Source organism: Amia ocellicauda, chromosome 5 (assembly GCF_036373705.1).
Source record: "Amia ocellicauda isolate fAmiCal2 chromosome 5, fAmiCal2.hap1, whole genome shotgun sequence".
Lineage (NCBI taxonomy): Eukaryota > Metazoa > Chordata > Actinopteri > Amiiformes > Amiidae > Amia > Amia ocellicauda.
This window is the reverse complement of record NC_089854.1, coordinates 9327165-9471343: the sequence shown is the minus strand read 5'-3', so window position 1 is coordinate 9471343 and position 144179 is coordinate 9327165.

The window sequence follows — 144179 nt, the reverse complement described above, 5'->3', positions numbered from 1 at the left end:
CGTACCACAAAGTTTTCTTTGAGAACTGCCTGTAACGGTAATTGGTCCTGACTCGTATTCTTTTCAGTGAGTGGCAGTATTGGGGCCCTGTGGGGACCAGACGACCCTTGGGGCCATGGGAAGCTTGCCTGATGCCCGGCTCTGAGCGTGGCCCTGGGAGTCTTTGATCTCTCTCGGAGAGGTTCTGCAGTACCCTGTGTAGGAATGTAGTTTGGCTGCAGCGTACCGCCCACCCGTCAAGGCCTTTCCTACAAAGCATTGTGGGTGGGATTCAATAGGGTTAGAACCTAGGAAATGAACTAGGAAGTTTTCTCAAGAGTTTAGCTTTTTGTATTTACAGGCGTCTCTTTAACTGCTCAAGGGGGCCTCGGCCCTGCCACTGTGGATTTATTTCAGCAGAACAAAGTCAGAGGGCAGTCTTTTAAATGCACATAAACAAACTGGGAGAAAACTATACTAATAGCTTCTCTTAAATGCAATGTTTTAAAACTTTCTCATTTTTTAAAAATAATGTTTACAATAATAATGTACACAAACACACACACAATTATATTTTATACACAAAGTGATTATTTTCTATTATTATTTGTTCTGCAAAGTATTTAACTATTTTTGAAGTTTTGAAATGAATCACATATTTTAAACTATTTGTGATTTTATTACTATTATAATGTTTTCCCACCAAACAATTATATATTTAAAAAAAAAAAGTCTCCAGGCAAAAGGAGACAAAAAGAAACAAACATAATAAAACTGTAATAGCCACACCTCGCTGTCCAGTACGTGTGCAGGAACTCCTGTCAGAGCTGCAAAGAGTTACACCTTTTGGAATTCAAATCTTTACATGCAAATTCAGAGCCTCGAGTCCTGGTGACTTATGGCTTCTATCGGCAGTATATCACCTTGCATTAAAAGGGAAAAAAATAGCAGTGTGAGTTCATAGTGGCTTGCAGGCCTTGAACTGATTAAATGGGAACAGTCAGATTTGCATATACTCTAAGCCAGGGATTTAGCCTCTCTGTTTGCCGACTTCAGCAGGATGTGAAAAGGCTGCCGGATCAGAGCAGTTGTTTTAGATTATTTAACTTGGGAAGCATTTCGTTGAGAGTCTGAAGCAACGCAGTCCATATAAATACAAAGACTCAGTAAGGGGAGGGAGAGAGCTGAAAAGGAGGGAGGGAGGGAAGATGGGGGAATGAAGCATCTCTGGCTTCACCACTCCTTAATCCTTGTTTCTTTAGGGCCGAGTCCCATTTTAGACATAATCTGTGAAGACAGGATTGTCTAGGCTCATGATTTTATGCTCCTCTAATTGTTCTGTTGACACTCTTGGCTTTTTGCAGCTCTTTGCCTTCTTTACGTCATAGTAATTTAAATTGGTATTTTTAATGACACTTTTACATGCATGACTGTAGCTGAAGAAGCATTGATGCACAATTAAGCAATGGGAGTCCCCCTGACTTTCCTAAGTATTTAAATAGCTTGATTTGAAAGGGTAAAGATTCACGGAAACTGGATGTTTTTTAAAAGAGAGAAATTTGTAAGTGCGTTCAAATGTACCCTGTTGTTGAAGACGTTTTGTTATGATCCTAGTCCTATGAATACGAAGCAGGAGCTTTAAAATTGGTAAAATATTAGTATGAGAGACAAGACTAGCTTTTCAGATATTGCTGTGTCTGTAAAAGCTGCATTTTGGAATTGTTGTCTTGCATATGTTTTTTCTCAGTGTCAGGGCTGCTCGTTTCGGCAGGGCAGGGTGGTACCAAAACTATGTGCTTTGTTCTGGCCTGATTAATCGTAAATGACAGATTTTATTAATTCTATAAAGACAAAACAATCAAGCTAGTCATGTGACTCAAAATATTTTCTTAAGACCAGTAGGTAGTTAAAAGCAGTCTTTCTGCAACAATGTTCCTGCTTCCAGTACTTCTCCCTGTCTTGTAGATCATAGCCTTATTGAATCATTGAATCAACTCCATTAGTGGCCTAGGAATGGGAGCAGCAATAAATATCTGCAGATGTTATGCCTGTTCCCTCTGGCAAACAATAGAGTAATAGCAGGAACTGTAATAACATTAGTGACAGTGGTAAAACATTTTCTTTTTCTGTTAAATAATTTGTAGACTTTTTATTTTCACGTGTACCGCACATTACTGTTCACCCTCTGTGCTGCACTTTTACAAAGATGACATCTATTGATAAAATTTCTCAATTTCTTCTATCAAGGCCGTACCTCATTCACATTCAAACACAGAGCTCTCTCTTCAAACTTCAGGAGCTGTGATACCCAGGTCAGACACATTTGTCCCAGAATGGCCAGTCCCAGCGTTTCATCTTTCACAGAGGAGACAGTGGTCCTCCCCTGCTTTTTTTAAAGTCTGACACTGGTGTGGAGGGGCGTTGGGGTGGGGGGGCGAAGTTCCCATGGGTCTTTATCTTGGGATTCCCGCCACTTCTCATCCTCAATCCTGTTTCATGGCCACTGACTCTCAATAGCAGATGAGGAGGTGGGGGCTCGTCTTGGGGGCGGCTGTTCTGTTACCCTTGTTAGGAAGGAAGACTCCTTCAGGTTTTCAAGAAGAGGTTTTGGTTCAGGGGGGTGGGGGTTTGGAGCTTTGAAGGTCTGGACAAGTATGAGTGAGAGAACGTCAGGGAGACAAAAAGAGAGGGGTCTTCGGTAACCCTTTATAATATGGTTAAATCTAGAGCAGTTCATTATCAAGCTATATATTATAAATAGATGATGAATACCAAACTGTAAAGGCAGTATTAATATAGTTATAAACCTTCACAAATCAATTCCAGGAAAGCAAAAGTGAGAGCATGCAAACCATTTAACTGTATTGAACACAATAAAATCAGAAACAAGATGCTATTCTTGTCAGACTTCAAAACTGAGTACGCATTAAACATTCACATATTTCATCCTATGTATTATAAGAACCTTAACAGAATAGAGGTTAATAACCACATTTAAAATGTTTGTATATGTTGTTATTCACCAGCTATTAATATTAGTATTGATTGTTTATTAACTGGTATAGATAACCTTATTATAAAGCAGAACTAGATTGATTTATTGACTGATTAATAGATTTTAATTTGAAATTGTTTCAGGGATGCTCAGTGTGTACAGAGGTACAGAGTGCTTTAATTATTCAATGATACAGAAAAGGTGAAGGAGACCAACGAAGGGGTGGATATGCAGGCAAGCCGAGATCCCATTGGCTCAAAATGACACATCTTAATTGGGTCTGAGACTGGCGACATGAGTCGAAATCACGTAAGTCAAGACACATGTTGAACAGTAGCGTCTACTGGAAACCATGGTGACAATTCAAGTAAACTGCAAACACTTATATTAACTGTAAACAAGTTATTAGAGAGCTGAGACATTTAATTACAAGCACCTGTTAAATCGACAAGAGTTGACTATAGTTTTATACAATTTATTGTCTCCACATATTACTCATTCTCACTGACTTGTCAAAGTTGCTCAGATCCTTACGCTTGCCCATTCTTCCTGCTTCTAACACATCAACTTTGAGGACAAAATATTCACTTGCTGCCTAATATATCCCACCCACTGATAGGTGCCATGATAAAGAGATTATCAGTGTAATTCACTTCACCTGTAAGTGGTCATAATGTTATGGCTGATTAGTGTGTGATGATATATATATATATATATATATATATATATATATATATATATATATATATATAGATATATATATATATAGATATATATATATAGATATATAATAGATACTGTACAGTTATTTATCTACAGTTTACTTTTGTATGAAATTGATCAAAATAAAGACTTTGAAATCCATGTGGAGTGGAGTTATTGTTGTGTAAATGGCAGTCTATTGTAGTTCTATGAGATGGGGAGTAGATTAATGGACACATCCTTTGACCTCCAGAACTTTTGAATAAAGGAAGTTGTTAAGAAGATGCATTGTATTAGTGAATGCTTCCATAGGTCTGCACCATCTTTCATAGAAGTGTTGGAGTACAGAGCTGTTGAGATCAGACCAGGAAAGGCTAAAACTGTGGCTGTGCTTTTACACCTCCCGACCCCTTCACAGCTGGGAGCCGAGAACATCACTTGTGGTGTAAATGGCTTTCCTGTGTTAGTGTCAATTTATAACTGGAGACCAAGGGTCCAATATACTGCAGGTTGGAATGTCACACACCTGTCAGGCCAATCCAGAGAGTGATGTGTAGATAACATTAGTGTCCAGTATTACTGCACCAATACACAATTCTAGCTGTTTCTGGACACTGAATTCAAATCTGAAACTTAGATAGATAGATAGATAGATAGATAGATAGATAGATAGATAGATAGATAGATAGATAGGAAGGTGAGACATAAAGCTGAACATTCTCCTTTTGTGAATGTTCATTCACTGAGTCTTTCAACATGCCCAGAGCTCACAGGCACTGCAGTGTCATTGTCCCCTACACTATTCTTACCTAGCTACTATCTCTATTACTGATACTTGGAGTGGCAGTGCATTAACAGTTCCTGAATCATTAATTAGCCAGTGACTATGCCCTTGCTTCCCGCCACCCAGCAGCTGATGATTAAACCCAGTGAGGAGGCAAGAAGAGTCAGCTCATCAGAGAGGAGAGAGTTCCAGGAAGTGTGTCTGATTCTTCAGGAACAGGGAGTGAGTCAGTCCTCTCCTAACGAGGAGTGAAGCCCTACTGTCTGAAGTAGGCAGCTTGAGGGACAGAAGATGCTGCATGTTCTGATAACTGTCAGACAGTGCACAAAAATAGCCTTGTGTAAGCGGCCATGCCTGACTCAGGAGGTTGTTAGTCATTATTGCTCATCCCAGTAGATAATAAAGATGCTTTTTTCTCCTCAAAGTAATGATATTGAAGTATTTTGCTTTTCTGGTGAGATAAGCTTCCTTTGTGTTCAGTGTGTTTTGATGTGTATATCGGTAACTGATATAAGCACAGTTCTGACCCTTATACCATCTGAAAGCAAATGAATACACAACAACTGAGCAACAAAATCTCTCAGCTCACTTAAGAAATCTGTAAATCAACAACTAAAATAAAACTTGCCAAATGTTCGGTATGGATTCGTCTGTGAAGTATTGAACAGTAGGGTTTTAAATTCCTATGGGTAGGTATTCTTTAGGTAGGATGCTAAAGTTAATACTTTAGTACAGATATGCTCAATGGCACATAGTTTTACTATAGTAATGCCCACTGGCATCTGTCTGCCTTTGTAGTCATTGGAAAGATTTTGTGAAGTGGAAGCATGCTGTTGTGTTACCTTTGTTCTTCACAAGACTTGATGATGAATTTGCTCCCAGTAGAGTTCTTCCAGGTTGGCCATTTTCAAATATTAAAGTGCAACATCTGTCGTTAGTGGCATACTGTAAATGTAACATCTGCGTGCTTCAACGATCCTTTGGCATTCATTCTAAAAGGTTTACAAACAGCTCCCGCAGTGTACTGGGAGCTTGGCAGTTACACATCTCTGTGGAAGGAGACAGCTTAGTTCATTGCAAGTCTAGCCAATAACTTAGGGCAGTATAAAGCCCATGACCCCACAAGAACTAAGATTTTTGTCTTTGCTTTCATTCTTGGCTTGTCACAATACTAGAAATTTTAACTTCAATACGATACCAGTTCAATTTCATGATACTCGATACCAATTCGATACCACGACAAACAAAATAAAAAATCTGCAAACACAACATACATTAGCATTCCTTTCATAAAGATACACAATCTTCACTCCAGATCAGATGGGCCAGCAGTAAACACAAGAGTCATAGTATTAAGAAAACTTTTTCCAGAAGTCAGTAACTATTCAAACATTTTCTTCAGAACAGTAGAGTAGAGTGCAGGTAGCTAATAACACTCATGTATATTTTGGTAATTTCTTTGGGCAACAGAACACAGAGCATTCCGTGACTGGTTTAATCTGGCTTGTTGTAGTCACAGTCAATAGGCACATTCATATTTTACGTCTTACTACATTATTATTGCATGGATTTATAATATATTTAAAATCTGTCCCATATGGGAATTTATTGTCCTTTTATTTGATATAAAGAACATGAATGTAACACACACCAGTCATTATACAGACCAGAAAATAATACAGTAAATAACAGGCAAATATATTGTCCTCTTGATACACAGTCGTGAGCCATAGTTGATCCGTTAAACAATATTAATACTTCGTATAGTAAAGGTAACTCATTTATACTATGTAACTTACGTTTCACGTAGATAAATACGTGTCGGTTAAGAATCTTAAAGTCAGAAAATAAAAATTGAAATCCAGCAGCATTACCTAGGCATATATTATGAATATGCCTTTAGATATAGCTAAATCAATAATATATAATATATGTAAATACACGTGATATTTTTAAATTGTTATAAATCAGTGAACACTAGAGCTGCACGGCTGCATATTTTGGGTGGCTTTTGCAATACAAAAGTAAATATCTCTGCATATATTAATTTCTTCTGCTCATCTGTTCTTATATATTACAAAAAAATTGAATTAAATACCTATACAGCATTTGCTGTAAACTCGCCGAATGTAATAAGTTATAAATAGTGTAGCGTGCCAGAGGGTAGTGTAGTGATCTCAAGCCTTTCTAAGAGGCCTAAGACTGGGTAAGATCACTGCACTGTGGCGTGGGAGCCCAGGATTCGATTCCCCATTGTGGCCACTACCCCAGAAATACTACATTGGTGTTAGTAGTGGGATGACATAACCCACATCCATGTCCGGGTAGTGACAACTGTGGCCTGATGATGGTGGAGCAGGTTGTGCTCTGATGACAGAAGGGGGTAGTGTAGTGATCTCTAGCCTTACTAAGAGGCCTGGGCCTGTTAGTGATGCGGTAAGATCACTGCACTGTGGTACGGGAGCCCGGGGCTTGATTCCCCGTCATGGCTGCTACCCCAGAAAATACTACAATACTTTCTTTGGATGCCGGACCGCAGTTTATGCTGTAGACTTGAATACAATAAAGCCGACAATCTGGGCTTTGTAATGAACTCTGTGATTGTGAAATAATTTGTATCATGTTGAGAGCTGAAACATGTAAATGTCTACACATATATTATTATCAGTATTTATATTATTAGCAGATTACACAAAATATACACAATTGAAGAATCATACCTGATCTAGCTCTCATCTGCCTATCCTCTCATCGGCTCAGCAAGTTTCTAACTTTCTTTTGGAATTCACTCTTGATCTCATTGCAAACCCAGGTCTCTGGATCAATGCCTTGATCAGTCACTGTCTGATCATGTGCTCATTATTTTGTATCAGGTGCAGTTAGGTTGGCTGCTGTTAGCATTTATTAGACTGCTGTTGGCACTACAATTCAGTTTCTACAGGACTGAAGATGCCCCTCACCCAGCAGTGCACACGGGCACATGGAATAAAGACACTGCCAGGTTGCTAAATGCCAAACAGACAGACCTGTCGATGTTTCATGTTGTTGAAATGCAGTCTGTGGTAAATACACTGCAGTCCTGCATTGATGTATGCAGCTGTATACAGTCAACCCAATTTCAAAGCGCTTTGACATTGCTTAAGATGTTATATTTGTATGCAATTTTTATAACTGGTTATTTTTTTAATTGTATGTTTGCTAACATATGTGCATACAGATTTCTACACCACTTTACACAATTTTTTGTGTTTATTAGTTTGTTCATGTTTATGTAGCCTATATGGGCTCCTTTTGAAAAAATACTTACATTGTCAATGTGAATGCAGTGTTGCTGCCCTGAAAATGTTGTGTGATGTTCATATGTAAAAATTTTAAGTTTAATCCAATTGTTTATTTTTAATTTTCGTCACACAGATGTTTTATAAAGGAGGTTGTATTTAATCCTAAATCTCTGTGGTTCTAGTGTTAAGAGCTCACCCAATGTAATCAGTCCAATCAATACCAAATTGAACAAAAATACCACAGAAAAGTGGTGCAATGTCTGGGCGAATTGTGATAATCCAGGCTTTCCTTTTGTTTGTCTACTGGAAATCTGTGAAATGACAGGGCTTTATATCTGTCATAAAGGGAATCACTCACACAGCTAGAACACAACAGTGATGCATGTTTGTTTATCGCACTTCCGGAACTGTTGCTTTCAGAGCCTTGTTTTCGCTGGGACCGAGAATAATGTCCATTCCAACATTGTCTGTCTCTTCTTTGTTTCCACCTGAGGTGTATGGTGTCACTGTGCGGACAAAAAGTATTTTTTTTTTGTTAAGTGAAAGACGCAATCACAACATTTTTGTTATACAAGTAGAGTGCTCCGAAACTTTGATAATACCGAATGCATAGCTCAGAACCATTTCTGAAATTTGGTATTGCGGTAGTATCGAAGTTTTGGTATTTTTGACAACCCTATTTCATTGTATGTGGACTAGAGTAAATCTGTTTGGTTGTTTGGCAGTTTGTCCACTGTTTTTCCAATATTTTCCCATGTAATTTGCTTTGAACATAATTTCCACTGGTTTGTATCATGGTTAACAATATCTCTCCATGCTCTACTATTTGGCTTTCCTATTAGCTTTTAACCCCACATGACCCTGCAAAGGAACCCCACTGTTGAGGATGTTAATCATAAACAAATAGGTCCACATTTCATAGGTGTGAACAAGAAGAGACTTCCTGCTCTTCATTAATGCAATGAGGGAGGAACAACCTGTGAAAAATAGGTCAAGGTGGTTCATAAAGGGAAAATAAAACATGCTTACTGTAGCATATAATCATGAGATGTTGCATGTCAGATGTTTTCTTTTTTTCTTTTTTCTTCGAACTCCCTAAGGTTCTCATCAAGTTGGGGGTGAGAAGAACAGGAGAGAAGCAGATTAAAGCTGCCCGTGTTTTCCTAAGTGAAGTAGATGCTGAGGCCAGGAGACTTGAAGGAATATCAGAGACAAAGTGGGAAGCACTGTTGGGCTGCTTCCCGGAGTTATTGTCGCCGGCAATTAAGAAACGTGATGTGAGATGCTCTTCAAAAGATGGAGGGAGGAAGGAGGCAGGGAAGGGGGGGCACGATGCTGCATGCTTAATGTAAAAGCCCTCAATTCAAATTTAATTACCGCCAGAGGAAAGCTAACTATAATAATTTAAACGTCCACTTTTACATTTGCTGCAGCTCACCGTACAAATCAAACCAGGAAAAACCTCCTCAGAAGAGCCTTTGACTGAGAGTGTGTGTGTGTTACTATTGTATCAAAGATAGTGATGGAAACAGTTTTATTCACATGTAATGTTTTTATTATCATTCTCAATACACCTTTTTTGTTTTTCTGTCTGCAGGGTAGTAAACTGATAGTCGTCCTTCTAACACACCCAATATCATACAATCCTGACTCTAATCTTTCATTCATCTTTTTATCTTCTAACTGGCTTTGCTTTAATGAGCCGGGAGTGGGGTGGTAATAGAGGAGAACTTTATTTAACAAATACAAACCAGATACTGATGCTCAGTATTAAAGTATCATAATTATGTGCACGTTGGAGAATGCAATACAGAATAGCGTGTGAATCATAATAATACATTGTTGACTAAAACTAGCAGTAGTAGTTGTATTAATTGTAACTGCAAACTGAGGCATGAAATCGGCTGATAAGAGATAGAGCAGAACACTGAGAAACACAACTCAAAATCCCCCTTTTATAACTATATGGAGCTACCATTCGAAAACAGCTAAAATCTGCTAATAAGCTAAACTTTAAGCTGCAAACAGATTCATAATGGCCAAAATGTAACTGCTAATCTGTAACTAATTACAATTGTTCAATTTGAATGTGAAACGCAAGTTAATTGTATAGAGGACCAAAACTGTTGTATTGCCTGCTGCAAATGTTCTGTAGGAGGTGGTGGCATTTCTCTTTAAATTGACCTGTATTTAATGCCTTAATCCTTAACATCCTGAAAAGCTAATTATAGAGTCTCAAACATTTCGACCAATCAAGTGTCAAGTTAAGTAGGTATTATTCATAACTTTCTGCTGAGGGTAGAATTCTGATTTTTTTTTTTTAAATCTCTACGCTAACAATAATTACAGTGCAATTCTATGGGATTATTTGTGTATTTATTTGACCCTGTGGGTGGCTAAATTAGTTTAATTGACTTTAAAATAAAATCATACAGGTGATCTGGACAAATACCAAATGCAATGACCCAAACAGGCATTGAAATGTAACAACCTAAGCTCTGGACTACTTGAAAGTGAAAGGAAATGAAGGTGTGACAAAGAAACCGAAAGGCCAATAAAAATACAGAAATAAACACTTGTTGACTGTAAAACAGAACAAAAGTAAACTTTGAAAGACATTTTACAGAAGAACCCTGAAACAAACTCTCAGAGAGCACAGTGAGAAATACAGAACCAGAAGAGTAGGAGAGATATATTTCAGTCAAATAGATATTTAAACGATCCTCTGCATCCATTTCAATTTTTCAAATTTCAAAATTTCAAAAAGACAAATGAAAAAGTAAGAAAGATATTAGAGATGCTTTTATTTTTTTATTTTGTGGTATACTTCTATATTACTCCGTGCAGTAATATTAATTTAGCAAAATGTTAACACTTAATTTACATGTTAATTGATTTTAGTTGTAAGTTGGAATATGCCAAGTTTCCAGTTTGTGAGACAGATTGTAGTGTTGGTGATTGAATGATTGATTTATCAATAATAAATACCCCTATAATGTATTGTGGGTTTACATTAGTTACAGGTGGAGTAGAGGTGTGCAGCTCAGAGCAACCAAGTGCCAAACACAAAGAGTCATCATAAAATCCACATTAACAGATATGCCACTTATATGCAAAATTCAGATATGTATTCCAATGGCTTCACTTGAAAAATACATTAGCAACCGTGTCCTGTTTATCCTTTAAAAATCAGAAGTTCCACCAAAGCAGCAGCAGATTCAGTCAAGTATATTTTGAGACCCGTGGGAAACCTCTTTGGAGAAAATTATGTTTACATTAAATTTTAAAAAAGCCACTAGGGGGTAAATCCTGAACATAAAATAGTCAGCAATCCTCAAATTAGCAGGCTCCTGGCATGGACCAAAATATTCCTGCTCATCCAGGTAAGCAATAAACCAAACGCACAATAATTCACAAGAAATTAAAACTGTACATTTTGATCTTTGCCTTGTGGAGCGTTTTCTTTTCTGTGACCGGTCAATAAATCCTGCTGTGTCAGACAAAATGCTTAGTTGTTTTATCGGCACTGATTTCAGACTTAATAGGTTAACACGTACAGTAAATTAATGATATTCTTACAACATTAATACATACATTTTGTTTGTGGTCTGTGAATTGCAAAACAATATTAGCTGTTATGAAACAAAAGTGATGAAAAAAGACAGAACAGAAATAAGAGAGAAGACCACAGACCTGTAACTCAAATCATTTCCCTATACTTTGTACTGCTCCCTCGGCACATTTGCAAACCAAATGAGGCTGATCTCATCTGTTGTTTACATCTATGACAGGTACTTTCACAAAAAGTCATTTAAACCAAGACACAAGCCTCAGGTTTGTTATGGATTACCCCAAGGACTAGGAAGAAAAAAAAAAACGGTTTCTGAGTTTGGGAAATATTTCTGTTGCATGTTTGAAGATCTATTAATTTCGCAGTGGTGTTCTTTACATTTAATTACTTGAAATTTGGCTCATTGCCCACTGTTCATTTTTTTTCTATTGCTTTCCAAACATGGCATCAAGTTGCAATTTCTTATAATTAGGCTTTGCTTGCTTTCGTCATTTATTTTTCCTGTCCCTACCTAGTGGGTTTGACCTTCTAATAAAATGTTTATTTCAGTGTTATTTACAGTTTCTCCCAGCATGCAAAGAAAAAGAAAGTGAAACCAGTGTCAAAGCCAATTGATTACTGAACATCTGGTATTCGGTATAGGGACAAGGGGTTAATTTGGTAAACTTTTAATTTTATGGAACTACTACTTTCGTGAACTACTCGTGAAAGACTGAGCACTGCCTATATCTTTGACAGAAGGTGATTTCCCTGCAGCAATGGGTTCCCTGCTGTCTCTTCCTGATTTGACACTCCAGTTGATCCCAGAAGTGTTCTATGTACTGTGATCATTGTGCTACTTGTCCTGCTGAACTTTGTTAGATGGGGTCTCCTCATATTATCGCCCAGGGCAATGAGAAAGGGCTGCTTCTTTCAAGTGTCAGTTAGTGCTTTGAGTAATTCCCTTGTGTTGGATTTTCAAAGAAGCCGAAGAGAACGGCTGTGTGTGCATGAGATGACGTACATCACATTACCTCTGAGTACTAATTAATAGACACCGGATCTCTAATTCATAGCTCACAAACTCTCTCTCTCACATGTGCAGAGACAAGCCTGTACCTCACACCAAACAAATGTAGAAATGGTGTGGCACACACAAAGACACGTGCACACATAGTAAGCAAATACACTGCTACAAAACAAACAAACGTATTGAATTAGTGAATATTGTTACATGATAACAACTCAAAAGCCTTTGCAATAAACAATCAATTTGTTGGCAGATTGCTCCCTGACTGATCTTGATAGGGCTGTCAGAAGCTAGATTGATAAGCGGAGTTTCTGGAAAATTTTGGTGAACTTCAGTTGGATTCATCTTAATCACGAGTCTTGTCCTCTGGTTCCTTTGATTCAGCCATGAGAAAAGTGTATTGATGGTTGAAATTTAATCACACACCGACAGGAGATACTGTTGTGATGCCTTGGCTTTCAGGATGATATACTGTGGTTTGGTGACAGCTTTCCAGTATCTTTTAAATGTGATAAAATAAAATGACTGAGTTAGGTTACTTATGTGTGTCAGGAAGGGGGGGGATCATGAAAGAATATGTCAGAATTCAATTTTGTTTTCCATTGCAGGTGTGTAGCCTATATGCATTATGAAAGTGTGTCAATTATTTTAAATGTATGGGGAAATGTTATTTGATGTTTGAAGGTGACTGTTTGAGATGTATAGAATATAGAAATATATAGTATATAGAAATGTAAATAAGACTGTGATCTCACTACACTTTATTTACACTACAGTTTATTTCACAGTCAAGAATCGCAGGTAAAGTAAATGCATGGAGCTGGATATTTGATGCCGGTAACATTATTTTGAGTACATGTGCATTAACAGATATGTTAAGGACATTATATATTTATGTTTTCCTTCTTCGGTACCTTTAAGAACTACTTTAACCTGAAATAGGTCAAATGGCTATGTATTAGGGCAGTATTTACCAGCCTAAAGCACACAAACGTCACTCGCCCTGCCTGCGTCATAATAAACTTTAAAACCAAACAAAGATTAACCTGAGCAGGTCTCCATACAACAAATCATTTTAAGCATAGAAGTATATCCTTATTTATTCAAGTATTAATCTGTATGTTCATGGCCGAGTCTTGGCAGTATGTCCACTTTTGCGTGATGCCGATGATTCAGGCCCACAAATCTGTTTATCATTCCAAACATGCCGCTGAGCTGGATCGGCATGGCCCTCATCCTTCTCTGTTCTACACTGAGAAGTTAAGTCTCCTTTGACATCTTCGGTAAAGGATCTTTTCAATGTCAAACGTACTTTTAGAGGGGGGCTAAAAATATGCACAAATGTACACACAAGGACAGGCCGGAGACAACATAGTGACACCTCTCTGTAACAATCTGACATTCTGCTCACACACATCCTTCATTTGCTTTCTTTAACTTTCGGATCAATACCTAAGACCTTATAAGCCCATTCTCTTTGACTGTGGAAGAAGAAAAGCTGAGTAATTTCTTTAACCCTGCTCTGGTACCATGAAAAAAGTTACATTGACAGTACCATTGGGGTGGGGTCACAGAGACCCCATGGTACCACAGCAGGGTTAAATACCCAATCTTATTGAAACAATGTCTGCTTGGTATTGTTTAAAATATTCTTCTTGCTTTTGTACTTGTTTGAAAAGGACTATTATTATTATTATTATTATTATTATTATTATTATTATTATTATTATTATTATTATTATTATTAATTAGCATATTTACCCACAAAATAGGATATGATACCTCATTATTGTATTGAAGGTCTTTGGTATGAAGCACAGAAAAGTCTCTCAACGTGGAAACCATTTGCTCCAGAGCCAAGTGTGTTTGCCCTTTTTATAAACATAACTAAAAACTGTAAGGATGTTATACACATGCTTTTGTTGACTTTGGAAAGTGGCAGGTTTGTCAGGGGTGGACAAGAAAGATGTTATCCAAATATTTGAATACAGCAGTCATAGTTTTTAACCAGCCAGTTCTCTGTAATTTCATTGGAAAGAGGGAATATGCTACCACATGTTTTCTGTGTGTTGAAATGCAAATATATATATATATATTTATAAAAATGAAATAGAAAGTATGTTGATTGAGATGAGATTAGAAAGGTTGCATTATTAAGAAAGTGTTGTATGTGAGCTGATCGGTTAATTAAACTTCACTAACTGCAATTGTCACAAAGTAAAATAGTTTAGTGGTGCTGCACTTTAACAAACTTGAATTAAACTGAACATGCTGAACACTCAGATATTCTGCTGTCCTTCAGTCAATTGCTGGCCTTTCTGAATATAGTTCATTTAATTCAGATCAATTCAGTGCAAGTTGCTTATATATATCTACAAACATAATATAATGTTATCATATATATTTTTGTCTTTGTGATGATTATTGTATTTTGTTTAGCATAAATGTGGAATCAGTAAATCCATTCGTATATTATGTTTGGTTTTGTAACCACACTCAAATTGCAGGGAAAAAATAAAAATAAATTACATTTGTCTCAAATCTAAGAAAGGATATGGATTTTGAGAAGGGCATCCGCTTCATGAGGAAATGCAAACTTGCACTTCTGTGAGCTAATTTCACGGGCTCAGTCTGAGAAGACATGGATGAAAGCAGTGCTGTACATTATAAACATACATCCTTATTGGTTTTGTATTGAAATTTTCCTTCATTTCCTCTCTTAGTGTTGCAGAAAGCACCTATGATAGCAGAGCCCGACAATAAAAGGGCAGTAATGGGTTATTTCCCTTTGCTGACGCTTTTTATTTACAGGAAGTGTGTGAGCAGCAATGCTTGTGTTTGTGCACTTGATGCTGGAAAGAGAGAGAGCTTCAGCCAGTCAATCTAATTTTGAAGCATTGATTTTATGCAGTCCAGGGTGGGGGCATGCTGACACAGTGTCTCCTACTGAGAGATGAATACTGATGAGGGACTTGAGTGAGATCCACATGGCACTGCCCAGCACACGTTTAACAACACTCCTCTGTGAAATCCAGTAGCAGAGAGGATGGATTTCTTCAGGTTATAAGTTCCTCTCCTCTAGCCAGGCTAATTGACATCTTCCCCATCTGCCAGCTGTTAATTGGAAGAGCTAATGAAAAGGCGGGGTCTGCGCAGTGCCGGAGTGGCTTGTTTGGGGATACACTAATGTTGGCAGATTCAATAACTAGAGAAAACCAGGCCCAGGTGCTGATAGTGATGTATAGATGTATAGATGGGTGGCAAAACATAAAATCACCAGCTATCAAAAATATAAAAGATCCTATGTGTATATATTCCTCCTGTGTTACGGGAAATCACATTCACTTTTCTGTATCTAATTAGCTCAGTTTTATGGCTTGAACTCACTTTCATTTAAAATATCAAATGCTATTGAATATTCCATTTGTCTCACCCTACACTACCACGCTGTTGCAGCTGCTGCACTGATTCAGTCTTCAGTACTGAATTAGTAGGATTTTTAATAATTGATATAGTACGACTTATGTTCCATTTCTTCATAGGACATCACAGTATTTAAATAGATTAAACAATTCAGGGTGGCTCGGGGGATAGAGAGTGCTGGCTTCAGTCTATCTGCGGAAACCTGAATGTGTCCCTTCGTCCCAGGTGTTCGACAATGAGACTGAAATAACGTAGACTGTCCTGCTTTAGACTCAGAAGGTAGACGATTCTGCAGATCCCTGAGGGGTTGGGATAGCTGCAGAAAACCTCCACGTGACGTCTGCATTCAAAATGATGACATAGTTATCCACTAGTCTAGGTAGTTGACTGCAGAGATTAAAAAACATTGTTGTTCATCCCTCGTCACTGCGGGGGCCGGTGTCTGACGAGATTTATCCAAATTTATCATCCGCTCTGTCATTAATTGTGCATTGTATTAAACCCGGTGTCAGAACATGCAAAGAGCTGGTAATGTATGGCAACATTCACAAGCCATAGAAACCAGAGCCAGGACTGAGCCTTTTTTCAATCCACACTCCATAAATTGAGATTGAATGCACATTAGTACACTTCATGGCTCTGACACACGATAGTTAATTAGCACTGGAGCTTAATTAAACAAAAAATGGAGCAACCAGCTGTGACTAGACTAATGGTAGTGAAATTGGAAGCAGGCGGGTTGGGGGGTGGGGTGGGGTAAATAAAACACTATGAATTTAACAATGTTTGTAATAGCCAAGAATGTACAGTGAATGTAAGCGAAGCTGCTTTTGTGAATTGAAGTTGGCAGAACCTGTATCTATCTGTGGACTTGGCAAGCTGCATTAATTAAAAAATCACAGACATACTTAACATGCTCATAAAGTTATCTATATATCTGTCTATCTATATCTCCACGTCTCTCTCTTTCTGACCCAGAAACCAAATCTCCTATGCATTTCTTTCTGTACCGTGTGAAAATACTTTAATTTCGAACAATAATAAACAAGACACTCCTTCTTCACTGATATCATATGTTCAAAGTTCACATGCTTAGATGGCACGCATGTGGGAGTCGAACATCTTATGCATTATCATTAAAATTCTCACTAGAACACAATCAGCTACACAATCAACACATAGGATTAAAACTAATGGAGCGAGTAACTTTTATTTATTTTTAATTTGTATTATGATTCTGTTTAGTTGGGCAGTATATGAGGTATTGTAATTGTGTGTATTAACATATATTTTACCTCACTGGTTTCAGTACAGTAATGGCCATTCAATCTGTGTGTCTGATGTTTTGTTTTATTGTTTTGCTACCATTTTTTGATGTGGTTTTGTTTTTAATGCTTGCTTTAGTGAGGATCTTGAAGGTGGTGGTGATTTCTGTGACTTTTGACGGTCAAGGCACTAAAGTGACCTTTATGCATTGTTGTAATTTGATTGGCAGGGAGAGAGTTGGTGCTATAAAGCATTGTGAGTAGGCTTGTCCTGTTGGCTTTTTTGTCAGTGGGGATGGTAATGAATTTACCCCTTCTTACTGTCTGCTTTACATGATCACTTTAAACAGAAAGACCACCTGTGTCAGGGCACTGGGCTGGCCTGCTAATTCAATTCATTTCTTCTTCTCTTTTTAGAAAAAAAAAAGAATTAATCATTTAAAGACACTGGCTATGAGACGCAGGGAATTAACTCTCCTGATTAGGACTGATTGGAGGTTAATGGAAATTTCTGCTAATCAGCCGGTAGGAATGGCTATTCCATAGCCGAACAGGTGCAGATGGAGTCATTTGTCTCTTTCTGCAGAGATGTCTGGGCTCTGCAAGGGCTCTGGTTCTGTCACGGCACTGTTTAAAGGCCTTGGGAGTTTCGTAGGGTTTCGGATTACCAAATAAGGAATTGTGGGAGTGGGGGTGGGGGGCTGCACAAGCCAGTGTTTAAAATTGTCTGTCTGTTCCACTTTGTAATTAGAATGCTGCTGGGATTCCAGTAACAAGCAATCGGAATGAAGGCACTCAAAATATTGGTGGAATTTATTTTTGGGATGTTCTATTTATAAAGCAGACGAAGCTTTAATCAAGCTGAGGCACAGCGGCAAAGAAAAATGTGAAGAAACAGAATAATAACACATAGTGTAACACATGTACAAATAATTATAGATGCATTAGGAATACAGCTTCAATGATTATTCGTATTATGTATAGAATAGTTTTTAAAGGTCTTGTTATAAATTTGTAGGTGATTTTTTGCCCAAAGTGCCCCATTCCTCTTTAATCCTGCTTTAACAAAATCTCCTTGTTATGTGACATTAATGTGGGTAAGAGATCACGCATGGGACCAGCAGTGTGACGCCAGAGACCTTCAAATTATTTTATCAAAGCCCTTCAGTGTCTGCATGTAGGTTTCTGAATTCCACGCATATTTCCCATTCTACAATGACATTCCTCCGTGACTGGGCCTGTTTTCCTGTTTGTTTGCGTCTTCTGACTGCTTCCTGCGCTCGGTGTGTCGATCTCGGCTGGCATCAGAGCTGTTGAATAGAATGTCAATTGAACCCTAAAGTCATAACAAACCCCTGGCATTGGAAAGCTATCCCATGCTTTCCAAGAAGAGATCATTTACTTCTTTCATCCAAATAAGGCCACAAACAAGCATTCAAATCTTTCCTTTCTATACTATTACATACACTACCAGTAACAAATCATGTGTTCACTTGGGAATCATATTGAAGATTTAAGAGAGGAATATTCTGAATTGACTACTACGATTAAGTCAAATCTATTAACATTTTCAAATGAAAATAGAACCTAGATTATATTTTCCTTGCATTTCATTGCTTAATAGTCTCATTTTCAAATGTCATATTATAAATGTAATTGAATGGGGGTTAAGGTCATGTGATATGAATATTCTCCTGTTTTTATGTCTTTTTTTTTTTCCCTTCTTTCGTGCGCACATGTGTGTGTGTGTGTGTGTGTGTGTGTGTGTGTCTATGTATGTATGTATGTATGTGTTTGACTCCATCATATTATGATCTTCACTGCCAGCCAGCGCTGAACTGAAGTTTGATTAAGGAGGAATGAGAGAAAATGCCTTCACATAACAAAATGGTAGTAGGGTGCATAACCCAAATGGAACGAGAAAATAAACATCAATCAAATGAACAAACTTACAAAAATCATGTTCGTGCAGCATGACAACATCTGCCAAAATGCTTTCATTTTTGTTTAGCTGGAGCAATTTAGGTGGATTTGAGGGAGGGAGAAAGAGAAAGTGAGAGTTAGGACAGGGTGGGCCAGAATATGGGTAACATCACAGAGTACAGTATTACCTGTTTGAGGGGTATAATAATCATACTCAGGTGCTCCTTTTTTCCTTACCAACTATGCACACTTTCAATTGATGATTTCATGTAATATAAAGATAGCATTGGCTGGACAGTTGTCTTAAATACCGTTGTGAAAAGCTAGAAGGAAAGGGCACATTCTAGTGCTTTGAAAATTAATTCTACCCTTTCTTTTTTTTTGCTTTCTTCCTTTTTTTTAACCATTACAAGATTACAATTATCTTTTTTTCTTTGCTGAAAAATTCTGCACAAGGATTTGATTTCTGTGTGGTCTGGATTGTGTTCAGCATTGCTCTCAGCAAAGGAGATGACATCACAGGAGTGAGGTGCCAGGAGTGATTCCTCAATAGCGTCTCAAAAAAGATAACATGTAAAGTGATGGGAGTTACTTAGGCTACATATATAACACAATATAACACAATACAGAGAGCAGAAAATAAATACATTTCCTTTGGTCAAAAGCAGCTTTTTTTGTAAAGATGTCCTTAAAACAAAAGAGCTATTGAGTACTCAAGACAGATCTTAAAAGGTGGGGCAGTACAAGACGTCCTGCGTTCTGCGGCTGTTATTAATTTCGTGTAAAATGAAGTCACCAGTGTTTAGCTTTCTCAGCTCTCACACCTGCCTGAACCTCACAGCAGACATATTAAAGGCACTTTGTTAACAGCCAGAGCAGATCCCAGCTTCCATTTATTACCAAGTGTCATGACTTAAATATGCACTGCCTCTGGCCAGTAGGTAATCTCAGTCACTCAGAGATTACAAGAAAACCTGAAGATCAAGGGCCCCACGGGGGATTGAAAGCAGTTCGTTTGTACTCTTCAAGGGTATGAGGCCAGCAGCGATAAAGGACAAAACTGTATGTATCACTTTGAAAGTGCCACTCCAAAAATAAAAGTCTGAAGAATACATTTTTAATGATTAGTACATTGTTTTTTAAACATTTTTTCCTGTGCAAGCACCCGATCCTTGCGATTCTACATGCATCGAAGAGCCTAGTAGAATAAATGTTTATGCAATCAAGGTGAGTGGGGGCTGTCACTGTACTTCCCGGAAACAAAGGCATATGCATTGAGCCTTCACGATATAGCCCCTCTTTGTAGTCTATGGAACAACTACCGCAGGTCCCCACTAGTGGCATAAAAACGCTGCTTTATCCTATGCTTTCCTGGCCCCCCAGAAGCTGGCAGTCACTTGCTTCAGCCTTACATCTAGCAGCTTCCAGAAAAGGCATTGTATGGAAATAAAGTGAACTGTGAAAGTTACATTTTTTTTTTAATCATATTTTAATAAAAAAATATAATCTCCAAAATGGGGGACAGTATTATAAAACTCATCAAGAATTACAGGTACTATTTTCTAAGAGCGTTCTCGGTATTTAAAGCTCATATGGGCCAGATAGACCCAGTGCTGCCATGTATTTGCTGGATGGTGGGTAAATTGTGTGAATGCCACAATTATTACAAATATAATTGTGTCAGTATAATATTTACTCAGTATTAAATAGCATGCAACTATGGCAAGCCAAATTGAATTGTAGATATCTCAAAAATAATTCCATTTCAAGATACCAGTATCAAATTGTCTTTGAAATCTTGAAACTGGGGTTAATTTAAGATATCTTGAATTGAATTTAAGATATCATGATATTTGGGTTGATTTGTGATTTCAAATTTAATTTGAGATCTTGAATTGAATTGAATTTGAGATATTGTGAAATGGAGTTGGTTTGAGATGTTTGCAATTCAAATTAAGATATCTTAAATTGTATTTCAAGATATGTTGACATTTGGCTTGTCATGTGTAACTCAGAACAATTACTATTGTTACTGAATGATAATCTAGGTTGTATGAACAGGGTGGGCCCAGAATGCACTAGCATGTGAACTGACCAATGAATGAGCAGCTTGATGGGTGGAGATCATGGTAACAAAAGATACAAACACAACAATGTAAACCTGCAATGTTTCTATGTGCAATTAGAAAAACATGTTCATTGTGAAGACATAATGTATCGCTCCCCTGTAGAGAGGGCAGGGTGGTGTGTTCTCCCAGTATGCTCAGTTAAACACTGATTTGTACTTCTGTTACAGCTGGTGACTCTGTTGCCGAGTGAACAATCTAAATTTTGTGTCCTAGAATCAATTAACCTTAAGTTAAATTGGTTGATTATGTTTAGATGTAATCAATTTAATGTTGATTATATTTAAATGTAATTAGCGGAAAATATATTCTTCACAGCATAATGTACATGATAAATTTTGGATATACTTTCTTTCAGTCATTAAACACACAGTGTTATCTTACAGATTTCCCTCTTATATCTTGGAATTGCATCTCCCATTCAATCCTGCACATCATTTGTTATCAATAGATGCTGGCCTATTAGCAATGTTATTGATTCAGCTGTGCATTATGGGGCTTCAGTGACTATGGCTCCAGCCTTTGGGGCAGTATGGTCAAATAATGTTTAAAAACATATCTATTTAATTCAGCCATTTGTCTTTCATGCTTAGCTGATGGGTTCTATGATCTTTTATGTGCTTGTTGCTAATGGGTGTTTTTATTGTAGCAAGTTAGCTATCGATTTCAAGAATCTTTTGTAATATGTGGTCATCACAGGTGTTAGATAAAACAAATGTGATGTTTTCAAATGTGTGCCTTGTAAATGCTGTCAGGCCATCAGAAGGAAATGAGCGACTAGTTCATTATCACCGAGCCTGTGACCAGCACACAGTTGCTCTTTCCCCACAGTGTTTGGAGCTCTTGAAATATATATAATGAATATATAATCAGGCTGCATGAGGCCTTGCATTATGTTTATGAAGTTCAGCCACCACTGAAATAAACATATTTTGCCAAAAATGAAGTACCATTCTGCTAACGGATATTAAATGCTAGGAGGAGGTGACAAGAAAACAAACATATTCCATACCGTTTTCATTTCACACTTAACATATGTACATATACATTACAGCAGAGTAGTGTCACAGGACGTGGTTGCAGAGACACCGTGTTCTAGTTTGGGAGGAAACTGCTTCTGATAATTTGCTAAATGGTCCCAAAATAAACTGATAGGTGGTCTACGTGCTGCAGTTACCTGATGACATAAAAGAAGGCTAAAGTACTGTACTGTTCTCCGAGTGTGGCGAATATGTGCATTACTCAACGACTCCACTGTGACAAGTAGGGGAAGACTGTCTTGTTGTATTAGCACTCTTCCTTGGCTGAAAGCAATTGCAATTCCTAAATTCTATGAGGTTTGACACCTGTATTTTATCTTTTTCCACCCCTCTCCCCAGACCCCTCTCTTCTACTCTCCATCTCATCCTCCCTCTCCTGACAGCCCTAATAATGCCGGTGATGAACAGCAGGCCCTGCGCTGTGATTGACAGTTGTACATTAAAGTACTGCGCTCATTTAGCACAAGCCTCTCATCTCTGAATAAATGGTGATGGTTCTAAACCCACACACATCCATTTCTGTCAAAAAATGTTCAAAAGGTTAAAAAGGAAGAACACAATGACTTATAGAAGAGAAGGGACACATGAATTATTATTATTATTATTATTATTATTTTAATATTTCAGACCCCCTGACATTTTCCTCAGTCCCTCCCTACCCAAACACCCATGCACACACACAAATCAAAAGACACTTGAATGTATTAGGTGCTGCTATTTGAGTGTGGATTTAATTAATTCTATAATTCTCTCTCTCTCTTTGTATTTATATATATATATATATATATATATATATATATATATATATATATATATATATATATATATATACACAGTGAGGGAAAAAAGTATTTGATCCCCTGCTGATTTTGTACATTTGCCCACTGACAAAGAAATGATCAGTCTATAATTTTAATGGTAGGTATATTTTAACAGTGAGAGACAGAATAATCCAGAAAAACGCATTTCAAAAAAGTTATAAATTGATTTGCATGTTAATGAGGGAAATAAGTATTTGACCCCTTCGACTTAGTACTTGGTTGGCAATCACAGAGGTCAGACGTTTCTTGTAGTTGGCCACCAGGTTTGCACACATCTCAGGTGGGATTTTGTCCCACTCCTCTTTGCAGATCCTCTCCAAGTCATTAAGGTTTCGAGGCTGACGTTTGGCAACTCGAACCTTCAGCTCCCTCCACAGATTTTCTATGGGATTAAGGTCTGGAGACTGGCTAGGCCACTCCAGGACCTTAATGTGCTTCTTCTTGAGCCACTCCTTTGTTGCCATGGCTGTGTGTTTTGGGTCATTGTCATGCTGGAATACCCATCCATGACCCATTTTCAATGCCCTGGCTGAGGGAAGGAGGTTCTCACCCAAGATTTGACGGTACATGGCCCCGTCCATCGTCCCTTTGATGCGGTGCAGTTGTCCTGTCCCCTTAGCAGAAAAACACCCCCAAAGCATAATGTTTCCACCTCCATGTTTGATGGTGGGGATGGTGTTCTTGGGGTCATTCCTCCTCCTCCAAACACGGCGAGTTGAGTTGATGCCAAAGAGCTCGATTTTGGTCTCATCTGACCACAACACTTTCACCCAGTTCTCCTCTGAATCATTCAGATGTTGGCAAACTTCAGACGGGCCTGTACATGTGCTTTCTTGAGCAGGGGGACCTTGCGGGCACTGCAGGATTTCAGTCCTTCACAGCGTAGTGTGTTACCAATTGTTTTCTTGGTGACTATGGTCCCAGCTGCCTTGAGATCATTATCAAGATCCTCCCGTGTAGTTCTGGGCTGATTCCTCACCGTTCTCATGATCATTGAAACTCCACGAGGTGAGATCTTTCATGGAGTCCCAGACCGAGGGAGACTGACAGTTATTTTGTGTTTCTTCCATTTGCGAATAATCGCACCAACTGTTGTCACCTTCTCACCAAGCTGCTTGGCGATGGTCTTGTAGTCAATTCCAGCCTTGTGTAGGTCTACAATCTTGTCCCTGACATCCTTGGACAGCTCTTTGGTCTTGGCCATGGTGGAGAGTTTGGAATCTGATTGATTGATTGCTTCTGTGGACAGGTGTCTTTTATACAGGTAACAAACTGAGATTAGGAGCACTCCCTTTAAGAGAGTGCTCCGAATCTCAGCTCGTTACCTGTATAAAAGACACCTGGGAGCCAGAAATCTTGCTGATTGATAGGGAATCAAATACTTATTTCCCTCATTAACATGCAAATCAATTTATAACTTTTTTTTTTTTTTTTGGATTTTTTTGTTGTTATTCTGTCTCTAACTGTTAAAATACACCTACCATTAAAATTATAGACTGATCATTTCTTTGTCAGTGGGCAAACGTACAAAATTAGCATGGGATCAAATACTTTTTTCCCTCACTGTATATATATATATATATATACACTCACCTAAAGGATTATTAGGAACACCTGTTCAATTTCTCATTAATGCAATTATCTAACCAACCAATCACTAGGCAGTTGCTTCAATGCATTTAGGGGTGTGGTCCTGGTCAAGACAATCTCCTGAACTCCAAACTGAATGTCTGAATGGGAAAGAAAGGTGATTTAAGCAATTTTGAGCGTGGCATGGTTGTTGGTGCCAGACGGGCTGGTCTGAGTATTTCACAATCTGCTCAGTTACTGGGATTTTCACGCACAACCATTTCTAGGGTTTACAAAGAATGGTGTGAAAAGGGAAAAACATCCAGTATGCGGCAGTCCTGTGGGCGAAAATGCCTTGTTGATGCTAGAGGTCAGAGGAGAATGGGCCGACTGATTCAAGCTGATAGAAGAGCAACTTTGACTGAAATAACCACTCGTTACAACCAAGGTATGCAGCAAAGCATTTGTGAAGCCACAACACGTACAACCTTGAGGCGGATGGGCTACAACAGCAGAAGACCCCACCGGGTACCACTCATCTCCACTACAAATAGGAAAAAGAGGTTACAATTTGCACAAGCTCACCAAAATTGGACAGTTGAAGACTGGAAAAATGTTGACTGGTCTGATGAGTCTAGATTTCTGTTGAAACATTCAGATGGTAGAGTCAGAATTTGGCGTAAACAGAATGAGAACATGGATCCATCATGCCTTGTTACCACTGTGCAGGCTGGTGGTGGTGGTGTAATGGTGTGGGGGATGTTTTCTTGGCACACTTTAGGCCCCTTAGTGCCAATTGGGCATCGTTTAAATGCCACGGCCTACCTGAGCATTGTTTCTGACCATGTCCATCCCTTTATGACCACCATGTACCCATCCTCAGATGGCTACTTCCAGCAGGATAATGCACCATGTCACAAAGGTCGAATCATTTCAAATTGGTTTCTTGAACATGACAATGAGTTCACTGTACTAAACTGGCCCCCACAGTCACCAGATCTCAACCCAATAGAGCATCTTTGGGATGTGGTGGAACGGGAGCTTCGTGCCCTGGATGTGCATCCCACGAATCTCCATCAACTGCAAGATGCTATCCTGTCAATATGGGCCAACATTTCTAAAGAATGCTTTCAGCACCTTGTTGAATCAATGCCACGTAGAATTAAGGCAGTTCTGAATGTGAAAGGGGGTCAAACACAGTATTAGTATGGTGTTCCTAATAATCCTTTAGGTGAGTGTATATATATATATATATATATATATATATATATATTCATTTGTAGTTGAATCATTTTTCAGTTGAAATAATGACATTCAGTGATGCATTTTGTTGAGTATTACTCGTTAAACCATAATTTTCTCCATCGGTGATATATTTTCAGGAAGTTGTTTAACTCTTATACATCTGTAAATATTCTAGTTATTTGAAATGAGACAAGAATATGTAAACTTTTTTTCTGAGAAATATCAAAATATGTGTACCGGAAAAGGGTTTACTAAAATATACTCAAACTTGTAGATCCAATCCATCAAGCACAGAATAAGAATGGACTGTATATTTAACAACATTGAAAAACCATTAGGATATTCACTGGCAATTTGTTTTCTCTGGTTAATGCTTTTCTTCAGCACAGTGCATGCTTTTTGAACAATATATACTGAATTCTGCATTTCAGATTGCTGTTGTAAAGCGATAACATTTGATGCGTTTTTGTGTGTTTGTTTGCTTAAAAACAAGGGGCTGCAAATTATATGTCTAAATGCTTTATAATTTGGATAGTAATAATAGGGTACTAACTAACATGAACTAATCAATAACTGCATGTCCGATTGTAGATTGTTCTCATATGTTCAGGCAACAGTAGATTTCATAGTGAATCATTTATAAAGTGACATTTTCAATCTCTTAATTAAAGTGTTACCAGCATGATTGATATATGTTGTCATTCGTGAGGGAATTAAAACCATTTGTTCACATCAGCCACCTTCCACTGCACTGTCCGTTCTCATCTGTCAGTTTGATACCTTTTCCTTGATCATGGACATGGGGACATCTTGGTGTCTTTATGCCTCCTGTCATGTTGGATTCATCTCATTATATCCAGAGGGTTTCAAGTGTTTTAAACATTACTGGTTCTGGTTCTTTTTAAAGTAAGAAACTACAAATACAGTATTAAATACATGTTCTTTCTTGTCAAGATCCACAAAGGCTATGATATGATTGGATTGTTTTCCAAAAAATTGAGTCATAGAATGCAGCTTGAAATGATTCATAACATGACCATGTCAGCTTGTCTTTCCTGGAAGTCACCAAAGTGACCTTGTGATATCTAGCATTGGTGAAACCACTCCAATGATACAGAAAATACAAAGAATCTCTTATCTATGATGTTGGTACTTTAAGCGAGACCAAGTTTCAGGAAGAGCAAGCAGAGCTTCTGAAATTATTTTTATTTCAATATACATTATACAATATACAAGTGCCCTCTGGGATGCTTTTAAAATAAAAAAATATCCAATCATATTCAGTCCTTTGGGAACCCTGACAAGAACACAAACCCAAAAGTAAAAGTATTTGGAGAGTTGGCATGTCTGACAAAGAATAAAACCAACACATGATCCCTGTGGTTCTCTCATTACTGAGGGACTGGGAGATACCACTGATTCAGTCTGCACCTTTATTCACCTCAGTATCACTCATGTAAGTAGACACTTCACTGTTTATTCATCTACATTCCACACGCTATATTTGTCTCTTGAACAAACCAATCAAACATATGGTGGTTAATTGGTTTTTAAACAGAGTATCAAAATGATGAGCTTCGTCACCAAAGAAATGTGGATTTAAATTTAAACTTTACATATGCTATAAATAAAAATCGGCTTGTGAGTGGCCTCCTGAGGTAAATACCTACATACAGAGCTTAGGGTCTAGTTTTCAAAAGAGCATTAACCAATGTGTCTAGTTGACTGTGGCAGCAACCTGCGAGGACATAACAGGAGTGGGGTGTCCACATGCTTCATGGTCATCTTGCAGGTGGAGGTTCCCCTGCCCAGATCTGTAGGGGGTGATGCTGAAGGGATGCTCTCCAGTGGAAAGCTGTGGCACGGGCCATCCATAATTGATCAGAGAATAATGTTTGCAGTTGAGGAGCCCTGTTTGTCTTCCCATGTGTTTAATACGATAGCAGGGCTTCAGTGAGGGAGACAGGCATAGAGACTGAAGAGGAGCTCTCTGGCAATGAGAAATGTGATTAGCTGATAATAGCGATCTGTCTCTGTACCTTTACTGAGATTCCAGCTGGGTTAACCCTTTCAGGAGCCTTCAGTGGCCAGATGAAAGTTTATTTATTGTAAAATATTTGCTGAAGATATTGAGGGTGTTGATTATATTATATTTAAAATTTAATTTTGTTTACAATCTGCATAGGTTTTAAATATATATATATATATATTAATAGTTTTTTTTCTCTTCCTCATTAACCTGCATTTGGTATAATTTCCAGAAGCTGTTTTGGTTTTATTTTCTATCAAAAGTTGCAGTTTGTCAATGAACGCGTGTCACAGAGGGACGTTAGGATTCTGGGTAACCCCTAATTTTCTCAGATTAACCCCCCCGACCACCCCTTCTGGTCTATTTGACAAATGGAGCTCACATTGTGGGCTGGACCCTCTAAGCCTCCTCTCTCTTGTTACAAATCCTGTGCTGTCAGTTTCACAATAAATAACACTCTATAAAAGCAGCAGCCGTGAAGCATTTAATTTCCCAGCAAGGATAAAAGGCAGACGTGTTTATTAGACAAATACATTTGCTGTCTGTAGTATCACTCCAGCAGGAACTGGATGGTGCAATTTTAATAATGGCGAGCTTCATCTAAGAAATGTTAGGGGACATTCTTCTTGATTCTGAAATTAAATACATCTTTATAAATGCGGCTCATAACCTCTGTCTCGAAATGGATTTGGAGAATTGTGATGCAGTGGACAGACATTATGCACTTGTTATTATTGTTTCATATCTTTTTGCGCTGTCCTCTATAAAGGTGCTTTATGAGAAACATATGAGCAGATTGCCCTGTGCCCATGCATTGAAAGGAAGGAGTCCCCAAATCATATTAAGAGTATCTTTACTATATGACCTTTAAGTAGAAGAAGCTCTATTACAATTTAGGTACAACAGATGAGTTTTCAAGTCATGAATTCTCAGTTTAAATCCAGAACTGCCCGATCCTCTGGTTACTAATTATTTAGTGGTCTGCAGTGTCTTCAAAGAGCAGTGAAAGGTTTGTCAGCAGCACACAGACGTTAACTTGCTTTTAGCCCGGCTCACCTAGTCCAGAGGTGCTGAAATGGTTTGTAAAAGCTTCAAGTAATCAGCTTCTAAGCTAAACAGGTTTAATCTTTTGCAGCAGAGCACAGCCAATTTGCATCTGTTTTTCTGTCCCAGTTGCCCCGTACACGCTAAACTGCACCCCTGGCAGATAGGAGAGTGATGCGCAGCCTCTTCTGGGATTTGAGTTTCTCTTCACTGCCTTTCTGAAAGCCCCAAATCACCTTGGGATAATATTGGTCCTGGGTGCCTGCACATCATAAAAAATAAAAAAACAATAATAAAATAAAATAAAAATCAGATTTTTAATCCCCCCCAGCCTGTAAAATAAGATGCCTCTCAACATGAGTCAAGTTGATTGCATTTCCATGTTTATTGCTTTATTTTACCCCAAAATGCAAATTGATTCACAGCATTGTAAACAGTCTAATAAAACAAATGTATTTTATACTCCCCAAGGGGACAGTAGCAGTCCCCGGGGTCTTCGCTGTGAGGCTGTGACCCATACTTACTGAAATGTATAAAAAGCCCTGCTATATTAAATACACAATTGTGTCATTGGGTAAGGTTTCTCCACAACAATGTGCCTGTGGTATACCTATCTGCATGTCTGCACACTCAGACCAAGCATGATGCAATGAGAAAAGTGAGCATGTGTTTGTACTCTGTATTATGCCATGGCTGAGAGCACAGGCGATGAGGTGTTGACCAAGCCAGCTACACTGTCCTCTATTCTGAGGCCACCTGTTTTTGCACAGCAGCACCTACGATTAAAATACCATCGAAGCTGGTGATATAATAACTTAAAGATGTCAAGAAGAGTAGTGAAGGGGAGTGAGTATCCCCCTCTCTTTGTCTCTCTGTATTTAAAGTCAGACATTTAAAAAGAGTTTATAGTGTCCAGGGTACAGATGGAAGAGATACATCCCTAAAACAATATGCGTTTTTGTCACAAAAAGTTTTCAATACGAGATTTATTAGTTTTTTTATGATATAATTTATTTTAAAACCTGCACCACATGCAAACTTTATCCTAAGGGCAATCTGGAATTTCCTCAAACACTGTCGTTTTCCTTTTTTGTAGTGTTGAAATTGTGCCCCCATCTTCGTTTTGGAGAATACAAAGGGCTTTGAGAAGGAAAGGCAATGATGAGGTCTGATTATCTTTCTGAAAAGCAATTAAGAAAATACTCAGAGTGCCATTAGGTGAAGACAGGCTTCCATGACCTCTGGCTGTTTGAGATTGAGGTCAAGAGATCGGGACCAGTAACCCTGATGCCATGACAGTGCCATTGTGCCATGACTTCTCAAGATCCTCTTGTCACTGAGCATTGGCACAATTGCAACTGATGGGAAGTCTGACTGTCAGTTAGTCCAACAGAGGCCGAGCTGAGCATGTTACAGTGAGGGAAAAAAGTATTTGATCCCATGCTGATTTTGTACGTTTGCCCACTGACAAAGAAATGATCAGTCTATAATTTTAATGGTAGGTGTATTTTAACAGTGAGAGACAGAATAACAACAAAAAAATCCAGAAAAACGCATTTCAAAAAAGTTATAAATTGATTTGCATGTTAATGAGGCAAATAAGTATTTGATCCCCTATCAATCAGCAAGATTTCTGGCTCCCAGAATCTTGCAGCGCCCGCAAGGTCCCCCTGCTTAAGAAAGCACATGTACAGGCCCGTCTGAAGTTTGTCAATGAACATCTGAATGATTCAGAGGAGAACTGGGTGAAAGTGTTGTGGTCAGATGAGACCAAAATCGAGCTCTTTGGCATCAACTTAACTCGCCGTGTTTGGAGGAGGAGGAATGACCCCAAGAACACCATCCCCACCGTCAAACATGGAGGTGGAAACATTATGCTTTGGGGGTGTTTTTCTGCTAAGGGGACAGGACAACTGCACCGCATCAAAGGGACGATGGACGGGGCCATGTACCGTCAAATCTTGGGTGAGAACCTCCTTCCCTCAGCCAGGGCATTGAAAATGAGTCGTGGATGGGTATTCCAGCATGACATTGACCCAAAACACACAACCAAGGCAACAAAGGAGTGGCTCAAGAAGAAGCACATTAAGGTCCTGGAGTGGCCTAGCCAGTCTCCAGACCTTAATCCCATAGAAAATCTGTGGAGGGAGCTGAAGGTTCGAGTTGCCAAACGTCAGCCTCGAAACCTTAATGACTTGGAGAGGATCTGCAAAGAGGAGTGGGACAAAATCCCTCCTGAGATGTGTGCAAACCTGGTGGCCAACTACAAGAAACGTCTGACCTCTGTGATTGCCAACAAGGGTTTTGCCACCAAGTACTAAGTCGACGGGATCAAATACTTATTTCCCTCATTAACATGCAAATCAATTTATAACTTTTTTGAAATGTGTTTTTCTGGATTTTTTTGTTGTTATTCTGTCTCTCACTGTTAAAATACACCTACCATTAAAATTATAGACTGATTATTTATTTGTCAGTGGGCAAACATACAAAATCAGCAGGGGATCAAATACTTTTTTCCCTCACTGTAAATGGGCCATCATGGCTTACACCCTGGAGCGAGGAGGAGGGCGCGTGGGGGGGGATGGCAAATCAGTTGGAAACAAAAAATAACAATGCAATAGTCAATAATATCACATTCTGGCCTGAAGCCGATTTTCAGTTCCCAATGAATGTTGGTGGAAGGGTTGCCTTGTTGCTCTGGTTGCTCTATTAATCATTTCAGAAAACAGCTAGCTCTGAATGTGTTATTTCCAAGTATATGTACTATATGTATAAACCTTTAAGTACATATTGTACAAACACAATCTTTACAAAACACACACAAAGAGTACAAAAACCTATACAGCAATGGCATTTATAGTGCTCATCTTAAATATGTTGACTTTCCTGTAATTCATAAAAGTAAAGTTTTAGGTTTGGTATAAAGACTCTGAACAATAAAGGTTTACTTTAAATCAGCACACTTTTTAATTGTTACGATACAAATAGAATAAGAAGTAATGAAAACAGCATTACTGATTTCACACAACAGACCTTTTGACCTGCTTTGCATTGTTATATACTAATAAATGTTATGTGGGGCTTGTGAGTTTTATGTGATCTGTCCATATAATCTGCTCTGTAACCAGAAGGAATTCTGGCAGTTACATGACCATATGCTGGAATGGAAAAGACTACAATTCCCAAAGATTGTTTTGATTTCTGTTTCAATTATGCAAGCAACAGTATCTCTGACTTTGCTTTCATGAGAAAAAGATATGGAGTCTTTATGGAGTCAACTGTATTTGATTCCTTTTTAGGAATAAAATTTTACATTTAAAAGACATGGAATAGAGAATCGACTCTTCAACCCTATAATCAACCTATCTATCTGATATGATTTTAAATTACCTGAATCTTTCAGTGTTTAAAGTGTGATTAAAGATTTGCTTCGAGTAGCATACGAAACGAAAGTAACAGTGAGCCACTTGTTTTGTCCAGATAAGCATTTTTATCAGTTGACACCAGAAACAAATGTAAACAACATAAAGCCACTGTGACCTTTTCTGGCAGAACTGAACAGTCAACATTTCTAACGAATTCCTAAACTGTCCACCAGCAGAGCTGTTGTCTGCAGTGCTGATGATACTGTACCAATACTGTCCATGCAGCTACAAATCACTTTCATATTGACATACGGGGGCCGTATCTCCGCCATTGTTGTTCTCTCCAAATAGGTGGCAGAACCCATCAGGCCTCATTGTAATTGGGCTTGACAGAGTTGCAGATTAGTGGGGTCAGCTGTCTCTAATAAGACCACACAATCTGCCCTTTGAACATTTCTTCCCAAACTGTCACAGTGAGTCCTGGGGCCTGTCTGTGTGCACAGTGGCTGATGGGAGGCAGCAGGGGTTGGGCGCAATTAAAGCAACGGGACCTGCTTTGCTGACCAGTGATACTTCTTCTCAGAACAAAAGACAAAAGTGGTAAAATAATAATGCAAGAGCTGAAAATCTATAAACACATTGTGCACATCCCTCCTGTGTTTTACCTCTCATCAAACCTTGTAAACTGCAGTTCAACCATCTCAGAAACCTCCTTTTTTCTCATACTACTGGGAAACATCTATTACACATGTCTCATACAAATCAAAATTAACTGTGTCACAGCTTTCATAGACACAAAAAATCACTGTGCATAAAAAAAAAAACATAACCGTTTACTCAAGGAATTATACAATTACTGATTGAATCAGTGTCATAAAAATAAAGCCACAAAGAAAAAGAAAACTTCAGCAGTGTCCCTAGCAATGACAAACGGATCCAGGCATAGATGTCACATGTCGTTAGTGTAACAGTGAGGACCAAATAGGACCGCGTGTCAGTGCGTAGAGCGAGCAAGAGAGTGCGGATGATGGAACAGTCTGGCAGCCCTGGCACCGCTCTGTCCCCTGCCTGTTGTGCCAGCTTGCCAGGGGTTTGTAGTGCAGGTGGGCACTGCAGCTGCTCACCTGGCAGAGGGGCATTCTCCATGCCCAGGGGTAAAGTACTTCATTGTGACTGTCAGTGGGCAAATGCTCTTTTAGATTATATTTATATTGGGCGTTTGCTGGAAAATGTGAGCTGGCTGAATTGACTTCAGTGGGCAATGCCAGGCGCAGGGTCTGTGACAGACAGAGGGGGATCCCGTCAATGACAGCAGAAGGAGGGTGACACAATTCTAGGTGATTGTGGAAAGTTAATCATCACTTCTCTGTTGCCAAGGAAAGCAGAAGGGATGAATGAAATACAAGTGGCTAAACTCGACACAACGCGTTCTCGAGGATTATTTGAATATTTTATAAGACTTGTATCAGTGGAGAAGTGAAACCACATCCATAAAGCAGTTTGAAAAGGAAACCAGACGTAGAGAAAAAGAGTGAACTGTGAAGTTTCAGAAGGGAATGGCAAAAAAGGACCCTGACTGAAGTTTGGCCAAACCACATTCCTGACAGGCACTATTGTGTAGTCTGGATGAGCAGACGCAAATTAGTGTGTACAGTAGAAAAGACCCATTCTGTTTGAAGTATCTCTCAATGCCTTGTCAGAAACACACCGGCCAAGACCACACTTATGAAGGACTAATGCACACCCAATGGTCTTAAAGCTAATGTAACCACAAGAGAACAGTAATGTGCTTAGCCAGCTGAGCTCGAATCCGGTTTGTGGTGTACAATAATCTTGAGGGTTCCTGATTTTTTTGTCTTCTTCTGTACTTCACCTCTGATGAACTGGGCTGGGAGAGGAAGATAAAGTCATGTTGACTTGAACCTGTAGGTCATGACCCCCCGGGGTTGTGAGGCATGCTCAGGTGGGTAATATTGATATGTCTGTTGCGAAGATAACATTTGAGAAAAAAAGAAAAAAGTAATCATATTTGAATTGCATTTCTTGCTGAACCTATGCGTAGTGCATGCAGTAATCTTTGTTGCTCAGAGGCACAGCACTATCATTGAGCATCCTGCACAGGCTGAAGGCCAAGCAACTTATACACATCAAAGGAAAATACTACCTTTACTTTTTAGGTTTCTGCTCACTACTCAGGAATGCAATAGGTGATGGAGGTAGTGAAGTTACTATTGAATGGTAATCCAGCTGCTTAGAATTCAAGACAAAATACATCTTTCAAAAAACAATGTCTAAAACAATGGTCTATAATTTTAGAAAAGCAAACCTTGAAGGTATGAGGCGGCACTTAGAAGAGTTAGACTGGAGCACAGTGGATACAGATTCAGTTGAAAATGGATGGTTATATTTTAAGAATATACTACTTGAGGCTCCAGAGAAATTTGTACCAAAACTTAGCAAATTGAGGACAAAAAACACTGGCCAAAATGGTTTAATAGAAGTATGCAAAAAAATATCAAGAGAAAGAAAATGTTGTATAGCGCATACAAAAGAACAGAGTTGAAACAAAATACAAAGAATATATTGAACTACAAAGAGATGTTCAGGAAAGCAAAGAGGGAAATGAAAAGAAACATAGCTCTTGGAGCTAAAACTACAACAACAACAAGAGGTCAATAAAGGAGGAAATGAAACAGATAAAGGGCAAAAATGGAAGTATCTTCAAGATGTGGCAAATGTTCTAAATTAGTATTTCACAGAGGTTTTTACAAAAAAAAAAAACAGATAACATGCCACAGGTTAACAATCAATCCAGTCAAACTCTAAGAGAGATCAGGATAAATTAGGAGGAGGTACTAAAGGGACTAGCAGGATTAAAAACAAACAAATCACCTGGGCCAGATGGGATTTTTCGAACAGTACTTAAAGAAATGAGGGAAATTATTTATAGGCCGCTAACTAAAATATTCCAAATGACACTTAGAACAGGGGATGTGCCAACTGACTGGAAGACAGCAAATGTCACACCAATCCATAAGAAAGGGGACAAAACTGAGCCAGGAAATTACAGACCAATCAGTCTCACCTGCATTACTTGTAAAATGTTGGAAAAATGATTAGACAGAAAATAGAGGAGCATCTTAATGAAAACCATATTCTTGGAGATAGTCATGGGTTTAGACGAGGCAGATCATGTCTTACTAATTTATTAGAATTTTTTGAACATGCAACTGCAGCTGTAGATCACATGAAAACATATGATTTGATATACTTAGATTTTCAAAATGCTTTTGATAAGGTTCTACACCAAAGACTGATCCTCAAGTTGGAAGCTGTAGGCATTCAGGGTAATGTAAGTAGATGGATTATGAACTGGTTGATGTATAGGAAACAGAGGGTGTCGATTAGAGGAGTTGCTTCTAACTGGAGTGAGGTTGTTAGTGGAGTTCCACAGGGATCAGTATTAGGGCCTTTGCTTTTTCTAATCTATATTAATGATCTGGACTCTGGGATAGTTGGCAAATTTGTCAAATTTTCAGATGATACTAAAATAGGTGGCTCAGCAGATACAATCTCAGCAGCACAAGTTATTCAAAGGGACTTGGATAATATTAAGTTGTGGGCCGACACCTGGCAGATGAAATTCGATGTGGACAAGTGCAAGGTATTACATGCAGGTAACAAAAATGTCCACTATAATTACACTATGGGAGGAATAGAACTAGATGAAGTAACGCATGAGAAAGACCTAGGAGTCTATGTGGACTCCTCACTTTCTCCATCCAAACAATGAGGAGAAGCAATAAAAAAGACAAACAGGATTCTAGGGTATATTGTCAAAAGTGTAGAATTGAGAACAAGGGCAGTAATGTTCAGACTGTACAATGCACTAGTTAGAGCTCATCTGGATACTGTGGACAGTTCTGGGCTCCACACTTCAAGAAAGATATCGCTGCTCTAGAGGCAGTTCAGAGGAGAGCAACCAGACTTATTCCAGGTCTGAAGGGAATGTCCTACTGAGAGACTGAGGAACTGAACCTTTTCACCCTGGAACAGAGGAGACTACGGGGGGACTTGATTCAAGTCTTCAAAATCATGAAAGGCATCGACCACATCAAACCAGAGGAGCTTTTCCAGATCAGCAGGGACACACGCACCCGGGGACACTAATGGAAATTGGGCTTCAAGGCATTCAAGACAGAAAACAGGAGACACTTCTTCACACAGAGTCGTCACAATCTGGAACAAACTCCCCAGCGATGTGGTAGAAGCTGAAAATTTGGGAACATTCAAAATCAGGCTGGATAGGATCCTTGGATCACTTAGTTATTAATGAACACCAAACGAGCACGATGGGTCAAATGGCATCCTCTCGTTTGTAAACTTTCTTATGTTCTAATTAATACAATGCAAAATTAACTTACCTAACCCAACTTAACATGCCAACATTTTGCCATTAGTGAAAGTTCAAACTTCTTTCTAGCATTGCCAGCTTAGTTCAAAGTACAACCGAAGAAAGTCATTTAAGTTGTTTAGTCATAAAAAATATCCTAGAGAATTATAATATCATATAAAGTATATATAGACCTCTAAACAACCTACTACACCCTATAAATGCCTCTCTATATTTATGTATTTATTTTATCTTGGTTATGCCAACCAAATCAAATGTTTTAGTGCAGACTTGATGACACCAGTTAGTGACATATACACTTTAAACATTTATTTGAATGTTCTCCTCGGATCTGGTCATGGAGTTAATTCCAAAGTTGATATGTGCTTCAGTCTGATTTATGGGTGGGTCACTGTAAGGTTAAGGGCTTGAGTTTGGGTTGTGTGTAGATATGTAGATATTTGTTTTTTCCAGAAGCAAACTAAAATGTAGTTATGTTGCCAAACGTATACAAATATATAGTTACAGTAAAGTTGCTTTTAGCCAAATTTCTTTGTGAATTTACAATCAGAAACCTTACACATTTACCCCAAACATATCAGGAGCATATATTTTGAGGGTACTAATGATAATAATGATAATATTTTTTTATTTAAGCTATTCCGACACATCAATGCATATGTCAAATTAATAACACAGAAAACGAAATGTTAAATTAATGCACAGATCCCTTGGGCCTCATCATAAGACAGAGAAGACAATCCCTCAGTGGATTTTGTTTTCTTCCCCCCCCCCCCCCACATTTTTTTTTCTTTTGTTCCCATGCTTGAGTAAGCTCTACAGGAGATTGTAAAATAGTATATTTTTTCTTTTTTTTTCTTTTTTTTTCACATAAGATTATAATAATTATCTGATATATCTTTGTGGGTATGGTAGGGGCAAGACTCCAAGGCTGCTGGCTGCGTCATGAGAACAAATTCTCTTCAGCCGAGGCAGTGTGTGCGTCATCAAACCCCCATCTGCCTGCAAGGACCCTGGCCTTTCTGAATGATGCAGGCAGGTTTTATAACAGTTATGAAGCTTTTCTATTGCATGGTCTCCTCCCCCTGCCTCCCTGCATGGCACATTGCCTAGGCTGTTGAGTGTGCTTTCCCTCCCCCCTCGGCTGTAGCTCTGGTCTCAGACATCACGCGCTCTGACGGCAGCAGCTACTCCACTTCACTTTGCAGCTCCCTGCTGTGGTGATTCATCTCCCAGCCCTGCCAGCAGCTCCTCTCCCCTCTTTTTTCCTCCTTTCTTCTTTTTCTTCAAGTCATACATACATTTTTCTTTCTTTCTTTCATGAGGTGTTAGTCAAATGAGTATATTTCAGCGGCCTGCCTTTTTCAGGGCTTGACTCACAGGTGTGGAAAGAGTCCAGAATTTAAAAAAAGGCGCAGTTTTGAAGATGCCAGCGGGAAACAGTCAGAGACAGCAGGGATTACATTTTTTGTTTCTCGGCTTGGTAATTCTGTAACTACAGAAACAAGGCCCCCTCAGCCTTTGAGTTGTGTTGTCTTTCATGGCGGTTTGGAGCATTTGTTTACCCAGCTCACTAGTAGTACTCGACGGAAGAATTATTCATTCCTCCTGAAAGTATCTGGGTTGGTGATTCTCTCAGGTACAACGCCTGGGGGTCAGAATGACCTATTTAATCTTCATTTCCAATTGCAAATTCATCTATGTATATCAACGGTATATCTTCCTTATATATATATTTAAAAAAGGTTTCTAAAGGACCTGAATGTACTAAAGGTTTTAAATGTGAATTGACTGACTAGTTACTTCAGTTGAGAATAGAATGGAATCTTCCTGCTCCTATTATTATTAATATTATTACAATTATTAGTAGCATGGCCCCAGATGTTACCATGTATTTTGCAGAATTGCTGTATTTTCCAGCTTGACAAGGGCATTTGTACAGTATACAGTGGGGACACAATCAATCTTTCATGAATAGCAAGAGCATTCTCCTTCTCTCCGTCCGTCCTTTATCCCTGCGTCTCCTCGTGATTTGTTCCGACTGCGTGAAGCGTGGGGTACCCCTTATTTCTAAGAATCCTAAAGACAGGCCCTTGGAGTAATGTGTCTGCCAGCTGTGCCTGGACTCGAAGACTGTGGTTCCCACCCTCTGAGAGCCGTGCTTTTGATTATACACTGTATGTTAGCCCATCCAGTAGAGTTGCTCATTGTTGATTTTGAAATTGCTAACTACCAGGCTGCGGTTTTCTTAACCTATAAACTGATTGCTTTGTTTGCCCCCTCACCGCGGGTATCTCACAAAGTGTTAGCCAGCCGTACAGCAGGCGAGATGTAATTGAACATCATTAGGGTTGGTCCCCTCGTCTGTAAACCTTACTAACAATGTTTCCTGAGATGAATACAATCACCTTATTAGATAAATGTTGTCCTTGCTGTATGACTACATTGTTAAAGAATACATTTACTAAAGGTGTTGGAAAACCTGTATAGCATAATTTCATAGACCTTTTAAATTAGACTCTACAGCAATGCCAATTGTGCACCAAGTTTTTGCCATAGAAAGCTGATTTAATGTTGTTCTCTACAATGTGTTGCCAAATGTACTTTTCTACTCATGCTGCATCTCCTTAATGTGTACATGTAGAACATTGTATGTTAGATTTATAAAACACGTGAAGGCTTGTTTACACAGAAGCGAATGACCATGTCTATGCAATCTATTCGGTATTTAATTTTCTGGTTAGAGTCAGCCATTGGAGAACACAACGGTCTGTCAGAAGCCAGTTACGTCCAAGGAGTAACCCCAATTAACTTTTATAAAAAGTGAAATCAGGAGCCATTATTAACAAAGGAGAAGGATAGTTTTATTTTTTCTAACCCCTGCATACGAATTAATGATGCATTTTACATTAATTGTCCGCTATTCCTGTGAATCTGTTAATTACTATGTCTTTTTAAGTATTACATTCTGTCAAAATACCACACTGAACATTAGACAAAATGTGTTAACATGAGAATACCTACACGCTGAATAGATGCAGAAACTAAGGCTGAAATATCACTCGGTGTAATTGGTCAATTAAACCCAAGAAGTGTGTCATCTGTGGCAGCTCTAATAATGCATAATGTGAGTATGGCTTTAGTCACACTGAATAAAGCCTTCTGCTAAATTACTTAATAATAATAATAATAATAATAATAATAATAATAATAATAATAATAATAATAATAATAATAATTCATATACAGTTTATAGCTGCCTTTTCATGTAGTAAATGCAGTTCTGTATATATGAGAGCAAACAGTAATTGCAAATTACCCTCAGGGACGTCATGTGTTCGATCTGTAGGGCGTTTCTTGAATTTATAGTGCAGGATGCTTTGGTGTAACTTAAATGATTTTCATTTTTGTTTGGGGCTTCCGACAGCCATTTGTTTGAATCTTTAATGAGACAGCCATGTGAGGCTGAAAGCTTCCTGTGAGGCAGGAGGTGAGGGGGTGGCTCAGTGTCCCTGGGCGAAACCACAGTGTCTCCTCACATAGAGCTAACAGCCTGGGCTCAAATCGAAAGACTCATTCTCAGGGGGCACATGGGCCTGCCACAGTCAGTCTCTTGCATCCAGTACAACCAAAGAATGGTCACATGATCACACGGCAGTAGTAGCTCTGTAACATGCAACCCAGTATTAAAATCTACTGACTTTTTGTGTATTTGTTGTAATTTACATAAGAGTGTTTTGTTTCATTCAGTGAGTTGTGAAAGTTGATGACAAGGGACTCTTTCTCTAACTGGATGAATTCAGTGAACCAGTGAAACTACAATGCTGGAGCCACCCCGTGCCTTTGTCTCAGAAAACATAAAGAATACACAGGTGGAAATGTTACATGGTGGAAAAGCCTCTATGGATTTGAACATGTGTTTGTATTTTTGAATGCGAATCATAGAGACAATGGGCTTGAGAAACAATACTGAATGTTAAACACAAGCATAGATATAGGCCTACAACTCACTGTCGTGGGAAAGCCTGTTGCGGAGCGACTCTCTACTGGTTGCTTGAGTTATTAAAACTGAGATGCTCACAGTCGGGTTCGGCCTGCTTGTCATTGCTCACCCATATGAGCTGATGAAGAACTCCGGGGTCAGAAGGTAGGGTTAAAATGTCACTTTATTAATTGAGCGCTTCCTTGCGAACCCCCCGCTAGCCTTGGCCCCCTCTGTGCACATCCCCATCTGCTATGGTAGGAAAGTGTATTGATTTTTGATTCCTCATTGCTCACATCTTTAAACGAATGACTGCTTATTCAGAATCAATTATCTCTGAATTAACAGGTTCCCTACTGAATGTCTTTTGTGCGATGAAGAGGTAAGTGATCATGACCAGCTAGTATTGGATTATTTGTTCAATAATAAGTAAGCCATCCTTGATATGAAGTTTTAGACAAATCTTTCCTTCCCTTTCTCCATATCCATCCTTGTATCAGCAGTAATCATGAACTATTTCATCTCACCTGACCAGCTTCTCTTGGATTAAAAGAAAGAAATGATAGATTAATCTTAAAAATAAAATGTAACAAATACAGCAAAGATAACAAGGAGAGTTATGTGTCTCTTCTGAAATGAAGAAAGTGTTTCAGGTTACAGTTGTGAAACGGATGCTATAATGACTACAAAATCGTTTATTCCCATTGCACAGTGGTTCTCCTCTGACGGGCTGCGAAGGCGCATTAGAAATGCAGACAGCGCAGTGCGGCTAATACTTGCAGTCTGCCGGGTGTAAATCGGGAGCGCCTGCCAAAAGACAGCCAGCTCTGGTTGTAAATCTTGCTTCCCCCTCTAACACCACTCCCCGAGCACTCTGCTGGGTCAATAGTGGGCTATTGTTTACCTCCTCCAGGGCTCTCCAGCCTGTGGTAGGTAAACGGAGAGAAAGACAAATGTTTGAATAAAAGTGTAGAAGTATGAAAGAAGAGGATCCGCAGCAGTCTGTAAATGTAAACAGGGTGGGAGACAGAGACACACAAAGCTATTAACCACCTTTCAGCCTTCAAGGAGTCCATTAAGAGAGAGTTGACGACTCTCTGGATTATGGCTTACTGGCCTCGCAGGGCTGGAGATGCGGGGCGAGGCCTGTGTTTAGATGTACACCTGTGTCTGTGTGTCTGTATGGGGGAAGGGCCTGGACTGTCTGAACCCTTCCATTTACACAACAGATGGACAATAGCAATGAGTCATAATTTGATGTTTGCTACTTTCTCCTCTGAATGGATGAGGAGCTCTGGTAATGCTGTGTAATGGAAAGCTCGGTAATGGATCAAAATCATAAACAGGAGCATTCTTCTTCTTCTTCTTCTTCTTCTTCTTATCCAGTCATCCATTTTTAATAACCAGTATATCCAGTATAGGGTCACGGGAAGCTGGAACCTAACCCAACAGCCTGGACCGAACGGAAATAATACACAGCGCATGGCTTCAAAGGCGAACTTGTCTTCGTTTGTACAGAGCCTTCCCATTTCTGACACCGTGAAATTACAGCCTGACGTTTTCCCCTGAATCTATTATAGTATTGTGTTGAAGACGTACAGCTAGATCAACTGTGACTAGCGAGTCGGGCTTGATGAACATCAGAGAATTAAATGACTCTAGCAGAAATCCGAAAGTGTGACATTAGAAAGGCTTCGCTGCCTCCATGCACTAGAAAAATCAATACTGCACTGAGCAGGGATATAGTGTAACGGCATAGAGACGCACATGGTGCTACGGGACGATTATCTGATTCCTCTATGCAAATGGAAATCGCTGTTGTTAATTGAAATCAAAGGAAATGAGACCAACGCATCAAACAATGACCGCAACAAGACTGGTCTGGGAAATGCAGAAGGTTGTTATAAATCAGCGTTGAAAACAAACATCCCTAATCTTCCCCCTTCCTGACATCTTCGTTTCGTGCCCCTGACACCAGATGAATGAAGCCTCTAGTGCCAACTCTGCTCAGAGCCCTGCACTGCTCCTCGGAAAAATGTTATAAGCTTATTAAAAATCAATTTTGTGGTCACACTCTCACTCTCCCTGACAGTCTTTGTGTTCCAGTCTATTAAAATAAAACATCAGTTGAGCAGGATGGAGGGGGTTGGGGTGTTCAGGGGGTATCTAGCTTGATGCACAGTGAAGATAAAGCCTCATACATCTCCATTTCTACGATAGCTGCCATCATGACAGAAACATTAAGACCCAATCAGGGCGGTTCATACCTGACACACAACAGGAGATTAAACTGTCCTAATTTTCATCTATCAAGGCCAGTCCGGCAGACCCCGAGCAGTTCCTACAGGGATACTTCATTATGAACTACAGAGCCCTGCCACATTAGAGAAAGTGGCGCTCACACTTGGATAAAGCACTCGCTCTGTTATCTGAAAGCTCAGTCATGTGCCTTATCTAGGGCCCGATACAGCGGACTGATATTTATACTCTTGGCAAAGATAGACTGTCTGAAATTTGAGCATTTTTACTAGTGGTCATTTAAATATGGCACGGATTTACACCAAATGCAGACTAATTTGTGTTTATATAAAAAGCTTTGTTACACTTACACACAGTTTGTGATTAAATAGGTTTTAGACGTGCATTGTCTTGGGGCCAAATGGCCTCTAGTCTTACAAGCTTTTGATGAGGTGTAAGATCAATAGCAAACAGATGAACACAATAGGCTAAATGGCCTCCTTCATTTGTAACCTTGTTTATGTCCTTAAGTTCGTACTTTAAGTGCACTGTAATATCGGGCACTTTCCCCACAGCAATTCCTGGAATTCCTAATGCAGTGTCTTCCAACCCCGCTCCCAGTTACTTAATTGGTCTGATTAGCTGATTAACCGGATGAGTTTAATACTTCTCTAGAGATTTCAATCATGTTATAAGTACTATGCATTGAATCAAAAGATTAAGCAAGATCAATAGCTGTAAACCGTAAAAAAAACAAAAACAAACAAAAACAGAAAACACTTTAAACGATTTCATGTGTCTAATTAGTGAAATAACTAGGTGAGAGGTGCAATCGTAATTAAAAACAGAAGACACTGTACCCATCAAGGAATTCAATTTCAGACTTTAAAGGAGCCTTAAAAAGCAGATGTATACATCCGATCACAAGAACTAGTTAGAAGAAAAATAAATTGACAATCAAAAGGCTTTTATGCATTTGTTGTGAATTAAGAATCTGAATGTGTTGTACGTAAAAACATTATGCCGATTCTTTATTTCATATGTCATGTAAAGTGATTAACTTTTATTTACTTCTCATTAAAATCCGTGAAATAGTCAGATCTACCAGTCTAGATCCACCCATGAAAACAGAGCCCCTTCCACAGAAACAGTAACAGTAATAGGTAAAAAGATCAGAATCATCCCATTTATGTTAATTAACTGAGGAATTTTAGTGTTGCTAGTTCTGAGCTTATGAACACAACACCGTCAAACACATGAAGAGTTCAAATCAAAGGTTTCTTTTTTACCCCCTCATCTTCTGAAAGCAATTAGACATAGTACCAACGCTTATATTCCAGGTCTTCAAATTAGAATATCAAAGCCTCTGTGTTCAAAGCTTTTACTTTTTTTTTCTTTCTTTTTTTTTTTTTTTGCTTGAAACAAAAGATATTGTAATGCATGTGTAGCTGCACGTGTAGATCACAGAAAGTGAGTGTGGATTTGCATGTTGCTTGAAGGATTGCTGTAATTAACTTCTGCAGCTTCTGAAATATGGCATGCAAATAAACTATTGTAAATGCATGTATGTAAAGACCTCCACGTGCTGCAGAAATATATATCTATTTATCTACAATTATATATTTAATTAAAATCATTTCAATAGCCCAGATTTAGTTTGAAAGATACAACATTTTGGAATGAGATGGCAAGTCTTTGATGAAGGGAGATGTCAAAAAAATGCACACATGTTGGAGCTAAAGAGTAAAACCACAATATCTGTTGTCATTGTTGTTGTTAAATGCAGAATCTGACTTTGTGTGACATTTAGAATAGGCCCCTATCTAAACCAAGTGCTTTGATGACGTTGTAACCATGTTCCCTTACTAACATCACATGGAAAAATCTATATATTATACTATATTAGGTTGGAAAAGACTGTCCTAGTCTGATTTTTCCAGACGTTGTCAAGGTTATAAACGGAAGGAACAGTATATCTCTGGACTGAGTTTTTGGTTCCACCTGACGCAGTTCCTCTATTCCAGTCACAGCAGGTCAATTAGAAAGACAACATTAACGAATAGGAGACCACTGAACAGGGACACATACCATCTGAACCGTGGAAAAACATATGTGACCCCATTGCATATATCAATGTCTTTCCTACTATGACACCACATAGTTTCCGCGAGTGAGACTTGTTTACTGCTTAAAGCCATCTTTTATCATAGAACCATAAAGACTGCACTCGCTGCCCCTAAATGGTTTGGTAACCAGATGAGTGGATTTATATGGGAATATTTTGCATAACACAGAGCTGTGGGGGTATACAAAATGTGATAAGTGTGACCTTTCTGGAGACTGCTATATATCAGTTTTATTACTTTAGCTCATGAAAAGCTGTTACCAAGTGCTTAAGCAAGCAGTGGTTTAGGGTTATGAACTTAGGTCTGGCAGCATATTTATTTATTTGAGTGAAAAACTACTGCCTTTTCTACATTATAGGCATAGACATAGTTTATTTGGATTTCCTTTCTAACCTGCAAATTGTATATTGATTTCCCTGTCTTTCTCTGTTTTTTTTTTTGTAATACTCGTTTATTATTTATATAGTATTATTATTTACACTCACCTAAAGGATTATTAGGAACACCATACTAATACTGTGTTTGACCCCCTTTCGCCTTCAGAACTGCCTTAATTCTACGTGGCATTGATTCAACAAGGTGCTGAAAGCATTCTTTAGAAATGTTGGCCCATATTGATAGGATAGCATCTTGCAGTTGATGGAGATTTGTGGGATGCACATCCAGGGCACGAAGCTCCCGTTCCACCACATCCCAAAGATGCTCTATTGGGTTGAGATCTGGTGACTGTGGGGCCAGTTTCGTACAGTGAACTCATTGTCATGTTCAAGAAACCAATTTGAAATGATTCGACCTTTGTGACATGGTGCATTATCCTGCTGGAAGTAGCCATCAGAGGATGGGTACATGGTCAGAAACAATGCTCAGGTAGGCCGTGGCATTTAAACGATGCCCAATTGGCACTAAGGGGCCTAAAGTGTGCCAAGAAAACATCCCCCACACCATTACACCACCACCACCAGCCTGCACAGTGGTAACAAGGCATGATGGATCCATGTTCTCATTCTGTTTACGCCAAATTCTGACTCTACCATCTGAATGTCTCAACAGAAATCGAGACTCATCAGACCAGGCAACATTTTTCCAGTCTTCAACTGTCCAATTTTGGTGAGCTTGTGCAAATTGTAGCCTCTTTTTCCTATTTGTAGTGGAGATGAGTGGTACCCGGTGGGGTCTTCTGCTGTTGTAGCCCATCTGCCTTAAGGTTGTACGTGTTGTGGCTTCACAAATGCTTTGCTGCTTACCTCGGTTGTAACGAGTGGTTATTTCAGTCAAAGTTGCTCTTCTATCAGCTTGAATCAGTCGGCCCATTCTCCTCTGACCTCTAGCATCAACAAGGCATTTTCGCCCACAGGACTGCCGCATACTGGATGTTTTTCCCTTTTCACACCATTCTTTGTAAACCCTAGAAATGGTTGTGCGTGAAAATCCCAGTAACTGAGCAGATTGTGAAATACTCAGACCGGCCCGTCTGGCACCAACAACCATGCCACGCTCAAAATTGCTTAAATCACCTTTCTTTCCCATTCAGACATTCAGTTTGGAGTTCAGGAGATTGTCTTGACCAGGACCACACCCCTAAATGCATTGAAGCAACTGCCATGTGATTGGTTGGTTAGATAATTGCATTAATGAGAAATTGAACAGGTGTTCCTAATAATCCTTTAGGTGAGTGTATAGTACCTTCAACATAATGATCTTTCTATTTTCCCACCTTTCTTTCTTTCTTGTTGTATCACACAGTCGAATTTGATTTGACATGGTTCAAACAAACACGAGACTCTATCGTAAATGTTCTGGAACGTTTGATCCTGATCACCAATGGCAATGCAAATGTACCTATTCAGTTTCTCACTACCAAATAAGGGCTTTGAATGCACTTCTCTGGTTTTTAAATTGCTTTTCATTCTTGCGTTCTTATGTCTACCTTGAAATGTTATAGGAAGTGTTTGGCTTCTGATAAGGGTGACTGGTTTGGTCTGACTGATTTGCCTCCAATTACATTTTGGTAATTTACAACTGTTTGATCAGGGTAGTGACAGTCAAATTCAAAATGTTTTTTTTTAATTAAATTTGTGATTGAAATGATAAAACATCTGTAAGGTGTTAGGACTAGAGGATTGGAGTTTGCATCTGCTGAATGTACTCTACAATCAAAATATTCCGCATAGAAATACAGCAGGTGCGATCTGTCTATTCTCTGTGTGATGTATTTGCTCAGCAGGTTGCAGCAATTGGCTATGGGGTGTAATAGTTGGAAGGGCCCTGAGCCCATCTATAATAAGGTCCATCAGGAGCAGGGTGTCTGATGGTATCTTTCTGAGGCTGGGCTCATTGAAGACTCATCTTCTTCACTGAGGAATACCCCATTTTCTGCCCCCTCCCAGGCCAAGGGAAGCCACATTAACAATCCCCCATGCAGCTGGGTTATGTTCCTCTCCCATTTTGCCAGTTTTGCCAACATTTTGCCAAATATATATGTGTTTACTCCACAGTTCGGGTCATTAATTATGTTGGTGGACTGAATACTTCTGGTCAAGGCTGTGAATACATACCAATCGCAGTGAGGGAAAGGGACAGCCGGCCCTGAGCACTAAACTGTGTTTAGGAAACTTGCGTCATTTCAAGGGAACATAAGTGCAAGGCCCCGGATCAGTCCAAATCATACAATGTCTCGTGAAGCACCTTTTAAAGCTACAGGTGTAGCAGATACACATAGTCTAATGATGAACATGGAATGTATTTGTATTTAATTGTAATGATCCCTTGTTATCTCATGCACTTCCTCTGAGCTCCGATATTAATTGCATGTATAAAGTCTAACACCAAGCCCTCTCACTAACCCTGACCTTTCCCCTAATGTTAGCTTTTATACATGTGATGATCATCAGAGCTCAGAGAAAGTGCATGAGATATTCAGGTGTTATTCCATTGATTTATGCATCGATTCATTAGGCATCGTAAACTGTGACTGAATAAAAAAATCCTAATTTAAAATAAAGATGACTGACTAGATACAGTGACTACTGTTTGCTTTTTATATACAGTTCTGATGTAGTATTATATGTAGTACTATACAAATGTTTTAGGCAGGTGTGAAAAAATGCTGTAAAGTAAGAATGCTTTCAAAAATAGACATGTTAATAGATTATATTCATTGATTAACTAAATGCAAAGTTAGTGAACAGAAGAAAAATCTACATCAAATCCATATTTGGTGTGACCACCCTTTGCCTTCAAAACAGCATCAATTCTTATAGGTACACTTGCACAAAGTCAGGGGTGTTATAGGCATATAGTCAGGTGTATGATTAAACAATTATACCAAACAGGTGCTAATGATCAGGTATGCAGGTTGAAACACAATCATTAACTGAAACAGAAACAGCTGTGTAGGAGGAATAAAACTGGGTGAGGAACAGCCAAACTCAGGTGAGGTTGCTGAAGACAGTTTACTGTCAAAAGTCATACAGCGTGGCAAGACTGAGCACAGCAACAAGACACAAGGTAGTTATACTGCATCAGCAAGGTCTCTCCCAGGCAGACATTTCAAGGCAGACAAGGCAAGGCAGGGGTTTCCAGATGTGCTGTCCAAGCTCTTCTGAAGAAGCACAAAGAAACGGGCAACGTTGAGGACACAGTGGTCGGCCAAGGAAACTTACTGCAGCAGATGAAAGACGCATCATGCTTACTTCCCTTCACAATCGGAAGATGTCCAGCAGTGCCATCAGCTCAGAATTGACAGAAAACAGTGGGACCCTGGTACACCCATCTACTGTCTGGAGAAGTCTGGTCAGAAGTGGCCTTCATGGAAGACTTGTGGCCAAAAAGCCATACCTCTAATGTGGCAACAAGACCAAGCGACTCAACTATGCATGAAAACACAGGAACTGGGGTGCAGAAAAATGGCAGCAGGTGCTCTGGACTGACAAGTCAAAATTTGAAATATTTGGCTGTAGCAGAAGGCAGTTTGTTCCCTGAAGGGCTGGAGAGCGGTACACAAATAAGTGCCTGCAGGCAGTGAAGCATGGTGGAGGTTCCTTTGCAAGTTTGGGGCTGCATTTCTGCAAATGGAGTTGGGGATTTGGTCAGAATTAATAGTCTCCTCAATGCTGAGAAGTACAGGCAGATACTTATCCATCATACAATACCATCAGGGAGGCATCTGATTAGCCCCAAATTTATTCTGCAGCATGACAACGACCCCAAACATACAGTCATTAAGAACTATCTTCAGCGTAAAGAAGAACAAGGAGTCCTGGAAGTGATGGTTTGGCCCCCACAGAGCACTGATCTCAACATCATCGAGTCTGTCTGCGATTACATGAAGAGAGAGAAGCAACTGAGGCTGCCTAAATCCACAGAAGAGCTGTGATTAGTTCTCCAAGATGTTTGGGCCAAACTACCTGTCGAGTTCCTTCAAAAACTGTGCGCAAGTGAACCTAGAAAATTGATGCTGTTTTGAAGGCAAAGGATGGTCACACCAAATATTGATTTGATGTAGATTGTTCTTATGTTCACTCACTTTGCATTTTGTTAATTGATACATATAATCTATTAACATGTACATTTCTGAAAGCATTCTTACTTTACAGCATTTTACAGCAGTTTTAGGCAGGTGTGAAAAAATATTAGCCATATATATATATATATATATATATATATATACACACAATGGGGGAAAAAAATATTTGATCCCCTGCTGATTTTGTACGTTTGCCCACTGACAAAGAAATGATCAGTCTATAATTTTAATGGTAGGTGTATTTTAACAGTGAGAGACAGAATAGCAACAAAAAAATCCAGAAAAATGCATTTCAAAAAAGTTATACATTGATTTGCATGTTAATGAGGTAAATAAGTATTTGACCCCTTCGACTTAGTACTTGGTGGCAAAACCCTTGTTGGCAATCACAGAGGTCAGACGTTTCTTGTAGTTGGCCACCAGGTTTGCACACATCTCAGGAGGGATTTTGTCCCACTCCTCCTTGTAGATCCTCTCCAAGTCATTAAGGTTTCGAGGCTGACGTTTGGCAACTCGAACCTTCAGCTCCCTCCACAGATTTTCTATGGGATTAAGGTCTGGAGACTGGCTAGGCCACTCCAGGACCTTTAATGTGCTTCTTCTTGAGCCACTCCTTTGTTGCCTTGGCTGTGTGTTTTGGGTCATTGTCATGCTGGAATACCCATCCACGACCTATTTTCAATGCCCTGGCTGAGGGAAGGAGGTTCTCACCCAAGATTTGATGGTACATGGCCCCGTCCATCGTCCCTTTGATGCGGTGCAGTTGTCCTGTCCCCTTAGCAGAAAAACACCCCCAAAGCATAATGTTTCCACCTCCATGTTTGATGGTGGGGATGGTGTTCTTGGGGTCATTCCTCCTCCTCCAAACACGGCGAGTTGTGTTGATGCCAAAGAGCTCGATTTTGGTCTCATCTGATCACAACACTTTCACCCAGTTCTCCTCTGACTCATTCAGATGTTCATTGACAAACTTCAGACGGGCCTGTACATGTGCTTTCTTGAGCAGGGGGGCCTTGCGGGCGCTGCAGGATTTCAGTCCTTCACAGCATATTGTGTTACCAATTGTTTTCTTGGTGACTATGGTCCCACCTGCCTTGAGATCATTAACAAGATCCTCCCGTGTAGTTCTGGGCTGATTCCTCACCATTCTCATGATCATTGAAACTCCACGAGGTGAGATCTTGCATGGAGCCCCAGACCGAGGGAGACTGACAGTTATTTTGTGTTTCTTCCATTTGCGAATAATCGCACCAACTGTTGTCACCTTCTCACCAAGCTGCTTGGCGATGGTCTTGTAGCCCATTCCAGCCTTGTGTAGGTCTACAATCTTGTCCCTGACATCCTTGGACAGCTCTTTGGTCTTGGCTATGGTGGAGAGTTTGGAATCTGATTGATTGATTGCTTCTGTGGACAGGTGTCTTTTATACAGGTAACGAGCTGAGATTAGGAGCACTCAGCTCGTTACCTGTATAAAAGACACCTGGGAGCCAGAAATCTTGCTGACTGATAGGGGATCAAATACTTATTTCCCTCATTAACATGGAAATCAATTTATAACTTTTTTGAAATGCGTTTTTCTGGATTTTTTTGTTGTTATTCTGTCTCTCACTGTTAAAATACACATACCATTAAAATTATAGACTGATCATTTCTTTGTCAGTGGGCAAATGTACAGAATCAGCAGGGGATCAAATACTTTTTTCCCCTCACTGTATATATAATATATATGGCTCTTGCTGTATGCTAATATCAGTTGCGGAGGCAGGAAAAAACATACCTTCTCTGTCTGTAAAATGTTTACTTAATTATAATGCCTTCAGTACTGTATTTTAGTGAGTGAGCGATTACTTACAGGGAATACCCCAAGAAAACGTTGATGCAACACAACCTCGTGTCAGGTATATAACATATCTACAATTTAACATCATCGTCTCCCTGTCTGTTTGATTTTTTTCCCCCCCTCTTTGTATTTTGCATTGCAAATGATTGGCTGACAGGTATAATCTTGGCCTCTCGCCTGCTAAAGAGAGCTGCAGCTTCTGCTTGTTAATGTTTCCGGCCATAACAAATAATTTATAACTGGCTCACAATTACAAATGTTTTTTTTTTTTAAAAGCTTCCCCAGGAATGCCGCTTAACAGCACTAATGATCTCAAAAGGAACGTGTTATCTTAGTTGAGCAGCATCTGAATTAAGAACAAGCCGACACTCTCACCTCGGTAAAGGTGTTTTTTTTTTTTTAGCTCTGAAACTTGCTACCCTTTGGCCTTAACAGAATTCACTAAGGCAAGTGTATTGTGTTCAGCACCTAAAGCCTAGAGCATTTGATTGCCATTCTCCTAATATGTAGAGCTCTGTTCCCAGGGGAAGTCAAGATCCAATGCACTCCAACTGACTGTTTTTCATTAAATATTACACACTGTAATTTTAATTGTTATACTTAGACTCATAATTAATTCTATTCTTTATTTTGTTGTTTATTTATTGTATATTGGGGATTTAAATGTTTTTGTTTCTATAGTATTTTGAGCATATTGGAATGCCTTAACCCTGACTCAGGAAGTATACATGATCACAAAAACGCCTCATGCATTCAAAATTACACAAGAAAAAGAAAAAGGACAACAACGTTACAGTCCATTAAGACTACTGATGCATTTCTCACTTTCACTATACTGTTTAATTTTAATTATATATCTTTTATTCAAACTATGTGTTTTTCTTTCTTTCTTTTTTTTTAACTGAGCATTATAAACAAAGCATTGTCACATTTCCTTTACTGGTAGCGTTTAACCAAAAGTCATTCCTTTCAAACAACCCCTGACCCTTATTTATAGTTGATGGCCACGGTGCTCACTGTGAAGGCACTTCCTCAGGATGCCAGCAGCCTAATGACGCTGGTGTGAGTGTATTGACTAGATGTAGACACACTTCCTTTGAAAGGGCCCCACTGCGGTGGTTTAAAACGGTCACCGGGAGGAACTGTGCCGTGGGCAGTCTGGCTGGCGTTAGAATTCCCCCTTCTCGGACTGCTGTCTAACATCCTTAGTGACTTATGCAACACAGACTCAAACAATAATAAACACCAGGAAATGGGACTTTCCTTGCATCTGTTGATGGTTTGGTGCCATTGAGATGTTCCTGCTGAGTCAATCAACTATTTATAAACAATGATTGAAAGACTGACTGCTGTCATTGGATGGTTCAAGGTCAATATAAACACATCAAATCAAGAAAACACAGATTCGGCACAATTTCATCCATTTGTCAGTATGTGGATGCACAAAATACAAATAAATAGTACAATGAACAGAAGTGTTGCTATTTTTAGCTGCGGTTAATATGACTGTAGTGTGTAGAAAAGGGGAATCTCAGGGGAACTTCTATTAACGCAGGCCAGAGACCAACACTGACACAGCTCTGATGAAGCCGAGTGTGGGATTGTGCTGACTGGTGCTGATCCATTGATTTCATGTATATTGCTTGTCAGTTAGCATTGGCCCTGTCTACGGGCACGTTCAAACCTCCTTAGGAAAAAAATGTGCAACTTGGAAAAGATTACACTTAGGTAAAGAGCAAGGAAAATTAACACAAATTGGTTCGATGAATGCATGGCTCCAACATCTGTAGCTAATGCTCATGAAACTACAGTGAATTAACTGTGGAAGTGTTGTGTTATTATCATCATCATCATCATCATCAGTAGTAGTAGTAGTATGCTCTTCATCTTCTTCCTTAATTGTGGCATTTATTCCAGGTCTTACCAAAATTGCTCAAACTGCAAGCCCAAGTGGAACACCTCAGGCAAACCCTTGTTCATTATTTGAATATCATTTATCATGCACAACTAGCCTCAGCACATTCCCTGATATTTTAATAAACCCTCCCATATATTTCATTATTGATGAGGTCCTTTGCATTTCGAAGGCAAATTTCCCTCTCTTGAATAAACTCAGATGTACACAGGGGTGAAGAGATGGCGTAACCAAAGCAGCAGGAAAGATTTGTTGTTGCCCTTTTCACTTTACGCAAGTGAACACCATCATTGTTTCAAACCAAAACTTGTGCTGCCTTTCATTTCTCCCGAATAAACAAACCAGGACTTAATCTTAAGTATCTTAAAATTGCTCAAACAGGAACATGTTTTACACTTTTGTGGAGGGGAACGTCTTTGTAATTTTTAAAAACTTGTGGGTTAGCAACATAGCACTTATAAATTAAAACAACTATAATGATGTAGTAAGTCCTCATTGTTTTTCAGCCTAAATAAGCAATGTGATATTTTTAGCTGTGTCTTTTTTGGGTCATGTGCAATGAACATTGAGAGTTAGTATGAATCAAGTGTACATTGTTTTGTGGTTGGTGATAACTAGTACACTTACTTAGTATAATTCTAAGGTATTACTACAGTATCAAATGCAACATTTCATGTTTTGCAGTGACTTGATGCTTTCAGCTTAATTCTTAATCAAAAAACAAACACACACAATAACTATCATAGCAGTTGTAAATATTTCAAATCGTTTTATAAATATGGCCCTATTGCTGATAAGTAGCACATTATTAAAATCACTTTACAGAACCTGAACTATAGACTCATAGTTCACATGTTCACTCTTTCTGCTGTGTGTGTGTGTGTGTGTGTGTCCGTCCTGCTCCTCTCTGTCTGTTTGTGAAAGCCATCGATCAGAGATAGTGTTCAGTAAATTTGCAATTGTGCAAGAAATTGTGTAGTGTGCTGCCACACAATGCTTTACTTCCTGACAGGCAGCACTGCGCCAAAACTAAAACCCGACGAATGCATGTTAGAACCAAATGGGAGAGTGAGCAAGTGGGCTATTTTTAGCTGTTTTTGGCAGGCCATCAGTACTGGAGCACATCTATATATAGAAATGGGGAGGGCTGCGGCAGACAGCGGCATGGAGACGCAGTGGCTGTCTCTGTTAGGGCCGGGACCATTCCGGTCTCCATTGTGATATGGTGAACTATCCCTCATCAACACATACCCTGCCCATAGACAGTAGACAGGGGCCAATTGCATTCTTTTTTGCTTATCAGATTTGTTCTCTATATTTTTAGAGTTACTGTAAATTAAAATCTATTGACTTACAGTACTTACTTCACATTCATATCCCTGCAGTCCAGCCTGTCTGCAGCTTTTTCAGAGAGAGACAGAAAGTTGTGACTGTCTTGGAATCCCTCTGTCTTCAGCAAATGTTTTAGTTGATTGCAAGCCTAGTTATTTTTAGAAACTTGCCTCCACCCTCTTGGTGGGGCCAGACTTATGTATTCCGTTTAGGCATTTTCATGTATGGTAAATGATCATTTTTTAAATAGCAGGAGCTCCCCATGTCCAGCAGGTATCAAGCAATCAGTAAGGGCTTATACTCTGTCAGTCAGAAATGTAGAAAAGCAGGACCCATGTGTCAAGACTGTCAGAAATGTCAGGCTGAGTGAAGGTTAAATGTCAGCATCTGTCAGTCTGACACTTTGCATATTGTATTTAGTGTATAGTATGTAGTCTCCCAATGAAGCACATGCATGTCATGAATATTATTCAAGAATAGAATGAATATGTATTTACAGCTTTAATCTGTATCAAGGGAACTAGGGAAAGGTATTTATGTGTCACGAAAATAAATGGACTGTTAATATGGGTATGGGAAAATGCCCATGCTAATAATTGTACCGTATTTCTTCCACAAAGCTGAAATGTCAAATATATTAATAAAAAGGGACTCGAGGAGTGTCTCACTAAAAATGCTCAACCTTTCAGTGGCTAATGTTTCTGGAGGTTGTCTTGACGCATTTTCTTCATTGTATGAGCTTCCGCTGCCCCTGTGACACAGGTGAGCTCTGTGTCTGTTCTGTGCTGGTGACAGAATAGGATGGAAGCTTATTAACGCCACAAGGATTCTCCACAAAGCTTCCCATTATATTAAGATTTATGTCAACATTTGTGTTTATCTGTTTACATCTAAATCTAGATATGGTTTTCATTTCCTTTGAGTACCACTTACAAATGCAGCTCTACATGTTTGTAAGTTACCCTGTTGAAAAGGGTTTGATATTCGACATTCAACATCCCAGTGTACACAACAGCAGTTTGTATTGCTGGAAAATTATTGTATTTGTCTCAGTGACAACATACTCACCAAAGGGTTAACTTAACTCTTAAATTAAACGTTTGCAAACTACACTTACACTGCAGTATACTGTTAAAATTATTAATATGCACAAACTATAATAATTATGAAACAACGCAATATTAACATCATTTGTATTTCTCCTCTTTGGTGCTAATAAACGTCCATAGCACACTCATGGAATACGTGTGCTTATTTTTAACCCATGATGCTCTGGGAGCAAAAGAAGCTGTCTTCTGCATGATCATAGTATTCATGGTAGGGCAAGGCCTTTTCATCTACACAGCTTCATCGTTTGCCTGTGCAGTGCGACCAGTTAGAGCACTTCCGGCTCAGAGATCAGATATATAGGTACAAGGTGAGTGTGAGTTACTGAGTGGCTCAAAGGACTTCAAGCCTCTGCTTTCTGTGAATACTGTATGTGTTCACAGACATGAGGACAAAAGCATTTAAATGATTACGCAAATGTCTTTGTGTTGTTGGAATGGTAAATCTGCAATGCAAATGTGATGTCTTCATTACCAAAACAAATACATGACTAATGCCAGATGCATTTTACATACTCTATTATATCTACCATAGATATTCATGTATTCAAACAGTTCTTCATTTACTATCAATATCGACAATGGTCTTTATCCAAGATGACATACAAGGAGTACAGTTAAAACAATAGCAACTGTACACAATCATTTTGTTTATAATATTCTTGAGAAGTTCAGGGAAAGATGAGTTTGAGTTGAATTCAGGGCAAGTGGTAGTGGTGTTAATTGCATGCAAGGCTTACACACAGGTGGATACATTTTTTGCAAATTATAAAACAGTATATGAAATGCATTTTAATTATTTTGAAGCGTTTCCAAGATTATAAATACAATGCAAATACAATTGCAAATACTTGTTATTCAGAACTTGCAAACATCAAGTGAAATCACATAATTCAATGTTTTGTATTTCAATGCCTTTCCATTTACCTCCAAATCTGATGTGTTCAGACGTGGCTGCTTTGAATCTGGATTATATCATAGCTGACAATGTCTAGTATTTTCCATGAGATGGCACACACTTGGCTGAACCGGCAAGGGTTTTTCTGATTGCCGTGCAACTGCAACCCCTGTGCCTTGCCAGGCACCAGTGAGTCTGCGCTGTTATCACTGATAGGATATTCTTTCCTACAACGCCTCCTCTCTGCTATTTGCTCTATGGACTTCAAGTGTAAAAAGACCAGGACCAATCCAGGTTTCAGAGTCAATATGTCAGTTGTCTAGTCATCTGTGCGAGTAAAAGGGTCACATCATTGACCAGAATTGATTAACATGGCCAAGTGGGTGTGTCGTTTAGCCTGGAGAAGCAGATTTTCAAATCAAGCCTGTGGCGTTGTCAGATTTGGCGTGTAGTTTCCAGGACACAGTGCACATTCCTGGGGCTTCTCAGGTACCTGCAGACTCAGTGTGTTAGCTGTTACATCTGTATTTAATCCTGTTTGGTGTAATTGATAGACTGTGGCATTCTGGACTTGCAGGCTGAAAAATAGCAGATGGCATTTGTGGTGTGCAAATGTGCTTTTCTCATCTAGCATAGCAGTCAATGGGTTCAGTAGTCATTTCGAACATAGGTGAAGAAGGCAGAAAATACCCTTCAAAATACCACAATACCCCTTGTGCTAAACTGTTTTGCTAACACAGAGCCACGCAGTACATGATTGCTCTTGAAACGGCCACACCATTTCCCCCGTGAGCTGAGCTTTGCCTTGAACCCTAATTTCCTGAGGTGAAAGGCTTTATGATTATTGAGTCATCCCTGCTCACATCTTAACAAAAGCACTTAAGCTGTACATCCATGTGATAGGATTTTACTGTGATTTACTGTGGTTACCTGTCATTTTAGTACATCTCGATGCAGAGGGTGAAAAAGGAATGTAAATTATACAAGGAAACATGACAGAGTAAGAACAATAGTTCAATTAAAAAACTAGAGTGTCCAGATTTCTGGCAATGGCATCGCTAAGCTGATTTGTGGTTTCAGAGGTCAGAGGTGTAAACAGGTTCCTCTGAACTATTTTTGAGATGCGTTTATTCTGCTGGTTACAGGATATGGTTGGTCTCACTATGTGTTTGGTGAGGCTATTATTGAAGTGTTTCTGATCTAACAGTGGGTTTAAAGTGAGTCAACTGTCAATTATATTCGATGGCAGTTTAGTACATTTAGATGTTAGTAAGTGTAGGCCCTGTTCTAGTACGTGGTCTTCTTCCCACCCGAGTTCTTAATTAGTTAATAAAAAAAAAAATCACTGAAACAAACCTATCTGATTTTTTTTCCTCAGATCTCATGTATGAAATTCTGTAAAGAGACACATGAAACAATGTTGAAGTATGGTATATTCTGACAACTCAAATATTTGCAATGTATGTCTAAATGCACAGTGTAAATTGTATAAAAACACAAATACGTTATTCATGGTTGAAGCAAGAATATGCTACAAAAGTCTGTCTTTCAAGGTAGTTGTCAAAAAGGATCTGTGCATCATAGCAATCAGAACTGTCAGAGTCACAGAGGTTAAACATCAGCATCTGCTTAACCAGAAAATACCAGATGTTACAATTGGTAATGCATTCATTTCTAGCTATGTTGTTGTTGTTGAAAAACAGAGAGGAAGATAGATTTTGAGGTAAATGCAAATGTAAAATGTACTGTGTATATATGTGTGTGTATGTGTGTATATCTCACAGGCATGGATCTACTTTTACCATAGTTAAATGGGATTAACATTTCAAAACCTGTGTGCAGGCTACAAAACATGTCAATCCGTTTGTGCAGAAGCACCAGGCCAGATCTCCGTTACTTTGTTCTTTAGCCAAAATGAGAGATCTTGGAATAAGCTTGGGACCTGACCTTCTGTTTAAGGATGGGAGAGGTTGTGTGCTCCACTTTACGAACAGTGTGCACCCCCAGCCCTCTTGGCTCGTTCGAGATATGAAAGGGCACTCGGTTTTTAGAATGAGGAGTGGACCTTCATAAAAAGATGAGCATCCTATTTATACCGCTCTTCACCCCCAGGAAAGGTTTCTCTTACCATCACAGTCGAAGATTTTTGTTGTTGCTCCTGCAGCCACTATGAATAATTCAGAACTGGATGCTAAAATGAATTTTTCAACAGTGAGAGGGAACGAGTGATAGGAAAATGCCAGAAGTGAATATCAAATAACTCTGGCTGCCTAACCCTGGCCCCAACATGTGTTCAAAATGTCAGACAAGGTCTCACCATTCTGAGTCCACCACTCATTAATAATGAATCCTCATTTTCAAGTTCACTTTTATTTTTAGATGGCGTGTAGTGAAAGAAATGCAGCTGGAAAAGACATTGATTGTTTCCTGTCACTTAACCCGCTTTACGATTTGGAAACACAAAAACGAATTTGAAAGGAAACTGCTTAATTTACTCAATAGTAGTTCGCTGTTTTGTAGCTCACATTTACCCCATGTCTTGCAGGAAATTATACAATAGGGGATTATGTGCAAATTCATCAGAATATACTTGCATGGAATTACAATGAATGCAATATTTAACACATATAAGGACAGCTATCACAAAACGGGAAGAATATCAGTCAGAATCTCAGAACTCACACACATATGTGAAGACGACAAAAAGGATATACTTGGACATGGTTGTGCTACTAAGCCATTCATCTGTCTGAGAGTCAGGCATGAAATCGGTAGAGCTCTGTAGAACAAATCTGAGAAAAAAGTACAGAGTTTTGATTTCAAAGATATAAATAGAGTGCCTTTGGAGTAAGAGAGACTGAACATTATTTGTGGTCCTTCTCTGATTCTTGGAAGTTCTTTTGGTGACTGCTTGGGATTGTGTAGGATTGCTTTTCCACAAGGCCTGTGAATACCCATGTTAGAAAGAAATGATCTGCATTCCACCACTAATAGCACTGGTGTCCTGCCACTGGATAGCGATTTATAAATATATTGTATACTATATACAGCTTAAAAAGCTTCCAGGTGGGTTTTAGATGAGCCCATCTCTTTATACACAAACATCTGCACACAGTAGATAAAAACTCCAGCTGTTTCAAGGTTGCCTTGCTGTCCTATCTTTTACACCTCCTAGTCCCCAGAGTGTGTGGTGCTTATTGGCCAGAGGAACACAGGACATACTAAATATAATATCATATAATTTCCCTCCCTATCAGTCATGGTTCACCTTCATAAGAACATAAGAAGAACATAAGAAAGTTTTCAAATGAGAGGAGGTCAGTCGACCCATCGTGCTCGTTTGGTGTCCATTAATAACTGAGTGATCCAAGCATCCCATCCAGTCTATTTATAAATGTTCCCAAGTTGTCTCTTCAACCACATCGCTGGGGAGTTTGTTCCAGATTGTGACGCCTCTCTGTGTGTGAAGAAGTGTCTCCTGTTTTCTGTCTTGAATGCCTTGAAGCCCAATTTCCATTTGTGTCCTCGGGTGCGTGTGTCCCTGCTGATCTGGAAAAGCTCCTCTGGTTTGATGTGGTCGATGCGTTTCATGATTTTGAAGACTTGAATCAAGTCCCCCCGTAGTCTCCTCTGTTCCAGGGTGAAAAGGTTCAGGTCCCTCAGTCTCTCAGTAGGACATTCCCTTCAGACCTGGAATAAGTCTGGTTACTCTCCTCTGAACTGCCTCTAGAGCAGCGATATCTTTCTTGAAATGTGGAGCCCAGAACTGTCCACAGTATCCAGATGAGCTCTAACTAGTGCATTGTACAGTCTGAACATTACTGCCCTTGTTCTCAATTCTACACTTTTGACAATATACCCTAGCATCCTATTTGCCTTTTTTATTGCTTCTCCTCATAATCACGTCCTGGTTGTTAATTTTTTCAAGGTTAATTTCCTACATATTTAATGCTATATAATCGATGATAGTCAACAGAGCTGGCTGAGGTAGACCTATATGAGTTTTTCTGTCAGTCCATCTCCATATACGATACTATTTACCATCGACACAAACACACACTGCTTAGAGTGACTACTGAGGAGCTTGAGTCTTGAAGCATCACCTTGCTCCATTGGACCCTGTCTATCCAATACTTAGTATTCTGCAATCATGCCCCATAAGCACCCTGGTTTGCTTCCTTATTGCTTATGCTCACCAGTTCTGGGAACTTGAATGAATTAACTGGGTGGAAAGATCTGCCATGTTGTCAGCAGATGAATGTCCCGGAGGGAGCAGAACGAAGACGCTTGACATTGACGGGCTGAAGAGGCATTAACTTCCTCTCTCTCGGTGGATTCTGTATATTCAAGACATCAGCTTCAGAGAAGAATCTGCTGTAAAAGGCAAAACTCCTTTGCAATACTACACATTTTCTCAAAGTGCTACTTTGTGTCTGTAATTGATATAAATGTATGCCTATATGGCTGTCTTCACAGCTGTTGTGCAATTGTGCAATTCTATCTGCAATCGTACCCTTATAATGGTTTATCACAGTCAATTTGCACAGTAATGGTGCACTTTTCCCATGGTTTTGAAGAACAACATTTCTTTCCCTGTGTGTCTGTGTGAACAAGGTCACTGTCTCACTCTATCTGTGCTATGGTACTGTGCTATAGCTCAACCCTGATACCTAGAAGAACAGGGTTTGATAAGAACCAGTTTTCACCAGCAATTTGGGCTTGCTGCGACTTTTCAGTTTTACTATGCAAGTACTTTACTTTGCCCTTGGTTCCAGTGCTTTATTATGCAGTATTACCATCTAGTACTATATCTCTCCATGTTTTACCATGATTTCCCCTTAACTTTCTAACACTTTACTGTGATTTTACCATGGTATACTATAGTAAGCTTGTTTATCTTTGTTTTTCATCATGTGGTTTTTTAATTTATTTTTCAGGAATAAGTATTATTAGACAAGAAGCAAGTTTCTGGTGTTATTCAGTACATTTGTCAGTTCAGTTTTTGAGTTGTTGATGTTGTGTTGAGTTGTGAATTAAGTGTTTCGTGAACAATCTTTCTAAGAGGCTAAGGGAGTTAGACACTGCAATTCAGTTCATGTCTTGCAACATTTTATGAAAAAAAATATGGAAATAGTCCAAAGGTGAGCTGAAAGAACAAAAAACATGATATCTGCAATGAGATAGCTTAACCTATGCTGTCAACTGTGTTATAATAGGATACCTGTTATATTAACAAAGTATGACAAAGCAGCTTTACTTCGCAGCGCCTTGAACAAGCCCAACAAAATAATATTATAGTATTTTCTGTATGTGTAAAGAAATGTAGTAGAAACTGAAATATGCCATCTCTTGAGAATGCAGAAGGTATACTTTATTGGTCTAATTGATGTTTGTTATGACACACTGAAGGTAATGTTCTGAACCTATGAGCGCCACATGGCACAGGCGATCAGTCAATTGAAAGACTGAATTAATTTTATTCGGAGAGGCACTTTGCTCATTATTGTCAGTGAACCCATCTCCGGTAGCCTGTGCCGATTTGTAGGGCCACCCAGGGCTGAGGTTACAAATGCAAGATTTGTAATCAGTGTTGTTTTTAGCAAAGCCCAATGACTTCTTAATTGTCTTCAGTGCAATTATTTTAAATTGGTGGCATAGAGGTACAATATTTTACCAAATGTCAAGAGGAAAATTTAGTCATCTGGGGGGGAGTCAATCTCCATACAGGCCCATCGCTTAATACTCTCTGCACACCACTATGTGTGGTTCTAGGAACATGTCACTACATTTTTAAAACCTAACTGTACACGTGGAACAGCATTCCTTGTGTATAAGAGCCTCTTACTTTCCTGAGATTTCCAGGGAGTGAGAATTGTGTCTGGAATGGTTAAACACATCTGGGATTTCACAGCACATATAACATGAATGCTTGCATGTACAGTACATATATGCTGAATCTCAGAATCCATTTTAATAGATGTATCTTTACTTTGCAGAAAATGTAACGCTACAAATGAATAAATAAATACAAAACTGGGGGAGACTTCAGGTCTGAGGTGGAAAATAAATAAATACTTTTGAATTAAATTATGATATTATGCTTAATAATTAATTGACCTGTGAATTGAAACTCTGGTCCTGGAGAGACAGTGTCTTATATTTTCTGTTTTTATGCAAACCATAAACGACTTAATTGATTCAGTTATTGTGCTTTAATTAGTCAGAATTAGCATGTGTTTCAAGGTATTCGGTGATTCGTGATTTAGAGACCCATAAAACCTGCAGGATTGTGGCTCTTGGGGAAAAGGGTCGGCCCCCCGCCGCAATTTAAATATGCATCCTGGGAGTACTTTGTTACAATGTAGATACTGCGTTGTGGTTTGCCGAAAGCATTTATTTTACCGGTTTCTGAAGCAGTCATCTTTTGTGATGGTTCCTCCTTCAACTTCATGTGTGACAGGGCAAGGATAGCATTGACTGTGTTGAGTGCTGCTGGCCGAGCTCTAGGTCATAGCACATACAGTATACTCTTCATTGTAATTGCTGCAATAAATAATGATGAGGTATTGTAGGTATTTAATTGTGCTTGATTAGGAAGGGAAGCACCTGGTTGGATTTGTTGCTGTTGTCCCTTCTTTCTGCTGTTACTGTTCCCTCAAACATGTTTGAATGGGGTAGTCCAGGAAAAGGGGGGAGGAGGAGGAGGGGAAGGAGATGGGGGAAGGGTGCTTGGGGTTTGCAGAGCAGCTGCTCTTCAGACATAATTACCTCAATTAGCTCTGGGAGCAGCCACCTTGCCAGCATTAGCCGTGTTGTCATGGAAACCACACCACGGCCTACCCCCCGACAGTAAGCCTGACTGTTTTATTTAGGTGCAGGGGCTACAAGGGCTATTAGCGAGTGGCTGTGACCCTGTCTCCGGTTTCATTGTTTCAACCTAATTTCCACTTGACCGTGGACTGGCCTGCACTTTGCACTGCTGCACTTAATAGTTTGCAAGTGTTGCGTTCAACCGATGGCGGGCGGTGGGCGGTGGGCAGTGAGAGCAGGTGTGTATCGGATGTTATAGTCTGTGGGTCATTGCAGGTTGTACGATGTATGTTGTCAGGACACTATATTCAAATTAGTTATTCATAAATATTACACATGTATCAGAAACCATCCTCTTGGTTTGAAGGTTTGAAAATATGTTTTTGGTTTGGTTTGTGTATTTTCGTTGTCAGTGAAATTAGTTCTACCGGAATATTGCATTACGTCATAATGTCAGTTTTAATTTTTTTGCCACAATAGGGAAAGATGTTAGGTGGACAGGCTAACAGTACAATAGACCTTAACAGCGGCAGAAAATGTTTTCACTGAAAGTGTGAACAGTGTTTTATTGGCTATATTGAACAGCGTTTGCTGTATTGTAGCCACAGAAGGTGCCTAATTACCAGCACTAATTAAAAGGCTTGTTAATCCTTTCCTCCTCTGTCACCTTATGCCCAGTGTAGAGTGGCTCTCCAGATGGCAGACTCAGGTGTGCACAGAGCTGGCCAGGTCTCAGTGCTTAAACTGATATCCTTGGATTGCGGGCAGATTAGAGAGGTTTAGGGGTATATCCACCATCACGCAAAGAGAATTTTCAATCAGTCAGACCCCATTGTGGTGCGGGAATGGGAGCATAGACCCCCCTCTCGAGAGCTTAGCACCAGAATGAGCATTTACAGGGTGTATATATTTGCCATCGTACAGCTACAATGTCACTGGTATGCATTGCCTTCACATTTGTATACATTTTCTCTTGCCTTCCCTTTCCCTTCAATGTGTCACTCGCCCATAGTTATTTGTAGAAATCTGAAGACCTGGTAGCTTAAAGGAGACTACATTTAAAATGCAGCAAAGCCAGATGTAGTCATTAACCTTCACAATAATCCTAATTATTGCCGAGGTGCCTCGTCTTTGAAAGACTCAGTGAAAACCGCGTTTCTTTTTCTCAGTGGGGTGTCACACAGCAGAGTGAGGCGCACGACTCTCATGTCAAACCACTTTCCCCTTTCACAGCGTATTTGTTCGTGACACACTGTCAGTTTCTTTCTGACTTACTCTTTCTTCTTTCAAAATAAAAAATGGATGTCTTCCCTTTTCCGAGAGTTGTAAATGAGAAGATTCCAAAGAACCGTTCAAAACTAGGTGTGATATTCGTGCCGACGGATACTTTGAACAGGGTCCACAAGCGAGTGGTTAATTAGTTCCCAATTAATAAACTTCAGCGGCACAAAGATGATGTGTTAAATGCAGAAACCTACCTTTAATGTGTTTGATCTTTGACACAAATAAGTGATGTTCTCTTTGTAATCATGGGATTTCATTTTTTTTTTCTTCTTCAGTAATCCGGGTGAAATTCCTGGAAATCCTTAATATGAGTAAAATCATTAGAGATTTTTTTCTTCTATGTAGGAAATAAATTAATATATTAACTTGGTTTCATTTTAATTTTGTCAGTATTCCCCACAGGCACGTGAATAGAAGTGTGTGTGTGTGTTTGTGGTGGTACCTGTACTTCAGTTTTGGGTATTGAGGGATTGAGGAGGGATGAGAGATGCTCATGTGTAGATTTATTACATATTAATCCACTTAATTCTTCAAGAGTTGCACATATCCCAAGTCCCCTCCAGAACTCAGAGACACACGAAAAGTACTGTATATTCCTGCCCTAGAAAATGTCATGAATTGGAAGTTTGAATCTCTCTCTTTCTCTCTCTCTTTATCTGTCTCTTCTGTAATGCTGTATTGCAATCAACCTTTAAGGAAAACTAATGCAAATGATCCATTGTCACCCCGTTTGTATTTGCAAAAGCTTTGTAAAGGAGAAACAAACTGATAATATTTTTGCCTTTGCCTTAGTCTTGCAAGGAAAGTCCTGACACGAAACACAGGGGGAAGAAGAAGAAAAAAAAGCCCCATTCAAACTGTTTTATCCATTAAGACCTTTTGTTCTTCTTTTCAGAATGGAGAGAGCTGAGAAGCCAGTGAGTAGGTGTAAGATCCACTCCTACCCCCTCTAGACACACACAGACATAGACACACACACACACACCCACACCAACACACACAGCATGGTGCGATTCCTTCTCATCTGGTGTGGCAAGAGAAAGAGCCTATCGCAGCACCTGAGGAGGTGCAAATTGCTGGACGGTGTCCCATCTGAATAAACAGGGCAGGGAGCGGGGGAGGGGTGGGAGGCACGCACTCCACAGTGCTCTGTCAGGCCCACCTGAGGAGCCCCAGCCCTGCTGTGACATGGCGTGACATGGTGTGGCACGGTTTACATATATCTGCTGGTGGACAGGTGCTGGTGGTATGGCAGAGTGACCCATTCCACCATCTGCTCCTGGGTAAAGCTCCTGGCCGTGGTGCCCTGAGCTCCAACAAGGACCCTTTGCCAACAGGCTGACAGATGGTGGAGTGGAGACAAGAATAGAGTGGCCTTCTTAACCACACGCCCAGCACAGAGCCCTGTAGAGCTTTCTTAATATCATCTACAGGTTTCTTTTGAGAGAGCTTTTTTGTTCGAGGCGTTTTCTTTACCGTTATGACCTTGTGCAGAATATTGGAAAGCATCCCCTTCATGCATCTGGAAGTCAGAAATGGGAGATTAAAACACAGCTTCGTGTCTTCAGCTTTCGGAAGAGCACACAGCGACACGCTTCTGACATTCGGCTTAGGTCATGGTTTAGTCATCGCTGTTCCGGTGTACAGGTGACCTAATTTTGAAAAGACGTGATTCGAACTAGCAAGGAGGAATATTTCACACAAAATGACCAAAAAAAGCTCCAAAATCTTCTGTTTGAAATATTTCATTCCAGAAAACAAACATTTTAATTTTATTTTTATTTTATTTCTACTTTTTTGGGGTGTAAAAGCTGTTACCTAATGTATAACAAATGTGTTCCCTATGTGTTAGGAAATGGTGTTTTAAATTCAAAAGATTAAATTATTCAATTATATAAATTATACAGTTTTTATTTCACATCTGATTCACATATTGTTTGTGTAACAAGCTCTCTTTTTTCATGTATTAAAATATTACCCCGCCATCCCCAACACCCTTGTGTGTATATAAAGCATACACTTACATTCTAGAAATCATCGCTCTCTGGCTTTCCTTCGCTCTCATTTATTTCATTTATTTTCTTGAAATGGAGAAGGGTAAATGCTATAATTTCCTGCTTGAGCGTGTCATGAAGTACAATACAATTTCCAGTCAATTTTCCCCCTTTGCTCATTCAATTACCCTCACTGACGCGGCCATACGAGGCGTTCACCATGTCAGGCTGTCAACAGTGGTTTTCTCTTTTAGAGAATTAAAAATAAATAAAATGAAACACCACTTTACCCGCCCCCCTCCTCCAGGAATTCACCTGAGACTCGTGGTAATGTCTATTGCGGAGCCTTCATTTCCAGTTGGTATGTTTTCATATTGAAAATAATCATAATAAGAAAGCGTCATGTTTCATTGAGAAAAGAAGCATCTCTATTGTTCTTTGCTGTTGTGCTGTGGGTGAAGGCGTCAGCCAAATGCATAAATAATAAATTATTTTTTTCCTAAAGCCTTCCTGTACCACTCATGCCTTTGACAGTCTGTTAAAAAACATTTTGTGCAGACAAAAAACAAAAACAATAATGGCATCTTATTCTACTGTCTCACACCTTAATGCATTTGCTTCAAGCTGTGCTGGTTTCCAATTTCTGACAATAAGAAGGTCTCTATATATGACTTTTAAAGTTGCTAACTGTAATGTGTGTCTAACTGTAGTTTTCTAATTATGTTGTAGCACATTGTATTGTTGTGCATCTAAAGTACATTGTATATTAGTTTATTAGTTTGATGTAAGTCACATGCAGTAATAATAATAATAGTAGTAGTAATATTAATACCACCTTTATTTTATGTAGAACCCTTCAAAACAGTTTAACAGCAATAATTAAATAAATCAGACAAAATATTCTGTGCAAAATGAGAGAAGAAGGACCGTGCATGCACAGTTAGTAAACTAGCCAGTCTTTTATTGCATTTAGCATTGCATGACTGAAATTGTTTAAATAGCATGCAGTGACACATCACATGAAGAAGTGAGGCAAGTGAGAATATTTAAGAGTTGAGTTGCCCAGAGGTATAGGGAGAACGATATACTATGATTCAACCCCATAGCAAGTACAGACCCCAGCAAGAGTCTTTTTTTTTTCTCTTACCATTGCAGTTGGCTGTTTCCCTTTCTGAGCAGGGGCCATTGATTGCCATGGTGTTGCCACCCAGTTGCCATGGCAGATGATTTGGGAAGGCAAATGGCGATGGGGGGGTGTTCCTCTTGGTTGTTGTGCTTATAAAGAGCGACAGCATGTTGGGCTGATTGCCATGCTGAGAGGCTGATACTGGGAGTGGGGGGTATGGTTCATTGACATGGAAACGGACCCCTATCTTACAGTACTTTAAAGATTGCCGGCTGAGAATCAGAACTCACACATCCTACCCACTGCTTTTGTCATCTGGAAAAGGGGATTCTGTAGCGTATCCATTATCTGATTTCAAAGTGCCATTCATTCATCAGTGGCACTTAGTGCACATATTTTTGGTTTCTTCCTCTTTCTCTAATGTTCCCCTTTCAGAACATACCATATCAAAAGCTTCTAATTCCTTGCAAATGCAGTTATCTACTTAACTGCATTAGAAACCAGCATTATCAGATTGTACAGGAAAAGCCATGTCAGGCATAACCAAGTTGACATCTAACCAGCATATCTGAGATTTTTCATGGGAAATCACTTCCGTATTCAGGTTGCTCTTGAGTCATGCAGACTTTTACATGGAATCTGCGAATGGCATGCAGAGCGGCACACAGATTCAAACCCATTGTGCTTTGATCTCTTGGATTGTGTGATGTGACTATAAGGATGGAAGTGTGTTTGCCACAGAAATTATACTGGGATTTGTGGACTGATTGTACATTTGCTTATGTAATACCCTAAAGAAATATATCAAAAGAGCAAGTTTCCAACTCCCTTTATAAAATTCTGTGATTACTTTATGTATATATTTTTTAAATTCACTGATTCTACAGAAGGAATCTATTGCCTTCAGCTTTGCAATAATTTGAATGCCAAAATAAGAGCAGGAGTAGGAGAGGGGACCAGTGTGACTGCAGCCTTACCTAGGGCTTTGAAGGACACAGCATGGACACACGTACAGAAGCCTGTCCCTCCCCTCAGTCAGTAATCTGACCTCCGTGCGTTATTCATCCTCATACTCCGGCATCTTTTCCCTTTGAAACAGAGATGTAGGAGGTTGATTTAAATGCCTTTCTGTTTGTAATGCTCTTTCCATTTCCTTAATGCATTCTCACAGTTTGGGTAATTGATGGACTCCAGCTTGGCTAATTTATATTGCAAAATCCAATTGTACAATTGTTCCCCCCACCCCCCCGCCTTCCCCACTCCTTTTTACTTACAGAATTTGAGTGCACCTCTTTTTTTCTGCTTTGGGGGAGGGGGGTATTCACTCACACTCCCTCCTGTTTTAATTGGACTTTGCATTTAACATAAAACACTAGTACATTAATAATGGCAGAGCCAGCTGGCTTATTCATTTCAATATTCCTGCTGCCTTCGTTAGGCATGCATGCTTTTTACGAAGAGACAATTTGTACTCTTTTGATTATGACAAGTTGCCACATTAGACCAGGGCCCAGGTTGCTGGTATGCGAGGCATTACTAGAATAAAAATGAAAGGCCCCTGTGGAGAACAGAACAACCTTTTTTAAAAATGTTACCACAAGACCTTCTGTATGTGTTTCACCAGGAGATCATACTTAATGATATATAATAAAGGAAAAAACTGTTCCTCTGTATTAAATGGATAAACTGTTTTCAAATGAAAATCTAACAGAGAACATGTGTTTCTCTTATTATACAGTTTGGAAAATGTCCACCCTTGTTAGTAAGTATTCCAGGCATTCAGGCAAATACGTTTAGTGCGGCGCCATTTTGTTTGTTATTCACTCCGTACGGGGCCATATCCCACAGCAAATGCACAATATTAATATCTTGTATTATTAATATCTTCATATATGATTGTAATGGTTATGGACAAAACCTGGATATCCATTTAAAAACATTATTTTTATGATTGAAGGAATTTATATATTTTTTTAATCATGTTGATACATTAAACAGGTTGTCTTCCTAATGGATTTGCATACTGGTCAGTGGTGTAGTTCAGGGAATACTCAGGCGTACACCCACTTCATTTGAAGGGAAATTGAAGTTGCGTATGCCTACATAACTTTGCGAATACCCACCAGAGCAGCCAGTATCGGTTATGTGTAGTGGTCAAGCTGAGGTGTGGAGATCCAGCAGGTAAAGAAGCAGGTTTTTATAATTTGTTGAGGGGAAGTGGATGGGTGGAATTGTGGTTATTTTCTCCCAAAATGCAGTGATAAATTGTATAAAGCATGCAATATCTCACAAGCATGTGCATCTTATTAGCAGGGTTTATTTATTATAATTTTTTTGCTGTACATTACTTTTTTTTATCAGTAAAGCAAATACATTATTTATAGGTCTTTTACAGTTCATGGTTTATAAGATTAATTGGATTCAAGGTGTACTACCTGTAACACAATTTGTAGCCCATGGAGAAGATTTTTTTTAATGAGTCCAGTTAATGAGCTAATCAGACCAGTTAAATTACTGGGAGCTTGGAACAAAGGCTCGAAGACATGGCAGCCCTTGTTTGAAATGCTACTTTAAGAGTCAGCAATTCTGTGGGAGTATTTGAAGCAAAATGAAAGTACAGTGTATTTGCTCCAATTTTGTTTTTTAATCATAGATTAACATTTCCATAACAAATCAATAAGTTATCAGGATGACTGCCAGATGCCCTATCATTTCAGCAACCTGTACTGATCTTTGTGGCAGAGAAGAGTTATGAATTAGAATGATGCACAACACACTACAGTTTATGTAGATTACTGTAAATACTATAGTAAATAAGAAAGGCTAAAGATGGGAGGATACTGATCCAATATTGCATGCATGGTTTGTAGTATTTTATTAGAACAATTTGGTGGCAGAAAATACGCATTAATGCTTGCAGTTAACAAGGAAATTCTAATCAAACAACATGTTTAGACAATGTAAGGAAAATACAAGGGATAATTATGTGCAACTAAGCACGACCAAATTACATTTACGAGAAGTCACTTGTATATATGGTATTAATTGCCTATTAATGCAGTCAACACTATTAATTAACCATTTGGATATGCAAATTAGAACCACTAAAATCAGTCATAATTCAGTGAGTATCAGTTTACTGAGCATTTCCTCGTTACACACAGTGCTACATGTACTAGCGAGGGCTTTGTCTTGGAAATAACCTCATATTAACTCTGTTTCTAAACCTACACAGAGGCCATGCATTAAGCAGGCATGCCATAATGGTATCTTAATGTCATAGGTATTAATTTTTAAATTCTTCCATGCTTAACGTACTCTAACTCTGCAGATCACAATAAATGCCTTTCACTGGGGAAAAGGCAGAAATAGACTTTCAGCATGCTTAATTTAGTATGACTGGATCATTATAACGGATCCTGATGTAATGAGATACATCATTTCGAGCATAATGTTAGTGGTGCAGAGCTGCAGAAGATGTGCAAATTTTTCTCCCATACCCCCGAGAACGGATGGTTAACTTGTACACATTTGAAAGGGAACCTCACACTAGTTAATGACCCTTCCTCCTACTGCACCTTCAGGCACATGTTTCACTTTTGTCTGCAGAAATCTGATCCGATTTTGACAGCATGGAACACTTCCAAGGCTCAGTGTGGGCTGCGCAAACAACAGGACGGTGACATTATGACAACTGTGGTAAAATAACTACTGTCTTTAATTGCTTTCTCTTTTCAAGTCACAGGCTATGTTTTCAGGTCTCTATAGCTGCGAATTGGCCTTGCATAAAAGGAGGACACTTTCATTTTTCTGCTGAATTTAGCACTTTGCTAGAAAATTATGAAGACAGTTTTAGGGTAGGTGTACTAAAGGATTGCACAGGTTTAAGAGTCATAAACCTGTTGCAAATGAGTCAGAAATATCAGGTGATATACTAAACAAGAACAATTACTTTACTTTGTGTGGTTTAAATATCTGTTTTGCGGAAATCATTTGTCTTTGTGGTTAAGCGGTTGATGAATATTTATTTCTGGGTGTTTCTGGAAAAAGGGGGTGGAGATTGTGAAAATTAGATGTACCATGTGTTAAATTGAGATGTACTAAAGCAGGCAGTTTTATTGACACTTACAATTGCGTCAATTAGTTGAGAGCTGTGCAAAGCATGTTTTGAACTGTCACAATCCACTATTATCTTGCCTCTGGGTCGGACTGTGGCAGCAGTTGCTGGTATCTTCCAGTTTGTATTCTGTATATTTTGTTTCCCCTAAAAGCATGCTTGAACCTTATGCCAAATTTCAGGTTTCAGCGTGTTGTGAACAATAGACTCACAAATGTCTTAGCACCAAATGACTAGGACACAAATAAAATGGCACCTGGTAGAAGACCAGGCTGATAGGTGTTGCTGGTAGAGGAAGAATTTCTGCTGGTCTGAGCAGGAAGAAAAAAAAAATATTTGTTATTTTCAAAGTTAATTATTTTGTGTGTTTATGTGCGTCTCCCACTTTCAGTCTAAAATGTTGGGCACTGTGTAGAAATTCAATTATGTCAAGGTGCACTACTTAACTGGCAGACGGATTGTAGTCCATAACTTTAATTGCTCCAGCGGATGAAAAGGCTTGTTCTGTGCATTTGTGCCTTTTACTCAACTTGTTTAGAGCCATGTGGTACTTTATCACCCTTGATGTTGATGACCAAGCTGTTTAAAGCTGTTCCAAGTGTGGCAAGGCACTGGTGGCTGTGCGGGGAGAGTAGAGTTATTCATCTTGGTTTTCCCGACACAAAACATTCCCATTTCCCATCTACTTCCCTGTCCATCTGTCCCATGTCTCCCTCCTCATGCACCAGAGGGATCACACTTCACTAATCAGTATTGTGTACGACTCTCTCCATTTGGAAAGCTGCCACAACCCCATCCATCAAACGCCACGTCATAAAAGGTCAGCAAATAAGACCGGGGCTGTGAGTGTGGCTCATACTGGCTCCGCAACCACATCCACTTTCTGCTGGATTAGCTTAAAAAAGAAAAATGGAGCTAGACAGATGGTGTCAATTTTCAGTATCGTTCTCCAAGGCCCACCCCATTCATTCTGATAATCTTATATATGTTTTGCGGTGACAGTGACCAAGGAGCTGAATGAGACGTCTTGGTCTGTCATTATGACCCCCCCCCCCACCCTGCTGTGACTATTTCTCAGTAATTTTATACAGCTCCTTTCATGTGTTAAAAAGAAAGGAAACATCCAAATGCCCTTCACAAAAAGAGTGAAATACAAATATTAAAGGCTGGAAAATTGATTGCTGTACTAGTTAATCTCAGGACATGAGCAGTGGACTTTCTACACATCTTTTTGGTTTTATGTTTCATTTTGTAATTTGTATTTTACTGCCCCAATGTATAATTTAACATTTTGTTTGGTGCTGTTAGAGGACATTTATATTTAAGCAAGCGGTGTGGTTCTGTCTTGGATAGACAAGACTAAAATCCTGGGCTTCTGCGTGTGTTTTACCTTATTTGAACTTGGCTGAGTGTATCCTCTTTCAAAGCACACAGCAGGGGTGTGTAAGTGAGTCCTGAGACCATACCACAACGGCTTAGTTACTGAAAGTCTCCATTATCTGCCATTTACAACCTGTATTTCAGCCTAATATGAAATTGAGACCACAGTTTTATCTCACTAGTTACTTAAGTAGAGTTTGTTTGTAAACCTACTTTAACGTAAGTAAATAGAAATTGGCATTCAGGGTCAAAAAAGGAGAAAATCTTTGTTTATTTAAGAAGCGTAAACAGAAGGAAAAAAGCTTATCATCAACAGTGCTGTGAGAGGCACCAAAATTGGAGGTTTTCGCTGTAGCGTGATTGGTGTGCTGTGTTGTCTGATCTAGGACACATAGTTTTAAGCATATCCATTAAAAATATTTTGACTGTTCTTAAGGATCTGATAAAACTCTTTTAGCAACATGTCAGAAAAGCGAACGAACAAACAAACAAAGAGAAAAGCGATCTCACCTATAGATCCTACACACGAGGAATGGATTGAATGTCTTTCTGAGTAGACATCTCATTACTTGTACTCAGTTCTCTTTTATTTTTCGCAGCAAATAGGTCTTCTTCAGAGCATGCCTCATTGCATCTGCTAGCTCCATAATCAAAACAAATTGTCATGTCTCCTGAGATGTTCCTGGTGAGCAACAACAGAAGCACGATCCCTAGGGTTCTGGAAAGCAGTCTGAGAGTTTCCAGGAATAAGACGATCAGCTGATGTCAGATGTCCTTATAAAGCCAGTTATGCTGTGCAGCCCTGATATACACTTTGCTAATAATTGTAGTCCTGTATGTGATTTGACTACTGACTTACTGCTGCCATTAATAAGGATAGACACACTGACTCCAGTAAGGTATTTTGTATCCAGATATTCAGACACAACGAACAGGGCCTTGCTTTGGATATAAGATGCGCGGGTGAGACACCTCATGCACGGTGCCAAAGAAACAGAATTGGAATTCTTTAATTGGACTGATATGGGCAGGTATTCTATCACACAGCGATATAATTATAAAAATGTAGAGAGCTTACATTGTTCTGTTTCCAAGAAAAGTGAGGTTCAAACACAGAAACAATAAATTATAGGTACTTTTGTATGGATTATATTTCCATACATGGATATGAGAAACTGTATACAAACTATCAGTGTGTTTTAGAAATGCTCTGTATTTTGACTAAGATCCGTTAGACATGAATCCAACATTACCCAGAAGCATGAACAAATTAAAGATTAGAGAAAAATGTATTTTCATTCGTAACATGTTTAGCAATACTAAACAGATTCTAACATGGACTATAATGAATAGGATCATTAAAGACAGAATGTGAGACAAAAAGTTATTTTTTGTAGACAGATGTAATTTCTGATACATTTGAGTGAAATTTTAGGGGTGTGTGATTGTGAGCCAGTAGATAAACAGAGCAATATTGTTTTCAGAACTCTCACAGGAAGTGTTTAAATGTAATATTCATTTGTAAATAAAAAAAAAGCTGCACAGAAAAGCTTGGTATGATTCAAATTCAAATAGATGGTAATTTAATTTTAGTAAAGGATTTTATACCATTTCTGCCTCTGAGCACCAGTTCTTTAGCAGACAATGCACTGCTTGATCTTTAAACCCCAGGTTAGAAGTTGCCTCTTTACACATCAGGGCTGTTAAAATGCAATATTCTCTTCACGAGGATACACAGATGTCCTGATGGAGGTTCACCTTGAGTCAGCTATCAGCCAACCGCTGCAAAATCTCCATGCGTTGTCCCTGAGGAATGACTGTGAAAACGAATAACCCCGTGCTCTCCCTGGTGAAACAGACAGTGCACGAAAGGTGTTTTCTCTCTAGCTGGCATCAAATTGTGCAGAGCTGGAGAAATACCTCTCTCCAGCAGTTAGAAAGGCCGGGAAACAGAGCTCAGCTGCATTTTCAATCCCAGACTTCCACCTGTGCTGTCACGACCTCAAGGCAGGTTTCAGAAGGTGTGCTTTACTCCATCTGTGCTCATCAGGAAAATAAATATATTGTTTATGTTTGCTGATAGAAAAATATGCTTTATATTGAAAACCATACTCTTTAATCTCCAGTAGTTCAGATGATGTTGTGTTGTGATGCTGTGGGCCAGAAAATGCCAACAGGTTCCTGGAATTAACATTTTCAGCTTAAATCCAGTCTCACAGGGAAGCAAAGGAGAATTAATTTTGTGGGTACCCAGTGGTGTTTTTCTTTTTTTTTTCTTGTCATACCTAATAATTAATTTACCCCCCTCCCCTTCAAACAAACACCACAGTGTGCACAAGCCTGCAGCCGGCTGATAAGGGGAGGCAAACGGAAATATCCCCTTTCACCGTGAATGTGGGCTTTTGTAGTTTCACTTGAATCGGAGTCAAAGCTTGGCACAGAAAAAAAAAACACAGAAAGGCCAGAATGAATTAGGACAGATCTGACGCCACTGCTGCTAAGTGTGGCGTTCTGCTCTCTGCTAGAACATGCTATTTATTCTCACTTCAGAGCAGAATAGGTTGCCAAATAAAATGCGTTTTGTCCACCCACTCCCTACCCCCCCACCCACACACACACCCACACACAGACGCATAAGCGCACACACGTATACCCATACAGCTGATCTCTTTCAACAGTGCCTGAAAGCCTATTAATAGTCTCTTGACAACAGAGCTATCCTTGGTGCTGAATCAAAAACTCTGACCTGGAAGAATGATGAGTTCTACAAATGAGAATGAGATGTTCTTGCCACTTCCCAGCAATTCCTGGTAGTTTATTTGATGTAAATTTGCCACTCTTATGTACTAACATTCACACACATACATAACAATGCCCAACGGCAAACACTGGCCGCGTCTGGCTCGAGTGCATTGCTGAAAACTGCAGCTTGATTGAGTTGTTTTAAATCAATCCGGTACCTTGACACCAATCTTATAAAAGCATTGTGCAGTTTGTAAAATTGAAACTGTGTTTTAAAATTGCATTTACATATTTACTGTAATACAATGTCTTTGTCAGATATCACATTGTACAAGATCCATCAAAGGCAGGGGTGAAATTATTTCTCATTATTGTAGTTACAGTTGTTTACAGAAAATACAATTATTGGATGTGCAACACAGGAAAGAAAATAATAAAAATATGAGAAACCCAACAAATCACATGCATTAAAAATATGTCAGCAAACAAATGAACAGTACAGACATGGATGTGTGCCGATGCGTGGTGGTGTTGAGTAATGAAGTAATACGAAGACGTTTCAGATGTCATTGTCACAGGTTTTCAGTGATTCAAAAAATGTAAAAGACTTGCATTTCCAAAAATAAATAAAATCACAAATGCACACAGTATCAGAAGTGTTGTGACAACAGAACACAAGAGCTTTTCATTCTGTATTCCATAAGGTGTAGGCTGATCATTGCTTTAGAGACAGCTTCTTTCATGTTGGTAGATCAGGCCTGACACATTCTTTGCACTTTTAAAAGTAGATCATCCTGGAGATTGGGAGTTTTTAGCTTTGAGGTCTTTAAGATCTTGTCAAAGCTCTTCTTCCTGAACCAAATGTTACAATGGCTTTATGACATGCAGTTATCACATTGATATACAGGGCCTCCCCATAACATCCTATTCATATTGGCAGTACATATATCACTATATCACACAAAGACATACACACATGCACAGATATCATCATCATCATCATCATCATCTTCAGCCTTTATCAACCCACTGCTGGATGAAAGCCTCCCCAAGATGATTGCTACATGAACTTTCTATCTAGCTATGGGTTCAAAACAAAGGATGGGAGGTAAAAAGAAAATCATATACAGGTTATCAGGTCCATTATTATTATTGTTACATGTATTTGTGGTTATAGCATATTGGTACAATGTAAATTAAAACTCACTGGTCTAAATTGCTTGTATTGCTTTACTTCAAACTCTCATCTTCTTCTAATCATTCTTTAACAAGGTCAAGGGTCAATTAACATAAAAATGTAGTTCCAATTAAATAATGCAAACAAACCAACAAAGCAAAAACACTTAATGGCATTGTCTTCTCTAGTGTTGGAACCCTTTCCACAGAATATTTTATACTTCTGCTAACAGCTGGTGAAGTCTTAATGCACATGCCAATTTGTTCACAATTAGTTAGCATAAAAAACAGTAAATAAAATTTGATTTTATCAGCCTCCCAGGGGGCATTTACTCGTAAAATTCAGGCTGACAATGTACGAGGCCATCTAGCCTGATTAATTAACTTAACTTAATTAATTAATTCTACTGTGAAATTTCAATGCATACTGCAGAAGTCTCTGTCCATCCTAGAAGCGGATGTCTTGTCACAGTCTATATATACAGTGAGGGAAAAAAGTATTTGATCCCCTGCTGATTTTTTTCATTTGCCCACTGACAAAGAAATGATCAGTCAAATACTTATTTCCGTCATTAACATGCAAATCAATTTATAACTTTTTTGAAATGCGTTTTTCTGGATTTTTTTGTTGTTATTCTGTCTCTTACTGTTAAAATACACCTACCATTAAAATTATAGACTGATCATTTCTTTGTCAGTGGGCAAACGTACAAAATCAGCAGGGGATCAAATACTTTTTCCCCTCACTGTAGATAATAGTGCCTTCTTCCAAAAGTACACTGGTCACACTAATCTTCGGCACTCACAGATCAATATGATGCCCTCTGTAGGATATTAGCCATTGGATAAGTGTCTTAATTGCTAGCACCTCATTAAAATATGAATATATTTAGAAAATAACTTTGAAAATGACATTAAGTTAATGTGTAAAGAGCATTCAACTAAAGCTTATTTGTTAACCAGGCAAATTTGAAGTCCCAAGATTATAATCATACTCCAGTAGATATTTGGACTGAATACTAATGTTAGTTTAGATAAATTACTGTTACAACTATGCATAATTATATTGTAATTGAGTAAGTAAATGTGTATTTACAAAGTAATTACTATGTAAATACATTATTACTTATAATTATGTTGAAGTAGTGGGACCTAATCTTGGTATGGTTGACTGAACTATTCCTTTCTTTTGGGTTGAAGAAAGGGCACTTCAATACACCTGCAAAATCTATCAATCAATCATTAATTCAAAAACTATAGAACAGAACAAGTTACAGCCAAAGCTCTGCAAATCCATTCTCCATTCTCTGTCACACTAATATGAAGCACAGCAAAGGCATGAAATAGTATACTCCTGAAAGTTGGGTTGAAAAAAGACAAACACAGCATTAATATTCATAAAACAGTGGTAAATATCTGTGTCTGCTAATTTCACAATTCTTTATATGCTATGCAAATGTGGAATATTTAAACTGAATTACAATATATTGTATGCAAATCATATTCTTGCTAATAACACACCCACTATTATATTAACATATCTGAGGGCTTCAACTCATTGAAGGCTTATTGACTGACATTATCTCTACTCTTCTCCTCAGGGTGTGCTGTTTCAGCTCCTCAATTTTCACTCAGATAATAACAATAATAATACTCCAATAGTTTCATTTTATTTCTGTAGTTCTGCAGCTGTTTCACACACATCAGCCTTCTACATTAATCTCCTGCTTTTTGCTAAGGTCCTGCTTCTTGCCCAAGGCCAGTGTACTAGATTTGGATATGTGCCTCATCTCTATTGTCTCTCCAATATCTGGTAAGAAGGAGAGCTTTGCACGCAGAAAGAGCAAAAACGAGAACATGAATCCAGCAAGTTCTGTCAGTCAAGCCTCTAGTCATAGAGATCGTGTTCATGCTAGAACATTTACTGAATGCAACACACCATGGCACTGACAGGAAAAGAAAGAAGAAAAGAAAAAAAAACACAACAACTTTAATTTAAAATCAGTAATTGGAACAATAAATCACTTGTCAGAAACATGTACAGTACACCACAAACTATTCTATATGTTAATACGGTGTTAATGGCTTGAAATTAGACATAGACATGTTTTGTCTTTGACAGACATCAATTACTGACTGCTTCTGTTTTTTCTCAAGATGCACTGCGTGTTACAGTGTGTTTTAACTCTCCACCCCCACTCTCTTCCAAATATAGTCCTTTTGGATTATTACAATATCCAGCTTGATTCAGGGTTAAACACTATGGCTTCCAGCTGCTTTGGTGGTTATTCATCCATTAAAATTTGATTGTGTGATTATGAGGAGTGATTTTATTGCTATGTTCTTGTGCAAATGCTAGTGATACATGGTCCGTATAGGGAAGAGTGAGAGACTCATGTGAAAGACTTTTAGTAACTCTTCGGCACATCTGTAATGGATTCCAGGGTCATGTAAGTTTATATTTTGTACATATCCTCTCTGAACTTGTTTGGAATCAGCAGTTTCCTATAGCTGTGCAAGCTGTGCACTGTTGACATACAATCTGTACATGCCCACAAGACAGTCCTGTTTAAAAATGTCTCCATTACATTCCTTAAACATATTCCTAGGTCTCTTGTTGATAGCGATACCTTATAAAATGACCTTATAAATGGCGGAAGCCCAGCTGGGTGTGGGATGAGGCCAGGGGGGATGAGACGCATGAGAAATTGCAGATTAACTTGGCTTCATTATCAGAGAGAATCCTTAATTAACCGCCGCAGTCAAACAAAGAATATTTTGTAGCATTGGAGTGGGTAGCAGCTCTTCTACACCAATGCCAGTCACATAGTGTTGTATTTTGTAGAGTTTGTCTTCTTCTGCACATCCAAGTAGCAGCCAGCTTTCATGAACGTCCATGGGTGAAGAGGACCCGAGAAATTCATTCTTGTGACCTAATTTATTTTGAAAATGACAAAGAGTGTTACAAGGGTCATGGGAACATTTTAGTTGATATATTCTTGAGCTAGCATCCTTCTTTAGACAGATTGATGTGTAGTATTGCAGCCCACATTAATTCCACCTCTATTCTACCAGGAAGTCACATGAAGATTAGAACCTCTTTGCAAGTGATACGAAGCCAAGAAAGCAACAGCATAAACACAACATTAAATGCACAGCATCAGGGATAAAATTCAATTAAGCATACAGACAAACGAGCAACAAAAAGAGCAAGAAGACTGACTAGAAATTATGACTGAAAGATCTAGCTGTTTATGCAGATTAGTGACAATAATGGCATGGGATCAACCTTCAGACTTTGCTATGCAGAACCTTAAAAGAACCATATTAATGGTAAAATACTTGTATTATTATTATTATTAATATGATGTGAGGCAAGCAGTAGAGTTCTGAATAAGCTGAAGAGGGTGAATTGTAGAAGCAGGAAGGACATCCAGAAGAGAGCTGCAGTAGTCCAGTCTTCATAGGACAAAGAGCTGAGTAGAGATGAAATAATGTATTCTTTAGACATTGCTCAGAAAGAAACAGCAGATATGTGATGCAAGTGTTGGAGCCACTTTCCAGCAGGGTCCATCATTTAGACAGCACAGAGAAGTCCATAGTCACTCCATTTTCCACTGGGGGGGTGGCAGTGCTCAAACATGCAGAACCCTGGCATAACTGTCAATGTGCAGCTTTTTCATTTCTCTTTTTTTTCTATATTCTTCAGCTTTATCAAAACAAGACAGCTTGTTGAAATATGTAGTGCACAGAGAGAGATGAGGAATGGGATTACAGGGTATATCAAGTGTGGAGGAAAGAAGAGTGCTCTGGCAATGGCAAAAAAACATATGTTGCATTGTAAGAAATGAATGCTGTGCGAGAGTGAAAGATATAAGATGCACGTTAATACTTGTCTGCACATCTGTCCTGGCAAACTGCTGTGCAAATGCCTTGAGCACCATGACAGATTTACTATGGTAACTGTGTGACTGACTTATTGGCTTTAATATATGCATCCCTGTTGGCGTAGACTTTGCTTTTGTGCTGGTGATGCACACTATTGTCTTTCTAGACAATTCTTCTGGAGCTCCGTGACATTACTGATGGACCTGTAAAAGAAACATCTGTCTCAAATGTGCCAATTGAGTAGACTTTGAGGGTATCAATGTTAAACACCAAATGCCCTTATTATTAAGATCCTGTAGATCTCGTATTTTGGATCTCAATTTTAAACAAGATATTGGAAATCGTGACTCCTCTAGAGAGAGACTGGAAACTACCTTTCGAGGGCTTCCCAGGTGACCAGAACCAAAGCAACCAAATGCATTAGGACAACCAAGCATTTAATATCAATATCTCATGTGTTAAGTCTGTTGCATGAGTTAAAGATCCTTTACAAAGACCAATTATGCCATCCTACATAGTGCTTCTACTCTGCTTTTTTCTACCACTATGGTGTCGGCCTACACTGCAGTGTGTATGATGTTAAACTGCATTGCACTGGTGTGAGTGTGTGCTTAATGATGCATTTGAATGTTTAGGGTCTTTTTATTGTAATTTGCACATTTTTATCATGTGCCCCGTTCCAGTGTTGCCTGCGAAGCAAATTGTATGCAAATAAACCCTGCCGTGGATCCAAACAACAGTGGGGACAGAGACAAATAGTCCATAATGTAAAACCATAGACCTCGCTAGGGGCCTAATTTCATAAGAGTGCACGCCACAGAAGCATGTGGCCGCAATTACAGTGGGCTTAATCTATTTAAATCCTGTTATTATTTTTCCAATAGTTCTGCAATTTGTGTCCTGTAATTGAGGATGCTTAGAGCTTGTCTCGAAATTCTGCACAGCCTCTGTTCAGCCTTATCACATTAGCTCAACCCCCATTACTGGTCCTGTTGTGCTATATGTGCTGCATATGGCCATTCTCTCAGAATTTATTAGAGTTTTGCAGCACATTCCAGCCATTCACTGCAGGAAAAGGAGACATTTATATGATTTAAGCGGGCAATTACTATCCGCAGTGTGAACATTATATGCAATAACATTGGCGGATTACGCTATATAGCAACTATACTTATTCTGTATTGTGTTAAAGCATTACAGGAAGAATGTGACATTGGTCATCATTTTACAGTGGTCCCAACAGATTCAAGGTAATACCCATAATTCAGTGCATACAGGAATTCAAGTTTTCCTTTTAATACAGCCCATTTTTGTTTTACTGATTTATTTTATGTTTTATAAGGATTGGGAATGCTAAACAGACTCTTGAAATTCCAAAATGTGATCCGATATTTAGCATCATAAAAATTAATTGTGAAATTATATCTGACACGTACAGTAGTCTCTGTTTATAATAGTACATAATTTCTCACTGTGCATAGATTTTATCATTATTTATTTAGCCACCCGGTTCTTGTTTAATATGCACTCTTTTTATTTACATCACATCTGCTAACAACTTGCCAATCAACACTAACACTGCGAGACTGTTAATGTCTGCTTATTAAAAAAAAAACTAAAATATATAATTTTGTGTTACAATAATAAAGCAATGCTTAGACACATCTGGAGCCCCATATGGACTGATATGTACGTGTGTGTGGTGCTGTATGTTTTGCTGTGTCTGTCTCTCATTCTCCCTGTCTGTGCTGACACTGCTCTGCGAGAGTGGGCTTCACTGGGTTGAAGACTGGGAGGCAGGTTTTTCTGTTGTGACTGCAGTTATTCCTTTAAGTATAGAACCCAGACATACAATGCACTGAAATATAGGGATGTTTTAGACTAGACAATTGGGAAAAAAACAACAAAAGACTCAAAAATACATATTAGTTCAAACCTTGCCTCAAATTTGCATCCTATATGAGCTTTCTTTTAAACTGCAGCTCTACTGAGACTTCAGGTATCAGGTAAGGACTTCCTGCCTTCAGGTTGTTATGCTATACGTTTATAGTCATAGTAAAATGTGTTGCATAAACCATTTCATTAAAAATAAAAGTTCACACCTACGCTTGCAAAGTCTGTGTTAGGAGAGTGCTTATGTAGTACTATGTTGAAATGACCTGTATTGCTACACGTGCATCTCTGCTTCCTACGCACGCCACAAATATTCATTAATACATCACATCCGCCCACACGCGCACTACAATCCACCGCTTACCCTTCTCCTATAGGAATGAGCTTTAACCCAGTTGCTTCCTGTTTACTCCCTGTTCCACAGGGACTTGAAGGCTTTGTCTTACACTGTTAGAGTGCAGAGTGCTTTATATATTATTATTATTATGATTAGAGTGCAGGTATATTAAAAATCCAAAGAAATATACTGTAGTTTCCTCTAACTCATAGGCCTGATCTGTAAATGGCTGGGAAACTGTTTGAGAGCAAGACAGAGCCGAATAGGTGGATGCTGTGGATGCTATGACCATTCTTTGTATTCCTGAAATCAAAATAGATCATGAAACATGCCTAGTTTCATGCCTACTCCAAAATGACAGTATTGCAGTATTTCCACCAAGTTAATGTCGAGCAGAGAAGGGTGTATTCATCAGGCTAGCAGATTAAGAACATAAGAACATAAGAAAGTTTACAAACGAGAGGAGGCCATTTGACCCATTGTGCTCGTTTGGTGTCCATTAATAACTAAGTGATCCAAGGATCCTATCCAGTCTATTTTTAAATGTTCCCAAATTTTCAGCTTCAACCACATTGCTGGGGAGGTTGTTCCAGATTCTGACACCTCTCTGTGTGAAGAAGTGTCTCCTGTTTTCCGTCTTGAATGCCTTGAAGCCCAATTTCCATTTGTGTCCCCGGGTGCATTGTACAGTCTGAACATTACTGCCCTTGTTCTAAATTCTACACTTTTGACAATATACCCTAACATTCTGTTTGCCTTTTTTATTTTACAAGATACTTACATTTTTGCCCTTTATCTGTTTCACTTTTATTGACCTCTTGCTGTTGTAGTATTGAAAAAAGCTCTTTGCATTCGTTTTATCTCCAAGAGCTATGTTTCTTTCTATTTCCCTCTTTGCTTTCCTGATCCCTTTCTTAAGATCTCTTTGCAGTTCAACATATTCTTTGTATTTTGTTTTGTCTCTATCCATTTTGTATGTGCTGCTCTGCCCCAATGTCAATGTCACCACCTCTTTGATTTTGCCTGTCCCTCATAAACTGTGTGTATCCTTTCAACTTGTATTCATCCCCATCATATTCTGTAAGCCACGTTTCTGTCACTCCTACAACATCATAGTCACATGCCAGCACTGTGGCTTCTAGGTCTAACATCTTGTTCCTTAAACTCCTGGCATTAAGGTACAAACATTTCAGGACTTTCCTACTAGTAGTTTCCCTTGGTTTTCTTTCCTTAGAGGACCATCTCCCATTGTCAGCGCTCCCTGCCCCCCCAGCACAGCTCTTTCTCAACAGCTGCTTAAAGTAGCTTTTGTCTGCCTGCCTCCAATTCACACCTAACTGGCTCCACCTGGACCAGAATTCCTGCTAGTCCTTGACTAAATCACCTTTCTACAACCTATTTACTTTCACCAACTCAGCAGCTGAACTGAATTGACTTCAATTAAGGCAAAGTTGAAACAACATGAGCAATGCTAAGACTGGTCTGAAACTAGTCAAACAACAAGATGGCTGCCTCTCACCTGTACTCTCCTGTGTCTGTCTGAGGCAACTTGTGAATACTTCTGTTTAATGATTAAAGATTAATGTTAAAGAAGTGTGGGAATGTACATCTGGCTGGTTAATGTGATTTACATAGTGTGTCCTTGCATTGGTGATTGTATTATTATTATTATTATTTATTTATTAGCAGATGCCCTTGTCCAGGGCGACTTACAAAATATAAGAGCAATACAAAGTGCAATAATACAGTGCAATTCGAGGCATAATACATTTTACAAATTCAAATGTACACAAGTGTATACGAGATATACAGTAAACAATATATAAGGTCTTACATCCTAGATTGTAAAAGCTGAGTGCAGACAAGATGTTAAGTCACAGTCAAGGGCCAAGGGAAAGGGAGAATAGGGGAAATCAAAATAAACAATACAAGTACTAGTAATGCAAAGCAAGAAGTATGGTAAAACATTGTAAATTGCAATCTTACAGGAGATTAAATTACTAAATTACAAGTACTGTCTGAAAAGATGTGTCTTGAATAATCTCCGAAAGGAGGTCAGGGACTCTGCTGTTTTGACTTCAGTGGGAAGGTCTCTCCACCACTTATGGGCCAGGAATGAGAAGGAGGAAGGGGAGTGGAGAGGAGGCAGAGTTAGTCTTCTGGCACCGGAAGACCGCAGTGGTCTGGAGGGGATGTATGAAGAGACGAGGGCCTGCAGGTAACTCAGTGCAGTGTGGTCAAGACAGCAGTAGGTGAGGGTCAGTGTCTTGAACTGAATGTGTGCCGGTATCAGGAGCCAGTGGAAGGAGCGGAGCAGTGGAGTAGCGTGTGTGAATCAGGGCAGAGAGACACCAGACGAGCCGCAGAGTTCTGGATGAGCTGGAGTGGCGGGTAGTAGTTGCAGGCAGGCCGGTCAGAAGGGAGTTGCAGTAGTCCAGGCGGGAGAGGACCAGGGACTGGACGAGCAGCTGAGTCAAGTAGTCGGTGAGGAAGGGACGGATTCGGCGTATGTTGCTCAGGAAGAATCTGCAGGTGCGCGTCAGCGTGGTGATGTGCTGGGTGTAGGAGAGCGCAGGATCGAGGGTGACTCCTAGGGTCTTAGCGGAAGAAGAGGGAGAGAGTGTTGTGGATTCCAAGGGGATTGAGATGGAGAGATCAGCAGAGGGTGAGGAAGAGGAGGGAAAAAAAGAGATCAGATTTGGAGAGGTTGAGCTTGAGGTGGTGTGAGTGCATCCAGGCAGGGATAGCAGACAAGCAAGAAGAGATGCAGGAGGGGATGAGAGTGTCGGATGAGGGAAAAAACATATATACAACGTCTGCTTTTGAAATACATAGTACAGTGTCAGTATACTGTGGAAAGACAAAAGGAAAGCTTAGTGACCTTTTGATTGTAGTAAAAACATATTCCAGCACAACATGGCAAAAATTGTAAAAAAACAGTAAACATGTTGTGAAAGTATGGAAATCGCTGTAGTGGAATATCATCGTCCCAGTCTTTACAAATGGCACCCTGTATCGCATGTAACCCAGCACTCAGGCCAATGGGTGGAGTGATAATTCGTTTCAGCTCGGCTTCGCAGCGCGGCTGTCCCGCACGTACAATAAAACTGATTGATGTGGAAATGTTCATCATCCGCTATTGAACAAGGCAGCGATGGATGTGTCTGGAGATATCAGCGCAGGCCATAAACATGCTTGCCTGTCATATGCAACCCCTCACTATACAGAGCAAACTGTAATTTGCAAGTGATTGCCATGTATCTCTCTTGCTGATATCTATTTTAGCCTAGAAGAGTAGAGCCACACAGTTTTGCGTTTATTATTATTATTATTATTATTATTATTATTATTATTATTATTATTATTATTATTATATATTTACCATACCAGCTGAAAATGAGGCATCTGTTTGGGATGGGAGGCACCTTTGATGATTACTTACGCTGTGGTTCCAAGAAACAACATAAATCAGATGTAATTAACTGTTAATACACGTGTAATTATATTGCAATAAGGGAATAAGGTTTGATGTATTCTTCCAGTAACTGATTATGAAAAGGATTATTTACACATTAAGAAAATCTACAAATTCATAAATTAAAACACAATAAATGTGTTCTGGAATATTTCAGTAAACTATAAGAAGTTTGAGTTTAAGCACTTGATGAGTATGCTGGAGAACTATAATGTATTGTAATGAGGATCTGCAGAATCTGACTTGATTTATACCCTTTGCTTCTTACTCAACCTCTGCAATACCTTTATGTGTTCAAATAATATTATTCATTTATGCGAAATAGCTAAGTGTAGCTTCAGCATATGGCTCAATAGTAACTTGGACAGCAATTTAAATAAATTAACATGTTAATTAAGCATTCAATTTTTTTTAAGACGTATATTAATGTTTAATCACTTTGTGCAGCAAACAGGCAATACTGATCAGCTGTTCATTTTTCCAGCTACTGATGAATGTTGTTTCAAATTTTATCTGGAGAGTAATTGCACATTGTGTTTTATATATAATTTATTGTTAATTTACAGAAGAAACATATTGACATTAACATATTAATAACTAAACAATAAAACATAATATATATGAATACTTACCTTATATGTATTCATGTGATTTAAATTCACATTGTCAAAGAAGTAAAGCATTCCAAAACGAATGTGAAAGTGCAGAAAGTTGTGAACCTATGGTAGAATGGTAAAAATAAAACCACCAGACTTACCATTGAAACTTTAATAATAGTCGTTTTTGCATTCTGAGGAAAGGTTGAAAAGGAGGATTTGCAGGTTGTCTGGCTCAGGAAACTAGTTCCTGTTGGAGGTGTTTTGACTGTGAGATTTTAGATCTGCAGGTGCTGTTACACTTTCATCACCTCAGTAAGCTGGTGGTTAATGCTAGACTTCAATTAAAATTCTCCCCCAGTGATAATGTGTCTAGACTAGAGGAAGCCCATACAAAACATCTACACTTAACATAGCTTTTTTCAATAGCAATGCTATTTAGATTTGTGTGTGTATCAGGTGAATGATTTTAGGAGCCAAACATATATTTTGTTACTTTAAAGTTATTGTACAGGGATCTGTGTAATCATCATTCAGCTAGTAGTGCTTAAAAAATTTAAAAATGTAAAGCCCAAATTAAAAGTTTCTAGATGAATCTTGTAAGGTAATTAATTTCTGTCTCATGTAAATCAGTCTTGTGTGTATGTGTGTGCACTTAAAAAAAAGAAACTGAAAAAGCTATTCCATCCCAACAGCTGTGTTTTATTTTATCTGAGACTCAATCACAAGTACATGAAAGAGGCTGAAACTATACAGAAAAAATGTTTGGAAGAACTGTGCCTGAATCTCATAACAAACTAATGGATGGACTGGCGTCTCTCCAGAACCACTCAGCTCAGAGACGCAGCCTGCATTTGTTCGTCTGCTTTCGAAGAATCGAGGAAGTGCCGGGGGGAAGGGGTCACTCAGGGACAATTTGGTACTAACGGTTTAGAGGCAGAACTTCACCAAGCTGCTTAAATGCCTGCTGTGTGGTGTTGTATTACACTTAAGATCTAATATCCCTCCCTAACACAATTATGAGAGACTGCAGACGGTTTCTCTGTGGAAAGAAATATTGAACAGTTGCTTGCAAGAAAAATAAGGTAATCTGCAGGCTTTTGTCCGATCTTTTTAATTGAATGTACTTTCAAGGCATTGCTTTGAGATTTTATTTGCATTTATAACATATGTATAACATATTTTATATTATTTTAATTAGCAGGAGCACTGATAGCACATTTGCCCTTAAATGTATCTCATTACCCCAGTCTTTGGGGACATTCTCAGCATCTCAGATTATGTTTAGCTGGCTTGAGGCATAATACTTCATACAATGTGTCCAAAATGTTGTCTGGGGCTACTTTATTTGGGCATAGCAGGGAGTGTTTACATCTCCAAGGGAGCTAGCTGCCTGAACTGTTTTCCTCTCCATAACGCGGAAGGGCTGATGTCACTGGATGGACCCCAAGTCGGCAGCTGTTTCATTTAGACTGGACACAGCTGAAAACCCAGGAGAAAGGAGTGGTAAACTGCACACTTTCACCCTAGCCCTTACTGGAATATATACACTGGACCAGACCTTAGAGAGGACCGATGTGTGTACTGGGAGAAAGAAGGCAAAGATGACACAGATCGAGTCTGTCTTGAAAGCAATGTCTTCCTTTTAAGGAGAAGGCCAGCCCTGTACTGGATCGGTTCCCATCTCAGACAGGCTTGAATTATAACCAATCTGCATTTTTAAGAGCAACAGCAAAAAAAGAAACTATTCACTTTGAAACGACAGGATTTTTTCCACTGCTCTAGTTACAGCACCACATCCTGGTTTTAAACAAAGAATGCTGAGATGAGATCATTCAGTTTAATATAAAAAAATAAAAAATAAAAAATGGGTAGTGAAAACTAGGGTGAATTTAAAAAAGAAATCTGTACTTCCAGGGTGCTTGCTTACCCTGGTTAGCTTAGATATTCCGGTAACACTTTACAATAATGGACATTAATTCCTCATGAATTCCAAAAGTACAACACAGGAAAAATACATGAATATACCTATGAGCAGAGTTGCTTTCGTAAACATCTCTTCACTGATTGGGTAATTGACTTATGAAAGGCGTGACTAAGCACTGAGAGCTTGTGACTGGTTAGAATTATTTAAAAGAAAAACTGGAAACTGGAAACATTATGCAGGCAGATCGGCTGTAGGCGCTTCATGGTGAAATATCAGTAAAATACACTCACCTAAAGGATTATTAGGAACACCTGTTCAATTTCTCATTAATGCAATAATCTAACCAACCAATCACATGGCAGTTGCTTCAATGCATTTAGGGGTGTGGTCCTGGTCAAGACAATCTCCTGAACTCCAAACTGAATGTCTGAATGGGAAAGAAAGGTAATTTAAGCAATTTTGAGCGTGGCATGGTTGTTGGTGCCAGACGGGCCGGTCTGTGTATTTCACAATCTGCTCAGTTACTGGGATTTTCACGCACAACCATTTCTAGGGTTTACAAAGAATGGTGTGAAAAGGGAAAAACATCCAGTATGCGGCAGTCCTGTGGGCGAAAATGCCTTGTTGATGCTAGAGGTCAGAGGAGAATGGGCCGACTGATTCAAGCTGATAGAAGAGCAACTTTGACTGAAATAACCACTCGTTACAACCGAGGTATGCAGCAAAGCATTTGTGAAGCCACAACACATACAACCTTGAGGCGGATGGGCTACAACAGCAGAAGACCCCACCGGGTACCACTCATCTCCACTACAAATAGGAAAAAGAGGCTACAATTTGCACAAGCTCACCAAAATTGGACAGTTGAAGACTGGAAAAATGTTGCCTGGTCTGATGAGTCTCGATTTCTGTTGAGACATTCAGATGGTAGCGTCAGAATTTGGCGTAAACAGAATGAGAACATGGATCCATCATGCCTTGTTACCACTGTGCAGGCTGGTGGTGGTGGTGTAATGGTGTGGGGGATGTTTTCTTGGCACACTTTAGGCCCCTTAGTGCCAATTGGGCATCGTTTAAATGCCACGGCCTACCTGAGCATTGTTTCTGACCATGTCCATCCCTTTATGACCACCATGTACCCATCCTCTGATGGCTACTTCCAGCAGGATAATGCACCATGTCACAAAGGTCGAATCATTTCAAATTGGTTTCTTGAACATGACAATGAGTTCACTGTACTAAACTGGCCCCCACAGTCACCAGATCTCAACCCAATAGAGCATCTTTGGGATGTGGTGGAACGGGAGCTTCGTGCCCTGGATGTGCATCCCACAAATCTCCATCAACTGCAAGATGCTATCCTATCAATATGGGCCAACATTTCTAAAGAATGCTTTCAGCACCTTGTTGAATCAATGCCACGTAGAATTAAGGCAGTTCTGAAGGCGAAAGGGGGTCAAACACAGTATTAGTATGGTGTTCCTAATAATCCTTTAGGTGAGTGTATATGATCAACTTAATGTATTAAAAATGAATTCCATATGAATAAGACCCTTTAAATCATTACGAATTCACATATTTGAATTACAAATGAATTTAATCTGAGTTCACAAGAATTACATCATGTTTTCCTGTGTTGTACTATCAGAATTCATGAGGAATTAATGTCCATTATTGTAAACTGATATTCCACCTTGGTTTGTTTTGATTTAACTGAAGGGCAGGGTCCAGTGACATCACAACATCCCAAAAATGGCAACCTACGCAAAAATAAAACATTCAAGTGTGGGATAACACTGAAATCTTTATCGAACAGTTCTTAAAACGTCTGGCTTTGCTTTTAATTACACGTTTATAACATTCCCCATCAATAGATATTCATATGTATGCAGGGCAATCTTTTTGTTTAACTTTGAAGCACAGGGTGCCCTTGACATTGCCTGCCTTCACTGTATGTGCACATACAGCCTATTTCTGGATTAAAGCACTCTGATGGCACAGCATTATAGATGTCCTGGACGCCCCTTTCCCTTCAATTCTTACATGGGAATCTCAACAAAACACCGTAATGGAGTCATCTCCTTGACAGTGCCCTTTTTATATTTGACACTGTCTTATTGAGCTGACAAATGGCTTTAGAAATGTTGTTTGCATCAGGGTGGCCCTCTTTGATGCTGCCCCTGTCATGAGACAGAGAATACAATTCACAAAGTACTACTCACCTTGGTTGCAGGGGTGGGGGGGGGTTCAAATTGCCCTTGAGAAAGGAGTCTTGACATTGTGTAGGCTTATTGTGTTTCTTGGTTGGGGTGGGGCAGTTAAATAGATACTTTGTTTTCTGCAACCTACTATTTTTTGTGTGTTTTTACTGACCACCTTCTCACCAAAACAAATAACCCAATGTCCATAACAAAACTGTCCCTTTGGATGGTTCCATGAATTCCCAATGTATGAGAACAGCCTAGCAACTGCACAAGTACTTATTCACACACATAAACACAGACATACTAAAAAAAAAAGAAAAAAGGCAGACACAGCCTAAAACAAATCCCTGTTGAACTGTTGCAATCTTTTTAATAGATGGGAAGATGAATATTGCTCCATTTATCTCACGGTGCAGTTTCTAATGCAATAGGAGAAGCCATAAATTGTTTTCTTGACACCCACTGAGATGTGTAACCCACCGCACACCCAAACACAGAATACAGAGGCTCACACACATCAATACATCTAGTATAGCCCTGCAGGATGGGAAAAAGTGATATAATGGGATTTTTGGCCTTATCATGTTTGCACATTTTGCCCCAATAAAACCACTATGTTTTATACTTGCATCACACTTCCCCTCCAACACAGTTGAGAGCCACTCAGTCCTTCGCAGCTGGGTTGCCACAAACCCAGCATCATTGCTCATCTTAATCTCATAGCTCCATTACCCTTTTGTCTGGCACCATCATTGTGGGCCTGTTATCTCTCAAGCCATATCTCACACACAAATAGGGGCAGCCACAAAGGAAAGTGGATTTACAGAGGTGCTATTCCTTACACTATCCTGCCCCCTCCCCCTCCAACACGTACTCTCTGCACAGCCACCCCACATTAAAGAGTAAAGGATAGATTCAAGTAAACTACTGGTGGCCAAGCCTGGGTGCTGCAGTCTCTGCCACATAAGTAATATTTCTGTCATGATATTGATGCTGTGACTGGGTCCAGCTTTTTGCGCCGCTGAGTTGTCTGTCTGGAAGAGAAGCAAACATCAGTGTGCAAGAGGCGTCGTCCCTTTATTTACTGTACAGGTGCCAAACCCAGCTCCCTAAACAAGGTTACTATTAAGAGTCTTAAAAAATGCTTGTGCTGACTGAGCCAGACAGAAAGGAATGTGTCTGATGCAGTATATATAACACTTTGGGTTTCCTCTGCGGTGCGTCAACAATGGAGATATTTAGTATGCTTGCTTTGTCTCTTTCTTTTTTTTGTGGTTTGTGTGTTGTCGTTGTCTACTGAACAGTAACCTATTTTAATATCTAGATTGAACTAAAAATGCATGCAGAATGTCTTTGAATATGCCAACCATCACTAAAGTTATCTGTCACTTAAGAATAAGCTTTTGGTTCTTTCGTGCACCAGTCTGCTGCAGATTTATTTGAACAAACCGCAGCAATTTACAGTTTCATACCTGCTTTAACACAGCCCCTCAATATGTTTCTGCAAATACTCTTATCTGATAATTCCTGTAAATGAGAGAAAAATAAGAAGAAAATTAGACCGCAAATTGTTTTAATTATGGCAAAACAAATTATAATCGTGTTGGATATATGTAAAAAACAAACCAAAGAGACAACAACAACATACGTTTTTCTTTGCATTTTATTTTTGTTTCCCACAAGTTCTTGGACATGAGTGAGCCATATGTGAGGATGGCAGCTGAACAGTCAATCCAATTTACCCTGAAACTCTGGGGGCAAACGCATCCAAACCCAACCAGCACGGAAGACACACAGTTCTTGTTTATTGCTCTGTCAGTGACACATTTCATGTTATTTTGAGAGTGGCAATTATAAAGCAAACATTTAAAAAGTACAACAGCAAGGATAAAACACATTTAAGACATGTTTTTAAGAGAAGGAAAGATCTTATACAACTTTGAGTGGGAGACACTTGGACAAACAGTCAACTACTTTATCATGCATTTCAGATCCATAACCTTAGACATGACCCTAACCACAGAAGGCACAAATAGCTGTAGATAAGGGGAGAAAACAGCATAATCATTTTGTGGCAGCACCCTGAGAGTCCCTTCGATTAAGAAACCATCTAGCAACCAAATGTATAAGGTGGTCCAAACTCTCTCCTCTTGTTTGCTTTTTACTTTTTCTTATTATTTTCTTACAGGCACAGATTTCCTGGGTTTGTTGCGATTGGACGGTCTCTCTCATTGACTATTTACTTTTATCAGTCAATTTCTTGTATGCTAGTTTCTTACTCATGTCATTTAGTACTGCCTTTCATTTGTCAGAAAAAAGCAGGCCTGGCCAAAGCCATCCCACCTCACGTCTTGAAGCTTTTGTTCAGTGTGACTTTCTGATGTTTGTAAAAGTTATTTCAGCCACCGAGCACCCAGACTGAGTTACAAGCCTTTCAAGGAGTTTGTTGAGTTACTTTTACATTATTCAAAAGAACTACGATAAGAAACAACACCGACAACAGAAACAAAATGTTCCTTCACAATAAAGTTGTTAATAACTTAGCGGAGCCGTAATAGCTGTAATAATGATTTGTGACAGGGACCGAGTGTTCCCCCAAGGTGTGTGTAATTAGCAGGGACTGTTCCTGCCAGAAGGAGAGAAGGCCTTTTCACACTCCCTCACACATCCTTTATCTGAACGCACTGTGTTCACCAGCATCAGCACCACATGGTGGCACAGAATAGGAGGGAGGGAGAGGGAGATTAAGGGAGGACAAGCATGTGATAGATAGGAACAGAGACAGAGAAAGAGGGAGAGGTTTTTCAGTTCTGGGAAACCGGATGTGGGAGTCTAGGCAAGAATGCTGAAATCTTTTTCTTCTCTTCCCTCTTTGTTTTTGAAGCAGCACAACAATCTCACATTGGCAGTGTTGCTGAGACTCATTACAATAATGGCAATTATTTATCATAAGGATCTAAAACCAAACGTTGTAAACCCGAGCTAATTGTCCAATATCCCATAAGTGCTGTGTAATGCTGTGAGGAGTCACCGTGCTGGGAAGTGAAGATGATGTATTGGACAAAGGCCCTTAATACAGTCATGCTTTCCAGTTCTCATCTCCAAGATTCCAAGAATATCTTGTTTTCTCACCTGGTAATATTGTATCTGTGTGTGAGAACTTTTGGTGGAAGTAGATATTTGATCTGTTCCCACAAGGATTGTAGGGTTTAATCTGGATCTTGCTTGCACTGATTGCTGGTTGTCATTGTTTGGTTTTAATGCATTTGCAGTTTAATCAATTGTTTCTTTAAGAACTCCTTTAATTAATACAAAAATATGAATTAACATTGGATGACCTTCCCTAAAATGCTGCTCAACCAAGCAACTTCAGGAGCAACACCTGGGCTCCTAAGTGCACCACCTCCAGTAATAGATTTTAGCCAGGTAAAAATGTTTCCCCTTTTTGCCATTTTCTGAAAACAGACTAGACTTTTCCTGATGGGTTTTGATCACTGCTCTCTTATCTTTTCTGCTAACTTTTCTTGAAATCACTAAATCGGTACGAGTTGCTCCCCTTGCGGTTGCCTCGACAAACTGGCTTAGAAAGCCGGCATTAACCATTTCATAACCGTCAATCAATTTAATGTCTCTTGTGCTCCCAATTCAGCATTCTCTGTCAGTCTAAGAGAACAAAAACGTGTCACATAAAGTTTTCTCCCTGGCTTTTCTCCTAACAGACAATCTATATTTATTTTACAGTCTTATCTGTGAACCCTACTGTTGATGATCTTAACCCATATTGATTTTGAAGCAGTTTTCTACTAGGTTACTGCCCTTGAAGAGCATTGTTGACCTATAATGCTACAACCCACATTTCTTGAATTAAAGATTAGCTGGGCTCTCTGTTGTCTTGTATTATTTGTTATGATCTTCAAGTTCAAAATCAACTATTCAATCTCCCTTCATTTACACACCACTTGTCACACCCAACTTGAATGTTTATTAATAAAACCACAGTACTTCTCTATATATTACTCATTATGTTTATTCAGATTATAAGATACTTATCTGATTAAATCATCTTGTTTATATGTCGCCCTCGATGGTAAAAACCCAATATTTTTTTCTAATTTTTATATTTAAAATGAGGAGGGTCTTGCCCTGTTATGGGAGATTTGTTTTTATTTCTTTATTTTTTTTAATGGACGTTCATAAAGGGAACAATTCAACTGAGCAAACACTGGAGTCACATGCTTCAACAACTTGTTGAAGCCTGATCATAGTTCATAGATCATAGATCATAGTTTTCATGCTTTTAAATATTTGCTTTAATTTTTTATTACATTTTTAGTTTAAATATTACAGAATGTAAATTTCAACAGTCATTTCAACAGTTATATTGAGAAATACCTTGGTAATAATTCCTTTAGTATCAATGAGTGCTGATGTAGTATTCTGGTCAGAATTAATGCCGCAAAACATTTAGTGAACTGTAGTCTACTAATAAGTAATGAACAGTAAATGTAAGCTGAAGTGTAATTATATACTAAATTAGTTGATTATTATTTGCTCTGCTTTGTTAGATTTTTGACAATAGTAATATAATAATATTTTTGATAGTTGACAATATGCTGGGAAAGTATATAAGATTTATATGTACTGTGACTGAGATTAGGGTCCAACCCCTTAAAATGACAATTGCAGTTCCAATGATTATTATTATTATTAATGGTAATTGTAATAGTAGCTGCAGATGCAGTACCAGTATTAGTAACAAGAGTTGCATCTCTGTGTTTAAGAGTCCAGTTGTTTCACTGGTGCCAAAACCAAATTTCTTTACACATACTAGGAGTAAATATAGGCCTGCTTGTCTGGCGTCTCCATTTTTTTATGAACAAACAACTAAATTTGTGCAACTTGTCTGATCAAAGGATTTGAACATTATTTTGGTTCACAGCTGCACACAGAAATAGAATGATCTATAAAGCACTTCCACATTTGCACAGGTTTATCAGACGACCAGATCTCAGCAGGCGAGTAACTCAGGAAATGCATATCGAGCGCCTGGTAGATTTGCGCTTTATTTGCTTTCTTCTTTTCTTTTTTTTTTTTTTTTTACCTGATGCTTGTGAGCAGGGTTGATTGTCACCCGCTGTTGAAGAGCTGAGGCCACAGAATGAGATATGAGATGGTGGCAGAGCGAAACCAAGAGAGAATAATTTCAACACGACTCAGTGTTTTTTTAATTGCAGATTTAATCAGGAGCGGTTAAACAGTTTTCTCCGGGCCTGTAAATATATGAACTGCTGAGGAGTGTAGAGCACAGGAAGCTGAGTCATGGGTAGTTTTTGGGATCACAGTTAGATTTTTTTTATATGTATTATATTATATTATTTATTTAGTATCAATAAGTTAACATGTGTAATCTAACCTGTCTTTTATGGCGTATTCTCATGAACATAACTTTGCACACCACAGCTACAATATCCTCTGTCACCATACTGCCATATCTTGGTAAAAAACATATTTCATATTACTTTACATTCTCTTGTTATTATCACAAATATTTAAATTATTGTGTCTTCCTGATGATATTACATGAAATAGGTTGCTAGGGTTTGCTGGGATTGAAGTAAACCTCCCATCGCATTGTGTAAGACCTCATAGCTTTTGTATTATCTATACATTTTGTATATAAATTTGTATTGAAAGACCTATACAAATCAAATAATGTACTTTTCTGAGGCATTAGTGATGTGTATTAGAGTCTGAAACACTTCAAACGTGAAAGCAATGGGAATCTTAAAGAAATGTACTTCGGAGATTTGGCAACATCTCGAGGGTTTGTAAGTGAGTGCGTAGGAGTGCCTGCCGGTTGGTGTTGGCTGCTTGTCTGTTGAGTGGTGGGCCTGGGGATTACAGAATGGGGGGTTGTAGTAAGTGCAGTAATCCTAGTTCATAGTAAAGGCAGCAAATTGTCTTTAAAAGAAGGGAGGAGTCTATTCCTGTGTTCCCTTGCCGAAAATTCTTTGGCACACCCGAAATAAGAAAATAGGTAGGTTTTATTTGCGGGAAGGTAACCTACTGTTGTAAAACAATGTTGGTAAGTATAAGATCTCTCCTTTCGACATTGCACTGCAGTATCATAGTTGAGAAGAAAGATTCTACATTCCGTTTAGGTGTCAGGGCAATTAATCGCCATATTTATATCAAATGAAAATTGGAATGTTTAAGAGAATGAATTAAATGAAAGCAAAAAGAAAAACCTGAATTAAGAAAAAATTGTCTTCAATTGCGGCAAGTGATGATGAATAGAATGGATTATAGAGCAACGTCTTGCCTTTCTACACTGAAAAGCATCGTCACCGTTCAGAATAAAGATGATGAATGTTATTATGGTGTTAGGCTAATCAGTTGCAATGTAATGAAGTTTAATGTTAAAAGTAGGGTTACATTTTGGTCCAGGCTGGGTTTTGGGTTAAAGACTTCAGTGAACTTAATGTTTTCATTAAGGTTAAGGTTATTTTTTCACTGTCATAAATGGATTGTGTGTCAGTTTCCGTGAGCTCATTTTGAAATGTTGGTGTTGGCTGGGTTTTGCATTCAGGCTACAAACTATTTTTGTTGTTGTTGTTGTTTTCGTGCAAATTTACCGTCTAGCATCAGATAGGCCTGCTGCTGTGCCGAAGCCTTTGAAGATCCTGGCGCTTTACGAAACCAGATTTTATGCTGATGTGTGCCTGCAGATGTGATAGTTTTCATTACCTTTCACCACAGACGAAACCACAGCTACCTGGCTTGTGTTGGAAGCGAGGCTGTCTACAAAACCAGCAGAAGGCAAATTTAGGTGAAGAATGTTTACATCCTCGCGCTCAGACAGGCTCCTTAGAGACTGAACCCAGTTTGCAAAACATGCAATAAACAGCTTAGGAAAAGCAATGTTTAGGCACTAATACGAGGAAGATGTAGTAATAGTAGTTGTATACAATATTATTTATTATCATTGGTGTCGTTTTGTATTATTTCTACCTTTATCAAAGGTAATTTACAGGTTTACAAGGTTATGCTAATGATAATTGTTTTCTAGTATCTTGCCTTATATTTCTCTGCCAAGAAATACAAATAATAATATATCCTTACATAACCACATGTCTGGTACTGTATGATGTTGTAAATATTTACAGTGCCAGACATGTGCTTATGTAAGGATATAAGGAGTGACGCTAAGAAACAATTACACAAAATACAAAGCAATGAAACTAAAATGCAATTAATAGACTGCTAATTACCTATAATCCAGAGTGGTTCAGTAGGCATGCAGGGCAAAAACATTACTCTGTGTAGGCATAGGAGATAGTGTATAACAGCTCAAAGACCTACCACATTAAAATAAGCAGTTTTAAACACTCAATAATTAAATTACTGGTTGTGTGACAACAAGGCCTCTCGCTCCCGGTCATACAGAAGGCTGATACTGAGATCCGTCCAGAGGAATCAGGATAAGACCTGACGAAGCCGGTCAATGAGGGCTCGGAGTTAAATGTATACAACACAAACATCCCGTAGACATTTTCCAGGGGGGCTTACCTCGAGCCAAATGAACGTCAGTGTATTTGCATTTTAAGTGAAATGGGAACAGATCTGGACCTGCCCTGTTCAGTAACTGTGAGGGCTCAGGCTAATACAGCTGTTTCTGGTATTTCAGCTTCTGCTTCTACTCCCATTCATTTTCACATGCATTTTTCCTCATGACAGCTGTAAGATGTCTGCATTTAAATGGCATGAATTGCTTCAGTAAATGTTAAATTATTGCAATTACACTCATATTTGAAAATAGTGAAGAGTACAAGCTATAGTTCTTCTCAATAGGATATTATTATTATTATTGTTATTATTAGTAGTAGTAAGCTTTGACCTGTGTGACTCATATACAACTAGGAACTGCAAGGCACAATCTCTCAAAGTTTGCTTCCTCATGTTGGGGACAGAGAGTCGATCAGAGCCTAGGGGACACAAACAGGATGAAGGTGTAGAAGGAGATAATATGTCACTTGTATAGTCAGGATCTAATCCATTCAGGCTTTAAATGAAGGCAAGATTATCTTTAACAGCGACAGAACACAGCCTCCATTTATTCCTGCTGGCTGTTAATGTTCTCTCTCTTCTTTTATTTATTATTATTATTATTTATTTCTGAGCAGACACCCTTATCCAGGATGACTTACAAAATATAAGCGCAATACAAAGTGCAAAAATACAGTGCAGTTCAAGGCATAAAACATTACAAATTCCAATTTACATAATACAGCGTAAATCAAAGCATAATACATTTTACAAATTCCAATTTACACAAGTGTATACAATATACGAGGTCTTACATCCTGAATTGTAAAAGCTGAGTGCAGCGCTTTCCTATTCTGCTGTTGTTCCCACAGCAATATAACCCTAGCCATCTCTGTAATATTTTTCCAGGAATAACAGCCACAGAGCAAAATCAGGTTATGCATCTTACCATGTATTTTGAGGGAAGAATTATTGTTAAAATGATTTCACAATAGAATGTGAGGAACAGAAATCCCAGAATAAGGTTTAAAGGAAAGAGAAAAAAAAAAATTACAAAATAAGAAAGCCTGAGAGAGCGGAGAAGAGACGGATGGAAGGGGGGTGATAAATGAGCTGTTGAATGTGAAGACAACAACCACCTGGTAAGGGATTCTTTCAAAAGCACTGTGATGTCAACTGGTCTGGAATGCTATAAACCAGCCTGAATCCATGGCAACCACTCAAACACTAATACACACTCTCCCCCAGGCGTCCTCAGTTCACTTCAGCGTTGCATGTGCAGACTCCCATCTCTTGCTCTCATCTTCTCAATCAACTTGACATAATATCCTTCTGTCTTCCTGGGCCTGTTTCTTAACATTAAAGCACAGTGTACTGCCAGATGGTATTTAAAGTTGGTTTAGACCAGACCTCTTCATCTGGCGAGCCGTGGGCCACATCAGGACTGCATGCAACAGCAAATATGGTCAAGCAAAAGACTTATAGATGCATCTCAGGCATACAAGAAATTGAACAATCCTGCTTTTGAGTTGGACACATTTTACCGATCATTATCATAAAAAAATCAAATCAGTGTCTTCAGTTTTTATTTACATATGGGCCGATTATTTCAGACCAGTGTTTATAAGACCACTTGCTTCATATGCGTCACAAGGTCATTGAGATGCCGCAACAACTCAGACTTGTAACAACACAATCAATTAAGTTAATCGACATTCCATTAACTTTGTTAAGTGGTTGTGTGTTAGGGGCAAGTAAGCCTAGTTGTGCATAAAGCGAACATCTGACTTTGTTAACGATGATGCAGTATGCAAAACAGTGGACAATTAACACGTAAAAGTATGAATTATTAGTAATAATACTACAATAAAAACAATAATTCTCATTAAACAAAAAGCAAACCTGGCATTTCATTACAATAATCGCAAGGAGAGCCAGCATGCAGTAGAATTAAGAATTAAAAACCAAGGTGCTATTGAGTTTGGAAAACAGATTGAGTTTTTATAATGGGCATAGTGACGTAATATAGAGTGTAGGCTGCAAAGTAGATGACTTGAAACTATTGTCTGAAATGTGTTTTATGTGGTATATATTGCTCAAATGGCTATTTTGCCCTTTTGGTGCAGCACATGGCTCCGTGCTTTGTTTTCTTTGAATTGGAAGGAATTTGACTTGAGTCAACAGATATAAGTATATGTAAGTGTACAATCTTCATTTAAGTATTTTGAAATGATGACATGTGGGGTCCAGCTCACATCCACATGAATAGTTTTTGTGAGGGATCAGTCACCAACACCTCATTACTCCAGCTTTGGGAAACTAAGAGAGGTATTCATGTGAAAAATCAACTTGCATTGTGTCAGAGACAGCCAGACCTGGGGCAACATGCTTGTGTGCAGGAGGCAGGGACACATATTGAAGTACTGCAAGACTCTCCCACCCCTAGGCCAGGCGTGGTCCAAGAGATGACACCTACACACTTTCTCTCCCTTCACAGGAATGCAGCACTAACAGTGAGAAAGCTCCCAGTCGGGCAGATGGTGTCAGCCGGCTCTGTGAACTCCTGACAACACCCAAGGGTTTAGCCAGTTTATTCATGGCACATGTTCACCGCACCGGACAGAATCACTGATCAACAAAGTGGGCAAAACATAACATTGATAAATGGGTATATTTTAATTAACCACATGTATTCAACTAAATAAAATACAAATTATAATAAATCAAGACCCTTTTGTGTATGCTATATTTAAACCATTTTTCCAAAGCACAATTTAGTTATTGATTGCCAGCCAAACACCTGCTTACAATCCACCAGAGGGCAAGAAGCAAAATATGTTTGATTAGGAGATTTTTTTCCCTTCATACACCTCTCTGGGCCCCAATTTGGTCTCTCCTGTTTTTCCTTAAATGTCTGTTTGTTGTGGCCTTCATAATTATTACTAAATCTCTCTCTCTCCCCCTCTCTCTGCCTTCTCTCCATTTGTCTAACTGCATTCAGCGGCCTGAGTCACAACATTCCTCTCATTGTTCTCATGACAAACTGTTTAAAAACATTCCCCTGTGTGGGTAAACCTCCCTCACAGTCTGCATCTCAGTGGCCCCTGCTTCAGGTCAAGGTCTCCCCTTTCCTTGTGTTTCCTGGCACTCCGCAGCACTGATTAAACAAGCCGTTGAAAGAATCCCTGTCTTCCCAGCAGTTTTCACAACTGACCTTGCTAGAAAAACAGTTGCTTGTGTCAGGAAAGACATAGTTGGCTCATTGCCTGTGCAGCTTTGAAACATTTCTTGTGTCTCAATCACTGGGGCTGCAAGTCCATGTATCTGTTTATTTACTCATTTCTTTTAATTGTTATATTCATGTCAGCTTTGGGGTCAATTCCAGTTCAATTCTAGAATATTAATGGGCATTGAAAGGGTAAGAGTTACAGAACTGGAATTGGAAATCAACATTTCCAAACACCCAAATGAGTTCCAATAGCGCTGCCTATATCTTATTGTAAAACACAGTGACTGGAATTATATTGTACCCACTCTCTGATCAAACTGTCTTCCTGTCACCTCATTTTCATTATTATTATTATGTACATATGTGTATTTTTGTGCAGAAATTCAAGGTTTGAAAACAATCCTGAAAAAAAGGCGTTTGTAAAGTTGTTGTCTACACAGTTACGGTCACTCTGCTAAGTGTTGCACAACAATCTGCTGCTTCCTCCCAAACAAGGTGTTTGTCAGGCTGAAGGTCATCTCTGCACAGTGCATTGAATTTAATGGCAGATCAGGGGTCTCTCAGTGTAAAGGTCACAGGCCGTACACTGATTGCTTTTCCGTTTTGTCTGAAAATTGTCCTCCTTGCTCACATCTGACAGGCAGCTAGTGGTTGTTAGTCAAGTGTCATTGTGCCCAGACAAAGTTGAAGGCTGGGCATACCTGGGGCAGCTCCAAGATCTCCTCACAGATTCCCGCAGGTAACGTTCACAAATGAACATATTTCTCTCACAGAATGCACCAGCTAGTGAAGTGCACTACCACTACAATTCAATCCATTGTCCCTGAACGCTCACTCTGCAAAATCACGGCCTCAAAAATGTAACAAAACATGTACGAGAAAAATCCAGATCCTTGATATTGTTCCTTGATATTTTTTGTTCAATCACATATCATTGTGAAGTGGATGTGTGTTGGGATTTTTTAGACAGTCAGTGAATGTCCAAGAGAACCACGTTTAAACCTCAGGTCTATTTCTGGAAGCACATCACAGCTCTGATCACTAATCCTTCAGCACTAATGCTAAAATCCAGCTGAATATATGCCCTTACTAGAGCACTAGACCATTCGCTGACGAAGGTTGATCTAAAGGCTTTGGTGTGTTGGCTTTTAAGGCAGGGATTGGGTCCTGCCCTGGTGCATTGAAGACAAGTTAAGAAAATATGTCTTACATATACAGAGCGCAGTCATTTTAACCTCAGCAGTCTTGACAAAGAGATAACGTGTATTGTATGTGATACCGCACCAAGCACAAAACATGGAAAACAACAATCTGTAGTAGTTGCATTGTGCATCTTATGTGCACACTCATGAATCATTTATGTTTACACTAGGGTGTGAAAATGCATGAAAATGGAAGGAAAAAAATATATAGACACATAAATGCAATATAGGCTGGAATCTTTCATTGTGTCATTTTTCCGGGAAAGATGAAGTAATTCATAAATACGAAGAAAACCAAAGATCTGATTACAATAACAGAACAATTCCTGAAATGTCTTTCTGCGTTTCCTCCACTCCTGTCAGTAACGCTCCACCCACCCAGCTGTGCCCAGAATGTGGCGTCCTGTACTGTAACTCAGTGTGCGACACGCAGATTAGTTTTGGAGTGCCGGCTCTTGTCAGTGTGTGGATCAGGAACACACAGTCCTCCTTTCTCCATCCTGTCTCTGCCGAGCACTGGGTGTGCTTCACACTCCGCAGATCTGCAAAATTACATTTATTCTTCCCCTGGCAGGCTCTCTGGCTGCACCCGTGACAAATGTAATCATTATTTTTAACGTCAAACTTAAACTCTTTCAATCGTTCCTAAGATTTAAATGGGAATAGATGTAAAAGGAACATAACAATTTGTCAGGTTTGTCAAGTTATTAATCTTTTATAAACAATCAGCAAAATATTATAATAAAACACCTTAAAAACACAATGTGGAAGTGGGAATTTGGACATTTGGAATGTTTCCACTGGGACACAAAGGAGAGAAAGTATATCTATTTTACAGTCAAGTTTGTGAATCATGCAAAATCATTGAATATCTTTATATACTGTCACTTCCAAAATGATTGGCACCCTTGATAAATATAAACAAAAAAGGTATATAAAATATACAATACAAGTAATGAGCTATATTTTATGCTCAAATATATGGGAAAATTATATACTTTTATACTAATACTATTGCTCAGAGATAACATTTGGAGGTGACTGTATGCTGTAAGTAAGTAAATAAATATATGCCCTAAGTGTCTTCTCACTCTTCCAATCAGTTGGAGGGTTCTTTAAAAACCTACTCTTACTTGGGTCTCTAATAAGCCCTTTACAAAGAATATTCTACGTGGATGCAAAGAATTATGCAGTTTTCTGCATTCAGTAAGCACATGCATTATTTATACTTCTGAGCACGCCGTGATGATGATCTTCCTAGTGTCAAGTGGAATTTAATTAGCCCTCACATTTTCTGTTATTGGAGAGAACCTTTCTAAAAGACGTGTTATGAGTTACAGACCCCTGTAACTATAGGTCCCACTTGGGAACAGCAGTTTGTGTGAAGACAGGAGCTCCTCTTTTTATGCATCTGAATGAGGGCAATCAAGAGGTCTCACTTGCCTAATGGTATTGCTCTTTTACAGGAAATTGCTTTAAAATTGACTCTTTTTTATCTGTCATTGCACATTAAACATACACTTGTCTGTCATTCTGTCCCAAAAATAAATATCATCTCAACATAGGGACACATAGGAAGCCTCTTAGTGCCAATGAAAAGAAAAAAGTATTTTCTATCTTCTACATATTATTATAATTATCATTATTATTACTTTTCTTTTATCTTTGATATTTCTATCTGCTACTAAGGACATTTATACATAGGACTTATTACCCTCTAGTAATGACTTTGTCTATACAAAAATAGAAAGTCTTATATAGAATACAGAAATCTGACTTATATGGTAATATTACGTTTTTTAGTTGATTTTGTTTTGTCTTTTCATTTTTTGTCTTCTGCATTTATTGTTTTTTCTCAGTCAGGGTTCATACAGGTGCTTGAAATCCTTGAAAATGCTTGAATTGTAATGTGGTATTTTCAAGGTTGTGAAAGTATTAGAATTTTGAATAAACTGCTTGAAAGTGCTTGAATGTTGTTAATGTATTTAGCAAAATTTGCTAATAACTTTCATAATAAATCGACAATCTGATTAAATTAATTAACTTCAGGATAGTTGGAGAAATCATTTTCTTCCCACATAGATTTTCTTTTTCCGTCATAAATATTTTTCGTGCGTTGATTTATTTTTCACAGCGTACATTTTTGTTTTCACAGTGTATAAAAACAATACATACATATTGTTTTCGTACACTTTAGTTAAATTATATCCTTGCTGCTGTTACAGTATAATTACATGTGAAAATGTATTTTGTTTCAACTGTAATTTGCTCTGGGTAAGGGCATCTGCTAAATAAATTAATAATAAGGCAAAAAGTATTGTTTGCAGTTATACTAGTCTGGAGTAAGAGTAATTAGTTAAGGGAGTCAAGTTGCTCCATTTAAGAGCCACATATCTACTAGCATATATCTTGATGATGATTACAATATTAATATTAATAATAATAATAATAATAATAATAATAATAATAATAATAATAATAATAATAACAACAGGCTCTAGAAGAATACACCCATCCTTTAGGTGCACCGGATTTAATAAAAGCACTACGGAAACATTATTGCAATGATTGAAGCACAATACTAGTTTAGTAGTGGAAAAGAAAACAAGCAATCTTTAGCAAATATCACTACTTTATTGCTGCACATGGAAGAGTTTTCTTACAGTAGTATAATGCTTGTCTGAGTAAAACGATGTCTATACATGTTTAGCTCTTCCTATTTAAACCTGGGTATTTATTACGCTGTTTGCAATTGTGTAAAGCAGAAAGAATAAAATAGCTACAAAAGTCCACATAAGGCTCCATCACTCTTAATATTTTTTTTCTGTCTGTGTTTTAAAACGGAAACACAACACTATCCTACAATCACTCTGGGACGTCCTACAACAGGTGATGAACCCAATGGCCAGGTTTTACAAGAAGCTCAGGAATGTGGCCGGCCAGGTAAGGCCCCTTCGCCAGTGGAAACGAGGCATGAATGTCCAAAGAACTGCTGTCGTTACAATGTTTTGCTCTGTTGTTTTGATGGAAGAGTGGACAGTGTGCTTCCCTTCACTTTGACCTTGAGCACTACTGTGTTGCACTAGGGTACGGTTTACCAAGTCATGTTTTCATTTCAACAACCAAACTGTTAATTGTGTACATTTACTGAGCTCTTACCTATCTTATCTAAAACAGCCTAAGCAATACAAATCTCAGGAAGAGAATTACACTGCACTACTTTTTTTTTTGTTTTGTTTTATAGATGCCTTTCAATTGGCACTAGTGGCACTAAAACTGGTGATTCTAAATTTTGGATATTAATTCAATAATTAAAACTCGAGGTGGAAATAAATACTAGAAACCCCTGCCGACCCCTAAAGACTGGGATTGCCTGGCCCTGCTGTAGAGACGGGAGGTCTTTTCCAAGAGGTGCTAAACACTTGGCCAACTCCGCTGGCTCTTGGCTCTCACTTAGACTGTGCGAACAGCAGCCGAGGGTTATTGATGAGTGAACTCAGCCCTTCTCTGCAGTGACTGGGGTGGTGCTGTGTCATAGTGCTGGGAAACTGACCTCTTTCTCTACAGCGATGAATCTTCAAATGTATTTTCTTGTCATTGCAACTTTCTGCTTATCTGCCTGCTGTATTGTCCCATCATTTGAACTGTTTTAAAAAATATTATTGTAGTCATTAGTCAGCATAGTTTATCCCAATTTAACCCAGTTTAATTAGCATTATTATTAATTTCAGAATTTAAAGTGTTGTTTTTGGAATCTTCACACCAGGCTTTTTGGAAAATCAAAACTACTTGCTGTGGCTTTCACTGCATTTTGAAATAAAAATGATTTGTATCAGATCAAATGTGTATCGCAGTAGTTTACCCACCTCACTTAGAAGAAAGCTTTTGATGCAGTATTCCCCATCATGCTGCATTAGTAGGCTTTTCAATTGTGTCCGTCTTCAATATACATCAGAGCTGGAGCAAGTGAGACATAGTGCTCCCCGAGGGGTACACACAGATATGCAAAAACTGAACAATACATGTTTGTTTCCTAACATCCAAGGGTACTTTAACCCTATATCATTTTAAATCATTTAGGAGGCAGATGGTCTTGAAACCTGTTTTTTCTCTTAACAACTAAGATGGAATATGATAGTTCTGCATCTACTGCGTAGTTCTGCTTTATAAGACACTTAGTGGAAATTAAATTCTGTCATAATAAGCCATACATTCCCTAAGGATTTTCTGTTGTGTGTGTTGTGCTCTGTTTCCCTTTTAAAATGCATGCTTGTAGGCACTTCCACATGGCCGCAAATGTAAAAAGCCCAAAACCTGGTGTTATTTCGCAGAATAAAACCAGTCCTTTTCCCTTCGTGAGTGCCATTCATCTCTGTGGAATAAAATTAAACAAGCATTGCTACGCTGGCAACTGTAGCCCTGCAGCCCTCTGCAATGGTTGACTGTTGCAACAGCTGCTGCAGCGATTTATTTCATACCAGCTCCACACAAGAGCAGACAACTGCATTTGATTCATAAGGGGTACTGCCAGTACATCGGAAGAAAGGGAATTCCTCTCTTATCCGCTCTCTCTCTCTCTCTCGTATCTTTCTAGTATTTGGGAGTGTATTCCCAATTAGCACTGTTTGCTGAGACTGGGCATAACGGCGGCTGTCCGGCAATCTCTGTGCCCAGCCCCAGAGGTCTGACACCCATGGGGTAGTATTACACTTGAAGCATAACCTGCTTAACCTTGTTTAACCCGAGAAAGTCAGAGAGACAGAGATAGAAACACTCACGTCATAGAACACGTGTTGCACCTCAATCCAACTGCAACAGAATTAGGCTAGAGGTGGATCAAAAAGGGATGGGAATGAAGGGGTGGGGGAGGGGAATGGGAAGGGGTTAGGGTCATGTCCTTATCTCACTCAGCTCTGACTGGGGGCAGCGGTAAGGCGGGGAGAAAGATACTTTTTTTTAATGTCAATCTCAAATTCTGTCTTCTTTTAAACCTTGTGTTTGTTGATGTATTATTCACTTCTATTGTAGTTTTATGTGTCTTGAAGCACTTTCAGATGCCTTGTCATGCAAGGAGTCATAACATAACGGTTCCTACTGTAGGAGAATGGGTGCAAAATACTCACCTTCTGGCAGGGATGTTTACAAGGCACTGGAGTTGTACCGCACGTTAACCCTTTAAAGAGTTCATATCAGTATTAAATAGCTTTGCTCACTTGTCAGGGTCTTCAAATGATAGTAATATGATTGTTTACCATTATGGAGGGCAAATACCAAAACCATCTCCAGAATGTAATTTTCTGGGAAACGATCGGTAAATAAAGGTATTTAATTTTTCACAGATAATTGTGTAGGAACCTTTAAGGGCCACCAATGTGTTATCATATTACTGATGTGGGCTTCTGAGACTGATATAATGTAAACACACTACAAATTGCATTTCCTTTTGTTGACTCACATGACCGACAGAAGTCGCAGATGAGACTGGAAACCCATGTCATGTGACAGGGGAGGGGTTAAATGTTGATAATGAAAACAGAACATCAGTTTCAAGATACTACTAGAACAAATAAATGCTCAGTGAGCAACGCCCTCGATAAGTGCTTGGTTCTTAAAAGGGAAAAACAAGGCACTGTACTAACTGACTTTCAGAGTTTCTCTGTAGTCCTGCATGCCCCTGCAAAGCACAATGCTTTTCCATACTCTCCATAATCAGAAACATACTCATTAATAAATGATTAGCCTCAGTAAGAAAGAAATAATTATTTTGTGAGGTGGGGTGGGATTGGTGCAGACATAATTTAATATTTTCACACTGTGCTAGCTGAGAACTATTGGATAAGGACACAACTCATTAACTTCCATAACCAATATGGAAATTTCAAGCAGCAATTGTAATGTTTCCAATTATCGTATTCAACATGGCAGGGGGGGTGGGAGTGTGCAGGGGGTGGGGGTGTTAATAACAAAATGTTGTGATAAAGGCAGCTCCCCAGGGTATTTCATATCGTTTCATTCCTGCGCTGGGAACAGTCAGTGTGGGATAACAACTACAACGACCCCAACAGACGTGATCTTCACTGATTGATATGTTTTCCATTTGTATAGTCATGGCAGTGCTGCAATACCTGAACTTGAGTTACTAATTAAGCTAAATGTGAACAAAAACAGGGTGTGTAAAGACAGGAGAGGGTAAACATAGTATTTAATGTAATGTCAGTACAAAGTTTACACTCCCCTACGTTCCATTAGCTAGACCAAAATAACAATTTTATCCCCATAATCTGAAAGTATATCATATATAAATACTGTAAACACATTACTGAATATAATTGTTTCAACTGAAGGGTGTGAATACTTGTTGTGCTTCCCTCTCTTTTCTCCACTAAGGAGGTGCATCCCCTCTCCAGATGGACATATATACACATCACACAACACTATGTACCTGGTTAATACTAAGTTTTCAAAGGAAAGGCAACATGATACTTTTTCCAAACTTCACTGTCATCAACTGTATGTAGTGTCACACAACTTCAGTAGTATATACTAATTTATTTTTAATGATCCTTTCCATAATCTCCTCCCAAAGCACATGCATGCTGATGGCACTATTGTTTTCCAGTCACCTGAAAAGCCATTTCAGTCAGGTTAAGATTAGGACATTGTCAAAAACACTGCATGAAATGTAAAACCATTATATTTCTTTATAAGCAAATTAAAGATAAATTGAGGGTCATCACCACACTGTCAGTGAGTTAGTCATCAAGTGTTGATGTATCTGCATTTACTATAATTATATAATTGCATCACTCACATCTATGATAACATTGTCGAATTTTAGCCTCAGCCTATGAGACAACAGAAGATATTCTCATAGACAAGCGCTGTGAATTTTAGTTAACAGGATTGTGGTCTTGGTTAGAGACATATGTAGATAAATGAACCATACTGGATATACATAAAGATGGCTATATAACATGTTAAAAGTGTAAATTAAGCTACATTAATTACAGAGAGAGAGAAAAAAAAACATCCTCAGGCAAAATAAAATGTTTTGGAATCCAATTAGAGTGATATCATTAATCATATGTTCTCATTAACTGAATAAGAATGAGAATGCAAGCAGTTAATAGCTAAGCCTTAAAACAATGATAATAAAAGGACATTTTCAACTTGAGATTCGTCTTGGTATTTGTATCAATATAATTAGTTATAACTTGATCGATTTATGGGCATAGACACGTAAAATCTGAATTTTTGCCATTACACGCAAAGTCGGTTTTGCTTGTACTGTAATGCTGAACTGACAGAAGGATGGTGTCTGGTTGGACTGTGTTGACATTTTTTTTTGTGGACTGTTTAGTCGGGTGGTGTTGGGTGAGGCTGCCTTTAGACCCCAAGGGAGACAGTTTAACATGCAGAAAGCGCTGACATGTGGCATGTCTGAGTCAATGGGTTAGAGCTTGCCTGACGGGGTGAGAGTCAAGTCTTTATCACAGGCTGCAGGGAAGGATGGCGTTCAGTAGACAGCTTTCTCTGTGCTTCCCCAAAAAGAGGGTGAAGGAAGCCAAGTGAGACTCTGCAATTGACTTACAGACTTGGTTGACCCGTGATATTGTGTCCGTAGACACACTGGTGATCACTGTCCACTGTGTAGGTCTGGGTCGATTCTGTTTTATGCTGTTTTTATTACATTAGACATAGTACTCTGCTTGGATATGAGGTCAGCTGTTATACTACTACATCAGTTGACAGTTGCCTGGGAAGGACCTTGGCCATTTCATAGCAGCATAAGCCAAAATTGTACAAGCTGGTGCCTCATAATGGATCAAACCATTGTGGAATGAGAGTATTACTTTCATCTCTGCTATTGCCTCTTCAACAACATACGTAGAGAAGTGATGTGAGTAGAATGCTTTTATATATATAAATATATATAATAATTGATTCATCCCATTTTGGAACAATAAAATGAAATTATTTAAAAATTCGATGTTTAATGTATTGGAAAATTACACAGTACAAACAAAATCTAATGTGCCATGACAAGAGTGACACATTGTATGGGGGGAAATGAAGTCCAGCAGAAAAGAGTCTTAGCTCTGTGTTACTGTGCTTGCTTATGGAAATGCTACACAAAATATGTGTGAAATGATAACAGAGAGCCAGTCATTAAAATTCCATTACACATCATTGTATCGTTATATTCCTGCTATAAAACAGACAACTGCAATTGTAGTTGTCAGAAATACAGCTGTTCTCCCAAGAATGGTTTACTATTCCTTGCACCTAAGCGTTTTGCATGTCTAAGGAACCCCTTCCCCCTCTGCTTATTAAGTGTGCCAGCAAGCAAACACATTGCCACTGCACAGCCCCTGCTTTACAAAATGAGCAGATAAACACCTTATTTTCTGCCATGATGTTCCCCATTCAAACGCATGTTTAGTATTCATAGCACTGTGGAGGTAATGAATGTGCAGAACGAGATGATTTCTTTCTAGCGCCATGCTAGGCTTGGGTGCCATTAGCATTTTCTGATACAATTTTGTCTACCAGCTCAATTCTTTTAATCACTCTACAAAAGCTGCTGGATTTGTGAGTCCCTGCCTCTCTTTTATTCACTTTCCTATGCAAATAGTTGGGTTTTCCCCTCATTTGTCCCGTCATATGCTCAATTTCCCCTTTTCCCCTTTTTTTTGTTTATCTCTCTTCCTCCCTTTCTCTCGCCCTCTCTCTTGTATCTGTCTAGTGAAATGCAGAACTGAGACATCATCCTCCAAATGAAGTCTGCAAAAGTTGAGGTCAATGCTTGTTATTTATCTCTGAGCATACTAGATTATGAAGATCCCGGCAATAGAGCAGTGACACCAGCATGCCATGACCCTGTCAGGGCTTCCCAGCACCGGTGACAGATTCTGATGACACTTACGTGGCCAGAAAGGTATGCTTTCCCTGGGCCGAACAAGTCAAATGAGCTTTAAGTGAAGGCTTGAATGCTCCCTCTAGAATGAGGCATCAGCTTAATCCAAGGGGATTACTTCTAAGGGGTAATCCTGTGATTCACGGGACTAAATTTGACAAGAGATAAAACAGAGATACACCGCCGCAAAGGAATGAAAGAAGCTGTGCTGAGACACATGACATCACTCTCACAATAAAGCACTTCCAAAACAAAAACAAAAGTGTGTTATTGTCACATGGTGTGTTTGTAAAGGTCAGAGACTCAGCTTTGTTCCATGTGCACTAGGCTGTGAATAAGTAACGACTTTTCTGTCAGAGGAAAAATACAAGAACCTTGAGCTCACAAAAGCTCAAAATCACAATGCTCAAATGAGTGGAACGCCCTATGTGATTCATACCGTAGGTGTTCATTGCACGTTAAGAGAGTTAAAGTCAATATGTTAGTCTTTCATTATTTTTTTAAATGTTTGTTGGTGTAGACTTTACACAGTATTGTTATGCTTATATGTTTATAACCTATATATGCTCAAGAAATACATTTCAAGGCACCTTCTGAGAGTTAAATGTTTTTATGTATTTATGCAATTATGTATGTATGCATTTATTGATTGATTGATCTAATGATTGATTTATACATTTTTTTTATTAAAAAGCAATCAGGAAACTATACACACAATTGAACCCTTTTCCTTATGTTTACTTGATAATGTTAGGATCTTAAGACAATTTGTGTTTGTTTGCTTTCGTGTTATTCTCTGTGTTTTATTTGTTTTTATTTGTTTTATTTTCAACAAAAAAAATTGGTGTATTTGAACAATGTTGTCTCTGACTCCAGAAATATCTACAACAGCAGAATGAACTCCTACTGTCATTCGGCAGAAAGAAGGAGCTCTATAAAAATATGAACTGTCCCTAATGAGCTATTAACTGTAAGCCTGTAAACATTTCATAACCCTTCCTGGAAACTGATAAACCTGCTTTGTCACTAGTTATGGCTGTGGTCCTCGGGGTCAGTGGCTGAAGGACACATGCTGTTATTGTTGACTGGAAGTGGGATAAAAGTGTGCTGGTCGTGTTTTCGACTGCATGTTTGAAACCCTTCCTCCAGTACCCTCAATTGTTGTGCTATTGCCACTCTTGCCTGATTGCACAGTGGTGCTTTTCTATATCATTAAATACAGATCAACCTGAAATTGCAGTGATTGGTATTGCATAGTGCTGGAGTGAGAGCAATATGAAAAAACTTGAAAAGGTCTGAGTAACCCTTGATGAATAAATCAAAACTGGGCAGGCCTTGGCTCTCAGAAGCACCCATATTTACTGTATATTGTTTCAGTCCCACCCCCTGAAACCCTTATGACTCGGACAGATATAGTCTAAGACAACTGGACTAATTCAGGAATCCACTACGCCATAGAAAATTAAGCTAAGGGTTTATTTCCTTTACTAAATTCTCTAACATAAAGAAGAATACTGACTGCAATTAATGTTTAAGCATGCATTTGTTCAAAAATCAGAAGAATGGTTAATTCCTTCTGATGTTTTCTCTTAATCCTTAATTGTTTGGCTGAGCGGGATCATTCAAGTAAATCAAGTCTGGTTTGCTTCAAAATCTTTCAAAGGTAATTGACATAAATTGCTCTTTAAACATATATTCTGAGAGGAAGAATATTCATTTTTAGCTATCAGCTGATTCTGAGGTCAGCAAATATAACGATTCAAATTCCTCCGGGTTGGGGGGTCTGCAGATGGCTAAGGCATCTCGGCCGGTTTGTCAGTGTTTGCATATCGAAATGATGAACCATGTCTCATGCTGATCAGTTTAGTTTTTATTTATTTCCCAAGGTCTTTCTAAAAACACCTCAGATATTCACAATGATATTCACATTCATATTTATCCTACTGTCAACAGAGAGGCCCCTATCTTACTCCCACCCCACCCCACCCCACACACACACAGTGAGTCACAGCAGAGCAATGCACAAGTAAAGCCAGGGTGAATACAGTAACACCATAGTCTCCATTACTATCACAACCAGGAAACACCCCTCCTAATTCCTAATTCTCCATCTGCTTTGCAGGTCATTAAAGTATTAGCTGCTTTTGTGTAGCTGGATATTAACAATTATGTAGCAAAACTGTACTTTAGATACTTTACTTGTATATATATATATATATAGATAGATAGATAGATAGATAGATAGATAGATAGATAGATAGATACACAACTTAGTAGTAATGTAAATGACAACAAAATGTTTTTCTTCTCACAACACTGAACACAATCATTGCATTGCAGGTATCTGAGTTTCACATTTTTTGCATTGTCCAAACATAATTTCACAAAAGCAGAATGTTGTGACAGCATAGTCACCGTGTTATATTGTTTGCTTAGATATCTGCATAGCTTGTTAGTTTAATCATGAATTCTGCCACCTTCTGCAGGAACCAAACAAAAGAAAAGAAAAAGCTAATTTGTATATATTTCATTTATTTTCTATTTCTCTCTCTGGTTGTGCAAAGAAATGACTCTACAGCTGTGAGAGCCTGTGAACAGAATCCTTGGAGTGCCTGACTTAAACTGTGCTAAAGTCAGTAATACATGTGAGGAACTGTGATTGCTGCTAAAATTAAACCTGATTACTGCACTAGACTGATACCTCTCCACTCCCCTCCCTTCTCCCACTCAAATCTGAATTTCTAGGGGAATGCTCTGCCTATTTTTATACGCGATGTAATTAACTGTTTCTCTACATCTCGCTTGCTAAAAATGACTGTCTGTGTCAGAGGTGTCAGGACTGCCAGGCAAGGAGGAACAGACATAGATACTTACTTTCGTTTCTCCGCACCGTGTCACGGTACTGTTAAAATGAAAAGCCTAAAACTACTGCTACTACTACTAATATAAATATAAATTAGCTCTCCATAATTTAATTTAATTTATTTTAAAAATACATTCATAATTAACTATGCAGTTAGTCTTTAGGAAAAAAAAACACTGATATGTTTCATTTTCCAGTAGCAAACAGTAGTATAAAAACCATTGAGATGTCATATGCTGTATACGGTATACTTCACCACATTGAATACAGGATGTCATGATTTTACAAGGAATGACAGTGCTTTTAGAAAGGTAATAGTTGTGTCATATAGTTCATCCTCCAGAGCCTTCAGTAATGCTCAGACCCATGTCCTATCCATCTCTGTCACTGAATGGATTTAATTATTCTCAGATAGACTTTTTGCTGAGCAGCCCAATTTGAAATGTATTCTCCTTCTGGAAGTCTCAGCACTAGAAGCACTACAGGTCCTCCCTCTGGCTCAATGTCTAGAGGGGCTCACGATATCCTGTTCTCCCCAGACAAGATCAGGGAAAAGAATAACCCATTGCATTGTGTTGACGTTAACAGAAAAAGCCATACTGATCTTGTGATCTGTTCAGTTCCACTCTGCTAACAAACAAGCTTGTCAGAAACTTTGTTGACTGCTGTGGTTGTGGTTTGGTTGTGGCAGACAAGATGTTGTCGCGAATATTATACAACACAGATGTTTTTGACTTTGTCACACGTAACGTTGGAGCAACATTACAGAAATGTAAGTTCTGAAATGACATTACTACTAATATAAATGACATTTTGCTTGTTAGTATTTTACATTGTTTACACTTTTGTTTTTTGTTTTTTACGGCAACACATAGTTAATAGGCCCCGAGGGAGAAAGTCTCAGGGGGAATGTAAGGCAGTTTCTCTGTGATTTGAGTTCCCAGTCACTTTCCATCACTTTCCAGTGGGATTATAGAGGCCTGGAGAAAGCACTTTCATATGGTTTTAATTCTTCATTCAGTCCCCACACCACTTACAGGGAAACTGGATTGATTTCCATTAGCGAGAGGCACTGATAGCTCACCGGTGGAAAGACCTTGATAAATGCGTCCCGTAAAGTTTGAAATAATTACGCCTGAGCAATCCTGAGCCACGCGGAGAGCTGCGCCAATTCTCCAGTGCCTTAGCGTCTCAGTGGAGAGCATTAGGCCCCAAGCCACAAGCTGGCGTTCACGGTCCTTATCCCTGCATTGTAAATCATCAGCAAGATCTAGGCCCCTTGTGACACTTAAGACTCAAGTCTGTTCACCTGTATTAAAACATCAACATTCATCACAGGCGCAGTCATTAGCGATATTAAGGACATTTTAAACGAGCCCATATATATTAGAAGCTGCTTTGAAATACCTGACTGCTCGTAATTAATCCTTCCTGTAATTTTCCAAAGCTTGGCCAGGTCTACGAGCAAAGGTGGAAATGGGGGAAGAGGGGCTTCCTTTGAGTCATGCCTCTGACCTCTGACCTCTCTCTGAAGGCGCCACTGTGTGCAGCCCTCTCTCAGAATGATTGCTGATTGGTGCTGTTTCTTTTCAGTGAGGAAACATTATTTCTACAACTTGAAAGGCAAGTCTTGGAGTGAAAAGCACTTAATAAATAAGCCTAATTATTGCAGTACAAAAACCAGCTAGCTTGGACACCTTAGCTGACCTATTCAGACTGTACCGCTACACACTGCTCATTTTCCCAGCTTTGAAACTCAAACTTGAATCAGCTACACACTACTTCACTCCAGATCACAAGCACCATTGTTTAATTGTTTCCTATATAAACATACTATATTCCTGCACCTAATTTGCTCTATGTTGTTTGTTGGATCATGCACTCTTGTTTTGCTGCCCTGCTGCCCTTGCATAAATGTGTATATATATTATTCTATTTATTTATGCATAGATGAATAGAAAGATAGTTAGATAGATTAAAATATTGATAGATTTAGACATATTTTTTATAAAAAGCAGATAAATAGATAGGCAGGTTTTAAAATAACATGTTCATCAATTTCAATAATCATATAAACACGGCCAGGTCATAGTGGGTGCCACACACAAAAAGAGACTAAAAGGTGCAGCACTAAGATCTCAGGACAGCAGACACCTTTTCAGACCCTTTGTTATCCCTTGCATTTGAGTCATCCTCATTCGTATTCACCTTTGGCCCATTTGCACCCGACAAACACAACATATAGAAGGTAAATGCCAGGTCAGATATGTCTCTTTATCTTCCATTGCCAGTTGGTTGCAGATTGTAGAGGGCTTTGTTTAAATTGGCATTGTCCTTCTACACGTCAGTGTGCACTTGGCTCCTTGCCAGCGGAGGCCTAATGAATCAAAACTCAGGGCTGGTGTGTTTGCTCAAGTGCGGCATGGAGCCGTGACTCATGTGTTAGTAAACAGGCTGTTAATGCCAGCCCCTCTCGCCCTACACTGTTGACTCTGGGCTGTGTTTATTACTATGACTTTCCTGGAATGGTTGTAAAACTCACTTTGAGGGTGTGTCATCTAACCCCCAGAGGGTCTTGCAGTTACCTGGATGGTCTAGCAGAGGAGGGACAGTGTATGTGTGTGTCTGTTTGTGGAAGGGAGGGGGGAGAGAGTTGGGAACAGCTGTTAGATACACAACATTACCTTAAACTGCGTAATGCCCGGCTGGTGCTGTCACACTATGAAGAAACCGCAATAAGCCAAAACATCACTCATGGCACGCTCATCTCATTGTGTCCTGCTGGGAACCTGTACCCGCGGGCTTTGATATGCAGTCGGGGCAGGATTATTTAATCACCGCTTCTTTCGTTCACTCCTTTTGTGTTAATACAGCGTTTGAAGGAGAAGAAAAATCAATAATTTAATGATTAAAATCTCATTCCTTTATAAAGTAGAACAGGGGGTCCATATAGTTCTGCACAACCCAGTCACACTAAGATGAACATGTATGAAACACATGCAAAATGCATACAGTGAACCACAGTGAATTGGCTAAAAATATGAATAAAAATGAAAAATGAAAACTTCACACACTAATCATGTCCCAATTTGTAAGTGCAGATCTACCTCAAACATAATCCCGGATACGAACTACATGGGAGTCGCTGTTCACATAACAACGGGATACCTTGCCTGTTGTAGTGATTGGGTGGAGTACTACTGGCCACCTGTAAATTCCTTAGCCCTGAATGGGAATCTAGCGGCAACCCGTCGAGGGAAGGCGTACGAGTGCGTCAGAGTATGACGCAAAAGGAACCACTTCCGTCTCAGATTGCTCAAGATTGTTTGAACAGCAGATAAAACCTGCAAACTCCCTGGGGCTAACACTCCAATGTTAAATCCACAATGCCCTTGCTGTTTGTATACGCAAATACTAAAAAATCTATTACATTTTATGTTCCTCCTTTACCTTTCTTCAATGGAGTGCTAGTGCTCTAAGATGCCAATATATCATAGGTTACGGTCAGCAGTACAGTAGGGCAATCAGCCATGTCTGTGTTGTACAGGCTGAGCTGATATCTTAATCCATTAAAAACTGTACACTATATATTTGAATAGGAAGTGTGGAAAGGTTAGCTTACATTCACATTCAGAGTTGTTGGCAGTTCCTAAATCAGACATGCCTAAAACAACAGCTTGAACTTGCAAACAGTTTTATGACTTCCAAGCCAGATCTACTATCTTGAAATAGTGCCGCAAGGCAATGTACAAGGCCAGTTACTATGGAATGGATGTTAGCTGCAAAGAAAGAATGTATCATGTAGCTACACTCACTGGCTGATATACTGACTGCACAGCTAATGCATTTTATTCTGGTTACATCGTGTAAGGTTATATTTTGATTATAGTTTGGTTTTGAGAAATATGACATAAGAAAAATGTTCCAGAAAATGTTCCTATTAAAATGGTTCCCTGAATGTGCTAAATGTTGCACAGTAATATTGTATGTATATTTGATAGGTCCATATCTGTAATTGAAATATATATCAAGTGCAATTCAATTATTGTGCATGAAAATATATACTATATTGTGAAACTGATAAATAAGTATAGTTGAATTAACAATATTTCTTTTTAACTGATTAAATAATAAATGGAATAAAAAAAGTGTTGTGTTTACATGTCAGTTGTGCCAAGTGTCATGTTTAAAGTGTTATATTTCAATAGGTAAGGCAGAATTACAACGTTGGTGTTACATTGACAAGTTCTTACCATTGTTGTCACATACTTGCTGTGTTCTGCAGGGACTGGGTTGTACTGCTTTCAAATGTTTCTTTTAAGTTGCCATGGATAAGGGTGCTAATAAATAAATAAATAAATAAATAAATAAATAATAATGCACAGATTGATTGTTAATTAAACTATTACATTTAGTGTTAAACCTCTCCTTTGTTATGTTAAAGTAATTATTCGTTGATGATCACTATTTTTGTTTCAGTGTCTAAGCAACAGTTGTTCATTCTGTTCTGTAGTTAAGAGGGTTTCCACAGTACCTATCACTTGTTATAAAACAGCAAAAGCCTTCTGTGTTGGAAAATCAGGTCTCACAGCTGTGTTTATGGTGCAGCCAGCATCTTGTATTGTACTTTGAAGTGACCTTTGAACTGTTACACAACAGCTAGTTTACACTAAGCTGTAACTGCTAACTGTGAGAAGTGAGGGCAGAGGCAGTTTTGGACCTATTGGATCTTTGTACTTTATGGTTTATATTTCAATTGAAATGTGCTGTCCAAAATCACAAAATTACAAAATAGCTCTTCCCAGTGTATTGTATAACATTACTTGTACACGTTTTATAACAAATCCAAGCATTGAGTTTTTTAATAGCTTCCCACATTGTCTAGATGAAGATCAAACCTCAAACTCCTTCTTGTGGGTAGCTGCTCCTTCTCTGCCATCCATTTGATATGTGTAGTGTACATTCTTGCCACATTTGTGCAGAACTTTGCATTTGCCAACATTATATTTAATTGGCCAGCAATCTGCCCAGTCCACAATTTTTTTTTTTTGTCGTGAGCTGCAGTCCATCTCCTTCATATACACGAGGAAGAGCAGTGGCCCTAAAACTGACCCCTGTGGTACTCCACTAATGACCCCAGTCCAGTTAGGCTTTTTCCATCTCATTGTTCCCCTTTGTTTAGTACACGTTAATCATTTATCGGTCAATGTGCACATGTAGGGTTGCTGCAGTTTTACTCTGAAGGAACCACAGCGTACTGCGGTATCAGAAACTACAAGAATAAACTACAATTATAATGAAAGAAAAACATAACTGGCACACGGGCCGCTTAGGGCTGTGTTCTCCATGCCTGTACTCTGTCTCTTCCTTATTTGGCACCCCATTTTATTCTCTCTAGCTCTCCTTCTCCATTTCTCCCCTTCTCTATCTTAAATCCACTTCCTCTGGTTAATCTATGGTCCTGTCGAAGAAAGGGAAAATAAATAGCCCCGACACACCTGTTTCCCTGGCTGATTAGCCTCAGCTGACACCTATCTCTCTGCAGCTGCACGCTCTAGCTGCCAAGCTTTGCTTTCACTGGGCTGCAATACAACAGACTGTGAATAATGCCATCATTTACCTGGGGAAAGGTTATAATCACATACTTACAAGGTGTGTATTTCATTAGTTGGCCTTTTGAGAAGTGTGTACTGTGCAGCAATTCAATTTGGCACACCAACATATTTATACAATAACTTCACCGTTTTCACTAGTCAAAACGAGTGTTCTACTAAATCTGAAAAGGTATAATTGATCAATAGTAGTTTAATGAACAATATATTTAACTGATTCAAATGAAGGGTGTGAATACTTTAAAGCTATATATACGGTATATATGTACAGTTCTAGAATGTAAGGGTTTCCACAATAACTGTTACGAGGATAAGAAGAAGATGAAACAACGCCAACCTTTTCAGTGTCACAGCACCTGTGCTGAGCAGAGATATCGGCAGACAGGGGGTTGGCCTGCGTGGGAAGTAAGAGGCAGATAATTGATTCAACACAGTTTGCTAAAGCGGTTCAGAGATAGTGGCCTCTTTGCAGCTCTTTAACCTCAGTCTATCAATATTCCAGCACAGCTTTCTAGGTCAAATCACGCAGTTCTAGTACAGAGAAGCAAAATTCATTACCCTGTTCCGGTGGCTCTTGTTGAATATTACCGAGGTGCCCTTCAGATATCTAAATGCCACGCTCTGCATCCCAGACATCCAACGTGCTTCTTATCTAACTCTAATTAAAATACACAGACACACACGAGGGAGGAACAAAATGTTCTCTAACATTTACTGTCTGAGGGCAGAATATGGTTCGTCACTTAGAAGATCGCTGTCTTTTGAACCTATTACGTGGGAGTGCTATTTTCAGAGCAAACCATTTATAGCCACATTTGTAGGTGTTACAGAGCAGTTCAGGAACATTTCAGACACATAAATAATAATAATAATAATAATAATAATAATAATAATAATAATAATAATAAATCTGTCTACGCTTCCCTGATTTTATCTGGAATGATACAAGATGGGAATAAATGTGTAGTTCATGGCAGAATAAGAAGAATATAAAAAAAGTTGTTTACGATGTGAGAAGTCAAGGCTGAGCTACATGTTATACCTTTTAAATGCAGAAATAAAAAACAGCAAGATTTAATATTATTTCTTCCTCTGACAAGTAATTCATATATATATATATATATATATATATATATATATATATATATATATATATATATTCTTTTTTATTAAACCATACCGCTATGTAGCATGCAGTTTACAATCTGCTGGTCCTAGGCCAGAAAACACATATGTGACGGGGGAATATAGAACAGCTCTAGGACAAATACCACTTTATTTTGAGGCAGTGGTGGGAAAATACATGATATGAACCTAGTGGATTTAATTACAAATGTATGGCCTAAGTATATGAGCCTCAAAGAAATAGGATTTTTGTACAATTCCTCAGACATTGTTCCGTGAATAAAAAACGTTTCTTGTTCAATCTTTAGAATCTGGAGTAAAATGTTTGATGTCAAAATGATTACAGGCAATAACAATGTGTATTATAAGTCACTATTGTTGAGATTCAGTAGATCAGAGCATAGATAGGCTGTGCAACCCCAATATTTGTTTACAGACACAAAAAATGACATCAGAAGACATCTGTGTTCGTGACTAGACACAACTCATTAGTTATAACCCTGCCTTTACACTACTACAGCGTGGTTTCAAAACAAACACACACATAAACAAACCCTTCAAACCAAAATCCTCCACTGTGTGTGACTTATATTGGTGTGAACTCTTCCCATAGAACAGCTCAAATAGCAGTTCCTCCTACTATATTTAGACGGAAGATTAAATGTTACAATAATAGTAGACAGTTTTCATATAAATCACATGAGAAACCAGGCAACATGTCCCAGTAATTGTTTTGATAAAAGCAGTAAATCACATGACCCAATATATTCATAATGATAATAATTAGAAGGGCAAAATATAGACACAGAGCTAAAGGTTTTAAGCATAGTATTATACAATCGTTATACTACAAATACCACAACTTAGAGAGGGTGATGAGTTTTGAACACAGAGAATGAGTAACAAAGATGCAGTCAGAAACACATGACATATGTACTGTAGACAGGAATACAATGCACAGTGGCACAGAGATTTCTTGAGGATGAATTTTGACAGATCCAAACTACATCTCGTTTTGGTCCTTGCTTTAGCCTTTATCCTGTAAATCCATGTTTTGCACATTGAAACCGTTTAAATTTTGCATGTATCACATCAGTTTTGCCTGGAGGAAAGGTGGGAATATGAACAGTCTGGACGCATGGGCATCTCATAATGGCTTAAGTGAATGTGAGTATGAGAGGCAGTGCTGTTTGCCTCACCTGTCTGGGAACGAGGATGTAGAAACAGATTATTACACAACTGTGGGTGCAGCTTAAAGCAGTTCCCGAACTCAGCCATTCAACTTCATTCCAGTTCCTGCAGTTAACCTGGGGATTATATTACAGACAGGTGCAAAGATTCTCATTTTCATTATTTATTTATTTTGGCTGCTGCCTTTACCTGATCTAGCATAGCACCCCTCGCCCGCCAATAAAACAAATACAATCAATAAGGAAACAGTAGTACAATAAACAGTACATCTGTTTACATTGACGTCAGTTTACAGTGGTTTACATTTACAGTTTGATACAGAATATTCAATGAGAGTGCTGTTCATGTTTTATTTTTAATTTTTTTGTTATCAGTTATGGTATGGATAAGATATTCTGTCCAGTTTGAGATTTTGAGACCGGGAAGACCAGGAAGGTGGCAGGATGCATTGCTGTAAAAATTGAATGTTCTTTCCATCAGCTAAACAAGATGAAGTAGCTATTCATTTCTGGCTTTGTATAAAATTTACACAGCTATTGAGCCAGAGCTCAGTAAAGCAAGGATAAACTCCATGAAGGTAAATGTGCGTCAGGTTTAAACTCATAGCGTGGCAAATACCTTGGCTGTACAAGCTGTGCATGTGTCAAAAGAACACATTTCCCTTCAGGGCTAAAGATAAATCTCTCAGAAAGGCTTTTTTTTGTACTTCCCTGTTGGGCAATGTGAAACACATATAGCATTAGGTGATGCAGTACAATGACCTGTGATTATGGAACTTCGGCAGATGTAGCAGCAGCAGGGCAGTTCCTATGAAACAAAATGTGATATTCTCATGTTTTAGCCAAGCTAAAGAAGCCCCAGGTCTGCCAAAGGAATGTGGAATTTGAACAGGCTTGAACATCGTGTGGTGCAGACGACTAAACTATTTCAAACTTTCACATGTCTGAATCCAAACAAGCTGGGGAACACTTGGCAGGGTTTTGACATTTTTGTCACTTACCTTTGAGTCAAAGGTTAGGCTTCTCACTTTTGTAGTTACAACCACAATAATAATATTAATAATTATTATTACTAATGTGTTGTATTTTACTCTGACATAAAGACTGGCAGCAAACTCACTCTCTTGATGTTGCATATATGCAGTATATTGTAAAAGGTTGACTTATTTATGAATTAATTATATATATATAATTATATAATATAATTATATAATATAATATATATATATAATTATATGAATTTCTGCTGTTCAATTTACATTTTATATAGTGACATATTTGTCTGAGATGCAACATAAAAGCATGCATGTAATCACTGGCTTATTACAGTAAATGTCTCAGTAATGTTCTGTAGATTAAGATAGATTAAGCCATGCCATAGAGTGAATATAGCTCTGTTGGCCATTTGCTTGACTTGATTTGGAATCGGTAACAAATGCCAATTATAAAAACAAAAGCAGGGCTGGAGAAATGGCTGCAAGTTCATAATGCATTTAACCTCATTTGTATTTGTATTTGTTAAATCGAAAGGAAATTAAGCTTAATTTTTTAAAGGAACACAAATCTGCCTCCACATATGTTTGGATGTATACTTTAGACAAAAAGAAGGCATGTGCACAAAATCTTATAAAGTGAGTAAACTGAACAAAAAACACATGGAAATGAATGGAAGTACTCCAGAAATACATGCAGACTTGTGTATTATACTCCAAAAGGAGAAACAGATTTATTTAATTCAATAGTATAAATACTTGACCATACGGTGTTACATAGATATGGAAACAAAGGAAATTCCTCTAATTTAGCTGGTTTTGAAATGTGGAAAGTGTGCAACTGCACCCCCTTGGCAAGGGTACACAACAGGGGAAAACAGCCCTGTTGTAGCTATAGGCACAATAATTGTCAAATCTGGGACAAATGGAGAATTCTTTAATCTGCATTGTGGAAACATTTGAAGTTATAGATCAGCTCCAAAGAGATAAGACAGTTAAAAGATCTGTCTGCTGCAAAATGCCATTTTTTGTGATTTCACAGTCTAAGGGGCAAATCCACAATTGTGACTGTCTTATGACAAAATCTTGTGACTAAACTTTAAACCAGATAAGTTAAGTAGAAAGCTGTGTCATTCTATCAGTATCTAGAAATCAATATATAGATTAAAATTAAGAAAAGGGGATTTTTAGTAAACAGGGATGAAATGCCTGTAGATAATACAATAAGCTGAAACTGATAATAAACGTGGTATGAACTCACAAATGCAAGCACTGAGCCACGATTCAATCTTCAGTAGCCAAAACACAATTCTCAGTCATACACTATGAGCCATGGATCACCCTTTGGTCCATTCCTACACTGCTCCTTGATCTGCAGCCCCTGTCCCCTTTGGCAATCTGTGCGAAGTCCCATTGCAACCCATATGGAAAGTGGCATCAAAACATTGGCCAGTTGGGGGGCACTGTGCCAGTGGAGGTAGCTTGAGATCTGGACGTTTGATTCATCCTCAGTTTGGGGGACTGAACAGTCTGTTAATGTGATTGAGCTCATTGTCTACATATGTGTCTGACTCTACTGAAATGGATGAAAGAGAGAAAGAGACAGACAGTGAATCAGGCCTGCCAGAGGAGTTTAATGAGAGATATGGATAGCAGTAAATGTGTGCACATATGGTTATTAAACATGTATATATTATAGGTAGAGTTTGATTTGAGTGTGTGGGGGGGGAGGAGGGGGTGGGTTGGTTATCTTAAGTAACCTGATCTAGGTTTTTTTCAAATAAAACAAAGGGCTTTGGCTAGATGGTATTTAAGAAAACTAATACAGGCAGCACCGAAGGTGCGGTTGTAATTTGTGAAGTATGTTGTGTGTCATTCGCAAGGTCATGTATAGAGAGGCGAGGTTATGAAATAGAGATTAGTTGGAGATGAAGTCCAGAGACTTTTCAGGGGCAGGAGAGCACATCAAAATGCCATCGTCACATATGTTGCTCATTAGCATCCGGTTAGTGATGGCTAGTGGAAGCCAGAGTGGTCAAGGGGTCAAGTGGACAGCAGAAGTGCGTAAAGTGCAGAGCGGGGGTGTCATTCTAGTCTCGTGGAGCGCCTGTTTCTCACAGGAAACCGGCAGTCTGACAGGCAAGCTCATCTGGTTCAGAGCTGCAGGCCCATTTCACACCAGTTGGGTGACAGATTTTATGAACAATTCATAAAGCTGAAAAAAAATGTTGAATTATTTACGCTCTTGTGCACTATTTACAAAATGAGGAAACAGGCTTGAAATATACCGTACGTGGGGCAGGCTTATGAAAAAGCAACCTTTCTGAGAACTATGTTTTAAGGAAAACAATGTTCATGGTAGTGAACTGAATGCTTGTGTGTTTTTGTTATTGGTAAATCCGAACCTGGCAAACTTTATGGTTACAGAGGCTGTAGGTCACGCGTATTTATTGTGTTGAATTGATAATATTTGTGCACGTGGTGTGGAGTGGTAGGGTGGTAGGTTGGGGGTTACCTTTGCCCAGTGTATACACAGCACTGCATTTTTTGAATTTAATTTAATCATAACATGTTTTACATTTGACCTTTGACTACTGCTCTGAAGAAGAGGGGGAGAGTTTTGTGGCTGCATTAACCTCAAGTGATCTCTGCTCCCTGGGGAGACGGAGTTAACAGGCTGTAGATTTATGTTTTGCATTAATCAATGGCTGCCGTGCTCTCTATTAAGGCACACACATACACACACACACACACACACACACACACACACACACACACAAGAAAACAGTTTTACATGCACTACAATAAAATACAATTTCTATAGGACTATAGATGGAGAGAACATCATAGCACTGTACAAACACTTAGGACAATTTATCACAAGTATATGACAGTGTATCCTTTGCTTTTTGGAGTTTACTATACCTCTTCACACTTTCTGGTGGATTCGCTTTATGTTTCAAGACTGTGATTTTGACAAGGTACAATCTATCGTAAGGGAAAACAACTCTACAAAAAGATACAGTGGTGGTGCATTATAGCCACTAATTGAAAGTCACTCTAAAAAGATTTTAGCAGTTCCATAAGTAACACTGTAAACACCTTCTTCTTGAGTTTAAGGCTGATTTAATGTTTAGCTCCAGCAGAAGGGATAGACCATGAGGGGATGGCAGGATGCCCATTAATAATTTTAAAAGTCAGAAGAAGTCATTTAAATTGATTCTAAAAGAAAACAGAAGACTTTCCAAAACTGGAAAGATGCTTTCCATTGATCTCCAGTCCATTTAAGTACTCCAGATTCATGGCTTACTGTAGTTTTGAAAAAGCAGATACAGTAAATCAGGCAGATAAGAAATAGTAACAAATCAAGTGGCACCTGCTTATTGACCAATGGGCAGGCAATTTCCCGGTACATAGAAACACAAGTATACCAACGTGCAAGCAAACATTTGATGCAGACACAGTTGTAGTACTCAGGACAAAACATTGTCCTCAGCGAAATTGTATTTTTATTGTCCCTTGTACAAGTGATTAAAAATAAATCAATAAAATCAAACATAAATCACAGTACAGTTTAAATGTATAGAGGTTATATTGTACATGCTTAGTCATGCCCCCTGATCTGGCATCCCCCTGCTTACACAAAGCACGTCCTATTGTTGAGGGCTGACCCTAACAAATCAATCAGAATCACCCACTACCCCCACCTGCTCACAACAGTAAGTGCTTGTCAGAGTGACTCCTCAAACAGGATGGGAAAATTGCAAGGAAATAACAGACATGAGGTGGAGAGTAGCACAGTGGCAGAATTGCATTGTTGTGCTGTTCTAAACATCACCATTGCTGGAATTGGAAATATTTTATCACACACACGGTCATGACCAGCAGCAGGTATAAACAACAATTCACTTTGTTTTCTCAATGGAACCCACCAATCCCTGCCTCCACCCCCTCTTTATGCCAGCTCCATATATTAAACATAAATATATTCCCTAAGTAGCCAACGAAGCCTATTTTAAAAAGCAGCTGACTGACAAGTAGCCTGGTGTGATTGATGCACAGCCTAATTAAAGAGAGGAGGGCTGGGACAGGGGGTGGGGCGGGGGGAGTGGCTGCTGCTGAGAATTGCTGAGAGAGCAAAAGGAAAAGTGCAAATGAGCGAGACAGAGAGAGAGAGAGATGCAAAGGATATTTATATATATTTAGTCCCCGTGCCTGCTCCTACACCCCTTTGCCAGGGGTAAGCTGAGCCTGCTGGTTTTGCACTGCAGCTGTCTCTGTGCACGAATGTAACACTGCACAGAACCAGGCGGTCTGACAGCACTCCGGCACCGTCAACCTGCAGGAAAACTGTCATCACTTCTGACAACAAAAGGCTGCACTGCCCGGATCTTTATAAATTAATAAATATCATTAAAGAAGTAAGAAAAGATAGACCTGACCTCAATACCACAAAAAAGACTGCTGTGCTCAAAGCTGCACTTATAGGAGGAATGGAGTGCAGCTTCCATTAAGGGCAAGGAGATGTCTGCGTGTTATATGTCAATTTTTGTGAACATGGTCTACATTGCAAGGACCTCCATTTCAGATAACCAAGGAGGGACAGGCAGAGACCAACATTTTCCAGAATATTCCAGAATCCTTATGGTTTACTGATTCAGTTGATCAATTCAAGACAGAAATATGAGCAAATGAATGCCAAATTCAATGATACATACAAATTAGCACAGGGACCCTGGAATAATCTTGGACAGAATGTCAAAAAATTGACTTTAAGAGCTTCAATGGTCATCAATCATTGGTCGCCAATCATTGAACTCTTTGGTATTTCTGGTTTTATAGACTTCCATCAGTGACCAAAGATCTTACCCTGAACTAATTAAACCAATAATTAAGTTAAATTAAATCATCCAGAACTCAGTGTGAATGAAAGCCTCTCTTCAGCTCTTTATAAGCAGGGTTTACAGCTCATAGTAAGACTGCTGTATCAGGTTGGTCATAGCACACACTCTGCAGACCTGTGATACTCAGTTGACTTCAGGGGTCAGCATAGTGGAAAGCTGGCCCCATGCACAGCACAGAGGGGAGGGAGTCTCGAGGCTTGTGTTTCAGCTCATTACGTCTCAGGGTGGCTCAGGTGTTCGTGCACTGTACGTATAAGGTGCCTCCTACAGCCTCTTTAACGTCAGCTGTGACCTATATGGCTGTTGAGACAACAAACAGAGGCACTCCGAGTTACTGGGACCTCAGACTTAGACTTAGATATTCCTCTCCGTGATTCAAAAATGAGCTCCCATATAATCTGTAGAGGTATGTCTTACAGAAGAGCTGATGTTCTGAACAGTGCGATATCTGATTGAATCAGCGCCATATTGGTGAAGCGTTTGTATTGTCCTGTTCTGTTTTTGTTTTTAAAGGTTAAGCTCTTCTGTTACCAGGGTTGGAAAAAATAAAAAAAATACTAATAATAGCACTGTGTACCTTGTGAAGTTTGAGCTTATGAGGTTATTCATTGAAAGCGTTTGATGTGTCTGCATTTACAATTCTCCTCTTTTGAGAACAGGCTGCCGTCACCTGATCCCAGGCAGGAGATTTAGCCTTTATTTTCTTACAATGTTAATGACGCATGAGTGCACTAAGTCATGCTTTATAAATAACCTAATGTAGTAATTTCCATGTGCTCCTGGACCATATAAATAAAGCACCATCTCACAATTAGCAATTGGCAATGCATTATGAAAACACTTTCCAACGCATCTAATCACGTGTCCCATTGCATTCATGTGCAGTCATCATCACGCTAATCGCTGTGGTTCTTATTAGTAGCGTGTCAGAATGACATCTGCTTCATGGGTCAAAGCATTATCCATCATTTACTTCATCCAACATGGTGTAATATATATATATATATATATGTGATAAAGGGATATTTCTTCAATTCTCTTGATTTTTTATATGTATCCGTAGGTCACAAATCTGTGCCTCTCTTTTTTTTATATGTTGTGTAATTCTCTAGCATCTCGTAGTTCAGCGTCTTTGGGGCTCTTCTGTGGAGTGTGTGATTTATGTGAGATTACTGTAATCAAGCTCTTCTCTCTGCCATTTTCTCTGGGAAAGAATACGTGTTCAAGGTCATTGTGCCAATAAAAGAAGCTCACCATATGTTTAGGCAATGAAAGAAAAATTAAACAAGAATGGCCTGCCATAATTTTTACTTCATAACAAGCAAGATTAATTAGGATAACAGAGGGTTACAGCTTTCTCTCTGACAGAGGAAGAACTATAGTGCTAATAAAACTTCCTCATGGGTAAGGGATTTATTGCTGCTTTAAATGAGAAAATAAAAAATCTTGTGAAAAAGACAAGATAGATAAATAAAATAAAAAAGTAGAATTCCATGTCACATTATGAAAGCACTACATATTATAGACTTTTCTTCCTCTGACTCTGACTAAGCCATGATAGGCAAAGATATCTGTAGCAATCCACCTGCTTCTGCCCACAGTGCTCAACGCAGCTTTATCACAGCACAGGAATGGAGTGTGTGTTGATTATATTCTTGTGTAATGGGTGGAGTGAGGGTTTTTCTTTTCACTGGAAACAGTAGTATCAATAGACAGCCAAGCGTTAGCACACAAGCTCAGAGGGGTCACATTGCATGGGTGTCTTTTATGCTGCACCAATTATATTTGTAAGGAATTGAAATCAATGACCCAGCACTAGCCTTCTTTGCTCAATACCATATGGGTCACACTTTAAAATAAGGCGGTGTGAGTCTTCATGAATTAATATATGAATTCCACTGGATTAACACGTGAATATGTCACACACTTCATCTGAGTTGTGATGTTAATCACATTAATAAGGGGGTTAGGGTTAGGGTTCATGTGCTCAACATCACAACTCGGATGTGCATGAGATATTGATGCTTTAATCCTGTGGTATTCATACATTAATTCATGAGGAATCACACCACCTTGTTTTCAATTGTTACCTTAATATGATATCAAAAGTGTCTGGATCCATCTATAATAACTGAGGTTCAAGTTTCACCTTTTGCAATCTCTTTGATTGCTAGTCGTGAAATTGGATACGTCCATGAGGGAAAAAAGGGAGATTTGATAAAATAGTTTGCTTGCAGACTTGAGGGTTGACTCAATGATATTTTATAAGCACCACCACTGGCTTTGACGGACAGGTGATCGCCAGAGGAAATGGTATAGTTCAAGCCCGAAGTAGTATTTTATATAGAAAGTTGATCATACATTTAATGGTAAAATTGCATATGAGTTAAGTGATGTAATGCCTCCAAACAACCAAGGAAGGCTTCTGCTTTAATGATTCACTAACACATACATCAGCTAACTGTGGCAGCATATCTTTAGGTTATTTCTGCCTGGCTGGGTGAATGAGAGTGTGTATTCCTGGAGAACTATAAAGGGTCTGAAAGTGCCAACTGACAGAGAGTATACACCCACTATATCTATATCCAAAGCTGGCTCAGGAAAGGGAATTACTATAGTATATTATGGATGCAGATTGATGTTACTATTACTCTACTCCACAAACAAAAACGCAAGGAATTAATGGGTGGGGTTGTAATACTGAGCATGGTTTGCTGCATGTATTGTAATGTAATTGGTAAGACTCATTCAAAAGTACAGACCAAGGTATGAGAAAGGATAGAATAATAAACAGTAGAAAAGTATTAGACATAATGCAATGAGTCATACCTGCAGAATGAAAATGAAAATTGAAAAAATGCAATGGTTTCTTATTTAAGTCACACCCCGTCACCCTGTGCAGATTAACCCTGATCTCTAAGCATTTGTGTTTTCTACTTTCATGGTTTGTGATATTCTGTGCAGAGGTTTAAACACTCTATCCCTTTTCCATGGCTATTAGGATTTTCAATGCAAACCAGGAAAACACTAAACTGGCCCCAAAGAGTATTTGCAGCACAAAGAACATCAAGAACTCTCTGGGGGGTTCAATTTTATGTCCCTTTTTTAAATGGGAGCATGTGGTGGGAAGGGGGGTGAGGGTCTTTTCTTCCAAACTGTTTAGTTATTCCTCCGCATTGTGCACATCATAAATAAGAGAAGGACCGATCTAAACTGCAAACAGATCGTTCTAAAGATGACATATTTTCCTTCAAAACTGTAATTGGCTAAAATAAGACACACAGCTCTTGGGAAAGCTGAGTACTGCAATTCTCTCTGTAGACTGGGAATAGAAAATATCTGACTGGGATTGCTTCATACTGTCGATTAAGCATGATAGAGTATGAGATTTCATGGATCTGGGAATATCAATAGCACTGTGAACTTTGTAAAACTGTTCAATTCCAGTTGTGCAAAAAGACAACATTCTTCCTGAGCAGAATTCTTATCAATATGAATATACTGCACAGTTTAGGCACAGAAATAATACAAATGCATATGTCTATATATATTTGATAACTGTTAGCTCTTTGATTGTTTAGAAAAGGTCTTTGTTCTTTTAATTGCTACCATAAGTCTAAACAGCTTACATTGTGTGTTCCGTTTCAAAATATGTATGCTGCAGTGGAAAATATAGCCTAAATGGAATAATACCAGCTTTTGAAAGAAATTATAACTCAAAATGCAGTTAAAACTCTTTTCCATGATAGCATTCTGTCTTGTGGTTCTGGAATATTGAATCAAAATTGTATATTCATTTATTGTTTTTATTTTTCATTTTAAGATGAGCAAAGTCTGCAGAACACCCTTTTTATATCACTGTAAAATAAGCATTGGCATGTGTACTGATATATATATATATATATATATATATATCAGCTACCCATACAAATAAATGCATGCTTTTTTTTCAAATATGTCCTCCTGCGCTGCAACTGTGAAATATATATGTTTTCATTATTCTGCATCCAAGGCAATTTAAGTTCAAAAACACAAGTGCATTTAAACCTACACTAAAAGTTACATATCACCAAAGATAAACCATGTAGGGCAGTGCAATACATGATTCAGTGAAGCAATAAGTATAGCAGATGAGATGTGAAATTGCTATAAATGTGAATAGCAGGCATGTACCAGAACTAAGTACACACGAGGCTTGTTTAATCCGTAATGGGCATTGTGTAGTAGAACTGCAGTTTATCACCTTCTGATAGTTGGTCCTATTCAATCACACATTGTCGTTATTGTTACGATGTTCCTACCATCTTGTTCAGATATTAAGTAAGGTCTGTGTATCTACTGATATTATAGAATAAGTGCAATGTAATTAAGTATGCATAAAAGCTACACTTCTCTGTTCCGTTGAAATTATAATAGGACATGCTGTTGGTTCACAGGAACTTTATCTCTCTGTTGCCTGATGTCTGTCGGCAATGAGTCGCTTGTCTCTCCTCCACCCACCAGGCCGCCCACTCAGAGAACACACTGCCGCCATTCACAACTTCACCACCTACGACACATATCCTCTTGCTGTTCAATTCTTCTTTCCAAAGGAATCTTCAGAATGAGCACAACGAGGAAGTACACAGCCAACCTCATGACACGCCTGGCTGAGGGGGTGGTATCTGTGTGCTTTGATATTTCCGAGTTGGATTTTTTTATATAACAATTTTGAACCTCTCAAGGTATCATTGCAATTAATGCAATGCACTGCTTCCTGCAAAATTACAGAGTCATAACCCATGTCAGAATAAACAGCCAGCCAGTGCTTGGAACTGGATTGTATGATTATCTAATTCAATGTTAATTATGATACAGGCAAAGAAAATAGAAAATAGGTTCACTTAATCAATGGTTAATTTAGTCTGTGTTCACAAATTAGGACTTTATTAGTTTTTAACAATGACCAATAAATCTCTCGCAGAGTAAGGATAAGCTTTTTTTTTTTTTTTTGTAAGTCATCAATAATGAAAAGGTCACTTAATTAAAAATGTTAATTTTGCTTTTGCTTTCATGAAATATCTAAGAAATAATTCTGCTCATATTTGATTCAAACAAACCTTCTTACATAGATTTCATTATTATTATTATTATTATTATTATTATTATTATTATTATTATTATTATTATGTGAGAAGGAGCTTGTACTTTGATTAACCTGACAAAAACGTATTACTCAAATTTGTCTTTGGAGAGTTTGGTGCTATTTGATTGTACTGTAACTTGAACCTAAATAAACCCCCACACACGTATAGGAGACTAAATCTTTTTTACATCCTTTCATATATTCTTCTAATAATTCCACTGGAACGTTTTTGCAGGACTCCTTCCTCAAGAAATACAAAGGTTTTTCTCCTTCCATAAGGATTTTGGCCCCAAGATTATACAGATTGCCTGTCTGTCAACTGTACAACCGTTTGCAGAAATCACTCTGTTTGGTTTTAATGCGTGGGAGCCTTGAAGAATCAAGTCGGACACTCTCACAATCCTCCCGCACACTTCCAGCGAAGAGAATGAGTTACACACAGACACTGTTATCGTCCTCCTTCCGAAAGACAGACTGCATTTTTGTGGCCATAAGGGAATGTTCTCTCTGGTTGAGCTCGACTGTGAAAGGGCCTTCGAGTGTGGAAAAAGAGACTGAGTCAGGTGGTGGTAATCACAGGACCTCCAGGATCCTTCATGTTCATACTCACCCCCACACCCCCCAACCCTGATTGTAGTGGAGGCTGTGAGTAACACGTTGGTCAAAACATGGGCAGGCCTGCATGTTTCTCTGAATAAGCAACCACAGTAGCATTTACTGGCTTGTTGTATTCCACATTTTTGTTAAACCACTCTAGACTGTGCATCACTCTGCAGTTCTTTGAAGTTGTGGTGATGTGAGTGTGTTTGTGAATCTGAGGCCGAGGAGAGAGGCCAAGGCCTAATTCTGATAGTAATAACGACGGCAATGATGATTTCAGCACCGCATAAAGTCTAGGAATTGAAGTATTCCAATGAAGGCTCTCGCTTCAGTGCCACCTGCCATTTTGAAGGTGACACTGGAGAAAATAATTATCCTTGTTTCAGCAAATACTTGTACTTAATTGAATCACATCTCAGAGGACAATTTGCAGCTCGGTGACCCTTTAAACAGGTTATTGGGACCTCAGTAGACTTGCCCGTGTTTCCTTGATGCAGTGCTGTAAGAGAAGCAAGACTAGCTCTGTGCAAGGCTGGGACAGTGAAAGGGAGAGTGCTGGACCACCATCGCCAGTGCCCCTGTCCCTGGGAGGCGGGGTCAGAGGGGAATTCACAGATGTCAGAAAAGTTGATAAACCATGTTGAAACGTATTAGCATTGGTTTTGTGAGGAAGTTCTTGACAGAAGTGGAATGAGACTTTTTTATTTTCTCTTTTCCATCTCTGCTAACTCGGCTCAGCTGAAGAGCAACTGGAAACGCTATAGTTTCAGGGGTGAAGGGTTGCTTCCTAAGTGTGACATAAGATGACAGCATCCAGGCAGTCAGCACAGTGAGTCTTGAAATGCACTTAAGCAGAATGGAGTCAGCACTTTTATTTATCAATCATTCAAAGTTGAGCTCCAGAATGGGATATAGAACAAACATACTCATAAGATTTCTGTTTAGTTGTTTTCTCACCTCTAATCTCACTATGGGAAAAAAACTAACAAAAAATGCCAGCTTCTTCCAGATTTGTGTTAACGTAGGTGTGCATTTGAGAGAGTTGTCAGGGGCCTTCTGGCAATGCGTCTGGCTGCTGTGCAGTTTTAGTGTCAGTGACGGTCACACTGGGCACCCGCTGTTGGAGTTGCTGTCAAGGCACTGTCATGGCACATTGGCGTGCCTCTACTCATGTACAATATCAGTGGGGTCTTGTGATTGGAGAGTGTCACCCAGCTGACCTCACAGCCTTGTGATACCAGTCGGTGGCATAGATTCACTGGCCTGTCGGTGTCTCTCTCAAAATCATGAGTGCGGCAGTGAAAAAAAAAAAAAAGCAGGCCTACCTTTTTTCCAGTAAAGCCTGGCAGCCATTTGAACTCACTCCCAGGTTAAAGCTCTATTTATATGTTACCACTACATGAGGACAGGGCCTGGGGGGGTCATCATACCATACAGTTCGTATAATACAGTATATAGTTTCACCTTAAGGAAGTAAAGAGAGACAGGGAAGTGTAAAGATTTTTAGTTCCGCATAGCGGGCTGGAACATAATTCGAAATATTTTTCAATTCGCAAATAATGTACCATCACCAGGGGCAGAGCTGGGGGCAGGGACAGAGATGTACAGGACAGCCTCAACACACTCCATTAATATATAACCTAGTCACTTACACTCCCCTAAAACAGTTCTGGAAAACACCACTCAATTATGGGACACTCCTCTAACAGTGTCTAACCTGTTTACGATCCAAACACAAACAGCATTTGTTTCCTCCTGGCTATTGCCCAGCTGCTGTTTGTGCTCAGTTATAACAGAATTACAGAGGAATTCTCTCTGAAAGCACCACAGTGAGGTTCGGGGGATGTTTGATAACAGATTGGGGGTTTCGAAGGCACTGGGAGGCTAACAGTTGGAAATGGTGTGAAAGTGAGAGAGAGCTGGAAAACACAGGGAAAACAGCTGAGGGATTCCCTGTATTCTCGGGCTGCAGAAAGGACTGCAGTGTTTTTTTTTTTTTTTTTTTTGTGTTTTGCAATATTGGTTTGCCACGAGATCATTCACTTATCCCTTATTTTCTGTTTCATTTTCTTAGAAATGAAACGAGAATGGCATGGATTCAAAGGCACGTGTAGCTCTCACATGTGAAGCAATGTCAAGACAATTATCATTATTAAAGCCAGCATTTGCTTGGTTTACACAAAAACTGCTCACTTTAAGTGCCCAGAGTTGCTGCGGAGAAGACCAAGTTTGTGCTCTTGTAGCTTGTAGTTTGTTTCACTATCCAATAACTCCAAAACACCACAGTTTTTCAAAATCCGCCATGGCTTTGGTGAAGGTTATGTGTTTAAGCAAAAAAAAGTTGCTAATGTGATTGCATTAAAGAGAAAACATATGTAATTTAATTATACTTCCAACAACACATGATGACTAAACATTTAGAACCTGCTTTGGTTGTCCATTAAGGTGTTGCAATAGGAAAGTTGTAAAAAATTATAAATTATTTGTTTTTATGTCAGCTGTAATCCCCTGACGGGTAAATTCAAAGCATGTTATGTAAATACATTGACAGAGTGCTGGGTGTGTTCTTGAGACTGCTGTGTTCTTGCATTACTCACAAATATTGGGGACAATCCAACTTCAGGCACTTTGTCAAGATTTCCAGCAATGAGTTTGACTAGAACACTCAACATGAATGCAAAGGGGATTCTGACAGTGACAGAATGTAAACATTGAATATGAATATACAAAAATAATTTTGCTGGAGAGCTTAGAGATATAGTGTACTTTATTTTTCAAAACCTTGCCCCTTAAACTTTAGTAACTGTGTCTATCTTGGCCTTCATTATATTGCCATTCTGATAGATACCCATTGGAGCAAAAGGCAGGTCCCAATGCCTAGGGTTTGAATGCTCTATTGCTCTGGTGTCGGTGTAACAGGTTCACGTACAAAATCAGCCCTATTACTCTCCCTCTCTCAGCTCCGTAGCAACCTCAGGGACTGAAGAGCATCAATGTCATTGATCTGAATCACAGCACTGTCGGTGTATGTGCTGTCAGACCTCGCTCAGATTCGAGCTGCCACATCAGCCACTCGTCAGCACAGTCCGTGTACAGAATGAGCCGTGTTAAATTACAACCCCAAGAGAGGGAATGGGGCGGCGGTTCTGCTGGAGTGTGTGAATCACAAACGATGAATTGCTCTGGGCGCACCAAACCACACGAGGAAACTCACTGTGACATACAATCCTCATTATAGAAGAGAAAGCACGCCTTGATTTAAATAATCATTATTTATAGATTTCTGTTTATGTTTGGAACATTTGTCTTGTAACATGACTTGGTGTCCCTTAATAGTTGTTTTGTTTTTTAGTTCAATCAGCTGGTGATGTATCAGCACTGCTCACATTTGATGTTGCCTTCTTGGCTACGGACAGACCAACAGCCACGCAGGCTGGAAGCCATCCTTCAGAGCCCCCCAGGGCCCGAGGATTATGCTTTTGGATCGAACCATCCTGCATCTGGACTCCAGTGTCCTTGTGATTATTCATGAAGTAACACACAATGTGGCTTAAACAGGCTTAAAGGTTATATGTAGTCTCTGTGGGCTTATCTATAAGGTGGGATACAAAGATTTTCCTTCCCCTGGCCCTTTCCCCAAACATAGATCTATGTGGTGCTTTCTTCTTCTTCACTGTCAAAAAGAATCTGCACAATTAAGGTTAATTAATAGTATTAAGGAAGAGGAGAAGATGGTGGCAAACACATGATTGAATGAACAATGCAGTTATTCCTTCAGTTTAATCTAATCAAAGCCGCCTGTAGAAGTCAGGTGAATTGCTAGTTAAAAGTGATTTTAAATAGGTGCAATGGTATATAAGGTAACACTCACAACAGTTTAATTTAGCAAGACAAGCTTCGGCTGCCAATCCCAGAATAGCTGAGGCCATACATAGAGGTTGCTGGCAGAGGATCTGTTTTGATAATCCCAAAGTTACAACACCCATAGCAGACCCTGATACTGACTTGCTATGACACAAGCGGTGTGCGTCCTCAAAGTCCTCAGCCTGTGAATGAGAGATAATGTGAAAGGGTCGCCAGCAGTCATTTGGCTCTGGTACGAAAAGCTGAGTAGGAGAGTGTACTGAAATATTGGTATTTTCAACAGCAGGGAGATAGGCCTGCTATACTGTATTATTTCACTTGGCTTCTACAAAACATACGTTCAAGAGGATCATAGCATCTGTTGTTACATATAACTCCTCCTTAGTTCAGCCTGATTTAATTGAGAGGAGCTGACAGAGACATAAATAATACATCCGAAGCAAGGACGAACACATAAAAGCCATCTTCTTTTTCTAATCTCAGGTCAATTTCAGCACTATTAAAATGAAAACACAAGGGAGTTCATGTCACGCGCTGTTTTGAGTGTCAGTAGTAAGTCTTTCAGCACAGGCCCACCTATTTACATTAGTACACCGCAGCGTTACTACAGCAAGCTGAAGAAAATACCACTATTTCTCAATTTGTTTGTAGGCTAGCTACCATAGACAGAAATTGAATATCTGACAATAAACCAAATTAAAGAATAAAGTGTCCATCATTCTTATTTTCTAAATAAATGAATAAAAACCTACGTACATAAAGTGTGCCAGTATCTGGGCCAATCTGGTGATTACCTCATTCTTTGAGATCTACATCTTTGAAGTTTCAGGTGCTTACTTATGATGTCACGGGTCATTCTTTGCTAGTACAGCAGGGGGTAGGAGAGGGGGTTCCCTTCTATTGAAAGGATCCCGGCTGGATTCCTCTTATTTAACTGCCAAGCAGTAATCTTCACTCTGCTTTACTACTCCCAGACAGGCAATAAAAGAAAATGAAAGCTGCCATAACTTCTCAGTAGCAGGTTATGACTGAAACAAGTGGGGACAATTTCCTTCCTCTTAAACCCTTGTCAGGTAGGGCTCTGGACATAACCTCTGCAAATAGGCCTGCAGTGACATGAAAGCTGACCTCCCCCTGCCCTTTCGGAGCCCTCCAGCCCGTTCCCACATGGCTTTCCCCTTTGAAGTTGGTCAGCAGCATTTTTCTCATGATCCCTGGGGTCGTGACCTCTCGGGTCCTGAATGGGCTGCTGGAATTCCAGAGTGGGCTACCTGAGGAGATGCCTTGCTGAGTCTCTCGGGTGGTCAAGGGGGAGGGGGGCCACAACTCCCCTCCCTTGTCCAAATCCTGCTAAAAATATATTTGCTCCCAATACTTCCTTTCTGGAAGCTCTTCCTGTGCCCTTGCTCCCTCATTTAGATGCCAGAGGTTATGTTCCCACTGAGAGGCGGGAGAAGGAGGTTGAACAAACTTTCGTTTCCCATTCCATTCCTCTTTAATTGTGGATGACGGGAAAAGACTGTAGCCACAGTTCTTAAGATTTGTACTTATTTATTTATTTGAGGGAAAGCTTGTAATCTGACTCATGCAGAATCAATTTTGATATCTATTTTTGTGCCCAAGAGAAAACACGGTCAGGCCTTTTGTCCTGCAAAATAAATAGAACTGCATTTATGTCACCAATTAGCCTCATTAGGGCAATCAGTGGTTACATTTTGAACATTTTGTTTTTTTCCAATACTTTATGGATGTCATGGGGGGATATCATCGTTTCCAACATATAAAACATGTTTTATTGTATTTTATTCATTTATTACACTGATGGATGTATTCTGTGAATCATGCATAAACAGATATGTTTAGAAAAATTTGCTTAACTGGAAGCCATGTGTATCAATAAATAGTGCTAGCCTTCACAGACACAGCTTATAAGGTTAACCAAGGAAACCCAAAGATGAGTGAGGGCTAATATTTCCAAGGTACGGAATTCATTAGGGCAAAGACTGTTAGACATGCGTTTAACTTATGGTAGGACAGACGATCAAACCATAATAATCACAATCATAATTATAGCCAGTGGTAATAAAATCAGATAAAAACTTTTTTTGTTTGGTCAGATCTTTTCCCACTTAGACTACTGCCCCCCCCTCCCCCCCACCACACACACACCTACCTCACTGCCTGCACAGGAACTAAACCCTATCCAATGAAATGCATTAAATGAAGTTGTAACTTCCTCAGCCTTGACTTCATAATTATGTATCCAAAGTATAAGAGGAAGATCTGATGGTTGCAGAATGGCAGACATTTCTTTTTGTGTAGTTAGGGTTGCCATAAAGTGCTTTACGGGAATAGAGGAAATACAAAAATAAAATAGTTAACAGTTAACAGTAAAAGTATTAGTATCCTGTTAATGAACAATCTAATACACGTTATTTGGGAACAATTTATTATAAGGGGCAATTGGCTTAATAATGGCTTGTAATAACAAAATCATAATCTCAAGATAACAGCTAGTATCACAAACTTTGAATGACAAAAGTTAGATAAGCCTCACCTTCATGTAAAGGTTATCAATTTATAGCTACAGAGCTGATCGTTTGAAGTACTTGATTGATGGGTAGAAAAGTGTGAGTGTATGAATTTAATGGAGTTTGAATGTGCCGCCATGTGCACGAGGGAGTGAGGAAGGGTTGGTTCATGTGAACACCTGTGCTGTTTCATAAGTACGTTACAGGAAATGCTAGGCAAATAAACCGAGAGGTGTGGTAGTAAGGGAAGATGGATTATCAAGACCCCAAGCAGCACAGGGGGAGACAGATCTGTAGCAACACATTACCAAAAGCTCTAGGTGAGGAAAACCAGTTCTTGTGCTGCAAGTGTGACTGGTTCATTTCAAGTTCTAACATTGATCTAGTGGGATGAGCAAAGGACTTGACCTGTGACACATCCCATCCTTCTCGCAATGATGTTGGTGATACAGGGTGTGGTTTCGATCTTGACAGGCCTGGGGTTGGCAGGCCTGAACTCGCCCAAGCTGCGAAGAGCACAACACAGAAACTGCCTGGGAGTTTTCGTTTTCTCTTTAATAGAGTGAGAGGGTGACGAAACGCTCATTCCCACGCTGCGCTTCTAGGCACTGCTCTGTGCTGGCTCTCCTATATGTGTGAGATGTCACCCTGTGTGATGCAAGTCCTGCAATAAGAAAATTGAAGAAGAAAAATAGCTATTCATAGGATTAACTAAAGGCGGGGAGCTTCTACCTGGAAGTTAGAAATCTGTTTTACAACTTGATCAACAACAATCCGCAACAGAGGTGCTGGGAACAAAACTGTTCCATCTTAAAGTGGTTCAGCCTTCAATAGTAATAGTAGAGAGTGCCTGTGTGACTTCTTTCATAGGCTGGCGGCCGTGTGTGGCTTGGAATTAGGACAAAATTTGGTTGTGGAAAATCTGCATTGTCTACTTTGACCAAAGGGCTTTCATTTTGCAGTAATGGTTTCTGCAGTCTTCCAGTCGTGGTTAAACTATACATTTTACCACACTTTAATTTATTGGGGGTGGGGATGGAATTCCATTTTAATATTCACACGCCACATCTTTATTTTGCTTAAATGCATGACTGTGAGCAGTTTAAATTATACATAGCATGTCTGTGCTTTTTTCTTTGCCATTGTTAGACACATGTAAACAATACAATATGTTGTTTCGATATAATCTCTTCAAGTTCGACATTCAAGTTGGATGTTTTCTAGACTTAATACTCTGTTATCTTTCAGTTGTGACTCAGTACATCTGACATGTGCATTGCTGCCCTTTGCAGAGTCACACTGCAAAAGCCTCTGGTGTATAATCATGTATATATGAATACATGTGACATTCCAACACAGTTCTGAAAGCAAGACTCACATGGCCAATCTAATCAATCAGTGAACAACCAAAATCTTAAAGAGGCCATCTGTGCCATTGACAAGAGGACCACTTACAGCCTCTCAGTCATTCTAACCCATGTGAGCTCTGGAATTCTTGCAAAGAACATTGTAATCTTTTAGACGCACTGATACAAATTCCTCATTATGCCTCCTGAAAATGGTAGCGACTTATAATAGAGCTGGAGGCAACGGCAGTGAGAACAACATGATTTAATGGGCATGCCTGCTGCTCAAAGGTCAGGGAGCTGCCAGGCACATGTGCTTCCTGCTGAGTGCAATAAGTTCACCTTTTCTGTCTTTTACATGCTACTTGCCTTGCAGAGGCTACAGGAGTATAACTATTAAATTGCAATCACATCCTGATCTTTAGTGGCACTCTGTTAAGTGCCTGTACTAAGTACTAAGTAATGCAAACTATAACACGATCAAATGCAGTGTTTGGAGGTGGCAGATTACAAGTAATAGCATTACTGTAATCACATTACAAAATATGAGTAATTGTAATCTATTGTAGGTATTCATGTTAATACTTGTAATATACTTGTATACATATATATTTGGGGGTTACTTTGGGGGAAATGAGCACACACTGATATTCCGAAAGAACATTGTTCAATATATTACTTAAACATAATAACAACTTTTCTCCATTTACAACAGGAGCTTGACTTCAACAAACATGATTTCAAGTATAATTATCAATCAATGTGCTGCACACGAGGAAAGTGAAAAATGAAGGTGATGAAAACAAAGCATATTTATTTTTGTTATTTCTAAACCAGGCAAGTTTATTTTAGTAAAAACATTGAAATAACCAATTATCCATGCACACTGTAGCATTGGAAATGTGTTAAGCAAACAGGATTCCATGATCTAGCACACCTAATTGAGGTGTAAAGTTTGGTTACATTGTGTAGCTTGCAAATTGCAAGTAAGTTTCAAGATTACAATTTCCAATACAATAGAGACATTGCAGAAAGTGAAGGTCTATGGTCGTGGTTGGCAGCTGCTGAAGGGCCAGAGTCTTCTGGTTTTTGTTTTACCTTAGCTCAAAATTACGTCATTGAACCCTTTTAAAAAATATATATCAATTAAACCACTTCAGAATTGTTCATAGGTTGTAAGCTGGTGAGGATACAAAGAAAGCTACAAAATCTTCAGCAATGTGGCCAGGGTTGTCCACCATTGTACTAAACTCTCAGATACAAACTTTAATAAAACAGAAAATGAGAAATAGAGAAAATAATATGCACCCTATCCACTGGCACAACAGTTATTTATACGCCGTGGCTGGGTAAACATTTATGTAAATATATATAAATACATAGTCTGTAAATGATCAATTATTACATTGTAACATCCTGATAGCTATTTTAAGTGTAGCTATTTTATGTTTGTGTTTGTTTATTAAAACAGAAATATGACACTGTGAGTAATCTAAAAAGTCATTAACATAGATTGAATATGGTACAGTTTAAGCAATTAAGTTATAAATTAATTAATTAAAAAAAATGCACTCTGTAAATTGCCCAGTTTAAACCAACCTTGCCTACACTGGATAGTAGTGTAGAAAAGCTCTG